The 144,179-nt window shown below is 34.9% G+C and overlaps 1 protein-coding gene across 6 annotated transcripts; it reads left to right on the top strand.

Annotated features, from left to right (window-relative positions):
* The first annotated feature begins 78,894 nt into the window (after positions 1-78,894).
* On the top strand, positions 78,895-123,476 carry LOC149576673 (GABA transporter 1-like). 6 transcript variants are annotated; one of them, XM_089818964.1, is made up of 8 exons: positions 78,899-79,179; positions 87,339-87,615; positions 92,633-92,755; positions 93,568-93,662; positions 93,747-93,933; positions 121,149-121,279; positions 121,780-121,995; positions 122,899-123,476. In XM_089818964.1, exons 3-8 carry the CDS (start codon positions 92,659-92,661, stop codon positions 123,286-123,288), a joined length of 1,116 nt encoding a protein of 371 aa, XP_089675090.1. In that variant the 5' UTR covers positions 78,899-79,179; positions 87,339-87,615; positions 92,633-92,658; the 3' UTR covers positions 123,289-123,476. The 6 variants fall into 6 exon arrangements, with proteins under 6 accessions (XP_089675058.1, XP_089675090.1, XP_089675069.1 ...); XM_089818943.1 differs by having other exon boundaries at positions 78,899-80,012; XM_089818954.1 differs by lacking the exon at positions 78,899-79,179 and adding an exon at positions 86,503-86,886.
* The last annotated feature ends 20,703 nt before the right edge of the window (positions 123,477-144,179 follow it).

The raw sequence follows: 144,179 nt of genomic DNA, 5'->3' as shown, positions 1-144,179 counted from the left end.
GGAGACAAGATAACAAAGGCGGAGCATAATATACATCATCAAATTTTGTTTACCAAGATAGCACTGATAATGGCACAATCAACTTAGGGGGAGTTACAATACTTTTGAGGTATATATATTGTACATTAACAAATTTTGATTAAGGTTAAAAAAAAAAAAAAAAACTCTGTATATACCAAGCAGATTAGTACATGTACTCATAAGGTTAGTTAAGTGTTTTGATCACTCATGTCAAAGGGGGAGATTGTTAGTCTCAAAATGGTTTTTGACACTTGAGTGCCAACACACTTAATCACTTTCTACATTGGATCTAAGTACACCATGTATGCCGAGCCACAACATGAGCCGAGTTAGGGAAGCCTTCAGATGCCGAGTGATCTTCAGGTGTCGAGCAGCCTTCAGGTGTAGAGTGAAGATCAGGTGTCGAGCATGATACAAGTTTCAAGTGACATTTGAGTGCTGAGTCATAAACGATGTTGAGCAATATAGAAATACAACAAGTGCCGAGTAAGCCAGTTTAATTAAAGTGTCGAGCATCAGAGATCAGTATGTGTTGAGCAACACAGAATGCACATATGAGTTTGTAACATTATAAATTCAGATGTAAATCATTTTTATGGCCGACATATGATAAATCTCGAAGGATTAAAAGATAAGATTGAATCTTTTATTTTTCCCATGCAATTAGCATGCAGCCAATAAGAAAAATGGAGAAGGCATGCAACCAATTGTAAATGTGCAAGGAATAAGTGGGAAATAGAGATTCAATATGGATCATAGATTCATACCTAACCCTAAGTCTTCGAATGTCTTTATAAGGAAGAAAAAATCACATTGAACCCTATGGTGGATGCATGAGGGTGTGCAAGGAAAACTAATTCTCAGAGTGAAGAGTATCAAATCATAGAGGATCAAGATCAGAAAAAGCAGATCGACTGCCTGTATTTAGTAATTGAAGGATTGTAAGCTATCAGGTTTATTATACCTAATACTCTCTAGCAATTATGTTAGAAATAAAATCCTATGGTAATAGGTTAGCTTAGTAGCTATTTTGTAAATCCTATAAATATGTAACAAAATCCTTTAGCAGGGTAACACTTCTTGTAAAGTGTTTGAAATCTTTTAACCAGGTCACTATTGATACAGTGTAAAGCTTTTAACAGTGCAGACCATCAGAAGTGGTTAAACCTTATTGCTGTAGTAATTTTTGTGGGTATCATCCCCACCCCAGTTTTACCTTCTTATTCCTTGAAGGTTTCTAGGTTACCAAAATCTTAAGTGTTATGCTTATGTGTTTTTCATAATTGTGTGATATATTTATATGCATGCAATTTACTTTCAGTTAAGAAAAAAAAGTTTTAATGGTCAAAGCACAGTACTTTCGATTCACCCCCTCTCTCAAAAGCATTATTCCTATTTGAATATTCCAACAATCAAATGCTTGAACAACAAATTTGAGACCTAGAGCAGCTTCATCCACAAGTATGTTTGAATGTCTTTGAGTTCTAATGACATTAATCAAAGACTCATTGACACTAGTAGGATGAGACTCATCCAACCTAACCCTAGAAAATTCACCTACTTTAAGTTCATTTTCATAAACATGAACTTGATCTATATCTTTGTTTGTAATTTCTTTTGAGAGAGTCAAATTCATACTCTTGAGAGTTATATGGAGACAAACTATAGAATTCCCCAACAATAATAGGGACCCATTCCCCCTCATCATCTAGATTTTCATAAAGTTTCTCAATGACTAAAGTATGGCTTGACTCTCCTTGTTCTTATTGAATATGGGGAGAATCAATAGTGTTGTTAGAAGAATCACTATCAACATCTGCAATGCTAACACATGGTACAAAACCATCTGGTTCTACAATGAATTTAGCAAGATCAAAAGGAATTAGGTATAGATATATATACTAGTCACCATCAAAAATGTCCTCATGATTATCTGACCTAGTTTGTAACTCATGCTCAGATGAACTCTCAAATTCTATTATAAATTTGTCAATCCCTAGATGAAAGGGGATCTTCTTAAAACCTAGGCTTGTTGTATCTCAAGACCTTCTAGCTATTTCTTTGATAGGATCAATCAAGCCATTGTTTTTACATCTAATTGGACCATTTCCTTTGTAGTCAAAGCATTTCATGAGTTTATGACCTAGCCCATACTTTTCAAGAGTAATCTCATGAGATCATTTTGTGAGATCCGCTGGAATTTCCTCTCTATATATCCATGTAGTGATGGCTTTTTCTTCATCTTCCTCTTCTAGAAGCACAATAGCTTTGACAAAGGTACCATTGAACTTAGTCTAAGGTGATAGTACAAAAGGTCTTTTCACTTTAGATGGTCTCCCATAATGATGGGGAGATTCAAGAAGAGGTTTCAAAGATAGGACAGGTTCTATATGCACCCATCCTAATTTCTTTGAACTTGAGTGACTTCTTGACCTATTTCAGCTTATCATCATCATGATCCATAGATTCCCTATTAGCAAGTACAAATATTTTAGTAGATTTCATCATGTTATAGGTGTAACTAGTATTAGTAGGTATGGTGACTTCAAAGCTATGGAATGGAAACTTGATGCATTGATGGTACATTAAAGGTACAACTTGCATCTCATGAATCCATGATCTCCCTAGCAAGATATTGTACACTAATGAATGTCAATGACTTGAAAAGTAAAATCTCTTTCTACAGGACCAACTCAAAGAGGCAACACAACAAGACCTAGGGATTTATGCTCGACTTTATCATATGCCTTGTTGGTTATTTTGCAATGTGGATCAATAGACTCTTCAAAATAGCCCAGTTTCATGAGAAAATTAGCACAATAGATGTTTAAGTTGGCTCTATTATCAATGAGCACATGATAGACATGCTTTTGATGTATCATAACTTCAATGTGCAATGGTTGGTTATGTGGATGACTCGCTGAATTATCGTCCTCTTCAGAAAAGGAAAAGTAATGAGGTGAAGTTAGGTGACCCATCATAGATTGAACCCTATCAAGGTCAAGGTCTTGGGGTATGTTTTCCTCATTAAGGGATTTGTTGAGGATATGCCTATGAGTAGGTGAGATTTTGAGTAATTAAAAGATCATTATTTGAGCACTTGTTTGTTGTAATTGGTCAAGGATACTATAGTTGGTAACCACATAATATGTTGTAATTTTTGTACCTTTTCCAAATGGAGCAGCAAGGGGTTTTTCTTTGCATTGATCTAACTCAAGAGTAGAAGGTGCATAGCCTTTGAGTATTGTCTTGGCATGAGAACATATAACAACATTAGCACAAGATTTTGATGGTTCTTTATTAGATACAATAGATGTAGCACCTCTTAGGAAAATTGGCATCTTAGGGTTTGTGTTGTCATGTTTTCCCTTAATTGTGATGATGTCACAATATTCAAAATTCACATGTTCAACCATGTTGATCACATCATTGTCATTGGTGTATGTATAGTTGACCTTGTTATGGGCTTTTTTCTTAGAGTTTTCTCCTTTCTCATAATGTGGAAATGGCTCCTTAAAAGCCTTGCAATCCAAATTCTTATTATGTCCATCCACAATGGTTTCACCATTATCAATTAAGTCTTGAACTTTATGGTGTAGGTTGATGCAATTGCACATTTTGTGACCCTTTTTCTAATGGTATTCACAAAATGTAGTCTCATTCCACCATGGAGGTTGTGGTTGTGGATCATATGGATGAGAATTATCCGATGGAGAAATAATATCATTTTGTAGAAAGATTTTATAGACCACCTCCAGAGGTTCATGAAGAGGTGTATACTATCATTTTTGACATGTAACCCAAGATGAGCTCTTCATTTTTTTTCCAAATGTCTTATTATTAGGAGGAGATTTGTCAACATTTTTAAACACATTAAGATTGTTTGTGAGATTAAATGTTGTTTTGATAGATTTAGGAGTAATGTTATCAACTACTCCATCATGTACTACATCTTGATTCTTATTCACATACTTGGATTTATCCTTATTAGAGGTTGATCCTTTCTTAGTATCTTTTTGAAGGGTTATCTCACCCTTTTCGACCATGAACTCCTCTATTCAGATAGCTTGTGTGACCATGTCTTCAAAGGTACTCGAAGTTAGGTAAAAGATTATCCATGAAGATTTCAATTTTTTTTGTCTCAGGAATCTTTCATGAGTATTTGGTTTACAATTGTTGCCACCTCTAAAGGAACATGAGGAAAGGTTCCTCGACTTTTTGTTTGAGGTTGCACAAGTCACATATGTTAACTCTATGTTGCATGTTGTGTGAGTACTGCTAAACAAATAGATTAGCAATCTCACTAAAAAAATTGATAATTGTAGTAAACCTTGAAAATCATTCCATGGCATGACGACTTAGAATTCATGGGAATAAATGCATGAGATATGTCTGACTGTGCATGAATTCCATAGACAAAGTAGAGAATGCCCTCAAATAATCTTGGGGATCAAATGTTCTGAAGTATTTATCATACTTGCGCAACTCAAATCCTCTTGGAAAAGGAGGCATGTTTAAACGCTTGTCAAAAGGGAATGGACAAAGAGTGTCTAAGGTATATGTTTTTGTTGGTTAATCCTTGCCATGCATCATTTGGGCCAATTTTTCTTGCATGACCTTTAGTTGTTTTTGTGACTTGGATATTTTGGTTTCTTCTTCATGTGTGATTATCATTTCAACATTAAAATGATGAGGTAGTTTTACTCCTTCTTGAGCGAGTTTTAGAAAGTATTTCTCTTTCTCTTTATTAAGCAAGATGTCCTTTACTTTTGAAAGTGTTTATCCTTACAAAAAAATAATGTCTTTTGGAGTTATTTCTTTAGTTTCCTCATTCTCATTAGTGTAAGGTTCTTTATATCATTAATTTCTTTAGTGATCTTTTCCTCTACTATGTTCTCCATTTCCTTGGTCTTGATCATCCATTCTAGGAGTGTGGTAGGTTTCAATGTATGTTGGTTGAAAAGGTCTTGTGAATGAGAAGTCAACTATTTTGTTTAAAAATGTAGGTGTTTTGCTAGTTTTTTATTCTCTTGATACAAGGGATTCCTAGTTTGCTAAAAGTTTATGGAAAACATTCTTTGAACATGAGCTGGTATAAAAGGTGAAAGAGATTGTAAAGACTCCTCACTAGATTCACTAGATTCAGACCATGTATAAACCGGGAAGTGACCTCTTCCACAATTTTGACCCTTAGCCCTACCTCATATAAGTCTATGAGGAGGAAACACATTTCCACTCCTTGTTACAATAGTCATAGACAGTGATGAAAAGAAAAGCTTAGACAAGGATCACAATAGAATGCAGCCTCAAAGTAAGTAAGCATGTTGTATATCTAGGTATGAATAATCTAAGAAGTGGATAGAAGAGCCAAGAGTTATGACCATCATGATGCAAGGTATGATGAATATAAGAGAATAGAATTAGATAACCAAATGAAGAGACTAGTTTGTGTGTAGATTGTAGGTTGTCAACTAAGCAAGAAGTCAGAGTTTGGCATTGTTTTACACATAGATCAGACTTAGATCAAATTTTGGAGAGGGAGCTCAAAGTGGCTCATTTTTTTGGACAATTTTTCATAGAATCACATGAGGAAATGACTCCAAGGTGAGAAAATACAAATAACCAAATGAGAAAACACCTTTGGCAGAACAATTTTAACAACTTTAGGACAAGACCTCATGTGAAGATTCACACCAAGCCATGCGAGGAAGTACAATAAACTAGGCAAAATTTTAGAATAACAATTTTAGATTTATTTTCTCATGTGAAAATGTGGGTGATGGTACACGAGATTTTGACAGATTGACTAAAAAGACAAATTTGGCACAAAAAGACAGTATTTTGGCAATGTTTCATGAGAAGATTCATAGATAATAGAGCACAAAAATGTAGAGAACGTCGAAAGAAAATGTAAATAGATAGTTTTCTCGCATGAATTTTTATAGAACTAGATGTGAGAAAAGGACCAAACTGGTAGGTTTTGAAAAAACTTAAATATATTTTCAATGGTTTAGCGATTTCAAAATAGAGGACTAATAGTGTTTACAAGTTACAGGTAGATATCAACATTGTTTTTAGATTTTGGGCATCACTTTGGTTTACAAGTAAACAATTATTTTTAGATAGAAGAAGCAAGCAGTAATCACAAACAATCCAATCAAAGACAAAGCAACTCAGAAGGATGGGGGAGTCTTGACCTTTTGTTTGTTTGGAAGATTTGGATAAGTTTAAAGACACTCTTTATCCCTATAACCAAAAATGGTAGAGTAAGCAACACCTTTATCTCCCAACTTATGTGCATGTGTTCACCTCACACAATCGTGTCACCCCACTAGAGGGTGCCCATGTTTTTGGTGTATTCAAAGGAATCAATAACATATATGATGAAAGAGCACCCTTGTGGTAGGGTTTAAGCACATATACCACCTTCCAGGATCTAGGTGCATGCCTATGGTGAGTATCCACAGGAGAGATTCTTCCCCCTCCTTGCACAAAGATTATGCCCCCTTTCAGAGGTGAATCAGGTAGTAACTATCTTTTTTTTTTACTTGGATTCCATTCACATTAATCCCTAGTGGCTTTACGAATGAAGTTGAGGCTAGCCATCCAGTGCAATAGATAGAGCCTCCTCTTGATATGAGATATTAGGAATCAAGAGGAATAAATTAACATGGCTTTGGAGTCTTTTACTCTACAAAGATTCTTTATTATAGTGAGTTAGAATCACCAGTGAAAGGTGTGTGCTCACTTGGGTCGTTCTTGGAGATTGGATCACTCTGGTAAGCCCTCTAAAGGTTGACTCTGATTGGTGGTTCAGATCTAAGGGTCAAAATTTCTAATTTTCCCAAAGGGAAAAGAGCATACTACTCTACCTTGTCACCTTACCCAAACACATAGATCATGTTCATCAATCCCAACTTGACTTTTCTCAAGATTTTGATTTTCTAAAAGGAATTCGTCATCTCTTCATAAAAAAGACTCATATACGAGAACCACTAACTTTCATGCCTACCTCGATTACTATCTTCCAAAGGCGTCTACGTTTCTAATTTTCTCTTGGGCATCACTTCCAAGTAGAAAAGAGCATACTCCCCTATTCCTTTGTCTAGAGCCCTAAAAAGTTCACAAGCCCTATTAAACTATGTGTATAAGAAAGCAATAAAAAGACAATGTTTAAGTGGGTTTGAATTCATTCTTTAGCATGCAATTCTTTGACTAATCATCCTACAATCAAACTATTAGTACTATTTGTGAGTTTGTAATCGGGAGTCTTTGAAAAGTGATCTACACACCATTATTAGGTTTTTTAAAATTAGAAACCAAAAACAAAATGCTTGACAAAAAAATGTCAGATTTAATCATCATGATAAAAATAAAACCTAGAAATTTCATTTCATTTTTTTGATATCGAGTTTTGTGCAAATTTTTGCAACCCTATGTGAGAAAAGGATGTGTACCACATGAGAAACTATGCAATTATATACTTTTTCATATGAGAAAGTGTACAAAAGGGAGTGAAACTTCAATTTCTTTGCATGAGAATGAGATCTTCCATGTGAGAAATTGAGGAACAGTATGGATAGAAATGATAGAACATTGAAATTTTTTAAAATAAACAATAGATGAGGTCGAAAACATGATTTCTCGGCCCCACAATGGGTGCCAAAAATGTAAGTGCTAATTATAGTCTAATGTAATTAACCACACTTCAACATGATCCTTATATAAAGAGTCATCCCAAAATGAACATGGGATTGTTCATCCGAAACAACTCAACAAGTTGATCTATTGCCTCCTAACTAGATTGATATTGCTATTCACTCTCAAATTTGGAAGCTAGCAACCAGACATCTAGAATGAAGGATTTAATATATATGAGATGCAATAGTTAAGCTAAATGTATACAACCTTAATCTAAGAATAAGAAAGAATAATTAATCTAAAAGAATTCATATTTAAACTATATGAGATTAATATGCAAGAGTCATTAAATGATGAGTGCAAGTATTAGACTCAACAATGTCATGTCCACAATTCAACAGGCAACAACACAACTTTTTTTTTTTTTAATTTACTAATCAGACACTACTGACTAGGCCCCAACATTAATTATACAATAGTTTCATTATTTCATTTTATTTCCAATTACTTTACTAATTATAATTAACTTTACCTACTCATATCTCCCCCTTTACTAGTACCTATAGGAGAGTTTGATAAATTATTAAATTTACCTAGTAAATCATTGTCTATCCACTATAACATCATTGCTTAACAATTATACCATTAAATCCTAATAATCCTATTTTAATAGAAGCATTTCCACTAGTTCCATACATTATTAGTTAGTCATAAGAATTCTCAACACCTTATATCTACATCCTTCTTAATCATTAATTGACCTATAACTACCCATGCTTGAAGTATCAATACAAGAAAAATAATGCTAGCAATGTATATATATATATATATATAATTTTATTTTTCTAACATAGTATCTCTTATAGACGAACTCTTATATTAATCTTCTTCATTAAAAAAGAAAACTTACCTTTTCTAATCCTATGTTCCATTTCAACTTAGCTTTATTACTGATTTTGTTATTATTATTACATTTTAATTCTACTATGTTCACTATTCTAAATTTACATCCCTTAATCATTATTAACATTCAATGAATATCATATTAGTTAGTTCTATATATATGTGTGTGTGTGTGTGTGTGTATGTGTGTGTGTGTGTGTGTGTGTGTGTGTGTGTGTGTGTGTGTGTGTGTGTGTGTGTGTGTGTGTGTGTGTGTGTGTGTGTGTGTGTGTGTGTGTGTGTGTGTGTATGTATGTATATGTATATGTATATGTATATATATGTATGTGTGTATGTATATATATGTATGTGTGTGTGTGTGTGTGTATATATATATATATATATATATATATATATATATATATGTTCAAAGAAACAATAACTAACCCATAAAATTCCCTTATCATAATGCACAAACAAATAATTAATAAAAAGAACATTTTATGAAAAGAAATATCACCCTACACCCCTCTTTCCTAACATACCTCTATACATACATGACACTTGCCCCCCTCCCTCCAACTACCACATAACTCTTCCCTAGACCATGTGAATTTTTCTTTAACACTAAAGGTTGAGGTGCCTAAAGAATGTCTTGTAAACAAGGGCAAGCATACGTGCCTTTTCACAAAGTCAAAACATGTACCTTTTTGCATAAGTCTAAAACATTACTAAATCCCATGAGTAAGTTGATTTCCACCCAAGTCATTATTGCTGATATTCAAGGGTCCTTTCCTAAGCATACTTGTAAGGATAGAAAAAGGTATATATAATATCATGCTAAATCTCAAGGAACAAGGTGCCTAGAATAAGTATAGGTTTTCTGACACTTACCAAGGTCAAGATAAGGGATTGCAAGAATTAATTATATGTTGTCAAAGCATGTAACATCAGGTGGGTGGTTTTTTTTCTTTTGTCTAATTTATTATTCTTGCTTGGTGGTAGGTACATGGGGTGGTCGGCTAGGTAGGTGGGAACTTTACAAGTGTTTTCCCCTTTTTTTAAAAAATTTATTCTTTGCAATACTCTAAAGCTTAGGTAAGAGGGTGGGGCTAGAATAAAATATATTTTTCTCAGTTATTGTGTTAGGTCAGTTACAAAATTATACAATATATTTTTCCTTTTCTTGATTATTATATGTATATTTCCCTTGCATAGGGTCATGTCATGAACAAGACTAAGTCTAACATTAATTTAATAGGAAGATTTTTTGAAATGATTTATTTCTGACATGCAATTCAAAGATACTAATATTTTATACAAGGTCTATTATTTTATTTGACTGTAATAGAATGAGACTTTTTTTGATTTGCCCATACATTTTCTAGAAACAAATGTTCATCTACAGGGTCTTGGTTATATTTTGGGTAGCTTATTGTCTTACTTCTTTACAATCTTCTCTATGGTAATTCATAAATTTGAACTCACTTAATTTGGCTTAGTATTATGAAATTTAAACTCATTCCATGTAGTGAAACCTACATTCTAAAGTATGACAAATGCCTTAAAACTATCAAGGAAAATTGCAAGATACTTGGCATCAAACATATTACAATCCTCTACTTGTAACTTCATGAACTTCCATGATTTCCAAACTATACTATGAAGTATTCATCATGTCCATGAATTAATTATCAGTAAGCAATAAATTCTACACTTGATATTATTCAAGAGTGAATGTAATGCATCTAATTTATTCTATTGAAACTTGAGGAAATAAGGATAAGCAGATGATCATATTCTATTCATCCTTCCAATGTATATCTTGATTTAAGGTTTCCTCTTTTTTTATACATTCTAGTCATGGTAATAAAATGTCAACATCAAATAATGAAAAATTCTTCCTTCATGCTTCCCTCAAGGCTTACATTCATTCCCAACATCAAGCAAACAATGTCAAGATACACAATGGAAGAACCTTACAACAAGGTATTTCACAATTCTTCTCTAATTGTAATATGCATGAGACCAATAACAACACTTCTACAATACAAGAATTCACATAACATGATAGAATTGTCCTCCATTACAATACAAAAACAATGGTATTCTCTTCTTCTATACAAGAGTAAGACTTCACAATTTTCCAAATGCCCAAGGCTTCAAGTAAATACCTATAAATAAAAGAAAAATATGGAACCATGGAGGGTCACCTCCCAAACTAGGCCTCAAGGAGGCCACCCATCGAGCTCAAGGAAACAAGGCACAAATGGTTGCATGCTACACAAATTAGAATTTCCAACCCAAGGCTTGGACAAAGATTCAACAATTGAATCAAATATAGAGTGAAGGTGGGCTCTCTCCATGAGGAGGATTTCAAAAAGCTATGATTCACCATTTATGCATATTCTCATTATCAACATACCCTTTTGAGGCTTACAATAACTTCCTTCCCACATACCTCCTTATACCTCCCAAAATGCAAGTAACCAAGAAGATCACATTCCATTGAACATATAAAATCATCTCCACACATGGGAGAGTTCCTCAACTACATGTGTGAGCCCAACTAACCCTTTCACCCAAGCATATCTTCCCTCCCAAGGGTGAGTGATGCTTCACACCCTTTACACAAAACACACAATATGGAAGCAAAACAAGATTCAAGAATGGTTTCACATGAAACTTCTCACATGCAACATTCAAACAAAAGATCTTTTCCCACAACCCACATCTACAATACACCAAATTCATCATGGAATGATGAACACCATATCTATTTTACATTCAAAATGCAGAACACCATTGATCATGGGTACCAACCTCACTCCAAGTAATGGCAATGAAATCTTGTAGTAGAGCTCCTTATCCTCTTCCTCTGAACCCTTGTTGTCTCTAAAGATAGAGAGTAGCCAAGTGAGTTTCCAATTTAGCCAAGCCTTTATATTTCCCTATCATTTTTATATTCAATGAAGAATGCATTTTTTTTGGGGTCTCCTAGGTCGACTAGACATCATAGAGGTCATTATTAGCCCCCCTAACTTATAGTACTAACATGGGTAGGGTTTATTTTTGTCACAAATTCACCCTAGAGTTACTTTATGGCCCTCACAATGCTAGGTAAGTCCAAAATCAAAATTTTTGATGGTGTAACCTTTTCTCTTTACTAATTTAAGGCAATAAATCAAATTTCTCAATTAAGGCATCTAACTTGGAATAAGGTGCCCACATGATCCATCATCAAAAAACATGTCATTTCACATAACGAGCACAAATGTAAAGCGACACACACAAAATACACTATACATCACACATGACACGTTCAAAATCTACACATGAAATACATACTACACACATACACCTCACATTTACAAAATAAACACATCACAACGAGGTTTACAAATCTTACAAAGATTCACCTTAGCAGAGTCATTTAAACATGTGTTTATACCTTGTTTCCTCATTAAATTTCCATGGTTCCTTTTCCTGCACATCAAACTTGAGCATCAGTAATCCAAGGGGTTAAATAAACATATACAACATAAGTGCATGTAATAATAATATCCATGTTAACATAATTTGAATTAGATTTCCTTTCCTAGTCTTTTGAATTATTCCATTCAAAATGTTAATATACCAAAATCTACATGTCATTAGTCATCTTTATCAAATTAACATCTATCTGCATATATCCTAACCATTCATCTTCATGTCATAAAGCATCATAATCAAATTAACATTTATCTATAAATTAGAAATCATCAGAATCAAAGTAAGATTTCGCATTGCATCAAAATCTAATAATATCATGTCATAAAGTTGCATCCATATATGTTCGAACATTTCTTACACAATAATAGGTTCTTAGTGCATATAACAATGTAAAACACTACTAAAGTATCAAAATCAATAGATAAAGAAATCCACTATCCATCCAAGTCTCGAATAACTATCAAAATATCAAGTTCTTGAATATCAAAATGTAAATAAAATATCCATGCTATGACAGGTGGGGTGAGGCCTCACATCCTCCCCCCAGGCATGAACTTCCTCTTGGAGTTCATCAAAAAAATATGGGTATTATGCCTTCATTTGAGCTGCATCCTCCCATGAAGCTGTGACCTCATCATAACAATCCCACTAGACCCTAACCTGGTCTAGCTCTCTACCTCGAAGTGTGAGGTTCCGTCAAGCCAAAATGAAAATGGGCTCCAATGCTATCTGTCCATCTGACTCCACTAGCAAAGCATCCCAATCTATGATGTGAGACTCACTATAAACATACTTCTTAATATAGATACATGAAATAAATTGTGAATGTGTGATAGGCTAGGTGGCAGTGCTAAATGATAAGCAACTGGTCCTATCTGCTCCAAAATCCCAAAGGGACCCACAAAGTGAGGTCCTAACTTAGAGCCTTTTCCAAAATGGATTGGACTCTTATGTGGTCGCACCCTCAAAAATACCTTCTCTCCAACCATGTACTCTCTATCCACCTCTCTGCATCTACATATTTTTTCTATCTATCTTAGGCTTCTCTGAGGCATTGTCTAATCAATACTACCTACTGCTCCATGTCCTTGACTAACTATGGCCCTATAGATATCCTATCTTTAATCCTATCCCAAATTAGGGGTGTCTTGCAAGGCCTACCATACAAGGCTTGATAGGGTGGCATGCCTATAGAAGTGTGATGCCCATTGTTGTAGGAAAATTCTACAAGATGGAGGTACTCTTCCCACTTGGACTGGTGGTCCATCACATACATTCATAACATATCCTCTAGGATCTGGTTAACTCTCTCTATTTGCCCATCTATTTTAGGATGATAGGCAGTGCTAAAGTTGAGCTTGGTACCAAGTGATGTCTACAACTCCTAGCAAAAGGATGATGTAAATAAGGAGTCTCTATCAAATATTATCTTATGAGGAATGCCATGGAGTCTAACAATATCTTGCAAGAATACCTGTGCCACTGCGGGTGCTATGAAAGTGGTATAGATTGGTGAAAAGTGAGAAACTTTGGTCAAAGTGTAAACTATCACCATGATGGCATCGTGATGACGAGAAGACATCAAAAGACCAAAAATGAAATCCATGGAGATAGTGTCCCACTTCCACTCGAGTATATCATGTGGTTACAAGTCCACCTGGATGGCCATGTTTTGCTTTAACTCTCTGACACTCTAGGCATTTTGTAATGATGTCAACAATCTACATTCTCATTCCTAGCTAATGATATAACTGTCTCAAATCTACATGAAGCTTCTTGACACATGGATGTGTTGCATAGGATGCTCTGTGAGCCTCCAAAATGCTGAACTCTCATAAGTCACCTGTGGAGGGTACATAGATGCACCCCTTATGTCATAGTAATCCCTCAAAATCCAATGATTAGTCAAAAAATTTACCCTCAAGAGGTCTCTGAGAGTGGACTATCTGGCAAAATTCTACATAGAATTCATCCTTTGGTAGGTGATGCATAATGTGCTCCCTCAAATTTGTGCTAGTCACCATGGAAGTGAGCTCATGGCATCGTCTACTCAAGGCATCCACCACCACATTCTCCTTACCCTTAATGTAATGTACATGAAAATCATACTCGCATAGGAACTCCATCCATCTCCTTTGCCTAGCATTAAGATTTCACTATGTGAAAATATACTACAAGCTCTAGTGATCTGAATGAAGTTTAAATCATCACCCTAGATGGAAATTTTTCCATCGTGCCAATGCATGGACCACTACTGCAAGCTCAAGATCATGAGTAGGATAATTAAGCCCATGCCCCTTGAGTTTCCTTGACTCAAAGCTATGGCTTGACCCTCTTGCATAAGAATAGCTCCAATTCCATCCAAGGAAGCATCTGTGCATACTACAAAATCCTTTAAGGGGTCAGGTACTGCTAAAATGGGTGCACTAGTGAGTGCCCTCTTGAACTTTTAAAAGGCCTCCTCACACTTTTCTTTCCACTCAAACTTCTTCCCCTTTCTCTGAAGAGAAGTAATAGGGTGAGCTACCTTAGAGAAACCTTCCACAAACTGCCTATAGTATCCTACCAAACCCATAAAACTTTTAACCTCTGTGACATTGGTAGGTGCTAGCCAATCTATGATGGCTCAGATCTTGGATGGGTCCACTAAGATCCCATCCCCTGATATCACATGACCCAAATAATGCACTTATCATTTGAAAAAGGCACATTTTTTGACAAACTATCATAAAGTTGATTCTCTCTCAACTACTGCAATACCTACCATAGGTGCTCTTTGTGTTCCTTTTCATCACGAGAATAGACCAATATATCATCTAGGAGCACCACTATAAACTTGTCTAGGAATGGTAAAATACCCCATTCATGAGGCTCATAAATATAGTTGGGGCATTCGTGAGACCAAAAGGTACCACTATGAACTTGTAGTGACCATATCTTGTACAAAATGTAGTCTTGTGGATGTCACTTTCCACGATGCACAACTGATGGTACCCTAACTTCAAATCTATTTTGGAGAAAACTCAGGCACCGTGTAACTGATCAAATAATTCATTAATCCTAGGTAATAGGTATCAATTCCTAATAGTAACCTTATTTAGTTGTTGGTAATCAATGCATAATCTAAGTGATCCATCCTTCTTCTTTACAAAAATCATCGGCGCTCCCCAAGGTGATACACTAGGTCGGATATGTCCCTTCTCCAAAAGTTCCTCGAGCTGAGTCTTAAGCACATTGAGCTCATGGGTGATCATCCTATAGGGTGCTCTAGATATGGTTTCAACTCTTGGTACAAGATCAATATGGAAATCAACTACCCTTGGTGGTGGCATACTAGGAAGTTCTAATGGAAAGACATTTGCAAACTCCTGTAATATCAAATAGTCATCAAGGAAAGGTTCCTCCCCTACACTCTCCTCTCTATCACTGATGGTGATGGCAAACAACTGACACCCCTTTTGCATGCACCACTTAAGCTGCATGGTGGAAATCATACAGAGGGATACTGGCCTCTGAACTCTTGAAATCACCTTAGGTGTACCATGATCATCTACATACTCTATCCTCTTCCATCTACAATCCACCTTAGCATTGTGGGCACTAAGCCAATCCATTCCAAGGACTACATCATAGGATCCCAATGGAGTAATATGAAAGTCTAAAGTGGTGACTATGTCTCCAATGTAAATTGGACAATTGTGGATCAAGGAATCAACTGACACTCTAGCCCCTAAAGCTAACTCAACCTCCTAGTCAACATCTTGTTTAGCTGCCACTAGCTTGCAATGCTCTACTATAAATGGGGATATAAAAGAGTCTATAGCTCTAGAGTCAAATAGTATAGTAACCTCATATCCTCTAATCATACCTGCAGCCTCAATCACTATAGCCTAATGCTCAACCTGTCAGTCATCAACTATTGCAAACACCCTATGGGACTTGCCCATATTGCCTACTATAGGCTCTGAGGTAGCCCCTCGTTGACTACCTACTATGGGGGCTTGTGGACACTCTATCTTAATATAACCCATACCACCACAAGAATAACATGGTCCATGAGTCTGAATCTATACTCCCTATGGCTTGGACTGCAGTTGACCCCTAGTCCTACTAGACCCACTAAAGCCTCCCTTAGAGGACTGTTGAGCCCTGATTAGCTGTGTATACTAGTTCTGTGGCCTTTGGTCACATTTGGGACCCTATGACTACCCCTGTTTGGGCTTAGAGCCCTAGTAACCTTGTAACAACCTCTATCTAGTGCCCTACTGCCCTCTTTGTTGTGTTTGTGGCCCCTTTGAGAGCCCTACCAAATGACTCTGATTACCCTTCCAAGAGGGTTTATGCTATGTTGGCTACTAGGAGGAATTTCGATTATGGGACCTATCCTAAGATTCTTGTCTAGTACAAATATCTTTGGCAACCAATTTTGCCTCAACTACCTCTCTAAAAGTGGTAGGAAAAGTCAACCACACTAATCCCTAAAGAGATAAGTTAAGGCCCTTAATGAATCGATGAATGTGTACCTTCTCATCTCTCATGTACTCTACATAAGGAAGTAGCTCTAAGAACCTGCTCTCATACTGGACCACTGTGAGGCCCCTATACTGAAGGTCATGGAACTCCTCAACCTACCTCTATCTAAAGTGTTCTGATAAATATCTATCCCTGAAATGGTCCACAAAGGACTTCAATGTGAGTGTCTCTATATCTATTCTCCCTAGAGTCTCCTCCTACTACCACCAAGTGGAGGCATCCTCTCCTAATAGGTGTATGGCTAGTGGTGCCTTCAGATTGCTCCCATGGGTATGTAATCCAAAGCACCTTTGTAAGCTATGTAGCCATGCTTCTACATGTGTGCCATCTATAGTATCAATAAATGGGGGTGGCTTGAGTCGTAGTAGGTCACTAATCTCATCCCCAATATCTTGGGTTGCTCTCACTGGTGCTCACCCTACTACAGAGGGTGGCTCAACCTGGTGTACTAATGCTTCCCCCTTATCCTCTATAAGTCTAGGTGGGGGACTTCTACTCCTTTCCTTGATATTGGCCCCATGCCAATCTACATCCTACTGTCCTAGCTATGGAATGATAGGTGGTAACCTCTATTGTACTACTCTAATCAGATTATTAATAGCATTCAAAACCTAATCAAGATTTGGAGGTTTCCCGATGGGGGCCCTCCCACATCTTGTCCTACCCCCTCTTGGCCTATGAGGTTTTCTCTAGGATCCCTGGCCCTCCAACGATCATTGCGGGTGACTGTGAGCATCCTACACAAAGTTGTAGTTCGTAGGTTAGACGTAATGGGTTAGGCTCCTAGTGTTGTAACCAAAGGCTTTGATACAATAATGGAATGCCCACAATTCAATAGGCAAGAACACAACTAAAAAAATTATTTTTTTGATTTACTAATTAGACACTACTGACTAGGGCCCAACATTAATAATACAATAGTTTCGTTATTTCATTTTATTTCCAATTACTTTACTACTTATAATTAACTTTACCTACTTATATCTCCCTCTTTACTAGTACCTATAGGAGAGTTTGATAAATTATTAAATTTACCTGGTAAATCATTGTCTATCCACTATAACATCATTGTTTTACAATTATACCATTAAATCCTAATAATCCTATTTTAATAGAAGCATTTCCACTAGTTCCATACATTATTATTTAGTCATAAGAATTCTCAGCACCTTATATCTACCTCCTTCTTAATCCTCAATTGACCTATATCTACCCATGCTTGAAGTATCAATACAAGAAAAATAATGCCAACAATTTTATTTTTTTTTCTAACGTAGTATCTCTTATAAATGAACTCTTATATTAATCTTCTTCATTAAAAAAGAAAACTTACATTTTCTAATCCTATGTTCCATCTCAACTTAGCTTTATTACTGATTTTGTTATTATTATTACATTTTAATTCTACTATGTTCACTATTCTAAATGTACATCCCTTAATCATTATTAGCATTCTATTTTAATTCTACTATGTTCAATATTCTTAATGTACATCCCTTAATCATTATTAGCATTCTATGAATATCATATTAGTTAGTTCTATATATATATATATATATCCTATAACATAGACCTAAGATAATACAATTTATAATGTATACATATGTTCAAATAAACAATAACTAACCCATATCATTCCCTTATCATAATGGATGAACAAATAATTAATAAAAAGAACATTTTATGAAAAAAAATATCACCCTACACCCCTTTTTCCTAACCTACCTCTATACATACATGAAACTTGTCCCCATCCCTCCAACTACCTAGACCATGCGAATTTTTCTTTAACACTAAAGGTTGAGGTGCCTAAAGAATGTCTTGTAAACAAGGGCAAGAATACGTGCCTTTTCACAAAGTCAAAACATGTACCTTTTTGCATAAGTCTAAAACATTACTAAATCCCATGAGTAAGTTGGTTTCAACCCAAGTCATTATTGATAATAGTCCAGAGTCCTTTCCTAGGTGTACTTGTAAGGATAGAAAAAGGTATATATAATATCATGCTAAATCTCAAGGAACAAGGCACCTAGAATAAGTGTAGTTTTTCTGACACTTGCCAAGGTCATGATAAGGGATTGAAAGAATTAATTATATGTTTCCAAATCATGTAACATCAGGTGGGTGGTTTTTTTTTTTCTTTTGTCTAATTTATTATTCTTGCTTGGTGGTAGGTACATGGGTTGCTCGACTAGGTAGGTGGGAACTTTACAAGTGCTTTCCTCTCTTTTTTTGAGAATTTATTCTTTTCAATACTCCAAAGCTTAGGTAAGAGGGGGGGGGGGCTAGAATATAATATATTTTCTCATTTATTGTGTTAGGTCAGTTAGAAAATTATAGAATATAGTTTTCTTTTTCTTGATTATTATATGTATATTTCCTTTGCATAGGGTCATGTCATGAACAAGACTAAGTCTGACATTAATTTAATAGGAAGATTTTTGGAAATGATTTATTTCTAACTTACCAATCCAAGATACTAATATTTTGTACAAGGTCTATTATTTTATTTGACTGTAATAGAATGAGACTTTTTTTGATTTGCCCATACATTTCCAGAATCAAATGTTCATCTACAAGGTCTTGGTTATATTTTGGGTAGCTTATTGTCTTACTTCTTTACAATCTTCTCTATGGTAATTCATTAATTTGAACTCACTTAATCTAGCTTAGTATTATGAAATTAAAAATCATTCCATGTAGTGAAACCTACATTCTAAAGTATGACAAATGCCTTAAAACTATCAAGGAAAATTGCAAGATACTTGGCATCAAACATATTATAATCCTCTACTTGTAACTTCATGAATGTCCATGATTTCCAAACTATAATATGAAATATTCATAATGTCCATGAATTCATTATTAGTAAGCAATAAATTCTACACTTGATATGATTCAAGAGTGAGCACAATGCATCTAATTTATTCTATTGAAACTTGCGGAAATAAGGATAAGCAGATGATCATATTCTATTCATCCTTCCAATGTATATCATGATTTAAGGTTTTTTTTTTTTTTAATACATTCTAGTCATGGTAATAAAATGACAACATCAACTAATGAAAAATTATTCCTTCATGCTTCCCTCAATAATTACATTCATTCCCAATATTGAGCAAACAATAGGGTGGTGAAAATATCATGTCAAGTTACACAATGGAAGAACCTTACAACAAGGTATTTCACAATTCTTCTCTAATTGTAATATGCATGAGACCAATAACAACACTTCTACAATATAATATTTCACATAACATGATAGAATTATCCTCCATTACAATACAAAAACAATGGTATTCTCTTCTCCTATACAAGAGTAAGACTTCACAATTCTCCAAATGCCCAAGGCTTCAAGCAAATACCTGCAAATAAAAGACAAATTTGGAACCATGGAGGGTCACCTCCCAACCTAGGCCTCAAGGAGGCCACCCACTGAGCTCAGGGAAACAAGGCACAAATGGTCGCATGCTACACAATCACATATCATGCATGATCACAACAAAATAACATAACTCTACACAATACATAACATGACAACCCAACCCAAGGCTTGCACAAAGATTCAACAATTGAATCAAATATAGGATGAAGGTGGGCTCTCTCCATGAGGAGGATTTCAAAAAGCTATGATTCACCATTTACACATATTCTTATTATCAACATGCCCTTTCGAGGCTTACAATAACCTCCTTCCCACATACCTCCTTATACCTCCCGAAATGCAAGTAACCAAGAAGACCACATTCCATTCAACATATAAAATCATCTCCACACATGGGAAAGTTCCTCAAGTACATGTGTGAGCCCAACTAACCCCTTCACCCAAGCATCTCTTCCCTCCTAAGGGTGAGTGATGCTTCACACCCATTACACAAAACACACAATATGGAAGCAAAACAAGATTCAAGAATGGTTTCACATGAAACTTCTCACATGCAACATTCAAACAAAAGATCTCTTCCCACAACCCACATCTACAATACACCAAATTCATCATGGAATGAAGAACACCATATCTATTCTACATGCAAAATGAAGAACACCATGGATCATGGGTACCAATCTCACTCCAAGAAATGGCAATGAAATGTTGTAGTAGAGCTCCTTATCATCTTCCTCCAAACCCTAGTTGTCTCTAAAGATAGAGAGTGGCCAAGTGAGTTTCCAATTTAGCCATGCCTTTATATGTCCCTCTCATTTTCGGATTCAATAAAGAATGCATTTTTTTGGGGTCTCCTAGGTCTACTAGGCACCCTAGAGGTCATTTTTAGCCCCCTAACTTATAGTACTAACATGGGTAGGGTTTATTTTTGTCACAAATTCACCCTAGAGTTACTTTATGGCCCTCACACTGCTAGGTAAGTCCAAAATCCAAATTTCCCATGGTGTAACCTTTTCTCTTTACTAATTTAACGCAATAAATCAAATTTCTCAATTAAGGCATCTAACTCAAAATAAGGTGGCCACATGATCCATCATCGAAAAACATGTCATTTCACATAACAAGTACAAATGTCAAGTGACACACACAAAATACACTATACGTCACACATGACACTTTCTGAATTTGCACATGAAATACATACTACACACATACACCTCACGTTTACAAAATAAACACATCACAACGAGGTTTACGAATCTTACAAAGATTCACCTTGGCAGAGTCATTTAAACATGTGTTTATACCTTGTTTTCCCATTAAATTTCCATGGCTCCTTTTCTTGCACATCAAACTCGAGCATCAATAGTCCAAGGGGTCAAATAAACATATACAAGATAAGTTCATATAATTATAATATCCATGTTAACATAATTTGAATTAGATTTCCTTTCCTAGTCTTTTCAATTATTCCATTTGAAATGTTAAGATACCAAAATTTGCATGTCATAAGTCATCATTATCAAATTAACATCTATCTGCATATCCTAACCATTCATCTACATGTCATAAAGCATCATAATCAAATTAACATTTATCTATAAATTAGAAATCATCAAAATCAAACTAACATTTTGCATTGCATCAAAATCTGATAATATCATGTCATAAAGTTGCATCCATATATGTTCGAACATTTCTTACACAATAATAGGTTCTTAGTGTGTGTAACAATGTAAAACACTAATGAAGTATCAAAGTAAATAGATAAAGCAATCCACTGTCCATCCAAGTCTTGAATAACTATCAAAATATCAAGCTCCCAAATATCAAAATGTAAATAAAATATCCATGCTATGACGGGTTAGGGTGAGGCCTCACAAACAATTAAGCATAAGTTTGATACTATTCATTTGCAACCCCTAAAATGAGTAATTGAGGATTCCTTAAATAGAATTCTATAATTGGTCAATAATCAAGATCAATTTGGATGAACTGTCAAGATTGGAAATGAGATTCAGCTAGAATGGAAAATTCCTTGTGAAGAGGAAGTTAACTGATTCGCTTCTGAGTGTGATAAACAGTTAACTAATTCAATTCCTTTTCCAATTCGAGTTCACTCAGAATTCTCGATTCTAAACTGAAGAGAGAATTTGAAGAGCATATTTAATTTAATAAAATTGAATGTGAGCTCATAAATGAATAATCTTAATTAATTGAATATTTAAAATCAATAATTAAAATGAGGATAGATTTTATTAAATCAAATACATTTAATTCTTTAATGTGTATTTTAGCCAAAGGGGTAAATTTTATTTAATAAAAGTTCTAGGACTCATAATTAAATTAAATTGATTAATAGGTTTACCTTTGCTAATTAAATTACACTTAGTAATTAAATAAAGTATGCAATTAATGAAGATTAGGGATTTTCTGCATTTGACACTTAGGTCAAGTAGAGATTGTCAGAATCAGGATTGCCTAGTAAAATAGGACTTTAAGATTGATTAATAGGCTGAAATTGGTTTAGCATGGAAATGTGCCAATTTTGGGGTATTATAGTGATCAAATAAAAGTATCGCTTACTAGATTTCTTTGTGTTGGCACAAAATTACAATTTACCATCTAAAGTCAAAGGCTCATGTTTCAGATTACACTCCTAGGATAACTCATCAAATGGCAATCCCTATTAATCGATCATGGTTCTGATCTTATTGAAATTCTTAGAGATATCTATAGTACCCAAAAATTGGCTCATTGCCATCTCAACCAATTCTAGTCTATTTCTGATCAATCCTAAAGTCCTATTCCATTAGGCAAATTCTTATTCTACTACTCGCTACTTGACTTAATTGTCAGATGCAGAAAACCCTAATTTGCATTCATCATGCTTATTATTTAATTCCTATAGTATTTACTCATATTAGTCACATTAAACCTATTGATTAATCTTTAATTTAATTACTAAGTATTTATACTTTAATTAAATTAAATAATATCTTAAGGCTAATGTACTATGGAATTAAATTTATTTAATTTAATAAATACGCCTATCTTAATTAATTAAATGTAATTATTTAATTAAATGGGAAAGGTATTTCTAAGCAATTAAAGAAAATTATTTAATTAAATGGAGTACTTACTTCTAATTAATTAAACAAAGTTATTTAATTAAATGGGAAGCCATTCCTAATTAATTAAATGAAGTTATTTAATTAAATAAGAAAAGTGTCTCTAATTAATTAAAGGATTATTTAATAAATTAGAAAAGGTAATTATGAGAGCATATCTCATTTTATTAAATTAAATATCTCTCCAAAATCCTTCTTCAGTTCAAAAAAGAAAATTTCCAGTTCACTATTGATCAAAAATGAGTTAAATCAGTTAACTCCTTTTTCTACTCAAATTAAATCAGTTAACTCCCTTTAATTTGGGAATCTTCCTTTATGACTGAACTTCACCTTTAATCTTGACTGTTGATTGAAATCGATCTCAACCATTGATGGATTCCAAGAAAGTCTATTTAAGAGACCCTCATCTCTTCATTTTGAAGGAGGTTGAATGAGAATTTGCATCGAATTTCTGTTCGATTGTGTATTCATTTAAGCTCCCTACTTTCATATTCATTTTCTAGTTTAATTCTCATATAGATTTAATATGCATACATTTAGTATAATTTCTTTTACATGTTCTTAGATTAAACGTGCATACTCCATTCTAGATTAATCTACATTCTCATATAGATTAGTCACATTTCTTAAATCCTTCATTCTTAGAGGGTCTGGTTGCTTAACACCTCAAATCTGAGGATATCTAACAAGCAATGCCCTTTAGTTAGAAGGTAACAGGTCACTTTGCCGGTTGATTTTTGAATGAACAATCCAATTTTCATTCTGGGATGAATTCGCATACAATGACCATGTTGAAGTGTGTGTGTTAGCAGAGGCCGCATATTCACACATACATTTCTGGCACCCACCGTCGAGCCAAGAAAATCAACTTTTTTGGCCTCTTTTTGCATTTTTCTAATCGTTTTTGTGTTCTCTGTCCGTACTGTTCCATACAAATTCAAGAATCTTCGCACGAGATTGTTTATTTTTGCATGAAGATCTAAAATCTTTGTGTGAAGATTCTCTCTGGGTCGCGCGAGAAAGTGCCTGAGCACGCAAAATTTTGCATGGCACTTGTTTCTTCATGCGGGCTGAAAATAATTTCGTGCAGGCTCCGAACAGTTTCGCGCGAGACAGAAATAACTTTGTGTGGCTCTGTCAAAAATTTCATGCAAGACTCTGCTGACAAAGGCTATTTTTGCATTGATTTTCATGTTTTCTAGTTTTTCTGCTAACTACTCACTATTTCTGGTTTTTTCGTGTTTTCTGTTTTTTTGGAATAGCAATACAAAAAAAACAATTTTTCCAGTTTTTCATCATAAAATAATGTAACACTAGATAAATTTTTTTTTTTTTTAAAAAAAAAGAGTATAAAATGAATTTTGACTTTTGATGTTTTCATAGGTTTTAGCATTTTCTAAGGCTTTATATGGGTATAAAAATGAACAAAAAAAGTTAAATTTTATTTTCCCATAGTTAAGCTTTAGTTTTCACTAACATGTTTTCTCTTAAGACTCTTTATTTCCATTTTTCTAATTTTTTTGCAACGTAATAGCAGTTTGCGGGACAATTGGAAAAGTTTGATAAAGTTGCTAAAAATAGGTAAAACATCTACTAAGCACGTTGCGAGGATTACTAGGTAATTCTCTTTGACTGATAACACTTCATTTGGAGCTAAAATGAACATCTCTTGTGTCAAGCTTGTGTGTATTTCCTTCCATGTTCTCATTTTACAAAACATGCATAATTTGATACTAGTTTGTGATCTCTATTAGTTTCATCTAGTAGGCTTAGTTATTAGTGATAGATCTAATTAGCTATCTTGGGTTATTGGACTCGTTAATCTGTTGGCCCCTCGTTCCACCCTATGGTTGCAAGATCAGCATCACATTAAAGGGGAGGGGTCTACAGGAAAGAAGTGTTAAATGCTCCACAAGGCAACCCTTTTGTGCTTTCTAGAACTCACTAGTTTCTGAGTTGTGGACTCATGTTGGCTTGTGTGAGGGGTTAAATGTTCCACATTTTTGGACTCACCTCGCATTAGTTAAAGTGTTAAGTGTACCACCTTGTGCTCTTTGATTGCTTTTGGATAGATTGGCTTTCGGGAATTAACATCTGTACACACATAGTAATTAGGCCCCCATGAACACTATTCATGGATCTTGAGGGAGTGGGTTCCTAGTGAAACTTCTCTCTAAGATAGATTCCTTGTAGGTGGGGAGGATACTTTGAGCATCTCGCAGATAAATGAGTCTTCAACTTGTTGATTGAGGCATCCTTTCTCCGGAGAGGTTGATAGATCACTGGGAGTTGATATCATAGATCTTGAAGAGATACTCTTAGTTTAGCATGTTGGATTAATCTGTCTACTTTGATTGGGCTAAAAGTGAAAAGGTGTCAAAACCTTTGATCTAGAAGCTAAGTCCCCTTGTGATACGCTATTGTGACTTGGTCACCTTTAGAGAGGGTTAACCGTAGCAAACAATCCCTCTACAGGACAAACTGCGTTGACAGAACCTGGAGTGGTAATAGCCATTTTTACGTGGTAGTGACAACTACTATATAAATGTCCTTTTGGAAGAAATCTCCATGGGTGTGGTTCATTTTGGGTTGTCAAATCTCCCCAGCAGCTCTTAAAGATTAAGTTCTCAGACTGTGTTGAAACCTCGGTGCACTGGGATTGGAGGTCACCCCTGTGAGTCATAAAAGTTGCAGAGTCAAAACATCACTAAAAACCTTAGAGAGGCCAACTTTTATTTTCTAGGGATGTATGCGTGATTGCAAAACCTTTCAAAAACATACACAATTAGCTCTCTTAGGAATCAGTGCATACTAATTCACTTGATTATTCATGCGCAAGGTTGCTTTTGCCCTTGCTCATTGTTTTCAGACATGTTTGATATCACTTGCTTGCTGTTCTACGTGCCTATTTATCTGTTTGCTTACTAAAACAATCAAATTTTTTGTCTGTTAAATTGAACTTGTCTCAAAAATCTGCCCAATCTGTCTAAAAAGTCCAGAAATCTTGCCAAAATCTTGCCAATCTTGCTAGAAATTGATCTACTTTCTCACACGAAAACTTTTTCAGTCTCGTGCGAAATCATTTGGTCCTTGAGCAAAATCATTTTGTCCTCGTGCAAAATTAAAATTCTATCATGAGTCTTCTCGTGACCTATGAACTTTCTCGCGTGAAATTAAATACTGTCATTGAGTTTTGCACGAGCCGTAAAACTTCTTCACATGGCTCAAAAAACTTCTTCGCGCAGCTTGTAAAGGTTTCTTGCGCGAGATCTTGTGTCAGTATTTCCACTTTTGGTTTGATCTAGCTATCTTTGATTTGCACGCTACCCTTTTCTATGTCCTTTTATCGCTCTCTGTTTGCAAATAGTCCTGAAATAGTGACACTTCACTTAGCTCAAGACTTGTGTCTTGCACCTTGACTAGTCTTCTCTCTCAGTTATCTTGCTCTTGTCATTTAGTGCTTGTTGTACTCTGTGTCATGATAGTCATAATCTTTGGCTATTCTAGCCTTCAAATTAGACTATTCGTACCTTAGTATACTGCACTCTTATCTTGCTTTTCTAAGACTATGTTCTAGTGTGGTCCTTGTTTAAGCTTTTGCTTTTTGTCATTATCTATGACTGTGGCAACTTGACTTATGTTCTAAAACTTGGTTGTCACTACTTGAAACATAGTACATCAAAATGGCTAACAACAAATGTGCTAAATCCAATATTCCTAGTGAGGAAGAAAAGCTACTTATTGCAAACATGAAGCAACAAATCCAATCAATGAATGCTCAACTTCAAAGACTAAAGGAGGAAGGTGAAACATCATCAAACAAATTCTCCTTGAGAGAAAATTTCCCTTCCTCCTATGACAACCAAAAATCACATTCTTGTGATCTTGAATCCAAGATATCTGAGAACACTTTACAAACGCCCAAGAAATCTAGAAATATCTTTGAAGAAAAACCTTGGGAACCTAAACCAAAGCGTGATTTCACCCCTTTGGGAAGATCTTATGAATCAACCTTGGAAGAAATTCTTGAAGAAAAACTCATTGTGTTACCTAAGGTCACTTTGGCAGGAGTTTCCTTTATGAGTAACTATTGTGCCTATCATAGACATAATTTACATAAAACTTCACATTGTAAGGAGCTAAAAAACAAGATCCAAGATCTCTTTGATAATGGTAGAATTCAAAAGTATAAGCTCTCATTGACTTTAGATTCTACTCTCAAGAAGGATCAACATCATGAAACCATGTCTAGCAATGGTTCAAATGCAACTTCTACTTTTTCCAACATGCCATCACCTTCTAAAATGTCTAAGCTTTCCAACATACCTCCACCAAACAAAGCACCTAATTCTTTTGCTATTGACTATGTGTACCCTCAAGGGTTGCCTCTAAAAGAAACTCAAGCTAATCTTGACTTAGCTACAAACCTCTCCCATACTACTCAAACCAAAGATCCAAAACCTCCATGTGTTGCTCCTCCTATTATCCCCAATCCAACTATTCCTCCATTGCCCCTTCAAGAGCCTATTATGGAGACTCTAGAAATATATTTGAATACAAATTCATATATTCCCTCATCCTTGGATTTGGTTTCATGTCTAGAGGACCACTTAAATAATGAAGAAACAAGTGTTGATCAAGACCAAGATTCCTTCATCCCCTTTCAAGTCTTCCAAGATCTCGTGCCTCCATCTCAAGAGCCACATAGTCCTTCATCTCCCATGTCATGCACCTCTACTAAGCAAGATCAAGATATTCCTTCCACCATCCTTAAGGAGATTACAAAAGACCAAGAGAAGGATACTTTTCCTATGTTACCCAAAATTTCTTTTGAAGACAAAAGTGTTCCCTTGCTTTCTTATTCTACCTCGCTACATTCACTTCCAAACTATGCTCAAGCTTTAAATAATCCTGTCAAAGGTATTGCTCCTATAACAGTTACTCATAAAATGATTGATGATATTGGTCATGTTGCTCACTCTAAAGATGTTGATATCCACACTCATGGTTCATTCACATCTTCTAAATCTATCCTTGGTCCCTACCCATCTAAGCTAAAACCTTCAAGTCTCCCATCCATATTGGGACCTTATGTTCCTCTATCTCCTATTGCCACTACTAGCTCATTACACATTCCTCCTACCCTACCCCAAGATCAACAAAGATACACATACTTGAACTCTTAACATCCACCTTTCCATCTAAACCAGTCATATTGACCTCATTCATCCATAAATCCCAAGTCCTTTGGAAGCAATTTGGATGATCACCTCAAACATAAGTGCATGAATCCATCCTTAAAAGTTCACTATGTCTCCCCTAATCGACTTGTGAATATCAAGAAGGAAAATATGCAAAAGAGACCACAAAGGTCCACTATTCAAAGAGCTCAACCAAAGAAAGTATGGGTTCTTAAATCTATTATTGAAGAAATGCATTCCAAAGCATCTAATGAAAAATTAAAAGCTATATGGATTCCCAAGTCTCTTTTGAAGGACTTGAATATTGAAAACAAATCAAAGTTGACATTCAAGCTTCCAAAGGCTTCCACTCCATCTTCTTCCCAACATCTTCCTAAAAAGGTTTCAAAACCTTCTACTCCACCCCTCTCCAAAATGGCTTTGCTACCTCATATATCTAAGCCTTAATCTATTTCATCCATATTTCCTTCATTATTCCATCACCCTTCAAGGTGTGTGTCAATGTTGCTCTTGCCCACTTTTTCTTCTCCCCTTGTGCATCCCTTTCATTACCCTATCCACTCCACCTTCTATCCTCCACCTTTTATCCTTCCATCCCATTTATCTTATCCATAGCCTAAGCCTTGTCCTCCGTATATCTTTTCTACTATCTCCCTCCATTACCTTATCAACATCTTTGAGTGTACCATGCTATGGCCTTGGCTATCATAACTTGGGTTATAGGAGTGCTATCTAACTTGAGAAAGGTTTGAATTCTTTCCAAAAACTCTAAAAATCCAAAAAAAAAAGAAAAAAGAAAAAGTGCCTTGGTGAAAACCACTTCTTGTGGCACCTTGGTAGCAAAAGTAAAGAAAAAAAAATCTGTCCTATGGTGAAAACCACTTCTTGTGGCACCTTGGACAAGTACCATGGTGAAAACCTGGTAAACAAGTGCCTCTTGTTCCTAATGCCTCATCTTGCTGCATATCTTCTGGCTATTCTGTATAGTCACTTTTGCGCTTTTGTTTTCCTACTTCCTACTTATGTATCCATGTATTGAGTCTTGTCATAGCTTGAGGGCATTCCCCCTTAGTGTCACTATTTTTGAGATTCTCATAGAATCTCCTTCACGACAGTCACCAGTGGTCCTCACTGTGTCTGCCTACTATCGCTAGTGTCACTCTTTTCAAGATTCTCCTCATAGAATCTCCTTCGCGACAGTCACCAGTGGTCCTCACTGTGTCTGCCTACTGTCGCTAGTATCACTCTTTTTGAGATTCTCCTCATAGAATCTCCTTCATGACAGTCACCAGTCATTCTGACTGTGTCTGCCTACTATTTCTAGTGTCACTATTTTCAAGATTCTCCTCATAGAATCTCCTTCGTGACAATCACCAGTGGTCCTCACTACGTCTGCCTACTACCGCTAGTGTCACTCTTTTTGAGATTCTCCTCATAGAATCTCCTTCATGATAGTCACTAGTCATCCTCACTGTGTCTGCCTACTATCACAAGTGTCACTTTTTTGAGACTCTCCTTATAGAATATCTTTCGCAATGGTCACCAGTTGTTTCAGCTATGTCTACCTATTGTTGCTCAAGTTATGTCTCCAGATTCCTTTATGGAAGATCTCTCTTGTGTCAGTCACCAGTCATCTTGGCTCTGTCTGTCTATTGTCACTTAGTCCTTCTTAGGTTCTTCATCGTGAAGATTCCTCTTTGACCTCAGTCACTAGTCGTTCTGACTGCATCTTCCTAATGTTGTCACCCTACTGAAGAGATTTCTGTCAAATGTATTTTGGACATTGACACTTGACATCAATCCCAAAACATTGAACTCAAAAATGATATACTTGTTTGGATGTTGAGCTTTTTCTTTGTTTTCTTTGTTTTTGCTTTATCATATCTCCTTGAGCAACTCAATGATGTCATCTTCAACTAGAGTAGCAATGACTGGGGGTATGATCTTTTCTTGGCTTTTTGTCTGTAGTTTAGTTCCAACAAGTTGATACGTTCTTATAAAAGGGGTGTCCACTATAAGAGCCTCCATCTCATATTGGATGGTCGTGTGTAGCTCAACTCCTTTTATACAGATACGTCAATGACATTGGTTCTTCTCCTTATTTGTTGGAGTAAAATCTTCATGCTACAGTAAATACTGATACTCGTCCTGCTAAGTGAACATATGAGTCATTGCGAGTATATCTAGCACACTTCTATCTCAGGTTACGAATGCAAGGGTTGTTGTGGACAGTATAAATACTGAGTACTGAGCATAAGATGGATTTCCCGTGTGTTTGGTGTATCTGTTATGCAAGCAACATTTAGGTCATCCTAGCGTCTATGCTTTGATGCTTATGTTAACTTGCTACATTAAAAGGGACAAATGTTTTGGTCATTCTAGCTTCTTGTGCCTCGAATGCTTACATTTAATCTTGACAAACCAATAATGTATGTTATATTCATATTTCCATTATTGCAATGTCAGTGGGAATTGTATGACCTACGAGCTTTGTTCTATATCTGTTGATGATTAAATATCGAGGCTCGATAACCAAACCTAGGGTTGCATTTAACATAGTCTTGCATTGCATACTTCACTTGCATAAGCATGCAATTCAATTGCAAATCTACTTTCAGCTTCTCTGATGAGGGATTTCTAATCTCTTCAAAGAATCAAATTCATTCACAAACTTCACAAATAATTGATTAATCACCCTCTTGGCTACTTTGGTTGCTCTTAACCCATTTTTCGAGATCAAATTCAAAATATGACACACTTAAGTGGCTCAAAATGCATTTTAAAAATTTTTGTGCAATCCAAATTTTTCTGATACTTTGTGATTCCTGGAATCTTTTCAACTCAAACTTGGTCTTTTGGATCTCAAAATCACTTCGGATCAACTTTTACATTTCTTCAGATCACTCTAATCTCTTCATATTTCTTCAGATCATTCTGATCTCTTTATATTTCTTCAAATCATTCTGATCTCTTCATATTTCTTCTGATCATTCTGATCTCTTCAAATTTCTTTAGATCATTCTGGTCTCTTCATATTTCTTCAGATCATTTTGATCTCTTTATATTTCTTCAAATAATTCTGATCTCTTCATATTTCTTCATATCATTCTGATCTCTTCATATTTCTTCTAATCGTTCTGATCTCTTCTTTATTGTTTAGATCATTCTAATCTCTTCTATATTCTGTTGAATCTCATATTTCTTCTGTATCTATTGCTATATTGCTTCACATCTATTTCTGGTGTGTCATCTTTCAATTTCTCTCCCGAGGGGGCAGGATGATTAAATCATTGAATACCTATTGCTTGGGGCATGTGGTTCCCATCTTATGTCCTTATCACTTGGGGCATCTCATCACTTGGGGCATTTTGTTCCCTTCTATCTGGCATCTTTGCCATCTATCTTATCTTTTCATCAATTGATCAACCTTATAACAACTCTTCTCAAAGTTTGATAGACAGGTATTGGGATAGTTTAAACCCTGACTCTTGAGGATCAAGCCTCATTCAGGGGATGATTCTATGACTCATGATTGGACCTTGTTATCTTTTATATATCTTAGGTATCTAGGTGTTCTATCTAGATCCTTGAAGGTTAAGCTCCGTTATGGAGATAGTCTTCTAAATGCTTTCAATCTTAGGTATCTAGGTGTTCTATCTGGATCCTTGAAGGTTATGCTCCATTCTGGGGATAATCTTCTAAATGCTTATCACTCTCGGGTATCTAGGTGTTCTACTTGGATCCTTGAAGGTTAAGCTCCGTTCTGGAGATAGTCTTCCAAATGCTTTCAATTCCAAGTATCTAGATGTTTTGTCTGGATCCTTAAAGATTACATTTCATTTTGGAGATAGTCTTTTAAATGCTATTAATCTTAGCTATCTAAGTGCTCTACTTGGAATCCTTGGGATTAAGCTTTATTCAAGAGATAATCCTTAAAAGCTTATCAATTGGTCTCCATGTAATCAACTTTGGAACCAATCTAATGTTCGCATCATGCTTTTTGATTATCTTTGAATTGAGCATGTTGCTCGCACATTCATTCAAAGAGGGGGAAAATTTAATACCCCAAAATTGGCTCATTTCCATCTCAAGCAATTTTGGTCTATTTCTGACCAATCCTAAAGTCCTATTCCATTAGGCAAATTCTTATTCTACTACTCACTACTTGACTTAATTGTCAGATGCAGAAAACCCTAATCTGCATTCATCATGCTTATTATTTAATTCTATAGTATTTACTCATATTAGTCACATTATACCTATTGATTAATATTTAATTTAATTACTAAGTATTTATACTTTAATTAAATTAAATAATATCTTAAGGCTAATGTACTATGGAATTAAATTTATTTAATTTAATTAATATGCTTATCTTGATTAATTAAATGTAATTATTTAATTAAATGGGAAAGGTACTTCTAAGCAATTAAAGAAAATTATTTAATTAAATGGAGTACTTACTTCTAATTAATTAAACAAAGTTATTTAATTAAATGGGAAGCCATTCCTAATTAATTAAATGAATTTATTTAATTAAATAAGAAAAGTGTCTCTAATTAATTAAAGGATTATTTAATTAATTAGAAAAGGTAATTATGAGAGCATATCTCATTTTATTAAATTAAATATCTCTCCAAAATCCTTCTTTAGTTCAAGAAAGGAAATTTCCAGTTCACTATTGATCAAAAATGAGTTAAATCAGTTAACTCCTTTTTCTACTCAAATTAAATCAGTTAATTCCCTTTAATTTGGGAATCTTCCTTTATGACTGAACTTCACCTTTAATCTTGACCGTTGATTGAAATCGATCTCAACCTTTGATGGATTCTAGGAAAGTCTATTTAAGAGACCCTCATCTCTTCATTTTGAAGGAGGTTGAATGAGAATTTGCATCAAATTGCTGCTGGATTGTGCATTCATTTAAGCTCCCTACTTTCATATTCATTTTCTAGTTTAATTCTCATATAGATTTAATATGCATACATTTAGTATAATTTCTTTTACATATTCTTAGATTAAACGTGCATACTCCATTCTAGATTAATCTACATTCTCATATAGATTAGTCGCATTTCTTAAATCCTTCATTCTTAGAGGGTCTGGTTGCTTAACACCTCAAATTTGAGGATATCGAACAAGCAATTCCCTTTAGATAGAAGGCAATAGGTCACTTTGTCGACTGATTTTTAGATGAACAATCCAATGTTCATTCTGGGATGCATCTGCATACAATGACCGTGTTGAAGTGTGTGTGTTAGCAGAGGCTGCATATTCACGCATACAATATCTTCATTTTTACACATATCAGTATAACTATAACAATGAAACATATATATCACTATATTCTATAGTGATAGTAATGGGGTTAGCTTCAAAGTTTGATGAGGCGTCACTATATCATACAGTTATCAAGGTTCATCTCTATGTGGAGAAGACATAATGTGAATATAGTGATGAATGATAAAAGGAAGGATGTCACTATGAACTTCAATGATTATCGATAATCGGGGTAATAAGGTTTTGGTCATGGCATTTAGCAATAACATAGAATATATTGCTATATCATATAGCAATCAATTTTTTTTAGTGATCGAAGGAAGGCAATTTGTGCGACAACAATCAATGATAAAATTAGGTGATTTTTATATTCTACAACAATAAAGAGATGGAATTTTAAGAATGTATCACTATGTATTATAGCGATAGATCGAGAATGATCATGGATCACATTTGGAGTAATAGAGATATAGTGATTACAAATGAGATTTTTCATATTGTTGTGTTATAGAGAAAGGAGAAAACATGTATCAAAGACTAAGGTTCTTGATCACCATACCTTATAGGTAGAGCATCCATTAGAGATCACAAACAAAGGACTTTCATTATAGTGATGAGTGATGGAATTATCACCATTGCTATAGAAATAAGTATAAAAATAAAAATTGTTTGCTATTTTCAAGATTTAGACATAGTGATCAAAAGTATGCATGTATTTTTTGCTAAGAGTTATAGTGATCGAATGTTGGAATACATTTTATAAGGTACAGAAGTAATTATAGGAAGTGACTTCTAAAATTTAGTGTTGTTCTATGTAATATTAATTTCCACTACATACATGGACCTCCATTCATTATCAATACACTCAAAACATATTTAGACATGACATATCAATCTTGTGGACAAGTAGGAGGAATGGGAGTTCATAACTTGATGGAAATTAGACCTGTAGTGTTAGCATCTGACAATAAAATTTTGGAGCCTAGACCTTATGATTATGAAAAGTATGTTTTTGATAACATTCATACTTCTTTTTGTTAGTTTTAATGATGTTGAGTATCCATATTGTAGGAATTATTCTCTTCTTATGCATATGATTCTATATTATGGTCAACTAAGAGGATTATGGAGTGAAAGTTTGAGATTAAATGTGTAGGAAACTAATGGAGAAGAGAGGCCAGTTCAAATATGGACATTAGTATGGGATTATAGACATAGTGCCTCCTACCACCTCACTTTTGAGGATCACTTCATCTAGCCTCTGTACACTTTATTTGGGCATCAAGCTTTTCCATCCATTAGCCTTGATATCAAGAGATTACTAGGACCTAAGGATAATGGGCTAGGAAAGAAAATTAAGCATAATTGGGGAGATTGGTATGCCTATGATTACTTCACTTGTTTTAGATTTTTTGGGTTTGAAGGGAAACCATACAGATTGATAGCATTAGTGCTTGACACAATTTCATTTCAGGAGATTGTAAAGCAAATGTCTAAGTCCAAAAAACAACATTTTGGAGGGAATCAAAGAAACAAAACTTTCCTTCCAACCACTCTATCTTTTTGAGATTTTACTATTTGTGCCACCAAATATTATGATAGGATTGGAGAAAAGTTTAAAAATGAGTATCACATGTATATTATGGATCCATGGAGTCATAATGATCCAGAGGGATATATTGATGCCTATAGAAAATCATAAAAATTGGGTGATTGCATTCATCATGACATTGAATATGAAGAAAGTTTTAAGAATATAGAGTAGTTGGAAGTACAATAGAAGCTACAAGATCAAAATAGAGAACTGGAGGAGCAAAGACAATAGGCATTGGTACAGTTTAAAGATGACATTCAGCATATACTAGGTTCCCTTGTTCCAATAACTGGGATCTTGGATAGACCAACATTGGAAGCACTAGAACATGATGTTTAGGTATTCAATAGAGTCAATGTTGAAAAAGATGAAAAAATCCTTGAATCTAGAAACTTTGTAAGTGATGAAAATTTTGTCAAATCTAAAGAATTCATTATTATTTTGTACAATTTTAGAGGCAAGAAGTTGAGGCAGTGTCCAAAACATCACTCCAGAGAATGAGCAAGAGTTTATGCCCAATTTAAAGGAAGACATCAAAAGAGAAGTAGCAAACATGACTCTAGCAAGAGGGAGACAACCACTCAATGAAGTAGGGATCATGGTTCTTCTTGGATGATGTTTAAGTACTTCTTATATTTTTTATAGTGTTATCAAGTCTGGAAAGAAGGATATGAAGCTAGATGTGCAAGGTGTTAAAGATGTGATTATTTGTTCAAGGTTTGTTGAAGATGAGAAATAAATGATATTGTGGGCCTTATTTCCTCCACACAAAACTCCATATATTATTGACATAGATCAATCTTTTGGACATTTAATGACTTTGAAAATAGGGGTATCAGACCCTAATAAGTCAGCAACTATGCAAGTTGACATGGCTATGTTTAACCAAGCCTAAATGAAGCAAGTAACATTTGAGAGGGACAATTGGAAAGAAATGTATGAAAGCTTGCTTAAAGCAAGAAAATTGCAAGTGTAGCCCATGATTTAGTCATCTGATGATGCTTTGAAAACCTAATTAAAGAGGCTATAGGAAGAAAACACAAAACTTAAGGACGTTTCATTAATTTAGAGGGAGATATTTGGCTCAATATTGAGAAATCATTTTTAAAAATTTTTAATCATTTTCCCTTTGAATACAAGATACTCATACACAATAACACCAGATATGTTAACTAGGGAAACCTTTGATCAAAGGAAAAAACCCAATGGGAATGGTACCCACAAGATGATGTACTAATATAAATATTCCTTGTTAGAGGATAGACCCTTGTTACAAGTCTATTACAACATTTTTTACATATAAGTCCCTATTAGGATACTTTGAATCCCTGTTAGAAGATTGCAACCCTTTTAAGAGTTATGGAGGATAGTTTGACCCACTACCCAAATAGCTTCAAGGGAAAGGCCAATCAACCCACTATATAAATGATCTCTGTATTATTCCTTGTAGAATAATAGAAATGAATTATATTTCCTTCCTTTGTATTTGTCCTGTTAATTGGACTTCTGCTCTTTGAGATCTTGAAACCAGATCTCGAACTGTAGATCCAATAATCCCTTGGATCACTTACATGCATTCAATATGAACTCTACTTATTTTCACACTTCATACTTCAATAATGATCTCAATATACATCATACACTTTACAATCAAGGAAAAAATATTTCCTTTATAGCATATCTTTATAATAATTTCTTGAGTCATCCTTGAGGCTTTTCCAATTAATTAAAATAAAATAATTAATTTAATTACAATTCCAATACCACTATCAGCTCATAGTCTATACAAAACTTCATGTGTGTAATACTAGGGCTTGTGCACTTGTTGACATCATCATTTGACTATCCTTTATCACTGCCTGACTATGCATCACTTAATTACATCTTAGATGTAAGATAGACAAAAATACTAGGAATTGCTTGTTAACCTCATAATGGTTTTTGACACTTGAGTGCCAATATACTTAACTACTTTCTATATTGGAGCCGAGTACACCATGTATGCTGAGCCACAACAAAAGCTGAGTTAGGAAAGACTTCAGGTGCCGAGTGATCTTCATGTGCTAAGTACTCTTCAGGTGCCGAGTGAAGATCAGGTGCCGAGTAAAGTTCAAGTGTTGAATGACTTTAAGTGCCGAGCAGATACAAGTATCGAGTGATATTTAAGTTCTGAGTCATAGATGATGTCGAGCAATACAGAAATGAAACAAGTGTCGAGTAAGCTAGTTTGTTATTAGTGCCAAGCATCTAGAATTAGCAAGTGCCAAGCAACACAAAATGTACATATGAGTTTGTAACTTCATTGATTCATATGTAAATCATTTTCATGGCTGACATGTGACGAATCTCGAAGGATTAAATGATAAGATCGAATCTTTTATTTCTCCTATGCAATCTACATGTAGGTAATAAGAAAAATGATGAAGGCATGCAACCAATGGAAGAAGTGCAAAAAATGAGCGATAAATAGAGATTGAATATGGATCATAGATCCATACCTAACCCTAAATCCTCGAATTTCTTTATAAGGAAGATGAAATTTCATTGTAAAATATATGAGTGGATATACAAGGGTGTGTAAGGAAAACTACTTTCAGAGTAAGGACTATTAGATCACAAAGGATTAAGATCAGAGAAAGTAGATCAAGTGCTTGTATTCAGCAATCGAAGGATTGTAATCTATCAGGTTTATTGTACCTAATACTTTCTAGCAATTGTATTAGAATTAAAATCCTATGGTAATAGGTTAGCTTAACAACTATTTCATAGATCCTTTAAATAGGTGATTAAATCCTTTAACAGGGTGACACTTCATGTAAAGTGTTTGTAAATCCTCTAACCAGGTCACTATTGATACAGTGTAAGGCCTTTAACAGGGCAGACCATTAGAAGTGGTTAAAACCTTACTGCTGCAAAAAATTTTGTGGGTATCATCCACACCCCAGTTTTACCTTCTTATTCTTGGAGGGTTTCTGGGTTACCAAAATCTCAAGTGTTATGTGGTGATTCTTATGTGTTTCTCATAATTGTTTGATAGGTTTGTATGTATGCAATCTACTTTCAGTTTAAAGATTTTAAATACATTACTTCTGATTCACCCCCCCTCTCAGAAGCATTCTTCCCATTTGAATATTTCAACATTGCTTTCCCAATACTTTGTCTCTGAACTACCATCGACTTAGATTCTATGCACTTAACCATGTCATTGGGACACTATGTTGTGCATGTTCATAACTGCATGACTAGACAATCAAACCATTTTCCATACCATCAAGATGTTTGTATGCTACTCTACTAGTCATTACAGAAATAATGCTATGTTGACATCAATGAAAAACACAATCACGAATGTAACATATCAATACTCTCCAATGCTTAGGATACTCCCTCAATGTAGTATCATCAGCATTCATACTAATAATCTCCCCCTTTGGAATTGATGGCAACATAGATGAAAAATGTCTAAGTTCTAAGAATACCAAGTAGTACTCTATTGTTTCTTTTGTCCTCATCTCATGCATATTTTCCCTCATGCTTTAGGAAGGTTTTTTCATGCATATTCTCTACCCCATTGACATCAATGTCAAAGGTGTCAATCTCAATGCCAATTGTTATATACCAATTATCAATCAACTGCTTCAAGTCATCAACTAACTTGAGTGTCCAAAGACATTGTTTAATACCAAATACAAAATACCAAGATTCCTCAATGACTTAATACATACCAGATACTCCCCCGTACAAGAAGCATCATAATTCAATCTAGTCAAATAATAGTGCTTCATACCACTAGATTGATGCACTCTCTGCATCAACTACTTAAAAGTAGGCAGGGACATGACCCCAAGCATACCTCTCAAGTACTCAAATATATCTTTAGGAAATGACTTTGTAAAGGTCTATGCAATTATATCCTTAGTACTTACATATTCCAATTTGATCTCCTTTATTTTTTGCTTTCTCTCTCAATAGATGATACTTAATAGATATATGTGTTGTCTTAGAATACAAAATATGATTCTTAGACATACTCAGTGTACTTGTGTTATCACAGTAAATGATAACAGGTTCTTTGATCTCAATTTTGATATCCTTCAACATCTGCTTCATCCACTTAACTGAGTTACAATGCAATCTTACTTCTTACTCAACCAGGAAACCAATCTTCCTCCAAGAAAGAATCCTCCACCATTGGTGCTCTTTCTATCATCCATACTGCTTGCCTAATCAACATCAGCATATGCACAAAGAGTGAAATCACTTGACATGTCATACCAAATTTCACAATCTAATGTTTCTTTTAGATATTAGAAAATTCTCTTAACTATTGCAAAATGATATTCCTTAGGATCAACTTCAAATATATCTACAATCCCAATTGCATTTTCTATATCTAGTCTGGTGTAATTTGGATACTGCAAACCTCCAATCATTGATTTATACTTATTTTTCTCCACTACAGGTGTCTCATCTTTATTGGATAACTTGTGACCAGTTATCATAGGTGTGCCAAAAGGTTTACAACTTTCAAAACCAACCTTTTCAACAAATCTTTTAGATCAAAGAGATCAGATTTTCACAATCCATTAAAATTGTTAGTAATTTCTTATGTATTAGATTGTGTTGAAATTTTTACCATCAACATTTCAAATCACACTACGTGATTCATCATCAGGATGAGAGAGAAAGAGCAACAAAAAATAAAGTGATTCACGTAGTGTGATTCATCTCTTTCTCTCTCATCCTGATGATGAATCATGTAGTGTGATTTGAAATGATGATGGTAAATATTTCAACACAATCTAATTCAAAAGCACTTAATGACAAATCTTTTAGACATCATTCTTCATCTCCTCAACAAATTTATCACTAGCTTCATCATTACCTCCAAAAATGATGTCATCAAAGAATATTAAAATGATCAACAAACCATCTTTAACTTCTTTTAGATACAAGTTACTGTCTTTCGTACCTTTAACAAATCCAAGATTTACCAAGTAACTATCCAACCTTGCATACCAAGTTCTTGGTGCTTGCTTTGGACCATAAAGAGCTTTCTTCAATCTGCAAATGAGGTCTTTGTCTTTTGATAAAGGAAAACCTTCAAGCTACTCAATATAAACCTCTTCTTCTAACTATCCATTTAGAAAGGCAAATTTAAAATCCATCTAATAAACCTTGAATTTCTTGTTCACTGCATAAGCTAAGAACATCCTTAAAACTTCCATTCTTGCTACAAGTTCATATGTTTCCTCATAATCAATGCCTTCTTTCTTTGAATAGCCTTTATAATCAAGTCTAGTGTTATTTCTCACAATTTCTCCTTGCTTGTTCATTTTATTCTTGAAAACCGATTTTGTTCCTATTACATTCTTGTCTTTTGATCTAGGAACTAACTCTCATGTATCATTGTCTGTTATCTGATCCAATTCTTCCTTCATTGCTTAGATCCAATGATTATCTTTAACTACTTCATCTACGCACTTGGGTTCAACTTTAGATATCAAAAAAATCTCCTCATTTACTTTGTTCCTTGTCACAATGCCTTTGTTTTTACTTTCAATTATCTTCCCAAGAAGGTGATTTCTTGTCAAATTTTTGTCTGGGGTAGGAGTTTACATCTCAACTCTGATCTCTTCTCTAGGTTTTGAACTCTGATCTCCTCTATGCTCAAAAGTTAGCACATCATTCTACAAGTCATTGTTAGTCTTAAACAAAACTTTAGAATTTTGTCTAACAATTCTAGAGTTGTTTTCTTATTCATTTAAATTATAATCTATCATCTTTTCTTTATTTCTAAACTTCTCATCAATCCTTACATTTGTGCATTCAAATATTGTATTAGTTCTGTGTGCTGGAAAAATGTAAAAATTGCTGGAAGCCAAAGGAATCAAGCTAATTCAAAAGAAATTCACAAAAGCGACCAACAAACCAAAATTCCAACCACCTCTAATACTCAACAAGGGCAGCTATGTGTAGCCATTGTTGGTGTATTTCTGATGGAGGGTATGTTTGGTATGCTCTCACAAACACAACAATAAGTAAATCCCTTGTGTGGAAGTGCAAACGTGAATGTGAGTGCAAAATGAATGTGCAATATGATCCTAGACTATATGAAAAGAAGAATACTTTCAAGATATGACTATGGAGGAAGTCACACTTAAAAGGTATTCTATGACGGAATGAACATGACATTATGAAAACTATCTAGAGATGCAAGCTATAACTAAATGAAAACTAAAACTAGAATGTAAACTAAATATGCAAGATGCAAGCTATAGCTAGAATGAAAGCTAAACTAGAATGTAAACTAAATATGCATGCACAACAAAAACTAAGATGCAATATAAAATGTAAATCTTACAACCTATCAAATCACTAAGATGCAGCCTATGAACTCCATATGAAAATGTACCTTATAATGCAAGCTCTCAATGTGGTGATTCTAGACTCATAGCGACAGCGTATCAATGCAATCCAATAATCCTCTCTATATCAATGCTTGAGACAAGGCTTCTATTTAAAGACTCTCAGGAAACATCTAGAGGGTGTCTAGAAGATAAAGATAAGGATAAGGATTAACAATTAAGCATCTTATCTCTTTATCTCATATCCTTGGTTAGGAAGATAAAATGATGAGGTGGCACATGTGTGTAGAAAGTTCTCAAGTTGTAGACACCATGTGCTTAAAAAGAAATGCAAACCCTTATGATGACAACTCATAAGAGTACACATACTCTTAGGCTCGTAAATTAGGATAAAAATTTAATTTAATTTAATTTAATTTAATTTAGGTCTAGAAGAAATTAATAGGATATGGAGGATTTTAAATAAAAAAAATTTATTTTTAAAAAAGAGAATATGTGGAGGATTATGTGTTAATTTAAATTAACACATTAGAGCTAAGAAGTATTTAAATTAAATTTAAATACTTAGGCAAAAATGAACTTATTTAATTAAAATAATTTAATTAAATAATTAGAAGAATGTGACTAGTATTAATTAAATTAATAAAGTCATTCGGGACAATTTTTAGTGTATACAAGTTCTATAGTTGAGACATATATAAGCCTTACGTTTCAAAGAGTAGCCAAGAAACATACCTTCATTTCTTTTTGGATCAAACTTATCAATGTCATCATCTTAATATAAAATTTGCTCCCAAATATCTTGAAATATTTTACTGATGGTGAATGTCCAAACCATAGTTCATAAGGCGTTTTGTCCATACCTTTTCTAATCTATACTCTATTCAGAGTATATACTATTTTATTCACTACTTCTCTCTAGAATGTTTTAGAAACATCGTTCTCAAATAGCATCGCCTAGCTTCCTCTACTAAAGACTTATTTCTTCTCTTAGTAATCCCATTTTTCTCAAGTGTTCTAGGTGTAGATATTTGTCTTTTAATTCCATTTTCTTCACAAAATATGTTAAATTCTCTAGATGTGAATTCTCCTCCTCTATTAGATCTCAAACACTTAATCTTATCACCAGATTCATTCTCAACTATATTCTAAAATATCTTAAACTTCTCAAAATATTTAGATTTCTCTTTAAGAAATGCTTGTTAGGATAAACCACGGACAGAAATAAAAAACTACATGCAAATATAACCAATAACAAAAAATAATAGAACACACAGAAATGAACACAAGGCACCAAGATTTAACGTGGTTCACCCAATCCCTGGGCTACGTCCACCAAACAGCAAGTCCGATCTTATTACAATTCAGTGATTACAACCTGATTACAATCCGTAATCCCTTACAGCTCAATACCGCCGCAAGAACCAATTTCGTATCACCACATATCAAAAATACCCAACCCTAAGCCCTTTTTATACAAGTATTAAACCGCTTTAGGGTTATAACATGTCGGCCATATGTCGGCCATAATATGTCGGCTACCATGTCGATGTCGGCTACTTCCAAAAAAAAAAAATTTCCGGGGCGATGCCCCGAACCCCACTATTTATGAAGTATGTACAGTACTTTCCTGATCAGTCACCACAATCTAACAATGCTACCCATATCATTCTAGTGAAATCATTAACAAAAATCATAAAATACCTTTCACCATAGAATCCTCTTGTTCTAGAGGGACCATTTAAATTTGTGTGAATAATCTCCAACTTCTCTGTGGTAGTGAACTTCTTGCTAGGGAATGATACTTTCTTTTGCTTAGCCAAAATACATTCCTTACACATCGATGGGACTAAAAATCACTTTCTCAATTTGAGTAACATTCCAAGTTTTTGAGCCCCTAAAGAACTTTTAATGCATGTGTACTTATTTGTCCTTTTGAGGCCTAAGAGGTGTTTAATCTTTCTAACACCTTGCATTAAGCTTGTCCATTCATCCCATGAAGATAAATTGTCATTTTGACTCAGCGAAGTTTCATATTGAGCAATGTTCAGTTTTACATTTTGCCCAAGTGTCAGAAAATGTCAGGAAGCCTAGTTTGCATGTGAATATCTTGTGCCCAGTAATGTTTCATGACTTCCCACTTTGGGAGTGCTTAGTATCCATATCAGAGAACCTATGTTTCAAGTTTCAAGTCATTTCAACATGTTTTTCCTAAGTTTTAAATCCCTCAAAGTCAGTTGTTTATTTTTGTCATGTTGATGTAAATTGTTCAAAATTCTGGGAGGCCCTATTTGACTAGATGTAACTTTGACCTATTTGACTGAAATGAGATTCTACATCTTTGAACCAGTGAGATATTTGCTTCATGTAACATACAAATGAGTGTAGCTTATGGAGAAGGGGTTCTCCAAGCTAGTAGGTAGATGTGTTTTGATTAAGTAGAGTGACAAAGAAGAAAACATTTAGACTGGAGAAAGTGTCACATTTTGCTATCATAACCATCCTACTATAAAATAGTCTGTGTTGTTATTGAATCTTGGGTAGAAATGAAGGGGATTTTTTAAGTTTGAACTTTTTTTTTAATGCAACATAAAGACATTTTTGAACCACTCAACAGACATAATATCTTAAAGATAGGTCTCTTTTGAGGCAAGGCTCATGTGTAAGGGGCCCCACCTATGGATGATGGCCAACTGGACGTGAAAAGCAATAAACTTTGACCGAAAAATGCAGAGGAAAACTATAGTTGAGAGAGGATGACATCAACATGTGCCATGTGGTGCTCAATCATGCATTTGCAATGCAAACTATGCAGTCAATAGAAAATCATGACATGACATGAAATTAGAGATAACTACGATGCGTGATTGCCATATTAGATGTTGGGTCCAAAAAAATGCCTCGACCATACAATTAAGGAAGGTGCACAATCACAATAGTTAGTTCAAAGTTGGAGAAAATTTTTGCAAAGCCACAAAGATGCTTATTCTGCCTGGCCGCATGGCTTAACCATGGTAAGGCCAAGAAGCTCTGAAGGTGTGAAATGCCTTGTTTCACTAGTTTCCTTGGGTTAAAGTGTAATTAAGAGTTAAGCCCATGATGGAGTGAGAAGCTGGCATGTGGTGAGGTGTACAAAGAGACAGTGAGGTGACAATGTGATGTGGTAGGAGTCAGCCAATGAGGAGCTGCCACATGGTGGTCAACTAGGAGGGTTAACCCAAATAGAAAAAAGGAAAAATTTTGAAAAATGGAAAAATCAATACTTTATTATATTATTTGCAATATTTGAATGGGTAAACCATAGAATGAAAAATTTAAAGATTTAAATTTTTTTCTATAGTTTCAACTATAGAAATTTTTTAATTTTTCACTAAAATGCTCTGAACTTGCAATGGGGGCCTGATTTTCAAACACATGCTAGAGGAGCAATTTTTGTCAAAATAGTGCAATGTAGTATATGATTGGAACCAAGAGAAGATGAGCTATCTAGATTTATAGTCTGAATTTGTATAGATATTTAGAGGTATAGTCTATAGGTAGATTTGTGTTTTTTTGAGGCATTCTCAACATAATGAGAAAAATTCATGATTGAATTGCAAAATCAGTTGGAAACAAGTCATGAAAGTTTGTTAAAGCCATAATTAGGGGAAAATGATTCTGAAAGATTTATTTTGCCTCTAGAAGTCATTTAACAAGTTTTTTGGCCCTTGCTTTGATATCAGATCTGGCATTAAAATCAATTACACTTTTTAATCATTTTGAAGATATTTTCGAGGCATTTTTCAAGCAGCAATGAAAAGATCTAATTTGTATTTACAGAGAGAGACTAGAGAGATGTTTTGTATCTACAAAAGGAGGTTTTCCAAGTGGAAAAATGGTAGCATCTAATCTGATCTAGGTTTTCTTCCTTTTAATTTAGTCTCTTCTTTTCTCTTTCTCAAGGGTTGGTTGGTTGTAGTTTGTCTGTGAGACCACATTGTTGGATCCAGAGCTTTGATTCCACCACATTCCTCATCATTTCTCATTGTAATGGATAGCAAGTAATATAATATAGATAGTTTAGATCTATTAGGAAATCGTATGTTTTAATTTCATGCATACTTTATGTATTTATTTCAAGGAAATAGATAAAAGTGTAGTTGCAAGTTAATCTTCTAGCTGAATTCTCTCTCTTGTTCATGATATTTGTGATCTTCTATGATATATGTACAAAGTGCATATTGTCTAGTTGCTATCTATTTTAGACTATATATGTTGATATTGTTTACTTTTTATTTGAGGAGTCATGTAAATGCTTGGTTTATCATGATAGGTTTGTAGATCTCATGAAGGGATAGGTCAAGTAAGAGATATAGAAAGATATAGATGTCCGATTCACAAAGTGAATGGATAGATCAAAAAGTCCTGATGTATGGGGTATGTTAATGAATTTTAGGGATGTGTGTTAGGGTTTTGTGGGATTGCCCAATAGATAAGGCATTGATCAACTACATGATCAAAGTGTTATATTTTTCATATTATGGTTTTGTTGAAATCAACATCATTAATCAAATATATTTTCCCTTTAATGTTGAAGGAGTTGAAAAGTGTCACCCTTACTTGGCTTATCAAGTTCTTAGGTCATATTATTAGCTATTTCATGTCTAGGATCTTTACATAAGTGTTAGAATATTAAGGGTTTTATCTACTTTGTTAGATTCAAGTGTATGTTTTATTACTGGTACCATATAAATGAATATGAGATACACTTGCCTAGGTTTTGTACAGCCTAAAGTAGAAGAAGGGTCTAGCCTTATAGTTGGCCCTGTGTCTGAAAGGGTATGTTGTAGATGGGAAATCACTACCCCTAGATGTATCTTGTTCTCGTCGAGATAATTTGAAACTGTGACATTTTAAAACACCAACAAAATAATGACTCTACTAGGGAGTCTATGAAGAAATTCAATATCCAAAGTGTTGGAATCTTTGGTATAAATTCCAAGATTGTGTGAGAATGTAGGTTCTTTAAGCTAAGAATCTTTGACCTGTATGCATCCTTCTTCCACCTTAGTTCTTTTTTCCTTCTTCTTTTCCTAGGCATGAGCTCCCTATTTAGATACAATATTAATTCTATGTTAGCCACTATAGTAAAATCCTAGGAAGTAGGGCTCTCACTATCTCTTATCTTAAACATGGTGTCATGAAAGCTCCTTGTTAAGGTCTCTAAATTTTTGCTCCCATAATCAAACTATAAGATGCCAATATGATCTATTATTTGCATTTCTTTTAGTATCTCTTTATGCTCAATTGCATGCATCTCCTCTATGGCAGCCTTATAAAGAGAATCCTTCCAATTCATATTACTCTTCAAAATGAAGAGCATGCAAGGATCTATGGATTTCATAGGTTTTTCACTTAGGAATTTTATTACATCATACTTCTCCACTTCATGTACCTAGAAACAACTGCTTGGCATTGACTTTGGTCTATTTCTCATGCAGGAGTGAGAGTCTGAACTTCCTCTAATAAAACTTTTCCTTCTATATACATGGTAGTGAAGTCCAAAATAAGTTTGCTCCATTCCTTTGCAATTGATTGTACCCATTCATTTATTGCCTATGAAAGCAGTCTCCCCCTTTGCATTTTTTAAACTAATTTCTCACAATCAGAGGAACTAGGGTTGAAAGACTGTAGAATTTGTATCAAAGGAAGAGCACCAACATTCATTAAAGAATCAATATATTCTACCATGGTGACAATCAACCTTTTTAGTTCCCTCTTTCCCTTGTTGTCCTTCTCTGACTAAGTTAACATATGTTTAGTTAAGAACTTGAAAATATGGTTGTTAGTGTCCCTGGTAAGAACCCCCAAATCCATGATGGTAACTTTAAAGTCTTCAACTTCTGGTTCAGAGTCTATATTGTTGGAATTACTTTAGAATAAATGAGAGGGGGCTGAATCAGTTATTCAAGGTCTAGATGTACAAAATAAAACTTTTTCACAATTCAATGAACCCATAAAGCATTCATACCCATGCATGCATTCATTGTGTATTTACTAAAACTTATATGTTACTGTCAAATCAACTTGCAGAAATGTAAAGTATGAAATACAACACATTCATTAACACACTTGACATAATGATTTACATAGAAACCCAATTTGGGAAAAACCACTAGTAACATGCTACTCCTTTTCACTCTTCTGAAGTGATACCATGTGACAGGCCAACCTTGTTAAAGGTTACAATACACACTATTAAATGGGATCTGATTAAGGGATTTCAATCACCATATTAAAAGTGAGCCTTGTTAGAGGACTTTAGGCCATTCACTTGGAATGCCACCCTATTAAAGGATTTTCCAATGACTCTTAGGTCAACCTTAATCCAAAGGATTTACCCAGACTAATACAATTGTTAGAGAGTAATAATAGAGCTTTGATCTTATACAACTTACAACCTCACTTGCAGATTACAGATATCTATTTAGTACTCAATTCTTCTTGGCTTTCAATGTTGCAGCTCTGACAACTTGTTCACCCTTCAAGCATTCATCTCCATAAGCCTTCTTTCTTGGTATGCCATTGCAAACTCTTCTCTTGGGTCACTTGATGAAGCAAAAAAAAAAAAACTTAATTCCTTCTCCTCCTTGGGTTCTCGCACATGACACCAACCTCTCTAGCTTTTTTGCTTCTTAACCATACATTCCAAAATATAGGAAATTAGAATATTTTCCCACTCACTATCCATCGTCTAAATTATATTTTTGGATGGATTAGGTAGGATACAATGTATTTACCACATATCTTGTCTATTCTAGAAACTTCTCCTAAAATCCATTTAAGTTCAAAAAAAGGTTTACATCAAATTCTGTGCCACCAGCTCATCAATCTTATCTTCCTCCTGGTTCACAAGTTCCAAGAAAACAAACTTGTCAGCTTAGATTTGGTGAATCTTTGATCTTTATCATAATGCATCAGCTCAACATTATCAATCTTCTAATGCTTGGCACATACTACATTACTTGGCCTCAACTGTAAAATCACTTGGCATCAACTAGATTTTATCGGTGCTCGGCATCAACTAAAAGTTACTCAGCATCAATTGTCTAGCTTGGCATCAACTAGATTTTACTAGTGCTCAAAATCAACTAAAATTTACTTGGCATCAACTGTCTAGCTTGGCATCCACTAGAATTTTCTTTCACTCGGCTCCAATTGAATTTCTGCTTAGCTTGCACTAACTTTTCTCGGTGCCTATTATCCACTCAGTCAAGCTTGGTAGACAAACTTTGTTTAACTTATTCTTTTAAACTTTCTAAGTGTAGCCAACTATTTTGTAACCTTAAGTAGATCATTAATACATCATGTCATCATTATCTTAACTGATCCTTGTACTTCATTACATAATTATAACTCAACATTTTCTCTAGGTGCTTTTGTTACATATTGTTGATCAAATTCTCTTCATCAATCAACTAAGTGATAGTACTTGAATCTTATAAGCAATTATCTTACCAAAAAATAGTAGGTTTAACATCAGTGACAAAACAATGATTGAAACACATAATCTTCTTTAATAATCTCCTTCTTAACAATCTCTTTTCCAATTATCTTTTCAATCAGATATCAACAATCTCCCTCTTTGGCATTGATGGCAAACCAAACTGATCAACCTATATCATCAAATGATGAACATCCTATTCAACCAACCTAATTAGGTTAAGATAGTAAGGCAATACCAAAGAAAGAACTTGTATTCCTCTATCAACAACTTCAATCTTCTCATTAGGTTACAAAATCTCTTCCTTAAAACTCCCTCTGAGAATTTTTCTTGTATCTCCCTCTTTGTTTTGACCTAATTCTTGATATTTGTCTCCCTCTCTAATTAGTAGATTAGCTTATGACTTTCTTCCACTTTTCTCTTGATCTTCTGATGATGTACTTTCTTCTCTTTTCTCTTACACTTGAGCAGTAAAACTCTTCTTGTGATGATGATTAGTTTAATGTACTTTCTCCCTCTTTGAAAATAATGCCAAACACCTATACCAAAAATTTGTCATCCTTTAAAATATGTAGATATAATCTTTGTAGTTTCCTCATTTTCTCCTCTATCACCTTGCTTGTGACTGATTTGAAGTTTCAGCTTTGTGATTACTTTAGGTAGTTCCTAAAGTAAGATACATTGCATTAATTTGTATTATATGAACATCAGCTTGCCCAATGCAGGGCATTGCTTTTGTTTCTTACATAGCCTTAGATAGGGGTATCACCCCTAGTTTACCATTTTAGATACTCATGAGCATCCAAGTAGGTAATGGTTTTGTGAAGATATCAAAAATTTACTCCTTTGAGTTCACATATTCCATATTCACCTCTTTGGCTTGAACTAACTATCTTACATAGTGATACTTGATTGCAATGTGCTTTGTCTTTGTGTGCATCACTGGATTCTTTGATATATTGATAACACTTGTATTATCACAATAAAGTATCACTAGTTCTTTGATTTCTTCCTTCATTTCTTTGAGTAGTTGTTTGATCCATACATTGTTTGTGTAGTTTATAGCAACAACAACATATTCTACTTTAGCAATTGATTGGGAAGCACAACTTTTTTTCTTGCTTGTCCATGTGACCAGTGTCTTGCCCAAGAAAAATTCTCCTCCATTGGTCTTCTTTCTGTCATCAATGTTTCCAACCCAATCAACACTAGTGTAGGCTCTCAGGTCAAACCTTTCATTCTTCCTGTAGTATAGACTAGACTCTTCTATTCCTTTCAAGTATCACATTATTCTTTTCATAGCCATCAAGTGATTCTCTCTAGGATTAGTAGAGAATCTTGCAACTATCCCCATAGCTAATGCAATATCAGGCCTACTATGTACTACATATTGCAATTTGTCAATCATAGACCTATACAATGTTTGATTTACCTCAGTTGAATCATCATTCTTTGACAACTTGTGTCCTATTACCATAGGTGTACTTACTGGTTTGGAATCCTCTAGTCCAAATGTCTTCAATATCTCTTTGACATACTTTGACTGGGTGATGTATATTCCATACTTCATCTAGTATACTTGCAATCCCACAAAAAATTTGATTTCTCCAAACATAGACATTTCAAATTCTTACTTCATCTAATTTGCAATCTTTACATAAAGCATCTTGTCCTCCAAATATGATATCATCAACAAATATTTTAGATAGCAAAATACCTTTTTCTGTGTTTTCCTTTATGTACAGATTGTTGTTCTTATCTATCCTTTCAAATCCAATCCGCACAAGGTAAGTATGAAGTCTCTCATACCATGCCCTTGGTTCTTGCTTCAATCCATATAAGGCTTTGTGTAATCTACATACCATGTTGTTATTGTTATCATCAAAAAATCCTTCTAACTATTCTATGTAGACTTCATCTTTTAGTATGCCATTCAAAAATGTAGATTTGACATCCATCTGATAAAATTTGAAACCTTTGTATGCAGCATAAGCAAGTAGAGTTCTTACTCCTTACATTCTTGCAATAGGGGCAAATGTCTCACCATAGTTAATTCATTCTTCTTGTGCATATCCTTTGCAAACTAATCTTGCTTTGTTTCTTGTCACTTCACCATTCTCATCTAGCTTGTTTCTAAATACCCACTTGGTGCCAATCACATTCTTGTCTTCTAGTCTAGGAACTAGACTCCATGTTTTTTTCTTCTCTATCTGTTGAATCTCTTCTTCCATGGCCTTGTACTAGTCATCATCTTCTAATGCATCTTTCACTATTTTGGGCTCCTTCATGCTTAACAAACATGATTCACTTCTCAATCTATTTATTTTCATTGACCTTGCATCTTTGTTTCCAATGATTTGACCAGCAGGATGATGCCTTTTGACATATTTAGACAATCTTGGCTTAGCTCTTGATTTTGCATTTTGTCTTTCAGCTTTAATGCCACTGTGTACATATCTATTAGGTATCTCAACATCTCATTCATGTGTACTGATCTCAAAATCAAAATATGCATTTTCTTCATTCTACAACTCAGCATCTAAATGTAGCTCAGTTCCTAAATGCAACTCGACATTCACAGGATGTGACTCGACAGTTACTGAGACTTGCTGTTGGTTTATAACTTGATTTTCAACATCTTCTTCAACAAGCATTCCTTCATAGAAGTATGCAAATGATTTTTATTCTTTTTATTCTTTCATAGGTTCAGCCTCATGTACTTCTATAAATTCATCAAAATTCACATTTACACTTTTCACAATTTTGTTAGTGTTAGTATTTAAACACTTAAAGGCTTTACTTCTTATGGAGTATCTAAGGAATATACATTCTTCACTTTTTGTATCAAACTTTCCATTCCTAACAACTTTAAGAATATAACACTTACTTGCAAATAACTTAAAGTATTTCAAATTAGGTGGATTATACCATAGTTCAAAAGGTGTTGAATGAGTACCTTTCTTGACTTGCACACAGTTTAAGGTATATACAGTAGTACTCATAGCTTGTCTCCAGTATTTCAAAGCAACATTTTTATCCATCATAAGTGTTTTGGCACAGTCCATTATAGATTTGTTTCTTCTTTCAAAAATTCCATTTTGTGGAGGGGTCCTAAGTGCATATGTTTGTCTTTTGATTCCTCTATCATTACAAAACATCTCAAACTCATTTGAAGTGAATTCTCCTCCTCAGTTTGATTTCAAGCATTTCATACTCTTACTTGTTTCTTTCTCAACTCTTTCCAAGTACCACTTAAACATTTGAAAAGCATCATAATTAGGTTTCATAAATATGATTGTTATCATCCTAGAGTAATCATCAACAAATAGCATTATGTACTTATCTCCTCTGTAGCTTTGCACTTCAATTGGTCCACACAAGTTAGTATGAACAATCTCTACTATTTTTTTAGAGGTATAAGCTTTACTCTTAAAGCTTGACTTTGACATTTTTCCTAGCTGACATTGTTTGCACACTATATTATCAGGTTTCTTCAACTTAGGAAATCCTCTAACTCTTTTCATGTTACTGATACTAACCAAATTATCAAAATTAACATGACATAATATCTTGTGCCAATGCCATACATCATCAAGATTTTCAAAAAGACAAGTAGCATTCTTTATATCTAGATAGAATAGATTACTTCTAGTTTGATCACCTAGTTAATTTCCTATTTGTGTCATATATCTTGGCAGTTTTGTTTACAAATTTAACCTTGCATCCCAGATTATTCAATCGTGATACACTTAACAAGTTATAATTTAATCCTTCAACATAGTAAGCATTGTCGCATGAAATCTTGTCTATGAGTTTGATAGACCCTTTTTATTTTATCAGACATGGTGCATCATTACCAAATCTTACACTATTTCCATCATAAGAAGTTAAGGTAATGAACTTACTTTTGTCTCTTGTCATGTGATGTGAGCATCCATTGTCAATGATCCATTTATCATTCTTGTTCACACAAGCCACAAGTGTAGTTGCCTCATCTTAATCAAATTCATCCTTCATTGCAACATATACAACTTTATCATCATGTTCATAAGAGTCATGTTCATCGGCAATGTTGCATGACTTCTTGCCTTTGTCTTTGTAATCTCTGCTATCATCTTCTCTTTTGTTTTTGTACTTGCTTCCTTTGCTACAGTTCTTTTTCTGTGTACATCTTGCAACAATATGACCAACTTCATTGCAGTTGAAACAAATGATGGGTATGTTACCTTTGAACTTACCTTTACCTCTGTGAAATCTCCTTGCCAGTAGTGCTTCAAATTGTTCAATGTGTTCCTCATCTGTATTACTGTCATTGGATGCATACTTTATCTTTATTTTCTTCTTCTTCTTCTTCTTCTACTTTACCTCCTCAAAATCCTTCAATAAAAACTTAGCTTTAAAAGCAGATTCAAGACTCTGGCTTGTAGTTGTCAAAGTTAGATAGCTAAAAAGTAGTGAGTCTTCCTACTAGACCTTCAAGGGTTAGATCATTTCCTAGAATGCATCTCAACTCTTGGATTGAAAAAACTCTAATAAAATAGATAGTTAGGAATGTTCTCAAGAATTTACTTAACATAATATAATCATCTATATAACTAATAACTCCTCTTATTGCACTAACAACTTCCTTTATCCTAGCAACATATTGAGCAATATTTTTACCTTCTTCCATTCTAATATCATCAAACTAACCTCTGAGGCTCTCAAATTTGGCTCTTTGAACATTTTTGTCTCCTCCATAGATGGTGGTCAAGGCATCTCACATCTTCTTTGTAGTGTTGCAACCTTTGATATCATCAAATTTGGCATAGCTTAGACTAGAGGCAATTTCCAACATCGCCTAATTGTGTTCCTTTATCTTCTTCATGTCTTTAGTAGTTAGGGCTCCTACTAGATCAACATGTTCCACTATAATGGTAGATTGTGCATGATCTCCAAGTCCTCTAAGGTGTAGCTTCATCAAATTTTTCTATGCAGGAAAGTTATCTCTATTGAGCTTAGGTACTTCTCTTTTAGACATCATGATCTTTGTGCTTCTAGTACCTTAAAACTAGTCCTCTTAAGCATATGCCTCTGATACCAATTGTTGGAATTACTTTAGAATAACTAAGAGGGGGGGTAAATTAGTTATTCAAGGTCCAAATGTACAAAATAAAACTTTTTCACAATTCAGTGAACCCATTAAACATTCATAGACATGCATGCATTCATTGTGTATTTCCTAAAACTTATATGTTACTGTCAAATCAACTTGCAGAAATGTAAAGTATGAAACACAACACATTCATTAGCACACTTGACAAAATGATTTATGTGGAAACCCAATTTGGAAAAAATCACCAGTAACATGCTACTCCTTTTCACTCTTCTAAAGTGATGCCCTATGAAAGGCCAACCTTGTTAAAGGTTATAATACATACTGTTAAATGTGACCCAATTAAGGGATTTCAATAACCCTGTTAAAAGTGAGCCTTGTTAGAGCATTTTAGGCCATTCACTTGGAATGCCACCCTGTTAAAAGATTTTCCAATGACTATTAGGTCAACCTTAATCCAAAGGATGTACCCTAGATTAATACAATTGTTAGAGAGTAAAGTAGAGCTTTGATTTGATACAAGTTACAACCTCACTTATAGATTACATATCTCTGTTTAGCCCTCAATTCTGCTTGGCTTTCAACTTTGCAGCTCTGACAACTTGTTCACCCTTCAATCATTCATCTCCTTAAGCCTTCTTGCTTGGTATGCCATTGCAAACTCTTCTCTTGGGTCACTTGATGAAGCAAAAAAAAACCTTAATTCCTTCTCCTCCTTGGGTTCTCGCACATGACACCAACCTCTCTAACTCTTTTGTTCCATGACCAAACATTCCAATATATAGAAAATTAGAATATCTTCATGCTCATTATCCATCATCTAAATTATGGTTTTGGATGGATTAGGTAGGATACAATGTATCTATCCCATATATTGTCTATTCTAGAAACTTCTCCAAGAATCCATTTGAATTCGCCTAAAAATGGTTTACATCAAATTTTATGCCACTAACTCATCAATCTTATCTTCCTCTTGGTTCACAAGTTCTAAGAAAACAAACTTGTCAACTTATATTTGGAAAATCTTTGATCTTTATCATAATGTAGCAGCTTGGCATTATCGATCTTCTAATGCTCAACACATACTGCGTTACTCAGCATCAACTATAAAATCACTTGGCATCAACTAGATTTTACTGGTGCTTGACATCAATTGAAATTTACTTGGCATCAACTATCTAGCTTGGCATCCACTAGAATTTACTATCACCCGACTCCAACTAACTTTTTGATTGGCTTGCACTACCTTTGCTCGGCACCTATCCACTCGATTAAGCTTAACAGACGAAATCTGTCTAGCTTATTCTTCTAAGCTTTCTAAGTGTAGCCCACTATTTTGTAACCTTAAGTAGATCATTAATACATCATGTCATCACTGTCTTAACTCATCCTTGTACTTCATTACATAATCATAACTCAACCTTTTCTCTAGGTGCTTTTGTTACATCTTGTTGATAAGATCCTCTTCATCTATCAACTAAGTGATAGTACTTGAATCTTATAAGCAATTGTCTTACCAACAAATAGCAAGTTTGACATTAGTGACAAAACAATGATTGAAAGGCATAATCTTCTTTAACAATCTCCTTAATAATCTCTTTTGAATGATCTTTTCAATTAGATATCAACATGTATGTGGCTACTTCTACTATCACCTTCCCTATGATAGGGTCCTTAGTTAGATGTGCATCATTTTTTATATTTTTTTCTCTTTGGAGCATGAGCAACATATTTAGTGACTCCTGTGCACTCTGCAATTTTTAACTTTTTTTCCCGCCTGGCTCCCTACGCCTAGCTTCAGCTTCAGCTTCTGCTTTGGCCCTTGGCGTTTCTAGCCTCTATGTCTAGACCTTCATGGATTCTTAGCTATGGAGTCATTGTTTGGCTCTACAACTTTTTGATTTTATCCCACCTGGTTCCTTGCGCCTGGCTTAGGCTTAGGCTTCGGCCCCTGGCTTTGATCCTGCCTCTGTGCCTAGATTTGACTTCGGCTTAGCTTCTATTCCTGGATTTGGCTTCGACTCCAACATGGATCCTACTCTTTCTCCAGCAACTAGCTTCGGTTTGATTTTTTCCCTGTGATCAACTTTATGGAGGTCCCTTCGACTTTTAGGGTTTGTTTTCCTGGTGTGGGTGGTTTGGCCATTTCTTATGCTAATGTGGCTGCCTTTGAGGCTGGTCTTGGTGGACTTGCTGATAAGCCAGGGCTTCATGATACTGTGCATTCGAGGGCTCTGATTGCGGTATGTAACCCTTTAAAGATTGATTTAAAATTTGATATTATTGATAAGATCTCAAGCTGTATGGATGACTTCTTAGCCAATGCTGCTATCTTTTATTTTAAGGGTTTTTGGCCTTCTTTGTCAGACTTGCATGCCTGGATTTCCTATTTTTGAGACTCCATAATTTCAGAGACAGCCCATATTTATGCTTTGCCTATGGGGTTGTTCATTGTTAAATTTGAATCTACTACTGATAGAGATGCCATCCTTTGCCATGTTTTCTATTGGGAAGCAAAGTTTCCCTTGATGGCTAAACCTTGGCATAAAGATTTCAACCCATTGACAGAATCTTTTAATACGTTCCCTATCTGGGTTAGGTTGTTGAATCTCCCCCTTCACCTTTGGGTAGATTCTATTTTTTAGGAGGTGGGGAGCTCCCTTGGTGCATTCTGCTTGATTGATAAGGCTTCATCCAATGTTTTTTGAACAACGTATGCTCGCATATTGGTTGAAATTGATGTCTTCAAGGGACTTCCAAAAATGATTTCAGTGGCTTCTACATTAGGATCATGGAATATCCTTCTTGACTATAAGGGTATCCCCTTTCGCTGTAGGAAGTGCCACAAGATTGGTCACCTAGCTTCTGGCTGCTCTGCTGGCAAATCTAGACCGAAGATGCCACCTTCTTGGTGGAAAGGGGCCCCAAAGGGTCCCTACATGGTCCACAAGGTCCTCTCTATAGGTGATGTTGACTCTCTTCAAGATATTTTGTTGGAGGATTCTTCTACTATTCCTGGCTCTTCGGAAAAGGATCATCCTTTGGCACCTTTGGTTGTAGCAAATTAGTCTTTGGTTTTTGTTGTCCCATCTTCTAGTGATTTGATGGAGGATCCTCCTTTGGCTCCTTCTGTGGATGTAGTTGTTTTGTCTTCTCGTGTCCCAGGGGTAGCCACCTCTTTGGCTCCTTCTCAGGTTGATGTACCCTCTCTTGTTTCTATTGTATCTTCCTCTACTATAGATTTTCCCCTAGCTTCAGGGGTTTCAAGGTCTAGTTGTGGCATTGCTGCTTCTCAGAGCCTGATGGATGCTAGTTGGGTGGAGATTGGAAGGACCTCATTAAAAGGAAATATGGTCATGCCCTCCACTTCTTCTTTATCAAGGTCAAACCTTCTTGTGCCTTCTTCTCTAGTTTCAAATTTTCCTATTGTGGCCTCTTCCCTAATCTCAGGGATTTTTGGGCTTGGCTCTAGTGTTGCTGATTTATGGTGGCAGAAGGCTGCTGGTTTGGTGGAGGATGGATGGACTATTGTAAAAGGAAAAAAGATCAAGTCGTCCACTGCCTCTTTTGATATGGCATTACGCTCTCAAAAGAAGGGATCTAAAGGCAAAGCATGACTGGTCTTTTTGGCCTGTTGTACTTTTTTTGTCCCCTAGCTTTTGGCCTGTTGTATTTTGTTGTGTATCATGGATGGGGACTTTTTTTCCTTATCTTCTTTGGGTTTTAGGAGCCTAGTCAAAACCCATGTTGGTGGCTATTTTTTTGCCACTTTGGTCACCTTTTGTTTGGTGATTTTTTGTTCTGGCCTTTTGTTTGGCCGTTGTCCTTTGGCTAGGCTTTAATTGCTTATTTTCAGCCTTTTGTTTTGTTTCAAACTTGAGTTTCAAGATCCCTGTAAAACTTGTTTATGTAATCGAAAACATATTTAGTGACTATGTCCTTAACCAACATATACACAAGTTGAAGGTTGTGTTTCTTACTCACAAAATTAGTGAACCAATGTGGAATAGTATTAGCAACTATTGCTCCTTGATTGGTTCTGGGAGGAGTCATAAAGATGGATTGAATTGCATTTAGAGTGCCTATCACCTCAGCATCCATCTCTTGATTTCTTGATAGAGTAAGCTCTTCCCCTTTATTTTGTCCTTGGCCCATGGTGTTAATCCCTTGAATAAAAAATCTATATGATAGATAAACCTTGAGAATTTGAAAAAGATTCAATATAGCAGGAAGAATTTTTGACATCAGTAAGGTCATGAAGTGTTTTCCATTTCTTTTTTGAAGATTCATGTCTCCTAGTGATTTTTTATCCATTTACAGCAGTAGCTTTGAGGGTTGAGTGTAAATTTTATTGTTACTAGGTTTTATCTTTAATTCAATTTAGTCGGATTTGGTTTTCAAAGTTTTTTTGTAAAGTCAGAGTTAGAATGGTTTAAAAGTGTTTTCTCTTATTGAAGTGTTTGATATTTGCAAGTTTTACAAGTTGAAAGTTCAGTTCAGATTTGTCAAGTGATAAATCATGTTTTAAATCTTTCTCATGATTGTGAGTGGTGACTCTCTAAAAATATCTTTGTACTAGTGCAAATTGGTTCTATGTAAATGTTTTCAAGGCTTTTCAACTTAGTTGTGCAGATCTGGAAGTCTTATGAGAAGATCTTGACAAGAAAAGAGAAGAAACCAAATCGCCGGAAGTCTAATGTGGGTTTTGACATTGAAATGATTGCATCATATTTTTTCTGTATTTTTCATTGTAAAAAATAAAAATAACCCTTGGGAAAATTGCTCTCAACCAATCAAAAATTAGAAATTACATCTTAAAAATAGATTTAAAAAATATTCCTATAAAAAACCTTTGAATTTTACATTTTGTTTCTCATGCAAATTAATTGTATGCCTCTATTGAAAACATTAGTTCCCTGCCTTATGCAAGGCAGGGACTAACAAGACGATTAGTTTGAGGCTTGTAAAGTTGATGTAAAATGCTCCAATTCTTTATCACAACTAATCTATGTACTTCTATAGTGAGATTCTATTGAGAGATGTCACATGGGAACTTACTAGACAAGGATTTATTTTTCTTTTATGAAGCTCCTAAACAAACATATTTAGCAATGATGTGTATAAATTAAAGATAACATGCAAGAATGCAATATGTATAAAATGATGATGCACCAAAATTGTGTACTTTGGAAGTTTAATGGTGATAATACAATCATTTTATGTGAACTTTTTCAACATATCTATATAGATTTCACCAAAGATATAACATACAAATTTACATATAATTGTATGCTATCTCATAATGACTAATACAAAAGGAATATCATTTTAATTTGAACTCTCTATTTCAAAATTATATTGTTTAAATTCAAATATCTAAAAAAATATAATTATTATCAATTTTTAATATAAAGAAAAGAAAAGAAAACTATATATATATATATATATATATATATATATATAATGTGGGGATATCCTAGGTAAGGATTTATGGGAGGCTATAGAAGCAACCAAGAATCCAGGTACATTATTGTCAAGTATTAATAATACATTCATTGCCCTTATTCCTAAGAAATCTGATCATGAAACACCGAGGGACTTCTGACCAATAGCATTATGCAACATGATATATAAAATATTGTCAAAAGCTCTAGCAAATAGGCTTAAAAATTACTGCACAAACTAAGCTCAGAAGAAAAAACTAGCTATCACCTAATAGATCTATTTATAATAGGATAATTATTATTGAAGAACTAATTCATTCAGCTCAAGTTAACAAGGAATCTTGTATGCTAATGAAATTAGATATCCAAAATGCTTATAACAAAGTGGATTGGAGATTTCTATGCAAAATGATGGAAGCATTTGGCTTCTCAAAGTAATGGATTAACATAATCTTTAGTTGTATATCAACTCCAAAGATATCCTTGATAATCAATGGCACACCTAAAGGTTGTTTTAATAGAACAAGAGTTATAAGGCAAGGTGATCCAATATCACCTTTCCTCTTAATCATCATGGCAGAAGCCTTTGGAAAAACAATCGATATGGCTTAGGTAGAAGTAAAAATTAAAGGAGTCAAAGTAACAAAGGACATGGCTAGGATAACACGTCAACAATTTGCAGATGATACAATTTTACTAGGTGAAAGTACAATGAAGGAAGTCAACCATTATAAGGATATCATAAAAACATATATGAAAGCATCAAGTCAAAAAGTAAACACAGAAAAATCAGAAATCTTTTTCCTTAATACCAATTTGGAACTAGAGAGGAATATATGTAACATAATGGGCTTCAATAAAGGAACATTTCCTTGCGAGTGCCTTGGGATTCAGCTAGAAAAAGGATCCAAGGAGAGTAAGATGTGGAAGCAAATATCATAAAAGTTAGAGAAAAAATTGGAAAGTTGGAAAGGGAAATGACTAACAAAGGTTGGTAGATCAACAATGATCAAAGCAATTTTATCAACCATACCTACTGATCAAATGTCATATCTGTCATTACCAAAAGGCATTCAAAGACATCTAGATAGTAAATTAAGGAATTTTTTCTAGCAAGGTAAAGATGATAAAAAGAAACCAGCTTTGATAAAATGGGATCAAATATGCAAACCTAGAGAATATGGCAGATTAGACATTGAAAACCTAAGCTAGAAAAATGAAGCTTAAGGAGCTAAATTAGTATGGAGAATGTATCACGAACATGAAAGCAAATGGGTGAAAATCCTTTATTAAAATACCTAAATAATCCTAAAACTATATCCTTATTTCAAAGAAAAAATCCACCTAAAGGATCAAAGGTATGAAATTTCATGATGCAATATTGGCATCTAATAACCAACAATCTCACCTAGGATATAGGCAATGGGTGAGAAGCACTTTTCTGGGATGGTTTATAGCCTCTAGATAGATCTAATTTATCCATCAACATAAAAAATTCTCTCATTAGTCAATGGGCCTCAAATGTTAAAGATTATAAAGAAGAAATTAGAGAAGATAATCATGGAAGCTGGAGTGCCAAATTGAACCAAGGGGTCAAAAAGAGCAATATAGGTGATTTTTCAAGGCAAAAAGGATTTTTATTCTTCTTATAAGGTTATAAAGGTCCTTAGGGTCATTGGGTTAAGTTTTAGGTGTCTAGGAGTTAAGATGTCAAAAATTGCAAAAATTGCAAAAGTTGTCAAGCAAAATTGCAAAAATGCTGACAACTTTACAATTTTGTTGAAAAACCAAGTGTACATTACAACCACCATTTGAAATGTGGTTATAAACATTGGAATGGAAGCATATATGTATGAGATTACCATACAGGCCTCAATGAGTGATGGTTGTATGGATTTGATGTCTTTTGAAGCAATAAAAACCTAATTTTTTGCCAGTTTTCCTGTGTTTTGTTGTTTTACGGACATGTACGGATTGACATGTGAAAATTTGATATGGTTGGATAGGTATTTGAAGTATCTTTCATTTGCATTTGGTTTGAGGTTTTTATCTATTTATGTTTGTAAGATATTGCCATTTTATTGAGGGTTGCCTGAGTAAGCCTGTAAATTGATTAGATTGCACCTATGGCCATCTAACTTGCAATCAAATGGTGGGATCTTGATGAAATTTGGTGGGAAGAAAGTTAGGGGTGTATTCTTACATATGGAAGAGTTTCAGGTGAAGAAAATTTGGTTTACTATTTTTGCTTGCAGGCCCTAGCTTGAACATCATCATGTGTTCAGCCTGGTTTTGAAGAGAAATTGGTGTAAAACCCTCAAACTTGCTGTAATGACCTAGGTGAAGGGTGGAATGGATTTTTGGCATGGTGAGGAAGAGTCCCAAGTGGTTGTTCTGATTCTATGACCCCATCTCTTGACACTTGCCTTGGAAAGCCAACCTAATTAGGCCTATTAGGACTGTGAACCTAGTTGGTGTTTGGGTATGCTGGAGTAGGATCAGCCCATGAGTCTTTGGAATCTTCAAGAGTATAGAAAAGGGTATCCAAAAAGGTGCTTTTTTTGCCACATTGTTTGGGGAGTTTGGGAGTTAACCTTGGAAAACTAAAAACAGACCTACTAGGATTTCTAGGCCTAGATTTGGGAAATAGGTCTATTAGTGGTGTGGGAACCCTAAAAGTGGATGAATTCTAGTGGGATAGGACTAAGTATGACAAAACAAGTCTTTTTTTGAACCCCTGAAAGCATTTTGCCTAATTTTCCCTATTTGGCCTAGTTGAGGGCTAGTGCCCCTAAAGCCTTATTTTGGCCCAAGTTTTCTAAGAACCCTAGGGAGAGGGTAAGACCTTGGAAAAGTGGATTCCACTTAAAGAGACAGAGGTTAGCATTGGGTAAAGGTTGGAAACCTTGTTTGGCATCTTGCAGTGGGTTGGGTGCTACTAGGCACTTAAGAAGGTTTTGGTGAATTAAGGCTGTAGACTTTGCACCAATCATATGCATCCTCTGATTGTTCCCTGCATTAGTATACATAATTACATATGGTACATGTTAATAATCCATCCCCAAGTCACAGTTAGAACAAAAACGAGATGGTTACATCATTTTGCTTGAAGGAAATTGGTGTAGGGCACCAAGGCAAATGGATAGTGGTCCTAGTTTTGGATTTGGAACATTAATAAGAATGTTTTAATAAGACCAAAATGTAAGGTCAATTGGGCTCTAGGTGCCATTATAAGCCAGAGTACCAAACTATACCAATGAGTCAAAAATAAGCAATTTTGGTGGCTTTTCAATGCAAATAGAATTTTTGTGATCCTTAGAAGGTTCTAATAGTCCTTAGGGTCATTTGGTCAAGTCCTAACTTTTCCAAATTCATTTGTATTCTTGTATATTAAATAGACCTAACAAAGGAGATATAAACATTGTTTTGTTCACACCTCTCACCGAACTTGGTTCACACCTATCTTTGGAGTATAGAGTGGAACTTAATGTTCATGTGTAAACTATAAAAACTATTTATATTATTTAATTCTAGTATACCATATAATTTTTCTAGGTCTCTATATTGAAAAGAAATGGTGGATGCAATTATAGTTTCATGTCTTGGGTTTAAATCTCCCTTGCATGATATTTTTTGGAAAAGAATATTGAGGGATGCAATTCAAGATGCAATACATGTACTTGCTAAACACTATAAAGAGTAGGATATGATAGGTTATAATATCATCTAAAATGACTTACATGATTAAAAAATAATCTTGGCACAAATTTTCGTGAAATCTATAGATGCATTACATAGGCCCATATCAAAACATACACTTTTCACTTTATTAGATTATGTGGTTAATGGAAGATAAGTTTTAGGATCTCATATGCACAACATTCTCTTCATTTTTTGCTAAAAGTCATTGATAAACTTCCATGAATTAAATTTGTAATGGTGAGAGGTCAAACTATTAGCAAATTTATCTATAATCATACAAGTGTGTTCAATATGATACCTTCCTTCACAGATAGTAGTGAATGTTATCCAAAATGACAGAGTTTGCTACCCACTTCTTTGCATTCCAAACTCCTTAGTTGTAGAAGAGAAAATAAATATTAAAAAAATACATGAAATTTCTACAATCCATATTGATGGTTTCTTAATATTTTTTAATTTGACCATATGGAGATTTTTTATTACAAGGCCAAATCCAAAAAAGCACTAAGCAACAATGAATTTTTTTAATAGAGCAAGTTGAGATAATTTTTCTAATCATTTAAGGTATATTTATATACTTTGTGAGATTTTTTTTCATATGAGCAAGAATTGCACAAATGTAGAAGTCTCTAATTAGAGGTTTGAGACTAGTTGGTGGGAAAAATGGTGTGGATTATTCATATGACACAATTGATACAACCAAGGGGATCATCAAGTCTAAAATACACAATAGTATGAAGATATACATGCTAATATACACCATCATAATGATAAATAGGATTAGTAGACGCAATGTTCCCTCCATGATCTTAGATACTATCCCAATCTAGTGGTTTTAACAAAGTTCATAGAGACATACAAAGGTATCAAAGGGCCTCTTCAAATACACAACCCTTGGATGAGAAGTCCATGGTTGTCAAAGAAAGACATCATTTTGTATGCTTAAGGCACTTTATGCAATTTATAAGAAAAAGTTGCTCATTAAGAAAATTTGGGATTTTTAATGTTTTTGGTCAAGAAATCCTAGGACTAAGTTGTTTTTAGTTGGTTTTAGGTATGTTGGAACCTTTTCCAAGTCCTAGAAGTGGAATCAACTGAAAAATGTAAAAATTACACTTTTTGTGCAAAGTTGCATTGTTGAAAGTTGTAAAAGTTGCTCAAATTTGCAACTTAGTGGGAAAAGGGTTATAACTATTAAAATATTGGTTCTAACTATTAAAATATACATAGGATATATATATACTTCATTTTTGAGGTTTGAAGGGCATTAATACATGGATTGGAAGAAGTTGCAAAGAAAGAAATTCAGTTTTTGAGTCATTTTTACTATTGTTTGAATGTTGCACGAAATGTACAGACTTTTAGACTAGATGTGATGGATTTTTGAGATAGAGTTTTGAATCAGCTTTCTTTTACTTTTGGTCTCATCATTCTACATGTTTTCTAACTCAAGTTATTGCATTTTTAGTGAAATTAGGTTTTTAGGACAACATTTTGGTGCACACAGCAAAAATGCGCCTTTAACTTCAATTTCCTTGGTTGAAATTTCATGCCCACTAGGGAAATGGTAGTTAGTAGGGTCCTTTTTAAGATTCCAGGGCTTCAAGACTGGACGATGTGTTTTGTGATTTTTCCAATCAAGCCCTAGGTCAAGTACCATGAAGGATTTGACCTCTTGTAATGTGTTGATTTGTGAATGGCAGGAGTTTGGGAATTGGTGAAGGACTGAGCATTTAGAAATAAGTTATTTTAGTTTTTTTGAACCTTTTCCAAGTCGTAGAAGTGGGATCAAGTGAAAAGTATAAAAAATGCACTTTTTGTGCAAAGTTGCATTGTTGAAAGTTGTAAAAGTTGCTCAAATTTGCAACTTTGTGGGAAAAGGGTCGTGGGATCGAAATGTCTATTTCGTTAGCTCCGGGTGGCCGGGTAAACCCTAGTCCCAAGCTTTTCCCATCCCGTTGAGCGCTTGAACGTTCTTGGGCATGCCAAAACGAAACGTCCCTAAGGGTCACTAAATGCCATAGGGCAGGGAGGATCTTTGATGGGGCATATCTCAGAGCTCGTGCGAGGTATGGATGCGATTCCAAGTCCTATAAGACCGTGTTGTGAAGGCCTACAATAACCTCTCTTTATTTTTGGAGATCTTACTCCATTTTAATTTTTCGATGCCATCTCAGGTGATTATGAAACTTGTAGTGTTGGCCAATACAAAGTTGCCAACTGCCAAATCTCCTTCACCGTTCGTTGTGGGATTGAACTATCTATTTTGTTAGCTTCAAGTGGCTGGGTAAACCCTAGCCCTAAGCTCATTTTTTTCCCATTGAGCACTCGAACGTTCTCGGGCACACCGAACCGAAATGTCCCTAAGGGTCACTAAATGCCATAGGGCAGCAATTTTTGATGGGGCATATCTCGAAGCTCGTGCAAGGTAAGGATGCAATTCTAAGTCCTATAGGATTTTGTTGTGGAGACCTACAATAACCTCTCTTTCTTTTTGGAGATCTTATTCCATTTTGATTTTGCGATGCCATCTCGGGTGATGCTGAAACTCGTAGTGTTGGTCAGTACAAAGTTGCTAACTGCCAAATCTCCCTCGCTGTTCATCGTGGGATCAAACTGTCTATTCTGTTAGCTCTGAGTGGTCGAGTAAACCCTAGCCCCAAGATCGTCTCATCCCATTGAGCACTCGAATGTTCTCGGGCATGCCGAACCGAAATGTCCCTAAGGGTTACTAAATGCCATAGGGCAGCGATCTTTGACGGGGCATATCTCAGAGCTCGTGTGAGGTATGGATGCAATTCTAGGTCCTATAGAGCCATGTTGCAGAGACTTACAATAACCTCTCTCACTTTTTGGAGATCTTACTCCGTTTTTATTTTGCGATGCCATCTCAGGTGATGTTGAAGCTCATAGTGTTGGCTAGTAAAAAGTTGCCAACTGCCAAATCTCCCTCACCGTTCATTGGGGATTGAACTATATGTTCCATTAGCTTTGAGTGGCTAGGTAAACCCTAGCCCTAAGCTTGTCCTATCCCATTGAGCACTCAGACATTCTCAAGCATGTTGAACAGAAACGTCCCTAAGGGTCACTAAATGCCATAGGAAAATGATCGTTGAAGGGGCATATCTCAGAGCTTGTGCAAGGTATGAATGCGATTCCAAGTCATATAGGACTATGTTGCGGAGACCTACAATAACCTCTCTCACTTTTTGGAGATCTTAATCCATTTTGATTTTGCGGTGCCATCTCGGGTGATGTTGAAACTCGTAGTATTGGCCAGTACAAAGTTGCCAAATGCCAAATCTCCCTCACTGCTCATCGTGGAATCAAATTGTCTGTTCTATTAGCTCTGAGTGGCTGGGTAAACCCTAGCCCCAAGCTCGTCCCATCCTGTTGAGTGCTTGAACGTTCTTGGGCACGCTAAACCAAAACGTCCCTAAGGGTCACTAAATGCCATAGGGCAGCTATATTTGACGAGGCATATCTCAGAGCTTGTGTGAGGTATGGATATGATTCCAGGTCCTATAGGACCATGTTTCAGAGACCTACAATAATCTCTCTCACTTTTTGGAGATCTTACTCCGTTTTGATTTTGCGACGCCATCTCAAGTGATATTGAAACTCATAGTGTTGGCCAGTACAAAGTTGCTAACTGCCAAATCTCCCTCACCGTTTGTTGTGGGTTCAAACTGTCTATTCTATTAGCTCTGGGTGGCTGGGTAAACCCTAGCCCCAAGCTCGTCCCGTCTCGTTGAGCGCTCGAACGTTCTCGAGCATGCCAAACCGAAATGTCCCTAAGGGTCACTAAATGCCATAGGGTAGCGATCTTTGACGAGGCATATCTCAGAGATTGTGCGAGGTATGGATGCAATTCTAGGTCCTATAGGACCATGTTGTGGAGACCTACAATAACCTCTCTCGCTTTTTGGAGATCTTACTCCATTTTGATTTTGTGATGCCATCTTCGGTGATGCTTAAACTCATAGTGTTGGACAGTACAAAGTTGCCAATTGCCAAATCTCCCTCACCGTTCATTGTGGAATCGAACTGTCTATTCCATTAGCTTCGAGTATTGGGTAAACCCTAGCCCCAAGCTCATCCCATCCCGTTGAGTGCTCGAACGTTCTTGGGCATGCCGAACCAAAACATCCTTAAGGGTCATTAAATGCCATAGGGCAGCGATCTTTGACGGGGCATATCTCGAAGCTCATGAGAGGTATGGATGTGATTCTAGGTCCTATAGGACCGTGTTGCGAAGACCTACAATAACCTCTCTCACTTTTTGGAGATCTTACTCCGTTTTGATTTTGCGACGCCATCTTGGGTGATGCTGAAACTTGTAGTATTGGCCAGTACAAAGTTGCCAACTACCAAATCTCCCTTACCATTCATTGTGGAATCGAACTATCTGTTCTGTTAGCTTTGGGTGGCTAGGTAAACACTAGCCCCAAGCTCGTCCCGTCTTGTTGAGCACTCAAACATTCTCGAGCATGTCGAACCTAATCATCCCTAAGAGTCACTAAATGCCATAGGGTAACGATCTTTGACTATGGCAACTGGATATGTCATCTCATCCAATGATGGAGACTCGTGATAGAAGGTAAACGTGTGATCATACACATCATTTTGAACATGTTTTTTTTTTATGGTAATAAGGCAATCCTTGTTGGTAAGGTCAAGGAACTTGAGGTCACCTATAAACCCAAATTGCCTTAGTCCTAACGATTTTCCTTTTTTTGTTTTTTTGTTAATAAGTTGACTCAATAAGTGTTTTGAGAGTCATTACACCTTATATAGCTGCATGTTATCACTGAATGGAGTTAGTGGAAGATTTTAATGATCTTCTTGGTTGTCTTAATAGTCATTTCATGGGTTTGAAACATAACCACATCCCTTTGTGAAGAGTTGTCTGAAAATCAACAAATTACATGTTGCAAAGAAAATAGAGTCATAGGATGTTGGAAGATTGTTTTCACTCATAGTATGTTGAAGAATCTCTTGGAAGGTGGTGCAAGAGCAGCCTTTCAAGGCTCCCACCATATCATTTTTGGTGTGATGAACTTCTCTAAAGAAGTATGTGAATACAATAAGGGCATTTAGCTCATGCTTGTGTGTCCAAGCTAGGATAGGTCTTAAAGTTTCCTCTTTGGTCTTTGTTGAGAATGGTACCTTGACTTTGGGTTGGTATCCTTCTTAGCTCTTTGTTGGGGGAAGGTTGATTTAGGAGTTTTTATTGAATTTTAGGCATGGGTGTGCATTAAAAGAACCTTCCAAGGTGGACTACTTGTTTAGAAGACCAAAGTGCACGAACAATGCAATGTTATGTAAAACTGCCACCTTATGGAAGTGATGTTATTATGAATTTGGGGATTCTTAGGTGAAGCAAGATAGTGAAATTTTCACTCCCAAGGATGTTCTGGGAAGGCATAGCATGGTCTTGAAATGTGAGTCAAAACAAGACTACACGAGCAATAAAAATTGCCCCAAAATTGCTTGCAAATTTTTAAAGTTGCTGAGTAACTTTTTCCAATTGTTGCTAAAAGATCTACTTTGTAAAGAAGCTTTGAAAAAGACCTAAAACCTATCTCTAACCTGAGGAGCAACCTATTTATGCTTGGAGGAACCCTAATCAAGGGTTGGCAACTCATTTCTTGTACGAATCCATACTGTTGGAATGTATGGAGCATACTATGACTGTTTTAGCACAGATTTTACTAGTTTTCAACCTTGTTTGGAGGCAAATCATGTGGCTATTATCATTTTTTTGCATGTTATAGTTGTCTTATTGTTTTTTTTCCATTTTCCATGCATTAGTTATAGTTTGTGACCAAGTTTTGAAAGGTTTTGTAAATTTCTTCAAAGATACTTGTCTACTACCAGTTTTGGAGTTGTATATCATGCAAGGGTTGTAAGTCTTGTCTCCACTATGGAAATTCCATAGTATTTTGGATTTCAAGGCTATAGACCGTAATGTATTATATTATGCAAGCAAGGTCCCTGAAAGTGAGTGCAAATAATTCTTTGACCAAGCCCTAGGCAAGCTCGGCAATGCCCTGATAGGGACTGTTAGCAAAGAAAGAGCTCTCAAGAGCAAAGCTTGAAGAATGAAGACTTTCCCTTATGAAGTATTGAAGAGGGGTATGAGGAGGTTCTTACTTGTGGAGGAGGAGTCTTGATGAAGTGTGGAAGGTGTCTTAAAGTGGGGATAGTAGGTAGCCAAGAAAACCCTACCAAACCCTCAATTTTTCTATTTTTGTTGTATGGCCTGTAGGCACCCTAAGACCCTAAAAATCCTTGAGCATGGGTCATATGTATCAATTTTTCTTAAGGCTAGAGGTGTTGAAACTCTAAGACAAAGGAGCTATTGGCCCTAGAAATCTGGGTGGAGGCCTAATTAGGGGCTCTCCTTGTTGCCCTTTTGTGAAGAAATCTTAAAATCGAGTACAAACCCATTATTGTTATCCATTCAAGCATAGTAAAAGTGTTCCAATAACACCTTAGGACATCATGGAAACCTTGGTTGGACTGGAGAGTGCTATGGTACCCTAGTAGACCTATAAAACCTTTGGAGGGATAGTGTTTCTAGAAGAGTAAGGGAGTGATGTTGCAAGTTTGGATCAATTAACCTGGTGAGGAGGTTGGGAAAGGTTAGGGGATGTTCTAAGTAGCAAGAGATCCTATAGACCACATAGGTGTAGAGAAAACACCAAGATCCACATATAATATACAAGGTTGCACAAGGACGGGGGTACTTGGGGTACTTAGGGTGCGGGTACAGGTGCAACTATTTTTTATAATAGGGGATGGGGGTACTTGGGTATGTCAAACTTTATTTTTAATTATACTTTTATATTTATAGAAAACCTGAATTTATGAGTCATGACAATGATTTTTCAAATCAAGAACAATGATAAAGTTTGCAAATGTAATGTATTGTTTTCAGTTTTAGATTTGTTATATGTTTGTAATAATAATTTATGATAAATGTTTACATGCATAACATAGAAGGCAAGCTTTAAACATGAACAAGAAAATCATAAATCATATGATAGTGACATATTGCAAATGATAAATTTTTGGCTTTAACGCTGATAAAGTTTATTGTTGATCAATATTGTATCAAAGTTTCAAAGTGATTAGGTATTGAATTAAGCTTGATAAAAAAATAACAGAGAAGGAGAACTTTAAACATGAACAAGATCATAAATCATATGACGATGACATATTGGAAATGATAAACTTATGCTTGAACAGTGATAAAGTTTATCATTAATCAATATTCTATCAAAGTTTTGAACTGATTAGGTATTGAATTAAGCTTGATAAACAACAAGCTGATACACAAACAAAAAATCAAAAAAAAAATCCAAAATCTTAATCAAGGTCCTTAGCTATGATGCTCTCCACCGAGTACCCGGTACTTGGGATACGTGTACCCAATACTTGGGTATTTGGGTACGAGTACTAGGGGTGTGGGTACAAGTACCCATGCAACCTCATAATATATTATGATAACCAATAATGTCATACATGAATGAACATACAATATATTATGATAACTAATAATGTCATACATGAAGGAACATATAATATATTACGATAACCAATAATATCATACATGAACAAACATATAATATAAAATGATAACCAATAATGTCATACATTAACAAACACATAATATATTATGATAACCAATAATGTTGTACATGAACAAACATATCATATATTAACCAATAATGTCATGCATCAAATAAATGTCATACATCAAATATAAAATGTCATATATACATCAAATGTATATCGAATATGTCCACTAACATAAAATCCGACATATATGTCTGTTGATGCCTATACATGTGTTTCTATCAACTATATCTTCTCCTTCCCCTCAAACAAATCTCTAGAGGTCTTTGGTCATCGTGTGGAGGGAGATGATGGGGATGATGGGGTCTTCCTCACACGCTTGCTCGTCCTCTTGTTTAGGATCTTCTCTAACTCAAGCTAATACAAAGTAGATATGAATCAATAATTATTATATATTGAAATCAAATATATGTACACACAAAATTAATTATTTTCTTAACACCATCAAATAGTCGCTCTGCAAGTCCACCTCAAAGGCTCACGGACGATTGGGTGTAACAAGACCCTACAAAAATTCAATCAATATAATCACTTATAAATAACATTAGAAATTTTGATGCTAACTATTATAAACAACAATTAAAATCAAGAAAATTCTTTCATACCTCACTTAATGGCTCTGAACTAGCCATAGCTCTAGCCACTCCACGATCGATGGACTGTCGAAGATGAGGAGTCTCAAATGTCAAGAGCTGTATGTCATACAATACACATTACATGTAACATGAAACATGAAACAAATATAATCAAATGAATTAAATTAACATGAAACAAATGTACCTCTACAAAGCTCGTATCATGTCTAGGCTCGGAGTCCCTAGTGAATGTCGACGGTCTTGTAGAGAATTGATGCACATGCATAAATTTTTTTGTCAATCCTTCATATGATTACTTAATAAATATATGTATTACTTTAAATGATTAAATCGATACATACCTCTGGACTCGTCGACTGGATGAAAAATGGGGCCAGGGGATCGCTACTAGGGCTGCCAACACTCTGACCCTAAATTATTGAACAATGTCAATACATGCCAATTAATTAGTCATTCATTATACATATGAAATGTGATCAAATTAGTTTATTATAATTTTAACTTACGTATGTGTCAATGCCAAATGTCTCGTTCAAAAATTGATCAGTGACTAGCCCATCATCCACATTATCTCTAGCATGATTGCCAAATGTGCATAAGGATCCGCATGATGTGCACATGTGATCGTGACACATAGAAGACTCCTCAACTAATGGACTCGTGTAATGAATGAGGGTCTGCGTCAAAGCATTAATAGTCCCTAGAGTGCTGGCCTCTATATGTTCTTTCACAATTGAAGGAATAGTCACATGCTCACCCTGTGGCTTGACAACAGGTGCTCTAACTACATTAGGGTCATGACATGCCCTCGGCCTCTCAAATGGTGACCCCCCACCTCTACCCTGAGATTCTAATATATCAAAATAATTGGGGATCTCCCCAAGGACAACCTCACAATACAATTTCTTTAAGAAATACATTGGGATACAATTTCTTTAAGAAATACATTGGGACCTTGTGATTATTGCAGGGAGGGGCATCAAAAACCATCCATCATCTATCCCAAAAATTATTTCTAATACCATCGTGTATGCACCAATGGATAGGGAACCGTTTAGTTGTCTCTCTAACAGTATTTTGTTCACCAAGCTTTCTAAACAATGCACAAATGCTACCTTTTGATATTTCTTTTATTTTTGACATCTCAATATGATAATTTGTTTGCATAATATATTTTTTGTTCATCCCTCTTAACCCGCCAAATATCCAACTGACCACTAACAGAAGCTACGTGGATCATAATGGACTCGAGGGAGGATGCCAATTGAGCTCTCATTGGATTGGTTTCTCCACAAGCTTTCAACCTACCAATGAGTGCTTCTAATTCATTCTTGCCTCTTTCTATTTCATTTATTATGTTGTTTTGTGTGCCAGGAGGAGATCTTCCAATCGGTGCAAGTTGCAAAATTTCTTGTTCTTGTTGTGGAGGGTTTTGATTCTCATTTTGTGGAAGGTTTTCATTTGGATCTTGTTGAGGATTTTGGTTTTGATCTTGTGGGGATTTGCCGGTTCATTATTCACATTTCCTGATAAGAAACCAATTGCAATCTAAATAAATAAACAAATTTAAAGAAAAAATTGAAAAAAACCTACAAAACAATGCAAAAACATACAAAAAAAAGGGTAAACAATAGTCTCGATCTCAAATTTTGGCGACAAGGAGGCATTTTGAGGAGGCGGGTGGTGAAAATCTCCAATTTTTTCAACTTGTGTACGCATTATGGCTATGAAATCCTTGCAAAATGAATGAAAATGAAATGGGCTACAAGTTTGTAGCCCATTTATAAAATTTTGTTGACTTACAAAGCATGTATGCGCTATGGCTTGGGATACCCAAGCCATAGCGCATACGCGCTTTCTAGAACTAGAAAAAAAGGGTGTCATCTTTTTGGCACAACAACTTGGTGCACTTACCCATCATAGATAACGAACTCATTTGTTACCATGGACATCTTTACATATTGTTTCGGATAATTAGAGATCATGAGTAATGAATTTTTATGTTATTACTCTAAACATTTCTATATATTGCTTTGGGCAATTAGAGATCATAGATAACATAATCATTATGATTACTCTAGATATTGTTTTAGAAAATTACAGATCATGATGTATGTTATGATAGTGTTTATAACATTGTGATTGTAGTTATTTGAAAAGTCACTATTTCAGAGTGTTAAAGTCAGATAATATGTTGTGTATAGATATCCTTGATTCTGTCTCAAAAAATGTTTTTGTTACTTCTCCCTTGCTAAGAGGGAGTATTGAAGTATAGCATCAGTTTAAGTGATATACTCATTACATTGAGTATTTATGTTCATGATTTATATGAACATTGTTTTATGTCTCATATTACTAATAAGAATATATATATATATATATATGTATGTATGTATGTATGTATATATGTCTATGACTTACATAAGCTACGGGACATGACTTTGTTGTAGCCTTTGTTGGATTGATTTTATTTAAGCTACCTCATTGATGATAAATTGTCCTTAAGTATCTTATATATATATATATATATATATAATATATATATTATATATGTAATATAATATAGAATATATATTATGCATTATATATCTTTTATATATAATATATATGATATATGTAATATAATATGTATTATATATAATTATATAATAATATAATATTATATTACATATATGTTTAATATATGAATATTATATATCTGTTAAAGATGAGTTATACATATAGTTATTTATAAACTAAATAGTGATTAACTATAGAGACATGTCTCTTCATGTCTCTTGAAGAGACATGTCTCCTCCTCTCATATTTATATAAGATCCAAATCTGCATTTGAAAATCATCAATTACAATGGCAATGAAAATACATTTGCAGAAACGATCCTAGTTACTTTAACAGCTATGAAAAGCCGTGACAACAAACCCCCAAAAATCTATTTTCACCATATTACAATGACTTGGCTATGATATCCAAAACTGAGTAAGTAAAACAAGAAATTGTTAGCACGTGCAAAGAGGGACGAAAGTTGCAAATAACATTACCATACAAAAATGCAAATTTCTCTCCAAAGTTTAGGCTTGTAATAACCATCAAAGATAGGAAATGTTAAAGTATACAATAGGTAGAATGTCACCATCTCACAGCAATACATATAGCCCAGGAATTATTGCCAATTGGCAACAATATTTTCAAAGCAAAAGAGAAAAGAGCTGTAAACACATGGAGAATGTGCTGGTATATGGTGGAGTAGGTGAAGAAAAGATTGAAACAAACACATCCTCCAAATTACTTGAGCTAAACATGAATATGGAACTCAAGCTACTGCAACAAATGTATACCTATTGAATGATGGCAAAGGATGCGAAATTTGAGACATTTTTTCCTTTAGGTAGAAGCTCAATATCATAGGAAAATTCCTTGTCTAACTAAAGAAGTGCCCATAGAAATCCTCATCCATTTTCTAGAAAGTTCGAACATGCCAAATGAATAATTCTTAGGGTTGTAACAAGAGGATATATTCCTCTCAATTCCCTTTCATGAATTTTGAAGTCCGAGTCTTTTTGGTGGAATTTTTATCTACCAAGTCCTTGTTGAGAATGCAAGTCCACGGGCGCTAAAAAAGGGGATGTATGTCCTTTGGTAGAATATGCTCAATGTTGTGATAAAATGTGGTGTTGTAAGAGTAAGGTTGTAGGGATTGATTAATGTTTAATATTTATAAGTTATACTTATTGTTATTGATTAATCTTATTTCTATTATCTTTATTCATCATTTTATTGCTAAGTCCTCCTTAATTTTTATACATTGAATTTATTTAATATGTGGTAATTATTTGCGAGATTATGAGGGTTTTGTCCTCCTATTTTGCATAAAGTTTCATTGTAAAAGAAATGGTTTTTGAATATGTAGTTATAAGCTTCAAATCTATTATCTTGTTTTAGTCAACATGGGAAAGGGACATTTGTGAAAAATAAGGATGTTATTAGTATGAAGACTTCTTCTTAGAAGATTCTTTCTATTTTGAGGTTATGAGGAGGATGTCTAGGAACCACTTGAAGCAATATAGGACTTGTTGGTCAAATTCAACTTTGCCTTTGCAGTTGAAAGGTCTTTATGATCAGTTGGAGCAAATTGTGGATAGTTTTTGATGAGTCATAGGTATGTTTATGACTTAGTGGGCTTCAGTAAGTGTTTTTACTTCATTTTGAAATCTTCTAGGTGCCTTTTTATTGGCTATTTCCATGGACCTGAGTGAGTTTTGAACTTATTTTTGTAGTCAGTAGAAAGAAGACTTAGTGAATTTTTACTTCATTTGTCTTTGGCATCATATTTCTATAACTTAGTTTTGAAGTGAATATAATTGAAGGCCTATTATTTTCAGATCATTAAGTCTTATCCTACTAGTTATTGCAGTTTTAGTCGCATCAAGTGATTGATAAGGTGGAATTTTGAAGTGATTGTCAGACTTTTTTATTCAATCTGTCTCATGTATTTGCTTTTTACTATAAGTGATCACTGCACAGGTTATTAGTTGTGTTTTGTTTAAATGTTTAAGAACTATCTTGTGGAAGTTTTTTTCCATTTCAGTTTTTTGTCATTTACAACCAGCTAATGAAATATTTATGTGTAAGAGGTTCACAACAAGTTGTGATTCTAGGATTATTATTTGCAAGTGGATTAGTGTCATTCTACAAGTGTTCATTTCTATAAAGTTGGTTTACTATAGGTTCATGCAGTGAAATTTTCAAGTTTTCATGTTTCTTTGAGTTGTAAGTCTTTCATTTCAAGTTTTCTCTATCCCTTTTCTAGAAGTTAGGAGTCGGCCTTATCTGGATATTCACTCCATTTTACAAGCAACCCATAGCTTAGGAGTGTCTCAATGTGTCCTTGAAACATTAGTTTTCGTCAAACCTAACAAGGGTGTAGTTTTAGGTGATCACAACCATCTCTAGAAAAATCTAGTTTACTTCAATGAGTGTGGAGTGCTATGCCTACAAGTGTCATTCTTCTAAGTAGTTTACCAACGATTTCCATTATTCAAAAGCTATAAAGCAAGACATTATGGCCCTTATTTGGAATAAACCTACCATAACTTCATTAACTAGAAGTCTACCATAACTTCATTAACTAGAAGTCTTCCAAGCTTGGTATAATGGGTTGAAATTTCAAGTACACCTTCAAATAATTTCCATTTTAGTGAGGGGACTTCTCTTTCAACCAAAATTGACCAAATTGTGAACATGGACAATTTTTGTTCCCTCATATATAGTACAACAAATCATGGTCGTAAGACTACTTATTACATATCATTTAGATGTAAAAGGGATCACAATTGTTACTAGAATTTTGCTTGCTATATCATTTAATGGTTGAGATGCCTTGGGAATATTGTTATACAATTTATACAAGAATAAGTGTGACAATTCATCCTTAGAATGAGCATTTGACAATAATTATTGAGTGGCCATGAAAACAACGTCAAGCTTCAATATTAGATTCAAGGAAACCTAGGAAAGATATTAGTAAAGGTTAGGTAACCTCTAAAAATGAATGTTCATACATTTTTTTTGGGAAAATATTTCATCTATAAAGTTGTTTTAGCTACCTAATGTAGGGGCATAAGCCTTAGGCTAAAACCTCTTTGTCTATGAGCTAAGAACTGAGTGGTGTCGATCCTACCAAATTTGCTTGAGACAGGATCCCAATCTCATCCCCTACGATGTTCGAGCCTTGCACTCATCAAGACTTGATTTCCAACTTCACCAACATACCAAGGGCCCATAGACACATCCATGCATTTTCATAAATCCTTAAATATAGAAAAGTCTGTTGTAATCTAATCTAGGGGAAAGGGTCCTTCCTATTACATTTCATATAACAATCAAAGTTGAGAATACAAACATAAAAGAGTTGTGTCAAAAATCATTTCCTTTTCTGATTAAGATATCTTACCCTCCCTAGATCTCTTCTAAACCACAACTCAATTTTTTTTGCTACCCTATTATCTTGACCCATAATTCCTTATAACAAACCTTTTACTTTCATTGATTTTTATCAAAACTTGAAGTAGTAATTCCTCAATATTTGATCTTGAGATGAAATCCAAAACTTAATGAACAAGTGTTTTGAAAAAGAGCAATAGACAAAACTAGCAAAGATCATGACATTTAAGAACAAGTGACGCAAAGCGTCAAAGTTCCTACCAATAGTGCAATGCATTTGAACATTAAAATATGTATAGGGTTTTGTGATTTGAGTGAGGAAAATTGTGAGCGCTTTGATTGCCGCCCTATAGAGGGGGCTTCTTAGAATTCTTTTATTTATACAAGTTGTACATGCACTATTATTAAAATTGTTCTTGCATTTCCACTGTATAGAAGGGGCTTCTTAGAATTTTTTAATTTATACAAGTCGTACATGCACTATTATTGAAATTCACTTTGATGATTTTGCATGAGAAATGTATAAATTTGTTAAGCTTATTTTGAGCAAGTCCTTAAAGAGCCATGCTAAAGTTGTAATAAGTAACATATCAATAGTAGCATAATTAGTTTATAATATTTTTAACAATTAAAAAATTAAATAAATTCTAAAAATAAACTATATGTGAAAATTATTATTAATATAATTTATTGATATAAAAAAAAAAACACTCATTGATTATTATTAATATAATTTATTGTCTATTAGTTAAAACAATTGTTATATATTAATAAATAATATTTATTAACATAATTATATTTAATTTGAATATTGTAAAAATACATGAGTCAAAACAATATTTTCAAAAAAAAAAATCTAATTAACCTAATTGTAAAAAGATAAAGGTGTTATTAATGAATGACATAAAATTGACATTATTGAAATGACATCTTTTGATATATTGTGGAAAATTCTATTTAACATATGGTAGTTGTAAAAAGATAAAGTTATCATTAATAAATGATATAAAGTGTCATTAATGACATGACATGACATATATTTTGTATTTTTTGTCGAGGTAAATTGATTTTTATCCCTACCAAAATTAGCCTAGGCCAATAAGATTACTGAAAAAGGTGAATTATAAAATCTTCAAAAATAAAGAAAAGATGTTAACATCTGGAAGTCTATTTAATTTTTTTAATTCTATTAGCTTATTGGTCAATTTGATTGGAAAAATGAGTTGAATGGATGCAATAGTATCATGCCTTTGCAGGATCTAATAATTAGACAAATAAAATTTAGTTCTTGTTAATGATATCAAAATAATACAGACGTCTCCTTCAAAAGAAACACCAACGTGTGATAATCAATAACTCAAAGAAAGTTTATGCTTGTTCTATTATTGAAAAATTGTTTGCATGTCAATGGTGCCTTAGTCTTGAGTGAACTTGAATCGCTTCAAATTAGCACACCAGGGATAAAATCTTGTTGATTGCAAGACTTTGGTATTATATGGGATAGGGCAGGGATCATGCATTGGAAAAATTTGGTGGACTATATTGTTGAACAGTAGTGCCATTATGACAAAGACATTAAGAAAATTTGCAGAAAAAATGTAGTGAACAACAAACCTACAATACATGAGGATAGCAGCCAATGCTCTATACGATTCCGACTATGAAGCATAAACCGGAAAAGGAATGCAGGATGTCCAATAATGAGAAATTTGGAAACTTTGTTGTGGCAGGTTTTGTGGTCTACAGGTTGAAAAAGATAACGATGAGTTCATTTATTGTTTTTATAGACAGGGTAAATCGTAGTTTGTTGGATATTGGCTTATGCACAAATAGTATCTTGTATTGGACTTTATTTTGATGTATTATAGATTGATGAAGAAATACGATTGCTGGTAGTTGGCTCTTCATGTCTCTGTTGTGAACATATAGGTAACGATGGATGTCAATATGTAATAAAGGTAATAACATAAGAGATTTTTTTTTGAAAAGTTCCAACAATTTCCACAGTGCACAACAGTGCAAAGACAAGAGATTTTGTTTTTGAAAAGTTCTGACAATTTCCTCAGTGCGCAGCAGTGCCAGATAATTTCATTTGTTTCTTTGGGTACACAACCAGGCAGATCTCAATAATGGGCACACAACCATACAGGTTTTACTTGTTAGCAATTAAAGATGCTATACTATAAGAAACACTAACACAATGTTTAATGATCCTATGGTGACGTGGTTGGTGTGTCTCTTACCATGTAAAACAAATAACTTGTTAAGGCGACAATTTTCGGCTACTTTACATATTTGAAAGTTACAGTAAAATAACTAAGTAGTTTTAACTGCACACTTCTTCATACATTTGAACAATTATATATTTGTCCCTTCTCAAACGAAGAAGTACGAAGATAGGTCTCATTTGAGACATGAGATGTTTTGAATAAAAGAATGTTGTGCAACTACCATTTATGGAACTAGAACAAACATTGTGAGAAGTTGAAAGATGGTGTCTGTATAAAAATCCAGTTTGTAAGAATGAATCAGAGAAGCAATGCTTGGTGAGATATTACAGCTACAGCAAATAAATGAAGGTGAGGTTTGATTTTGTATGCTTCATGAGAAAATTGATTAAGATGTCTTTACTGTCTATGATGGTTTGATTTACAGAGAACTCATTGCATTGTAACAAAAAGTTTTGCTTTAGATCTGAAAATATTATATTTGCAGTTTACATTGGTCAAATTGAAGGCAATTCTCCAGAGGTTGTTAAAGGTTGGCTAAGTCATTTGAAGTTTATCTACAAAATATCTATTTTCAGTTTCGGTCTGAAATAACAATAAGTTGTAAATTAATTTGGGATGTTGAGGATCTTGAAATTAATATTCAGATTGTTGAAATATAATGTTGAAAATGTTGATGCATTGAAAGTCTAATTTGGAGCTTAGATTGTTAAAGGGGTTTGGAGAGTCCATAGGGTTGGAGCCCTTAAAAGTCGTATTTGAACAGAAGGTATTAGAAGGCTGGATTAGGACAGTATTTCCTAGTAGTCTTGGTGTTGGTGGTTTTTCTCACATTGGTTTTCCACTTTATATTCTGTGCATTGTCTTTTGAATTATTGTTGACCATATGCTAAAATGAGATGCTCCTAACCTAGTATGATCAACAGTTTAAATTGGTTCAAGTCTATTGTTTATACATTCCTAACTCACACCCTGCCTCCCCCCCGCTCCCACCTTAGTAGTGTATTTGTGTTCTACAATTGGTATCAGAACTAGTGCTTGTCAAAAGATTTAATAATCTAAACAGATCTTCGTAATAGAACACATGACCAATATAGAAGGAGAATGATCTAATAAAGCACCTCTCTTCGATGGAACAAACTATATTTTTTGAAATGTTAGGATGGAAAGTTAAATTGCATCTATTGCTTACAATGTTTGGATATCAGTTGAAAATGGCTTTACTTTACGTAAAACACCTTTGACTGATGTTGCAGAGGAAAGAGATTGCAAAAACAATGTAAAAGCAAGAAATGCATTATTGTGTGTTTAACCAATAATGAGCTCACTAAGGTTATGCATTGTAAAACTGCTAAGGAAATCTGGGATAAACTAAAAAGTGCTTATGAAGGGGATGACAAAATTAAACACGCAAAACTACAACCTATAAAGCCAGATTTGGTGAACTTATAATGAAAGAGGAAGGAAGTATTGTTGAGTATCTTTTAAGAGTAGATGAAGTCATAAATGCAATTATGGGTCTAGGTGAAAAAGTGAAAGGACAACAATTGTTCAAAAAGTTTTGCGATCTTTATCTCCTAGATATAATGCTAAGATATTTGCTATTGAAGAAGCTAGGGATTTGACAAAACTTACAATAGATGAAATACATGGCACACTAATAGCTTATGAAATGAGATTGGCAAGTGAAACAAAAATCAAAAGGGAAGTTGCTTTCAAAACTACTAAAAAAAGTTAGAAAGCATAGAAACAAGACTTAGAGGAACAGTTAGCAAATCTAGTAAAACAGTTCAAAAAGTTTAATAAGAAGAAATTACCCATGAAATGCTTTAAATGTGGTAAAAATAGTCATTTCTGCTAGGTGTCCTATTGCTAATAATGATGAAGAAGATGTTTTTAACAAATCATCCAATCATAAGTCAAAGAAATTTGCTAGGAAAATGAAAAGTTTGGTTATAAAAAAAAATACTACAAATAGTTGTGATTATGATGATTATGAAATGTTATTTATGGCTTTAGGACCTTGTTCAATTGATTCTAGCAATGGTGAATCATGCAAAAAAGCAGAAGACGAAGTTGGCCTTGAGGCATAATTAGTATGTGCTTTAAAAGAGATCAACAGATTGAAGAAAGTTATTTTGGGTAATGAACCTTCAAAAGATTTGAAGCCAAAGTAGAAGTTATTACAAATTTGAAACTTGAACTTGTAGAAACTGAGAGGAAACTAGTTGTTGTAAATTCTAAACTCGCTCTTAAAATTGAAAGGTGCTTCAAGTTAGGGAGCAAAATTCTAAGAAACGAGATTAAGAAACTCAACTTTATATTGGATTTGTGTCGGATTTTGTTAGACACCATGATAACCAACTTGTTATTGTTCTTTGGGCCGGATCTTGCTGGACACCATAGTTACTACTATATACCACACTTAAGGTGGTGTTTTAAAGTTATGGAAATTGCTTCAATTGTGTGTTATTAAAGGTGAGAAATTTAGCCTCATAGAGGATTGAATATCATGCTGAGATGATATCTCTTCATATTCTTGAGAGCATAATGTGTTTTATAAATCCTCCCTAGCTAAGAGGGAGTGTTAAGGTTGTAGCTTTAGTCGGATTGATTTTATCATGAGATACCTTGTTGATGGTAAATCATCTTTAAGATAAATATCTTATATATATAATATATACTATATATGTAATATAATATATATTATATATATTATACATTATATATTATTATATAATAATATATAACATATATGGTTAACATATTAATATTACATATATGCTTAAGATGAGTTACGTATATGGTTATTTATATTTATATTATATTAATATGTTAACTAGTGATGTTTAATTGTAGAGACATGTCTCCTCATATTTACGAGTCCTCAAATCTGCATTTGGAAAATGATCAATAACAATGACTATGATTCTACATTTGTAGAAACGATCGTAGAAATTAACAATAAGCAAGTAAAGTTTGTGAAAAATTCTAAAATGTTTAGTGATATGTTGGCTCAACAACGTGATTGTAATATCAAAACCAGGGTAGGTTTTGAGAAAGCTGAAAGTTCAAATAATGCAACAAATAAAAGGCATTATGAAGTTAATAGATGGTTTCCTAGGACACTCATTTTATGGTTATTGTCACTTCTATAATTATTTTGGTCATAAAGTAGGGAATTGCAGGGTTGTGTCAAGATGGAGGATCAGCTTTGTAAGACCGTATTCTTTTGGTTTCTTGAACAATTTTAACTTGATTTGTTTCAAATGTCAAAATTCAGCACACATTGCAAGGAATTGTCTGTTGAATACTTTTGATTCTAGAAATAGGTTGACTAATCAAAAAGAACTAAAAGTTTGGAGAAAAAAGGAATACAAATCACTTTTACAGCTTACGTGCTACCAATGAGAATTCATGGATTGTTGCCAATGGATGCTCAAATCATATGATAGGAAACAAGAACAAGTTCACTACATTTGCAAATTGGAAGTGTGGTGCAATAAAGTATGGTGACAAATCTATAGTGCTAATTCAAGGTAAAGGTTCTTTGCATATAAATGGTATGTTGAAAGTGAACAAGGTTTGATTTCTTGATGGATTTAAATATAATCTGATTGTTAGTGAGTTGTGTGATCATGGATATTCGGTAAACTTTAATGATCAAGGCTGTGAAATTAGAAAATCAAAATTTGGTGAAATAATAGCAGAGGGTAAACATACTAATAATAATGTTGTCAATGTATGCTCAAATCATATGACAGAGACAAAAGAAAGTACACTACATTGGTAGATTAGAATGATGGTCCAATAAAGTTTGGTGACAAATAAACAATGCCAATTCTAGGTAAAGGCTCTTTGCATATAAATGTTATGTTAGAAGTGAACAATGTTTGGTTTGTTGATGGTTTAATATATAGTTTGTGAAATATCTCAAATGGATATTTGGTCTACTACTGCTATAATGTTTAATTATATAAATTATATTTTCCTATAGATTTTTCCTTTTATCTTATAGACCTAGATAGAAGTTGCAGAAGAATGTTGTTTCTTTTTGTATTTTTCAGAATATAGGTATTACAATGAATAAATAATAGTAACTGATAAAATAGAAGTGATAGAAATCATATGCAGCAATACATACTAATCTGAAAATGATTCTAAAACTAGACCAGTAGAGTCTGATTTATTTCAGAATAGTACCAATATAGATGTGCTTCAAACAAGGTTGATGCCAGCTAAAAATGGGATCTAGGTGAGCTGCTATAAAGAAACGCCAGGCTAAACCAAAGTGGCCACCTTCCCTAAAAATCCACTACCTGCAAGGTGTGACTGCAATAGAAGAAACGGATCCCCTGCCTTGATCAAACTGTATGCATAAGAACCTTCGAATCTAATCTTGTTGAGGGCTACGTCCCAAAAATTCTACTCTCAATACTAGGGTTTGCATCCTAGGTGAGGAATGCTCTTCTAGAGCAATGGCGTCCAAAATAGGTTGACAAAATGATAAAAGATACTTTTAGGTTACCATCTCCTTATATCCCCTCTCCAAGGCAAATCAAACCCTAAAAGAACCTTAAAGTGGATTTCATTTGAACTTTATAATATAACATTGTTTCCCAAATAAAAGCATTCAAATAGAGAGAAATCATTACTTTATTAATGACAAATAGCTCCAAGTATCAAATAAGTCCCGACAAGTGATAATCAAATAGTAGAGATTAAGCTCTTTCCAGCGAGCTATCACACATAGGCAAATCGATCCAAATGGAGCCAGACAACTCCTTATTGCTCCAGATTGGCTAAACACTTAGCCTTATTTAAATTATTAATATGCTAACTTAGGAGAATATTTAAATATATTAAAATATTTCCCAAGTAGCCAAGGAACAACCCAAACACCTCCAAAACATGAAACTAAGCTTGTCACCTGCATGTGACTAATGCTGGACAGCTTGGGCCAATTGGTAGTCTCACCCTCAAATATAGGGATACTCCTAAAAAATAGGGAACAGACTCAAATCTCCTGAAATTGAGATCAGGGGTGATCTCATAGAACCTCATCTTTAGAAAATGTCACAACCTCCTAAAATCAAGGAACTGGCTCCTAAAATGAAGGAACTACCCTCAATTGATTACCACTACTTGAAATACCAAATTCAGACACTGAAAACCTTGACTAAGTCCGTGATTACTAGTACTAGCCTATGAGACTCCATAATAGGCTAACTCTCATGTCACTGTTAGATAGAGCTAAAGAGGGGACACGACAGTTTGTCAAGTGTTAGCAGTTGTGTAATCATAAATATTTAGTAAACTTTAAGGATCAAGGCTGTGAAATTAGAAAATCAAAATCAGTTGAAATAATAGAAATGGGTAAATGTATCGACAATAATGTGTATAATTTAAGAAAAGTAAAGAGTAGAAATTGTTTTTGAGTCAAATTGATGAGAGTTGGTTATGGCAGTGAAGATTGGATCATGTTAACTTTGACAACTTAGTGAAAATCAGCTCCCCAAACTTAGTTAGGTACATGCCTAAAATTGTAAAGCCAAAAATCGTTGTTTGCAAGGAATGTCAACAAAGTAAACAAACAAGGGTAAGTTTTAAACTTAAATATTATTCAAATTTGCAGCCTCTTGAATTAGTACTTATTGGTCTATGTAGACCACCCAAAAGTAAAGGATAAAAAAGTGAAAGATATTTTATGTTATATATAGATGATTACTTCAAGATAACTTGGGTAACATTTCTAAAAGAAAAATCAGAAGCTTTTGACAGGTTTAAGATTTTCTGTGCTATGGTTAAAAGGAAACATGTTATGAAATTAAATGTCTTATATTAGATAAAGGTGGTGAGTTTTTGTCTAAAGATCTCATTGTTTATTGAGAAGAAGGTATAAGAAGACACTACTCAATAGCCTGAACACCTCAACAAAATGGGGTGGTAGAATGAAAAAATAGAATGGTAAAAGAAATGGCTAGAACATTACTTAATGAATCAAATCTTTTTGATAAATTTTGGGTAGATGTTTTTTATATAATAGTTTATATTCTTAATAGGGTACATGACCTAATATCAAAAGACTCCATATGAATTATGGTATGGCAAACCAACTTTAGTAGAATATTTTAAGATTTTTGGGAGTAAATGCTATATCAAACAAGATGAAGGTCTCAATCTTTTGATTCGAAATGTGATAAGGGTGTATTTCTTGGCTATTCAATTCATTGTAAAGTATAGAAATGTTATAACAACAGGCTAAGGAAAATTGTGGAATGTATCAATATCAAATTTGATGAACTATTACACAAAGATAATAATGATGAATGTGTAAATAATGCTGGAAATGTATTTGAAAGTACACCAACAAATTGCTCAAATGAAACAAACTCTACAACAAATTCTAATAATAATGTTTAAATATGCTCAGAAAGTTCTAGTGGAATATCCTTCAAAAATATTGATGAAAATAGTCTAATTAAGTGTCTGTAAAAATTTGTTAAATGCAATCATCCTGAACAACAAATTATAGGTGATAAAAAATGAAGGAATTCAAACTAGAAAAAAAGTTGTAAAGAATTATAATGAGGAAGCATATTTGTCTTTAATCTCAAAAATGAAACCAAAACTCTATAAAGAGGGTAGTATTGATGAATGTTGGATTAATGCAATGAAAGAGGAGTTCACACAAATTGAAAAGAATCAAAGTTGGGAATTAGGTCCACAACCTACTGATAAAAATGTAAATGGTGCAAAAAGGGTATTTAAAAATAGGCTCAATGAAAATGGTAAATTGCTCGTAATAAAGCTAGATTTGTTTGTAAAGGTTACACACAAACGGAAGAAATAGATTTTGAAGAAACATTCGCCATTGTAGCCAGACTAGAAGCTATACGTATGTTTATAGCATTTTCAGCATATAAAAAATTTAAGTTTGGCAAATGGATGTTAAACCAGCCATTTTGAATGGTTATTTAGAGGCGGAAGTTTATATGGAACAACCTAAGAGTTCTGTTTGTGCAGGAAGGAAAGGTTATGTTTGCAGACTTAAAAAAATGTTATATGGTCTTAAGCAAGCACCAAGGGCTTGGTACTCTAGACTTGATCGTCTTATTCAGCATGGTTTTATGCAGGTAGCAACATGTATTTCAAGACCCTCAATGATCAAATTTTTGTTGTGGCTGTGTATGTTGATAATATCATTTTTGGGGGTAATGACAAGGTATGTCAGGATTTTTCTAACCGAATGCAAACAGGTTTTGAAATGTCAATGTTAGGAGAATTCTAATACTTTCTTGGTTTTCATGTTTTCTTAGTTGGTAAATGACATTTTTCTGTCTCAAACTAAAATACAAATGAAATGCTTAAGAAATTTTAGATGGATTCTTGCAAACCCATTAATACACCTATGATTACTGGTTGTTAACTTAGTAAAGATGACGAATCCTCCGCAACAGATCAAACTCAATACAGGCCAATGATTGGTAGCCTCCTTTATCTCACTGCATCTAGACCAAATACTATGCAAGCAGTGTGTATGGTTGCAAGGCTTTAGGCCTCACCTAAAGTTTCTCACTTTAATTGTAAAGCACAGTTTCAAATATTTGTAGGGTACTCTTGAATTTGGGTTATGGTATCCACATAATGATCAGTTTTCACTTGTTGCATATACAGATGCTGACTATGCAAGTTGTTTGGATGACAAATGTACCACCAATGGGGGAGCTTTCTTTTTGGGCAACAGGTTAGTTGCATGGCTAAGCAAGAAACAAGAATCAGTTGCACTTTCCATTGCCGAAGCTGAGCTTTCTTTTTGGGCAACAAGTTAGTTGCATGGCTAAGCAAGAAACAAGAATCGGTCACACTTTCCATTGCCGAAGCTGAGTATATCGCTGCAATTGCGTGTTGCATATAGGTTTTGTGGATGAAGCGAACTCTACCGGATTTACAGGTTAATTTTGATGGGCCTATTCCTGTATATTTTGATAATACTAGTGCAATTAATATATCTAAAAATCCTGTTCAACACTCCCGCACTAAACATATTTCTGTAAGATATCATTTTCTGAATGAGTGGTTGCAAATGGTGAAGTTTGTTTGGAATATATTAATACGAAACAGCAGTTGGCGGATATTTTCACTAAACCTCTTCCTGCAGCTACATTTGAATGTCTTTGAGAAGAGTTGGCATTGTGGCTATGCCACACTAGGTTCTTGCCTTAGTGCATGAACTCAGGGGATGTAGTTATTGCTATATTTTCTACACTTGCCTCCTTGTCATTGATGACAAAGGGGGAGAAATGGTTTAGATTGTTTTCAGATTCAGACTGTTTTTTCATCTTGCAGTGTTTGAAAGTTCAGATTGTTTATCATCTTGCAGTGTTGGAAAGTTCAAACTCTGATTATTCAGTTCAGCTTGCAGTGTGTGGTTGGTCTAATGGTGTTGTTTATCTTATTGTTTTTGTCATCAATGATGGGGGAGATTGTTGAAAAGTAGTGTCGTTGATGACAAAAACACATTAAACAAATTTGCACAAATACTGTATTCAACAACCTACCTGCGATACATGATGATAACAGCCAATGCTCTATACGATTCCGAGTATGAAGCATAGACCCAACAAGAAACACAGAATGTCCAATAATGAGAAAATTGGAAACTTTGTTGTAGCAGGTTTTGTGCTCTACAGGTTGAATAAGATAATGGTGAATTCATATATTGTTTATACCATAGATGTTCTATTGGTAGATTACTCTCCAAGTTGCAAAAACTGGGCAAGTTTCTGGCTTGGCGAGGTTATAGGACTTTTACTAGCGCAAAAAACTCACTGATTTTTTTTGGAAAAACTTGTTGAGTTTTTGCCAAAAGCGCGATGAGTTTTAGTTAAAAACTTGGTCTCAGTTTTATAATAACACTTAAAGACAAAAAATGTCCCAAATTATTCCTTTCTCATTCTTTAACTTGTTATTAGCTAAGAAGGGGAAAATAGTCTTCCCAACACTTGCAAACTGATTTCTATCAATTTGAACCAGATTTGAGGTGCTTTCTAAAAAGGATGACATCTATGATTTGGAGAGTCAGGCTATGGAGGAAGGGAATGTATTTGGTTTCACACTAGATGACATTGAGTTGAATGAGTAGTCAATGCTAGTGCTAGGAGAAACTAGAGGAAGAGCTACATCTAGGCTGGAGGACAAGCCATAGACTAAGTCAGACACACTGAGCCAGAAGGCATAGTCATGCTAGTGCAGACTTCTAAGACTAGACCCTCTAGTTCTGCCTCAACCTTAGTTTTTACTAAAGATGGGAAGAGGAAGATTTAATTGTAATGATGTATTTAGTTTTAATTTTACATAAATTATTTACTATTTTGCTTCCAGCCATCAGCATTTCTCACAAGAATGCAATTTTGTACCCACTTTATGTTTAATCATATCGAGACTAAGCTTGTTTCTTTTGCGTTCTCATTTATCGAATCAATGGATGCATCTTCTCATTGAATTTTGTTAAAAAATATGCATTTCTATTTAAATTTAGCAACTTTTTGAGTTCTCGAATTTTTCCCGAAATTTATTTTTAGGCCTTGGTGAGTTTATGGTTTTGATGAGTTTTCCATCTATGGTTTATACGAACAGGGTAAATCATAGTTTGTTGGATATTGGCTTATGCACAAACAGTATCTTGTATCGGGCTTTATATATTCTAGATCGATGAAGAAATATGATTGTTAGTAGCTGATTCTTCATGTCTCTGCTGTGAACATACAGGTAACAATGGGTGTCAATACGTAATAAAAGTAATAACATAAGAGATTTTGTTTTTGAAAAGTTCTGACAACTTCCACAGCGCATGGCAGTGCAAAGACAAAAAAAATGTTTTTGAAAAGTTCCAAAAATTTCCTCAGCGCACAGCAGTGCAAAGATAATTTCATTTGTTTCTTTGGGTACACCACCAGGCAGGTCCCGATTACAGGCACACCAATAGACAGGTTCTTCTCATTAACAATAAAGATATTATACTATAAGCAACACTAATGCAATGTTTAATGATCCTATGGTGACATGGTTGAAACAACGCATCTCTTACCATTTAAAAGAAATTACTTGTTAAGGCGACAGTTTTGGCTGCTTAACATATTTGGAAGTTACGGTAAAACAACATAGTAGTTTTAACCACACACTTCATCATACATTTGAATATTTATATGTTTGTCTCTTCTTAAACGAAGTACGGAGAAAGGTTTCATTTGAGACATGAGATGTTTTTGAATAAAAGAATGTTGTGCAACTACCTGTTTATGGACTAGAACAAACATTGTGAGAAGTTGAAAGATGGCGTGGCTGTATAAAAATCCAGTTGGTAAGATATTACAGGTGCAGCAAATAAATGAAGGCGAGGCTTGATTCTGTATGATTCATGAACAAATTGATTCAGTTGTCTTTATGGTCTATGCTGGTTTAATTTACAGGAAACTGATTGCATTGTATTACAAGGTTTTTTCTGCAGTTTACATTTGTCAAATTGAAGGCAATTCTCCAGAGGTTGTTAAAGGTGGTCTAAGTCATTTGACGTTTATCTAGAGAATATCTACTTTCAGTTTTAGTCTGAAATAACAATAAGCTGTAAATTAATTTGGGATGTTGAGGATCTTGAAATTAATATTCAGATTGTTGAACTGTAATGTTGAAAATGTTGATGCATTGAACGTCTAAGTTGGAGCTTAGATTGTTAAAGGGGGTTGGAGAGTCCATAGGGTTGGAGCCCTTCAAAGTTGTATTTGAACAGAAGGTTTTAGAATGCTGGATTAGGACAGTAGCTCCTAGCAGTCTTGGTGTTGGTGGTTTTCCCTGCATTGTGTTTCCATGTTATACTCTGTGCATTGTCTTTCAAATTATTGTTGACCATGTGCTAAAATGAGATGCTCATAACATACTCTGACTCTGATCAACAGTTTAAATTGCTTTCAAATTTTTGCATTTGATTGTGTATAGTTTTTTTACATCAACATTTCAGAACATACTACATGATCCATCATCAGAATGCTAGAGAGAAAAGAACATGATGGATCATGTAGTATGATCCGAAACGTTGATGTAAAAAAACTATACAGAATCAAATCTAGAAATTTGAAAGCATTAGCATGGATTGTGGAAATATAATAGATCTCAACAGTTTAAATTGTTTCTAACATGTATACACTCCTAAATCATGCATTTGAGTTCTACATGTATATCCCTCAGTCATTGACGGTTAGCTAAAGAGGTTCCAGCCTATACAAATTCTGTGGAATGGATACTCCTCACTGGCTCTGGGCTGTGTCATCTGCATCTCCATTAAAAATATGTTTAGATTCGTATAAAATTGAGAGGGAAGGCAAAGAAAATTAAGTCAATCACTAACATGTAAATTATAAATTATAAATTATACATAAATTGCTGGAATAAATCTCGTGCCCGTAATATATTTCATGACATGGATTTGCAAGGTGCTTCGATTAAAAATTCATCAGAGTTGAACATTAATCGGGCACAAAGTAGGTATTCTGTCTTCAGCTAATGGACTTCTGTGAAGAGCTTAACTTACAACGCGCCATAATGAGCGTCGTATCAAGGAGTCCCTGCTGTTGACTTTGAATGAATGGACACCGACAGAGTATCGTTTTTCAAAATTTGAATCTATAAAGAACCCGTCAAAAGAGAGATCTGTTTTCATTGGATAAAGGAGTTTATTGTCAATGGCTTTGATTCCAAAAGATACTATATTTCTGGGGAAGAAATCCAGAATGGCCAGTACATTTTTATTAGGAAAATCATGGGCACCAGTGAAACCGAAGAAGAAGAAACTATCCCAGTGGAGAAACGAGAGATCGTTGATGGGTTGAATTCAGATGGGAGAGGCACATGGATGCATGCGGCATTCCACGTGGCCACGACAATTGCCACACCGGCTGCTTATGCTCCATTACCCTTCGCTCTGGCCTCTTTGAGCTGGCCTGCAGGTTCCCAATTTCTAATGCCTTCTTTCTTTGCCTAGCTATATATGGCTAGTGTGATTGTCACTGAACTGTTTTTCATCCTTCCTTTCTTTGGTTATCTGTATTTGTTTCAAGTGCATGTCACGGACCTCCGTTTCTTTTTGTGTTTCTGCTCGATATCGTTTACCCAAATTTTATCTTATATGTCCCGCAGATAGCTAATTGGTCACTAAAATTGTTTCATTTTGGCCACTTTCTTCACCGTACTTTCTGTGGCTCTCTTTTAGAAAGAAAGATGGTTACTGAACTTGTTTTCTTTTGGTGTTCTGTTTTGATGTTTGTTAAGTAAACTTTATCTTCTTTGGCCTGCAGGTCCCAATTTGTCACTAAAATTATTTGCTTGTGGTGATTGGATTCGATTACTATTAACTACACTTTATACTGGCTGACCTTCATGTCTCTAATTTCTTATCCTTTCTGTGGCTCTCTTTTGAAGAGAATGGTTACCCCTGAACTTATTTCATATTGGGCTTCGGTTTTGATGTCCATGACCTATAATTTATCTTATCTTTTGGGGTTCTCAATCAGGGACTCCGCTACGAAGGCTGTTGTCTTTCACTACACGAGCTTATCTCATTTGAGAAAACCTCGTGGAATCAATGTTTTTGTTTTATATTTAGAAAATCCCTTTTTGGGCGTGTAACTCTCACCTTAGTGATGGTGCTCAGATGTTACAGACTCGAACATGAGTTGGAAACGCTTTGTTATGAAAATGTACACCTTTACTCCTTAAGCTCTTATCGTACAGTTTTCCTCAGTTTAAGGGCTATATATGCACCCCTTAAGTCACGGTTCTTTAAATTATCTGTTTTCAGAACCTATAGTTTTTTTTCACCTGGTGCTTTTATTCTGTAAGTAAATGTACTTTGAAGTGCCATTTATTGACTTTCGAACTGTGGACATTGCTATAATTTTTTCCTTCCGTTACTGCAGGAGTTGTGAGTTTGGTGGGTGGAACGATGGTCACATGGTACTCCAGTTTCCTGGTTGCTTCATTGTGGAAGTGGAATGGTATACGGCATAACACTTACAGAAAACTGGCACAGAGTATCTTTGGTATTCCTTTTGACTAATCCTCATATTCTGCTATGCTATGTGCCCTGTATCTTGCAATTCTGCGAAGTTCGAAACATGGACATTGTTTCTAACATAAAACATTTGTAGAATATTATATGTTCTGTTATAGTCATATATGTAGAAGTGAACTATATACTTAAACTTCAGCGATAATTTATTTGTAAAAAGCTTTTAAAACTCGTTAATTAGTCTCTTATTGAGTGGGCGGACTCTGATTCCACTTGTGAAATAGCCAAGTTGAGACATCTGAAGTTCTACATTAGCGACACTCAGATGTTCACCAGTCCATCGTCATGATGACAGCATTCAAAATTAAATGAAAGTTGAAGAGAAGTTTGTCAGAAGAATATCTGTCAATGCAAACGAAAGTTATTTGTGATTTGTTTACAGTCTAGACAAAAATACTTTATTCTCATTAGAAATAAATAATTTGAAAGCAACGTGAAGGATATAGTTGAATTCTTATGATCATATTGTGGGATTGATTCAATTCAAGTTTGTTGTCCTTTTATTCCTAGTTTACTTAAATAAAGTAATGAAACTGTGTGATGCTTAGATTAGAGCCAAAGAATTCCATTTAGCAAAAGAATTGTCTCCAACCCTCAAAGTTTTTATGGTTGTTTGTTCAATTCATAAATATCATGTTCAGTTGAAAATGGCAACAACCAACTCATAAATATTATGTTCAATTGAACATGCTTTGCGACTTTCATTGGCACTTGTCATTCTTGTCAACCAAAAGACGTCCTGAATATTGAACCATGGTTCTGTGTTTGTATTTGCCAATGAAGGAATGAAGGGTTACTGGGCAGTTACTTTTTTCCAGCAGATTGCATCTGTGGGAAACAACATTGCTATACAGATAGCTGCAGCTAGCAGCCTTAAGGTAATGCTACCTTGCGTGGTTATTGTATTTGTTTTCTGTTTGTGTACTACTATTCACTCATATCTCAATTTTCTCGTTCTGCAGGCAATTTATAAGCACTATCACAGCAGCGGTAATCTTACATTGCAGGAATTCATCATTTTTTTTGGAGTGTACGAGTTGTTGTTATCCCAATTTCCTGATATCCATTCCTTGAGGTGGGTGAATGCAATTTGTACATTCAGCACGATGGGATTTGCTTGCACAGCTATTGGTGTCACTTTACACGATGGTATGAATTTCTACCAAGTTTGTTGATTGAATCAATGACTTGCACTTTTTGTTTCATTTTGCATTCATACTCTCTCTTTGGGGAAGTTACAACTGGCTTGTCTCCAAGCAAGTGATTAAAATCCATGGAAGAGTATGTGGCAGTAAATTTTTCTTGGAGATGATATTTTGCAAAGGTGACTCATGTATCCTAACTCTAAGCTACTGAATGATCTACACAACTGTTTTTAGTCAATATTAACCTGTAGTTAACATCTAAAAACAAGGAAAAAGGAAACTTGTTAGCCATCATGAATAGCATCAAGTGTTCCTGGTTTTCCCCCATATGCATTTTTGTTAACTCAACGTTTTAGGTTTTATATCATTAATTTTAATGGTGCAATAACTAATCCTCAAATCCAATTGAGTGAAAGACCGAACCTTCCACAACCTATCCAACAAATCATCTGCTAGAGGAAGGATAGCAATTAGAGTCCATGCTTCATTGCTTCATGACCATTATGGATTGATCTTCTAATTCATAATTAGTTTAGTTACACTCTTATCAACACAAATCTCATCTTCTGAATAACAGCATAGTTGATTTGTACTGCTACCTTATCAGCTTCCCTAAAAAGTTATCTTTTTCTTAAGAATGAGATATTTGAGTGCTGTTTATAAGGTAGTTCTCAAAGTTATTTCAAAAATTATGAACTGGGAAAATAACAAGAATAGAGAATGAACCCTAGTGCGTATCCTACATAACCCAGTGGCTGTAGAAACTCCAGCTGTGTATGAAGTTTGCCTTCTCTTGCCACTATCACTTGCAACATTGCGAGCTACTGCCTTTGCAAGGCCTTCAAGCAAACAATTAACATCTTTATAGAATTTGTTTGTTTGCAATTGTTTTGCAGCTTTCAGAAAAAGCATACTGGCTTACTGCCTCAACTCCCTAGGCTGTTTTGAATTTCATCCAAAACACTTTCTCTTTGTTAACTTCATCAAAGAATAAAAGAAGGAATGCTTTAGAAATTTCAAATATGTTGCTGGTTAGGGTTTTCATTCAGCAGTCCACCAATTTTTCTGCCCAGGGTTTTGTACAGATGGGTTTGGGTTATAACATGTAAAAATAATCAAATTTTGTACAAAATGCGAAAAAATGAATGTTGAACTGAGAACACAGCTGATAATTGATAGTGCAATGTCACTTGTTAAATTATAAACATTAAAGATAAAATCGTAAATCAAAACAGTTTATATCAAGTATCATTCCTAACAAGCAGGCACTAGTGAGATTGAGAGTTAGGATAGGAACCATAATGGCATGTGTCATTTTTATTAATTTTACCATGTTCAAACAAGCTATGCATTCTTTCGTAGTGATCTTTTAGGTTGAAATGGTTTTACATGTTTAAAATTTAAGAGAGAACTTAATGTCCACAAGTGTTGTCGGTAATTCTATATTGTAGCCGATGGATTAAATAGTATCCGAATGGGCGGGTGACGGTTGAGTCACCTCTTCAGGGAAGTATATGTACACCATCTGGAAGGGACTTTGGAACATTGTAATTGTAATAGTCATTGGAATCATTGTAATGAGCATATTGCATCTATGAATAAAGTATCTGTTCTGTGTTATATCTTGTTATACTACATGCAATAAGTATCCTTTTATCTTGTATGGTAAACATTTGGTGTTGTTGCCAGTCAAACCTAGAACGAACAAAGTGTGATGAAGATTAATGCCTAATTTTCTTAACAAGGATATAAATAAGGTAAAAGATAAGGATGAAATATGCACAACACAAGAAGTTTTAATTTTAGTGCAATAGGCAGAGCGCAAATAGAAGCTTCAGCAGATTGCCGACGGACACCGAGGGGGTGAAGGGGCATAGACCGAGGGTGTGCATTCACCTAGTAGACTGAGGAGTGTCGAGGAATTGCTAGAAGAGACTCAACAACGATTAAATTTGGTGGAAGAGACAAGCGAGGAGTTCCTTAACTTGTATACGTCAAAGATAGAGAATCCAGACAGAAGGGAAGTAACTCGCATGGCTCAAAGTGCCAAAGGAGCATGAGCATGGAGTGAACTCTTCATTCCCAAAACACCCGACGAACGAATACAGGGAGAGAATCGAACAACTTAGCTTGAGGAAGATCTTTTCTCACTAGGTAACACAGTTGTTGGAAGTAGGACAGCTGTCCAAAGCAGTGCGGGTGTGCAAAACAACGCGGGTGTGCAAAACAGTGTGGGTGCTCAGAACAACGTGGGTGTGCAGAACAACGTAGGTACACAATAGGTACCTTAAAATCAGAAGAAAGTAGTAATGGTAGAACCAAAGGAGAAGTTGCCAAAGTTTAATGGTGACGGGATGACAGTTCCAATTAGACACTGCAAGATGTGTGAAACAATATGGATGGCAAATAGTGTCACAGACAAGGATGATTGGGTCTGGCAGTTTCGAGCAACCCTGTAGGGTGTGGTAATTAATTGGTTTGCAAACGCGGATCCTCAAAAATTGACTACATGAGTAGAAGTCCGAAAGGAGTTCATAGTAGAGTTCTGACCGCTACAAGACGATAATGAAATTGTAGCAGAAATATACAGCACAAAGCAAGGAAAGAATGAAATGATCCGTGCCTATGTAAGACGGCTAAAAGAGATGGTGGAGAAGATGGAGACCCAACTAGCTAATGGATTGAAGAAACGATGGTTTGTTGAGGGGCTACGGCCTGCTCTGAAGAAGAAAATGAAGAGTGTGCCTCTAGCATCGTACACAAATGCGTATAATAGGGCTATGGATTTGGAAAATGAACAGAAAACAAGCAAGAAGAAGAAGCACAAATCATCGGATTCAGACGATTCATCGTCCGAAAGTAGCAACAGCGATGAAGAATCAAGCAAGAAAGTTTGAGCGTTAGAGAAGGATATGCTACAGTGATGAAAGAATTTAAAAATTTGAAAAAGAATCTAGAATCGGTGAAGGGAGAATTGTGGTGTACGGACTGTAAAGAGGAAGGCCACACAAAGGGCTCATGCTCGAAGAAACAATTCTGTGAGATCTGCTAGGTTGCGGGACATTCCATAAAGGAGTGCCCGTTTAACATGAAGTCAAAAGGACACCAGCAAGTATTACTGATGTAGGAAGTGTCCACTGGAACAAACACAAATGACGATGCAACCTTAGGAGGCTATCGCAACAATAATCGACACGGAAGGGGTGGTAATAATAACAATAATAACAATGGAGGCTGGAGTCGGATACAGTATGATGCGAGTGGATGGCCAATGATACAGTGCTGTGAATGCAACCTCTGGGGGCACTTCGCCAGAAATTGTACTACGAAGGAGATGCTGTAGCTATTATGCAGATGGTGTGGTCCGGGAGACTACAAAGATTCAAAATGCCCAAAGTAGGGGGTAAATTTGTTAAGCATTGGAGCATGTGATGAGAAGGTACTAGCCATTACACGTGAGTAAGCTAAGAAGGCAAAATACCCTGACGTGGAGGAAGAAAAGGACAGGTTGCAGCAAGCACGAACGGAGTTGGAGAAACAAATGGAAACAAGAAAGTTGCAAGCAAAAGACACTGCCCATACTTCGAAGAGGAACCTGGCTGAGCAAAACATGATAAGGTAGGTAATGCAAACAGAAGTTCCGATAAAATTAAATGACCTTTTTACAATGCCCTAGTTACGGACGACGATTCTGAATATGACACCACTTCCAAAAGTAATAGAAGAAACAGGAAGGGACGGTAGTGGAACGACGGCAGCACACCCAATGCTACTGACACTCACAACAGGAAGGCATCTGACAGTAGTCGAGATGGGCATTCTAGGAATGGCACTAACAAACACAATTGTGGACAGAGGGTCAGGCGTGAATGTGTTACCAGAAGATATCTGAAAAAAGTTGGGACAACTGATGTTGTGGCCACCTACAGTCCAGTTACGCACAGCGGATCAGCACGGAATCAAACCGTTGGGAACCTTGATGACACAGTCGGTAACTACTGGAACACAACCTTTTTTATTAGATTTTGTGGTCATTCCATTGAAAAGACGAGGGTATGATGCTATCCTTGGATGGGGTTGGTTGGTACAAGCAAAAGTGAAACATGACTGGAAATGAAATACCCTAGCTATGGAGCGCGAAGGCAAAAGATTTATAATCGACCTGCACACACAGATGATAGGTGAGAAGGCAGCGTCGTCAGATTCTAAAGGTGAAGGTGAAGGTGACGATGAAGGAAAGAAGAGAATGGAACCGAACGAAGGAGTATTGAGATTAGGAGGGTCGAATGATGACAACCAAGACTCAGTGAACGACCTTTTCCACTGGTAGATGGAGGATTATGAGCTCTTTTCGAGCTGTAATATGTTAAGGGTCGACGAAAGTGAGAAAGGAGAGGAAAATGAATGTTCGAAGGAATACAGAGAAGTTGAAAAAGGAAAGGCGATTATGGCTGAAGCTAAAGGGAAGAACATATAGTTCAAACCCAACAAAATGAAAGATTCCACCATACGGTACACGGTGAATAGAACATGTAGAAATAAAATGTTATACTGCACCACAGATTTAGTAGAAAGGTGTCGGAAAAAAGGAAAACACATCGTACGGTTTGCACAGGAAACAAAGAGAAAGGGCTTAATAAAAATTGCAGTAGTACGGAGTGAAGGTTCTAGAATCAAGAATACAATTATTGACGGCAAGGAGTGGCAGCCGATAGAATTCATGGTACCGAGTTTTGAGAACAAACTAGGCGATATGGAAAGCCTGAGGGAGAGATTGTATAACTTAAATAAACTTGATGAGCGATGGTTGCAGACACAATGGGCCACGAAGGTTACATGGAATAGGCGAAAAGTATGGCATGATGAGCATTTGGAATTGAATAGATTTCAACTAGGCCAATTAGTTTTGAAGTATAATGGGCGGAACGACAAATTTAAAGTTAAATGGGTCAGACCATACAAGATACGTGAAGTTGGCAATAATGGAGCAATAAAATTATGGATGCTCAACAGAAAGGAAGTAGCCGATGTAATGAATGGGTCGAAGTTGAAAGTCTTTCATGAAAGAAATAATGCACCTCCATGAACGAATAACTGAGAGACGATATAAATAATAAATATTAATGTATATCTGTAAAATAAAGTATTAAATTCTTTTAGTAAGTTGAAGAAAAGAGATAGAGATTAATGAGGAAATATGGATTTAGAGCATATGGTCTTGGATAGGAAACATGAGAATATTTCAAGTTGAATACCGTATGGCTACAAGGAAGCAGAGAAGGCATAGAAGCTCACTGTACGGTCAACTGAGATTTTGAAGAAGTATTGTACGACCAGCTGAGAACGTGGAAAAGAGAACTCATCGTACAACCATTAGTGGAAGGAAAAGCAACCATCGTACAACCATTTGTGGAGGAGAATAGAAGGGGGTTCGGTCACTACAAAATGGAGCCGTATGGCCTAGCAGAGCATAAATTACTGAAATAATCATTGTACGACACATAAGAAGAGTATCTGAAGGAAAGTCAATCCTGTAGACCCCTAGTTAGTTCAATTTTCGGTTGTGAGAAGTATGACTAGTGTAATGTCCCCTCTTTAGTTCGACATGGCATTGATCATGGATTTGCCTACTCCAGACTCTCGTAGGCAAATGGTGTGGAAAGAGAGTCAATTCTGCGGATCAGATAGTCATATCTTGCTCTTGAAGAAGTGTTAAGAGGGTATATTTTATCATTATGTGATATTGGGGCCCACATGTTATAATTTTAATTTGAGTTGCACTTTTTATTTTATAAAATTACTTTATTATAAAAAAGTGCATTATAATGAGAAATTATAAAGGATGTTTCTAGAAGTTCTAGCAACTTCTTAGAAAAGTGAATAAATAGAGGGCTGGGCCTCTCATTTGGACATGCTTGGATTGGAGAACTCTTCTACTTCTTCATTGTGAAGACATTTGTGGACTTTGGATCTGCAAATTATTCGATCTTTGGGAACGAATCACTCCCTTGGATTGGCGACTTTGAGGGTGTGAAATATCACCTGAATTGTTGCATAATTGGAGTTGGTATTCAGCCATCTCATTGGAGCTTATTGAGAATTCGTTGTTAGGGTTTGTTTTTGGTTGGAATAAGGATTTCAGATTTGCCCTATCATTGGAGAAGCATTTGACAAGAGTTTGAAGACAGAATAAGTGCATTTTCAGAATTGGCAAAGCAGGGTTCGGAATCACATAATTGCTCATATCTCCTCAACCCCTTGGAGTTATTTTTTATGGTTTTACAGGGTTACTACCTAACCCTAGGCGCCCATTTTCCTTGCATTTGGGGGTCCCAAAACCCTAATATTATTTTATTTCAACAGCCGTACAGGTACGGCCTGGTACGACCCTGCTAGTTTGGGCAGCAGCAGCAAATTAAGGACAGTTTGGGGGTGCGGTTGGAGGTCTTCATCAACGATCTGCAGAAAAACGTGGTGTTCTTCCATAGTTCTTCAAACCAGGTTCTTGCATTCTGAAATATATGTCAATTTTTGGGTAAATTTGCTGTCATACAGTCATTGTAATAATCAGTCCAGAATTGGTAATAAAATAATTTCAGAATTTATTGCATTGTAATTGAAATATAGTTCAATGGCTTTATATATATTGTAATTCTGTGATTATATTCTGAAAGTATCAAATCTGAAATTACCATATTTTGAATATTGTTACTGTTACACGCTAAGTGTTTGACAAAATTCCTAAGTTCAGTTTGAGGGTTTCTGTGGCCTTTATAGTGAGGGTCATTACAGTTTCAGTTAGTAACTGTTGTACCAAAAGCCCGGACTGTTAGTAAACGGAACCTCCCCGCGTTAAGGGGGCAACCCCAGGATAGCCTCGCTGGCGAGGACCCCGGACACGTGGTAGCGACAAACTGCACGGACAGACCTACGTCACCTTCCGTTAGGGGCCCACTCTAGGGACATCACAGCCCACCACGCTCCGCGGGTCTCGACCTCGAGACCTCCGGCTCTGATACCAAGTTAGTAACCGTTGTACCAAAGGCCCAGACTGTTAGTAAACGGAACCTCCCCGCGTTAAGGGAGCAACCCCAGGATAGCCTCGCTGGCGAGGACCCCGGACACGTGGTAGCGACAAACCGCACGGACAGACCTACGTCACCTTCCGTTAGGGGCCCACTCTAGGGACATCACAGCCCACCACGCTCCGCGGGTCTCGACCTCGAGACCTCCGGCTCTGATACCAAGTTAGTAACCGTTGTACCAAAAGCCCGGACTGTTAGTAAACGGAACCTCCCCGCGTTAAGGGGACAACCCCAGGATAGCCTCGCTGGCGAGGACCCCGGACACGTGGTAGCGACAAACCGCACGGACAGACCTACGTCACCTTCCGTTAGGGGCCCACTCTAGGGACATCACAACTAGTTGATGAGAGTTGGAGTTGTTGCAGGTATAGAGTGTCATGTGCTAGAGGTGGAGAAAGCATTGGAGCAAGCCTTTCGAGAGGGGTGATACGCTTTGAGGCACTCAGAGTAAGTGTTGGACATGAGGCTGTCCTAGTGGATGCATAGAGAGCTCGGGAGGAGCTAATCATCCAGTTGGAGGCAGTAGAGTGACACTTGGCTCAACATACCCAGGAGTTGGAAGTAGAGAATGCGGCACGGGTGGCTATCAAGGTCAAATTGGCTAAGGAGACAATATTCTGTTAGCAGAGGCTATAGATGCAACGTGTTTTGGAGATCAGTTTGGTGCAGGCATGGGACGAATGTGAAAGTGGTGTGACGGAAAAGATCTATCCTATTATAGTTAGTCACAGTTAGTGTATTCTATTTTGTTAATTTGTCTTGAATATTTTGTAATTGTCGTCCAGAAACGACTTTACTTTTTGGGAGGGATGATATTATTAGTAAATTCTATATTGTAGCTGACGGATAAAATAGTATCCAAACTATTGGTGTAAATAAGTATTTACTATTTACACTTAAGTTTACTTAGGTTAATGCATTATTTTATTATTTTATTTTGTGAGACACTTAGGAGTTTGCGCACCTTTTTGAGTTGTCATGTTGACAACACAAGAGTATGCAACTCTATTTTAGCACATGGTGTCTACAACATTGATTTGTGTGTCACACCCTTGTAGGCTTATCCTCTCATCACCGCACTTCCGTGCTTAATGGAGGATAACCCATATTTGGTGGACATGTGCCTGGTTGTATGACATCATGGTGTTGATTACGAGGCATTCTAGATGTATCTCAGAGGCCTTTATATACAGGCACTCTTAGTGTACTTACACAATGCCTATTGAATGAATATATCATCATTCTAATCATACTCTCTTTCAGGTTTACAGCTGTGCTTGTGTTTGAGTTCTTAGTTTTTAGGTGAATTTTGCCCTTAGGCAAATTCTTACATGGTATTAGAGCTTGGAGATTTTCTCATCACATAGCCATTCGAGACCACTGTTGCTTTAGCACGTCAGCTTGAATCTGGAGTACTGCAGAAATTGGGAGCATCTAGAACCAGATTTGACCTCGCCATTGCGTCTGGGACACTGATTCGGTGAAGATCGGGTATAAACTCGGCTACCTTGGCCCAAAGGCAATTGTGAGGCAAATTTTTTTTTGCAAATCGAAACCCGGAGGCCCCGATTTGCAGTATGGGTATGGTCTTTATTCGATCTGCAATTTAATTTTTCAGATTTGAGTTTAAATTATTCTTTTTATTTCCGTCATATTTTTCTTGCAAATTTTCGGAAATCTTTTGCACTTTTTGCCAAGAAATTTTTTTTAGCAAACCCAGGCAGTGACACCCCGGCTCTGCCATTTGGAGAATTTATTATTTAGTCGCAAAGAATTTTGAAGCGGACATTCAGGTGCATAACAGTCATTTGCCAGCGAGAAGATTGGACTGTATAAACTCTCGGCTGACCACAGTAGTCCGAGCATTGCTCAAGACACACCAGCGACCTTTCATTATGCACTCTGCGCAGGTCACCTTTTAAATAGTCCGCAGAACTCCCACACACCAAATGCGGGATTAATTCCCACAACTTGGCGAATGGAATAAACTTCTTTGGCCACCAAAAAGATTCCGACGCCGGTGTGTACCTGTTCACGCGGATTTTGCAACAGTCTTGGGCCGTGACTAGTTTTTTACTCTCTGCTCGCAGTTTTTTATAAACCGGCTGCCATACAATATTCCGGTATGTGACTATTTTGGTCCCCGTCGTCCTGTATTTCCACCACTGTTCGCACAATTTCTGACGCGATTTTAAAGTTTCTGGTGGCTTTCTGTTACTGGACATGTGAACTCCTTCACAAGCGCCACGCGTTCTAACGCTGAAAACCGGCGACCCTCCACACAGAACGAATTTCGTTCTGACACACGACACAAAAAAAACTGACACGTGGGCTACTCAATCTTTAGACACATCAATGACATTTTTAAACTGTGCCACGCCAAACGATAGGTCATCGTTCGGTCAGTGGACATGTAAGCACTACATGTGCAGCCAACTCAGCACATCCAGTCAGCAATAGTTGTACAACCACGTCATCATTTCTGTACAGTATGGACACCCGTCAGTCTGACATATCAGCAGGGGGCCCAATTTTTTGCTGACATCATCATTTTGCTATGTTAAATTTGACGGTCGTCTGACCGTCAAAACCAGGGATTTTATAATTGTTGTGATGATTGTTTGATCGTCAAATTTAATCATGCAGTTTTCCTTCCAGACCCCTCTCTAGATTGCTTTTCAATTTGGTAGCTTGACTTTGCGAGCCCATAACTTGGACATTCGGACTCCGATTTAGGTGCCTTTTTTTTTGAAATTGGGTAAAATTCCCTAAATTTTCTAGTGGTGGTGTTGTTTTCTAGTTTTGGTCCAAGAATTTTGCAAAAATTACATTTTTTGGCGACTATACCTGCATAATCCTGCATTTTGCAAATTAAAATGCTCCGTACGAGCACATTTGGTCACCTTTTTAGGTTCTTTTTTTTTTTGAAAGTGCATATTTTTTCGTCTACTTTCCAGATCTGCAGTCAGATTCTAGGGTTGTGTGGACAAAATTCTCTCTTTCAGAATTAGGCCTTTTTCTGCATTGTAAACCTTTGATTACTTTTCCGAATTGTTGTACATCTGAGCTACAGTGCTTAGTGACAGATTTGGGCCTCAAAAGATAGTTGCAAAAGCAAAATCAAAAATTCCACTTTGTTCATTTTGACAAGTGGCCCATTGTACACACACTACTTATAAAGTGCCAAAAGCATCTTTTTTGGGGGGCTCTTTTGATTGAGTGAAAAGCGGGGGTGTGTACTGTGTTCTTGTGTCTCTCTTTTGTGCTCTTTCATTTTCTGCATCATGGGTTTTAAATGTCCTCTAACTTCACGCAACTATTCTACATGGAAAGATATTGCATGGAGTAGATTAATGGAAAAAGGATATAGTCTTTATGTTGATGGTACAATTACCAAACCTAGTGATGCTAAAGAACTTGTTAATTGGCAAGCTCAAGATTGATAGGCTTTAGGAGTTATTAGGAATTGTGTTCATAGAGATCTCTTGTTTCACATTGCCAGTTGTACAGAATCAAAACCAGCTTGGGATAAACTTGCAGCATTATATGCTAAGGTGGATGAAGAAAAGGGATTTCAGATTGAGGATGATCTACTTCTCTTGGATCCGAAGAATTTTGACACAATTCAGGATTATATCAACAAAGCAAATGAGTATAGGGCACTACTTAAAGATTGTGGAAATCCCATGAAGGATGAAAAGTTGATTCATCACATCCTGAAGAGGCTATCTTCAGAGTATGCTTCATTTGTTTTGAGTTTTAATACTGATAGGTTGACCATGGGATTTGCTTACCAAAAGCCTTCATTTGATGCATTCGCAAAAATGTTGATTGTTAAACAATCTCACTTGATGGATTTAGGACTTCTCACGTCATCAAAGACCAAAGCCTTGGTGGCTCGTGATGAGCACCAATCAAGTCAAGGAGGGAAAAGCAAGAAGAAGAAGAAGCAATGGAAGCAGAAATCACAATCTGAGACACAACAATCCTCCTCACAACAAGGCGGTTCTTCTTCCAACAAGAAGGGAAATAATGAAAAGAAGGACAAACTCTTTTGTGCATACTGCAAAAGGCCAAATCATGACGAGCATAATTGCAAAACTAAAAGAATTGATGAGTTAGAAAATCTACTTAGGAAGAACAAAAATCAAGTGCTAGGTATTTCCAAGGATTCAACTCCAACCTCTTCAAAGGGTAAAGGGAAAGCACTGATGGCAAATACAAGTTCTTCTTCAGAATGGATACTTGACTCAGGTGCCTCCTACCATATGGGTTCTTCAAAGGGAGATTTTTCTTCATTGAAGCAGTCAAAGGTACCACACATCTTCGTGGGAGATGATACAAAAATGAAAGTTGAAGGGAAAGGACATGTGGAAATGGAAAATGGGGAATTCAAAGATGTTCTCTACGTTCCAAACCTTAGCTTCAATCTCCTATTAGTTTACCAAATCACTCACCTTGGAGATGGTCATAACGTTGAGTTCCTTCCAGATTTAGTGATGGTGCATAGTCTCAGAGATAATTCATTGGTTGCAATGGGGAAAGTCAATGGTGACAAGAGGCTTTATTCCTTCTCCCACTTTGTGCCTAAGTCTCCTTCTCAAGCCTTGTTGACTCACTCAACTTCAAAAATCACATTATGGCATGAGCGGTTTGGTCACCTTGACTTCCGCTCTCTTCAGCAACTTTGCTCAAAACACATGGTCAAAGGTCTACCTAATATCAACTTTTCTAATGGAGAGTGTTCATCATGTTCAGTGGATATGCATCTCGAGGAGAAGTATGATAAAAGGAAGTCTTCTAGAGCTCTAGTTGTTCTCCAGTTAGTTCACATGGTTTTAGCAGGACCTTTTGCAGTGACTTCAATTAGCCAAGGCCACTATATCCTCACATTTGTTGATGACTTTTCAAGATTCACTTGGGTCTACTTCATCATAAGAGTGAAGTGGTTTATAAGCTTCAAGACTTCAAGACTCATGTTGAACACAAACCAAGGAAAGCCATCAAGGTTCTAAGAGTGGACAATGAGAACAGATATGTGGACCAAAGACTTAGGGACTTTTGCAGACTTGAGGGAATTGATCTTCAAAATTCACCAGCATTTAGTCCGTACAAGACAGATGTTGCAGCACTAAGGATTTGGACTCTCAAGACCATGGCAAGTTGCATGATAAAGGCCAAGTCTCTTGATCCTACACTTGAAGTTGAAGCCAGTAGTAGTGCTACTCACATACTTAACAGGTCTCCTCATAATGCCTTAGATGGGAAGACTCCTTTTGAGGCATGGTGCGGCAGAAAACCAGTTGTGAGTCATTTCAAAGTCTTTGGTTGTCCAACACGGGAAAACCTATCTTCCAAGGGTTGCAAGGCACCAGCACCTAAGCCTTGTACTTTCATAGGATATGAAGACAATGCTAAGGCATATAGACTGATGGATCCCGAGACACATGAGATTTTTGTGGAGAAGGATGTACACTTTGAGGAAAGTTCACCAAGTTTATCCTCTAATCCTCTCCGCACATAATACACAGTGGAAACTGATAGTGACACCAGTGATAGTGCTTCAACAGATTCAGACATGTGGGGTTCTATCGACAGTTGTAGTGAGAGGTCACATCATCAATCTAGTCCACATGCTTACATTGCCATAGTGAAAGGTCCATCACAGCATGGTACATCTCGTCTTCCAGCTCCAGCTTAAGTTGATTTGGGAGATAGCCTTGAGGACTTACATCTTCTCATTGATGACGATGATCCTTCTACTGTTTGATGGAGCCCTAAAAATTAAAAATTTTAAGCATCCATTTGAGCATATTTTATGAGTATCAACCTCCATGATTAAGAGTACGAAGCTGTATATGCTTGCTGCCTAATGATGTTAATGACTTTAAGAGAGAAGTTAAAATGTTGTGAGCTTAGAATGAGCATGTGAATGTAGTCCATTTTTGTAATACATATGAAGATGATGATCATCATGTTCACAAACTGATGGAGTTACATAAAGACGGAGAGCTCTTTGATCAAATATTGAAGTTAAAAGGATAAGTGCTAATGTAAATTTGATGCAGCCTGTCTGTTCATTAGTCTAGGGAGATTTTAACATATCTTTATGGTTGACAAAGTCAGGACTAAAAACTTGCCTAGATCATTAATCCAATTTTTGATGTCCATATGGGAACAATTTAAATGGCAACCAAAGGCAAAAAGAAAAGATATGAAGCATATCGAACTCTGGATAGTTGTATATTCTGAGCACCATCAGTAATACTTTCTGACTTTTGCTACCAGTCAATATGAAAGTGATAATGATATAAAATACTAGTCAAAGTCACTCCAAATGAGTGGAGTAATAAATGGGTTTTGTTTAGAGTTCCTATGACAGGTAATTGTTGGAGAATCAAAAGTCTGTTATTCAGATGCAGTGATCTGATTGGACAAAACATTGGTCATGTAAGACAAAACATTAATGCTTATATAAAAAAGGGTTATGGCATCAAAACTTACCTTATGCTATAAGATCATCAGGACAATAGTATCAATTTAAGGTGTTTCTTTTCTTAAAAAGATTGCAATGCTAGGTATGGCTTCCAGATGTTGATGGGGAATGAATAAGGGTATGAACAGTAATTCCCATCCGAGTCAGACATGTTAAAGGCAATGGTTTATACTTAGTGATAATAGCAGAATTGGAAATGAAAAAGAGCGATGGAAGAGATCTTCAGAGGGATTCTGCTGCAGTTATGGGTGCCTTGGGACCTCTTTTTGATTGGAGAGATATTACTTGTAATTGTGCCAACTCCATCTCAGTATTGTGAAGCTATTGCCGGTGTTGTGTTAACAGGCTTTGCCTTGTTCCTAAACCATCTAATTCAAATAAGGGCAATCAAGGAAGAGCGCAGCTACAATAACTCCAGCAAATTTGCAGAGAGTTGTAAAGGTTAGGAGAGACGAACCTTTTAGTCTCAAGATTGAGCACAAAGAAGCAGTTTGGACAAAATATGCAGCCACAACCAATACCAGGTCTTCAGTGAGGCGTCTCCACCATTCACCCGATTTCTGCGATGAGACCATCAGATTTTTGAATCATGGATTGCGAGTGTTTTCAGGCCTTATGTTTTATTTTTCTCCAGAAAACTGCAATTAGAGCAAGTAATTCCGGATTGCCGATAGCTTCAGTTCGATTGAGATTGCTTAAAGACTGGAGAAAGGTCCCGTCAGTTTAAGGAATACCATGAATTAATATTATGGTTGCGGCAGTCTATGAAGTGCTTTAAGTCAGTAACGGAAGAAAGCATGGTCATCGAAATGCATCCCCTTATTTGGATTTTGGAAAGAGAAATATAAAAATATATTTGCTTGTTCTAACCCTATGTTTTTTTTGTTGCAGGTGAATGCACGTTTGCATGAAGGAGCCGCTAGAAATTGGGAAATAATCGTGGAGCGCCATACACGCCTAATGGAGGAAAGCCCTATGCAATTTTTGAGAATGATCCTAAGGCCATACATCCGACAATACTATGAATTCAATAAATATTTTGGTTCATAAGCTTCCACCGTTTGATTTGATAGTAATATGTCATTAATTAAATATTGATTATGGGGTAAAGCTTATGTTTGAAGTCTATAAAAGCAAAGTGATTAGTTTCTTGTTGTTAAAGGGCGCGATGTTTTGAAGAGAGGTCCCACGTCCTTTAGAAATTTATAAATATGAGATGTAAAGCGGAGACTTAAGGAACTTACGACATTATTATTATTCATATTTTAAATTTCTATTTTTTTTTTTGCCTTGCGATGATGTATTATATTCTTTTAATTGGCGAAGGAAATGACCTTTTGAACTAAGCCTCTAGATGGTGAATTATGGAATAAATTCTTGTGCGATTCTGGAGTTGAATTATATTGGATGGATCACCTGTAGGGAATGTCTCTAGTACAATTTTATTTCCGGATCAGTAAGAAGTATTCATTTAATTTATTTGCATTAGAGTTTTAATTTTTTATTAAGTTGTGTCCTTTATAAACGTTTTTTATTATTTTCAATAAATATTTTAATATTTGGGTAAGTGGACTGGATCATTATTGCATTTTAAATTTGATAAACATAAATATTGTGAAATATTTTATTGTTTCCATATTTATGTCTAATTTGCCTCGACAGGAGTTAAAGTGCATTTTAGACTAATTTAAATTGCTTTTATATAATTGATTCGTTGCGTCCGAATTATTAAATTTGTTTATAGTTAAAATATATTAAATTTTATAAAGTTGTACGTTTCAACTAATAATATTGACTCTATTGCCCATTTAATTAGGCATTGGTCTTTTATTCTTAATTCATAATCCATACACTGGCAAATGTTTCATTTCTTACCTTTGCGGAATTAATATATTCATCTATTGCATTATTCTATATTTATTTTTTATCTAAGTATTATTTCAATCATTTACTTTTGTTTTCAGTTCAGAAATTGCAAGTTTAAAGTTTTCCTATAGTTCTTGCCATTTGAGAAACTTTTATTGTATTTGTGTTCTAATCGATCTGTTTTAAGTATCTTGGATCTAAGCATTTCGTCCAGGATTAGGTGCACCCGCCTCGGTTTTGCAAAGCCGGAAGTGTAGGGAAATTGGATTGTATTGTTCAATTCTGTCAAGTTGGCCTTAACCGGTTGGATATCCCAGCATCGAGCAGGCAAGGCTCGTAGGATTCCAATCTGCGGTTTTGGGAACCAACACAGTTGTTGCGAGGGCTCACTTTGACCCTCATGTCCATTCTTTACATGATCAATCTTTATAGGTTGGCGTGATTGTGGATCCTTATGAATAACAATTGTTGGAGGGCTCTTTGTTAGTTGAGGACACAAATGGTTCATTGGAACAGGTTCAACAGACATCCTTGCTAGATCTGCATTCGTTCTTTTCAACACAGTTGGAAGGGGCAAACATCAGCATCAGCACAGGTATACTTGAGCAGGTTTTAGGGCCACTATACATCTTTAGGATTGTACCTTTGCCATTGTTTCTTCTTAAGGGGAGGAACACCATTCTGCATTCTTGGACGAGCTTCTTCATTGGAGCGGCTTTCACTACCTGGCATTCTTCATTTGGGGTGGGGGACTACCTTGTCTCTCTTCCTCTTAATTCTTATGGGGGTGACTTTTTCCTCTTATGAGGTTTTGTCACTCTCCTTCACTTTTGTATATACTGGATGTATGTCGTAATGGGGGGGTCTTGATTACTCCATCCATCCATGCATCCTTATTCATCTCTCTTTTTGGGAGAGGGTTTTTCCCATGAGGTTTTCCCTCTTTCTCTGCTTTATGAGAGATTGCATTTCATTATGTATATGGGTACCTAACATGGCTTAGTAGCTGGGACCCATCTTGCATTTCATCCTAGTTTCATAAGCTTAAGGGCATTCCCCTAAGTTGCACTTAAGGGGGGGTGTTGGTGTAAATAAGTATTTACTATTTACACTTAAGTTTACCTAGGTTAATGCATTATTTTATTATTTTATTTTGTGAGACACTTAGGAGTTTGCGCACCTTTTTGTGTTGTCATGTTGACAACACGGGAGTATGCAACTCTATTTTAGCACATGGTGTCTACAACATTGATTTGCATGTCACATCCTTGTAGACTTATCCTCTCATCACCGCACTTACTTCCGTGCTTAATGGATGATAACCCATGTCTGGTGGACATGTGCCTGGTTGTATGACATATCATGGTGCTGATTATGAGACATTCTAGATGTATCTCAAAGGCCTTTATATACAGGCACTCCTAGTGTACTTACACAATGCATATTGAATGAATATATTGTCATTCTGATCATACTCTCTCTTTCTGGTCTACAGTTGTACTTGTGTTTGAGTTCTTAGTTCCTGGGCAAATTTTGCCCTTAGGCAAATTCTTACACAAACGAGCGCGTGACGGTTGAATCATCCCTTCGGGAAAGTATATATACATCGTCTGGAAGGGACATTGGAACATTGTAATTGTAATAATCATTGAAATCATTGTAATGAGCATATGGCATCTATGAATAAAGTATTTGTTCTGTGTTATATCTTGCTATACTACATGCAATAGGTATCCTTTTACCCTATATGGTAAACAACAAGTGCCCAAAGTAGGTCAATGGGACTCGAGAACAACAGTATACACAAGAGAGCTTTAGGATGAGAAACCTTGAAAGGCTCCACCAAGGGGAAGGAAAAATGCAGAAAAGTGAAAAATACAGAGCAATAGGGGACCATCAAAACAGGTAGTCCGGAAATAGGTACAAATACTCTAAGAAAGGGTAACAAAAACTTTCAAGAGCAGCTGTAGAGGAAAATTGGAGATCATAAAGTATCACTACTTGGACTAGAGACTAGAAATGGTGAATTTGCCAATGCCATTGTTAATCGGTATGAAAGGATTATATCAAGATCTAATAATGTTCAATGGCTAGGTGCCAAGGAGTAAGACAGGTGCCCCCACTAGGTTAAATTGACACCTCTAACAATGAAAAAGCTCATTATATGCATTTTCCCATGTGAATGGTAAGGGAGGCAAAGGGGATGAGATCCAAGGAGACAACAAGAAGTCGGCCTATGATGCCAAGAACAAATAACAAGTGTAACCATGCCAACAAGTAGAAATAGGTTAATGATGTAGAGAGGGAACATTTTGAGGCAAAAGACTATCGGAGATATAATCATATAGGCTTACTTGCATCCGTGAGAGAAGTAATGGTATCTAGAGTCTATTTAGGGCTAATGTTGTGAATTGAAAGGAAGCGATCAACTTAGCAGCTCTAGACTTTTGAGAATCCACATTTAGGGATTTGTGTGAAAGGGTGATGGCCTTTAGAAGATAAAGAGCCAAACACCAATGGTCTAAATATACAAAGAACATAGTGAAATTATCTAACTCCCCTTGTAGAGGTAGTAATATCTCCTCAAATTCCATAGCAAATGAGGCGTCTAAATATTGATTTAGGAGGAGCAAAGATGACAAATCTAGTCAAGGTGAGAAATATGATGATCGTTCTCCACCTATAGTTGATGGAAACATACTCTTATTTGGCGAAGGGGAATCTTAAGCCAATTGATGTAGTTGTATTGTTTCTAGATATCCCTTAGCAACTCTAGTGATGCTCTCCTTTTAAGAAAGCAATTGAGAAGCATCTAAGGGAATACATTTGAAGGATGTAGTTTGTCAATAGAGGTGCTAATAAAAATAATTAACCTAGCCTCTGAGTACAAAGACTAATTGTGTAGAACAAGATGCAGTTATGCAATCCTCTCAGAGTAGAAAAGAGCCAAATATTGATCTCTATCATGACCAGAAGTAGAGTTGGCCATGGAGCTGGATCTATTGTAGTATCCCTTTTCGGATATTTACTAAAAACTGTTGATATAAAACTTACAAATTTAAAACTGAACAGTAACCAATATTTGAAATAAATTCTAGAACTTTAATCACTTTTGTAACTAGCAGATATGCATACAAGAAAACTCAGAAAAGTTTGTTCGATTCCTCCAATATTCAAAAGTACATATATAAACCAGCAGTTAACATAAATAGCTGCCAAATATGTTACTATATTATACAACAGCAATACAATAACATGCAACAATCCAAAAAAAATCCAATCTTATAAACAACAATAACAGTTAGATTGACAAATGTAGATAAAACCTGTAAGAAGGCTAGGTTTGCATCCAGCCTCCAAATGCTTCTTCACGAGTTTGTGTCCTCAAAGAGATAACAATACAATAGAAATCAATGTGCCAAATAATTGAATACCAGGATTCCAAGTCTCACCATAAAGGGATACCAACTACCATGTGCTGCTGCCCTGTGTGCCAATACCCTCAGTTAGAATGAATGCCTCACTCCATGAGTGACCCTGTGGGTCTCTACTGTCAAGTGAAGATGGGAGCTTAACAATATACCAATATCCACCCCAAGATGATAGCAACCAAACTCTCCACCTAGCTCCTCGATAAAAGGCAATACATAGGGATGCTCCACCTAGATCCCAAATGAGAACTCGTACGTTGTCTGAGATACCACTGACCAACTCCTGTAATATCTGTACCACTATACCACTGTACTACTCCTATAATATCTGTACCGATGACAATGACAGATCTAGCCAATTTGACTCACACCATATCGCCCTGGTGAAAACGGATTAATCCTAATCTTGGGAACTTTGATGTGTCAGAAGGTTGAAACACACAGATCATAATCTTGTGACTATGTAACAACACAACATAATCCACTAGATGCAAGATACTATTAACACCTGGATCCCCGATCACCTAATCAACATGATCCTGGGTAAAGGAAATAGTGGTTGGTGAATCATCAACATCATGAATGCTAACACTGTCTTCAATATATTGTTGAATAAAAAATGTTGACGCTTCATGTGGAACGTAGGGTAATGTATGTTCTCCCCACTCATCTGCAAATAACTCATTGACCTCTAAAAGCCAAATAGAATCAATGAAGATTCTACTAACATACTTAGGCAAACCACTGATAGCTGGAATATACCAACAAGTAAAATCACCAATCAATGAGTAGGTCATGGCCATCTCATAAGAGCTTGGTGATAAAACTCTGGGTAAGCTAAAAAATCCCTCAGAGCATGCTAAGGATAAATCTTAACTTCCTACTACACCATAATTACCCCCGCTTATGTCAAAGTCTTCATAAAAGGAAGGTTCACCATTAATTGAAATCTCTTAATTATCCTCACTTGTTGTATCACTAACCATGTGCTCATGTGAAGGTGTACAATAAAAATAAGAATTTCTAGACTCATCAACTTGCTGATCCATAGAATTTTTCTCATCATAGGAAGTCTTAAATGGGGAACATGTGATTGAATTACATTGTTTGCCTTCACATCTACCCACTTTATGAATTTCTTCAATGATTTGTGTGATTTCTTGTGCCCTTGAACCACAGTTATCTTCTTCATGAGTGGCTGCCCCACTCGTTTGATTTTCAGCTTTTTGTATGGAGTAATGTGTTAAGCTCAATTGAAGTTATAACTCGTCTACCTCACTCTCCTTGTCCATCCCAAATTTTATTGCTAGATCTCTATCCATTAATAGTTGCAAGTAATCATATTTTATCATTTTCAAAGTTTCAAAAAGAGTATGTAAAAGAGGATTTGTGACACCACATACATTCCCATGTCTCTCTTCTATCACAATCTTCCGCATGAAATCCTCAATCAATTTGGAAGAATCATCCATCCTTGTCAACACTTGGACAAGCTTGTCCTCTTTGACCAAAAGCATATCCAATAAGTCAAGGAGTGATAATGGTTTTTGACCATCTCCTTCGAACACAAGTGGGTTGTTCTCCATATAATTTTCTGATTTTTCATCACCTAGGGGATTACATTTTTAGATGTCCTCTAACTCAACGTGTGCTAGATCATCTATCCTGCCAACATTGTGGTCCATTTGCTCCTCAAAATTTGACATAATTTCCAGCCTAGTATCACCATAAAATTTATCCAAGTTAATTTCCATGTCACCAAATAAGATATTGATGTTTTCCATGTCTAAATAAGATGAGGAGTTGCCAACGTTGGCGGTTTGGTCAACTCTTCTACACGGGCCATCAACATGCTCATCCGAAGGACTAGTGTAAACAATTATATAAGATACTTCTGTCTTCCAATTACCTATTAGTATACTTGTGCCATTATTAGTATTTTGCATATTATCATGCGAAGGTTGCTCTTCTTTTTTAGTACTACTATCTACTGTCAAGTTGATTGATATCTTCCCTATGCAAATTTCTGTAACTGTCCTCTGCAAGGAGATCTTGAGCCAAATGATAGCATTTGTTTCTTATCATATCTGTCTTGTTTTGTAGCTCTAGCTGAAAGTCCACATAATCAATGAAAGGAAATTCTATTTGAAGCTTTGATGGAAATTTGTTATAATCATCATACAATCTCCTTACTTCAGTTTTAATATTGAGTTGGAAGTCTGGAGCTAGTTGGTCTTCATTATCTACTGGTTGAGAAACATTAGCCACCCTGTAAGACTTACTGGTCATAGATCTCCTATCACCATTATCAGCTTCCCTCCTAATATTATGTTTCTGGTCATATTCATTAGTATAATAAACTCTCGTCCCACTTCCTCTGCCGTGTAGCTTTTCATGTGCCTGAGACAGACCCAATCTTGTTTCATATGTTCTACCTATAGGCTCACTTTTGCAAACTGCACCTGTTTTGATTAGTGTAGCTGATTTCAAGACTTGTTTCTCAGATATCTCATTGTTATCTTCTAGGAAAGGAAATTCTGGATGCCCAGTTTTACATTCATAAGGATCTTTGATTTTCCCATCATGAGTGTACCTTGAATTCTTATTTTTTTGAAGGTCTGTTGTAGCCATGTTTTGTCTCTTCAACAACTTCTTGTCTTTCTATACTTTTATTGAAAGACTGATCAAGATCTGCTTTGTAGTGCTACTTGTATGAAGTTCTTTCACAATCAGCAGCATTCTGTACATTTCTCCATGAGGTAGCAGATGGTTTTGGATTCACTGCTTGAAAAGGCCTTTCATGTATTATTTGAAATAATACCAATCTCTTTGACCCTGCTAGACACAACAGGAATGTCTCTTTAATATACATCTGTAATAAACTCTGTTGGAATTGGAAATAAAATTTGTCTTGGGCCAATAGGAATTTTGTCAAACAGTTGCTATGCAACATATCCTCAAGTCATATTATTACTAATTCATTAAATTAAACTTATTTTTTCCCAAAAATACTGAATGGATTAATGAAGCTATCAGAATACAATACTAAGCTTTCAATTGAACATTAAACATCAATCCACACAACCCGAGTTTCAAACTAATTCACTACGGCTCACTACCTACGAATTTCCAATATTGCACAAACCGTTGGCATCCAAGAATCTAAATACAATATGATTTCAGTTACATAAAATATTAAAAAAATACAGGAGCAGAACAAAACCTAATATACCGTGGCCAGTATGTGTTATTGGTTTGTGCTGAATGCTGCCGTAGGAGTTCATGTGCCAGCGACGTTGGGTTAGTCCACCCATTTCAACATACTGTCATGTTCGACCAGAAGACTGTCTCCTGCTGTCGACCACCTTATTTTTCTGTCGCTGAGTGTCACTATTATTGTTGCCTAACCTCCGTTATTTCCCGTGCCTCTAGGAAATGTCACCCACACACTACCTACAAAATCTCTGTATTACGGCTGTGGTTCTGTAATCTCCAAATTATTGGATATCCATCTCCACCCAGTTATGGCAGCTTTAATGTCCCGAGGTATTTTTTTTGTCTCTGCACTAACACCTAACACTTGTAGCAGTTGATTGGTAATGTTGTGATGGAGTGGAGAAGGGCAGTGTTGCTGTGTAGTCACCACTTCTGAGAACTCCCGCGTAAGAGAAACATTGGTCTGCAATACGACTCTACCGGATATTGGAGTTGCTCGACAATTGCACACTAGCTGCACTCGAAAAATTACCCCACAGTCCATCTGCTTCTTGCCAATCCCGTGACTGTTCTGATGTACCAAACAACACTTGATGGCTACCTTAAGCAGTGCTTTTATCACATTCAGACCTCCCTAACTGTCTTCCACGCAATTGTATGCAGTGATTACTTCTAACTGGTGGCTAGGAAAGACCCTTGTTATCACTGTGCAAACTAAAACCCAGTGACACATATTTGATATGATATCCCAATGATTGGAACCCTGCGGCTAGACTTTCTTCAACTGATCTGCTTTGGCAATGACTAATTTTCTAATAATTTGAACTTGAAACTTGCACTACTGGATTATTTGTACTTACTTCCTAGAACTGAGTCAATTTGCAATCAAGATCACCATTCAGTTTAACCATAAAAATGAAGTTACCAATGAGAGGTTGGGGCTACGTCCAATGTCACACACTTGCCTTAAGGGGTTTTTTCCTCAAAGAGGCCAGTCACATTTAAGCAACCAAAAATGTCAATACATTGAGTTCACAAATTCTTGTGTTAATTCCTTCTGCAATTTAATTGCTGATATAATTTCACAAGCTGGCAGGATGCATGACTTTGATACCACTACAGTATCCCTTTCCGGATATTTACTAAAAACCCTTGATATAAAACTTACAAATTTAAAACTAAATAGTAAATCAATATTTGATATAAATTCCAGAACTTTAATCCCTTTTATAACCAGCAGATATGCATACAAGAAAACTCAAAAAAGTTTGTTCGATTCCTCCAATATTCAGAAGTACATATATAAACCAGCAGTTAACACAAATAGCCACCAAATATGTTATTGTATTATACAACAACAATACAATAACACACAACAATCTAAAAGAAATCCAATCTTATAAACAACAATAACAGTCATATTGACAAATGTAGATAAAACCTGTAAGAAGGCTAGGTTTGCATCCAACCTCCACCTGCTTCTTCAAGGGCTTGCGTCCTCAAAGAGATAACTAGTCACTGTTTCCAGCTCCCAGATTAATATTTGTTTTTAAATATTATAATCTTCATACCTTCCCATGTGGAACTTGTTGTACCTTTATCACTTTTCCCAATGTGATACACACCCTTTAAGGCAATGTGGGATAAAACACCTTTTTTGTCCTTTAGTCACTTAAGTGAACATAGTACCTTTTTAAAATAAAGTGATAAGTTAAATGAATTTTAAAAGTCACTTAGTTAATAAACCATATAATCATTAGGCATCAAAATAATTGACCAAAAGAACTCGGATAAGCACGTGCAATAGCTTGTTCGAAAGCTCTCGGCAAGATGCTTCCAAACCAACACTGAGATAACAAGAATTTTGAGCTCAGTTTACTTACTAAAAATAGTAAGCATCTGGACAACCTGCCAAAACTGCTTTGCTGGGTTTGAAACTAGAAATGTTTAGGCCAAATCTCGAACTGAACCCCGTAAAGAACATTTTCGCCCTGAAACCTAGGCGAAGTGAGCCGGCAACACAAAATTATAATGTCCTAGAAAAAAGGGACATTACATCTATGCACTTAGAAATTAAACTAGAGGACAATCTCAAAATGTAGGGGCTAGACAAAAAACTTTGCTTGGATAATATGCTTTCACTTGATAAGATGTTGCAACATGAGAGACCAAACCCTATCAATGTGGGCTCAACAAATGAATCCAAAGCTAGGTACCCAAACCTCAAAGCTAAACAAAATTGTAGGCATGATGGTGGTATCAAAATGATGTATCTTGGAAGTGGGCCTTGAAACATTGGCATCCCAAGAGGGAGGCATATCCTTTGCAAAGGCAAGAATGTGAAGCAAACTTCATGTTGAAGGAGAGACCACAAAGTTGGACTCCCAAGTATGTGTAAAAGAATTTGATCTCTAAGGTGGCTCCCTTTTAAAAGGAAAGATGACATTTGGAGACACTGAGAATCATCACCTTAGTTTTACTAAGGTTAACCACAAGCTAGTAGAGATCACAAAAGTAGGCGAGGAATTATATTGGTTGATTTGTACAATTCTGTAACCACTGGCTCATTTCTATGATACTTTGAACCATCTGCAATCATCCATCTAGTGTAAATGAGGTTTATCCCATCTTCCAAGGAGTTTTAGAATGAGACAATGATTTATGGTGCAATTATTACACATAATTTTAAGGTTCATGATTATTAAACTAATTAATGATATATTGTAAAAATAAGCCTTCCACGCAATTCTGTTGTTTTGTCTGACACCAAATTCTGTTTATTTCTGACTGATCTTCATCCTTCAAGGAACTTTTGGTGAAACTAGGACATCTGAAATGATGAGTCATGTGCAGTTGAAGACAGGATTAGCATCATTACCAAGTTTTTTTAATTTGTTTATAGCAACTCCTTAGAGCTCTCAGCAGATCACAAGCATGAAAGGAGGACACCCTCCTTTTTTATTCATCCACTCTCTACTAAGCCTCAGCTCTCCTAGAGATATGAATAAGAAATAACAAGGTCACCGGGAGACGGGGAGACTTTGAGGTCTCCGGTACTGGTACTGGTACCGGTACGGCAATTTTTCAAATAGGAGACGGGGGTACTTGGAGACGGCAATTTTTTTTTTTTTTTTTTTTTAAAATAAATTTTTAATAGTTTAAACTTAAAGAGTCTAATACTAAAAGTAAATACAAAATTTCAAAATTTCAAAATAGTAATACCGTAAGACTAAAAGACTAAAGTAAATAATAAATTAATAATACTAGTGTTGTCACATTAAAAATTAAAATAGATTCATAGAGTCAAACTGTCAAAGATATAATAATAATAAGCGGTTAGATACAGAAGTACATTACTGAAATAGATTTTAAAACCTGACAAATTGGCATTGCTACAAAAAATTTGTGAAAATTATTGAATTATTCAACATTGATGCATGCATAGAGACACACTTAGGATTTCTATTTTCTAACTAAGAGTTAGGATTGCTTAGTTTAAAAGGGAGTAAATCATTTTGTAATAGTGTTTTTTTTCTAGTTACACAGATTCAACTAACAAAGATTCCTATATTGGTACTAGGATATTGCCAATAGCAGATAAACAAGTACGAATAATAAATACGACTTATACATCAAACTGAAACATGATATCCTCTTGAAAAAACAGAAATATGGGACCAAATACATTCATGTTAACATACATAAAACCTCTAGTCTATCACTGTTATCGCTGAGTCTTTATTAGCAAATAGATGCTTGCTTTTCATGAGGATTAATACTATTATCAAGCATTTGCATATCAGATTTCTGTAACATACGTAATACTATCTTCTAATGCACTAGCAACAGTTTTTGCACCCTAATTCCTCAGCCGCATAAATTTATGTGATTTGGGATCTTTACTGCAATCCTGTACAGCTTCCAATATGTTGTCTTAGACTTGTATCGTGTTCCTGTAGGTGACGTACATCACCAAGCAATTGTTACGGAATTCATATAGTACCTTAGATTTTTGCATTAAAAACATTTAAATGAGGGCTAAAATATATAAAATTATTTAATATTATATTTTACATTTATATTTTATCAGGAGACTTCGGGGAGACTTCACTTTTTGGATTAGGAGACGGGGAGACTTCAGGAGACTTCGTCATGAAGTCTCCAACCTTTTTTGAGGTCTCCGGAGACGCGAAAAGTCTCCGAGACGCGTCTCGGTCTCCGAGACGCCACTTTTAGGGGGGAGACGGGTCTCCTGGTAACCATGAGAAATAACTTATCACCAACACCCTGAATTTAAGAGAGCATGCATCCAAGTAAACAAAAACAATTACAGCTGTTTTAATAGTTTATTTTACCTCCAAAACCATGTAAATGTTCCTTCTTTCTTCCAAGCTCAACCTTTTGTACATGCCATCATGTTGTCTGTTTTTTTAAAGCTTTGACACAAATCAAAATCAATATCATGACAAAACTTTGGTTAGCTCAACCATTTATACATGCTATCATGTTGTCTCTTTGCTTAAAGCTTTGATGCAAATCAAAGTCCTTATAATGAGACAAGTTTTGGCTGGCATGAGGACTTCCCATCATCCACAGAGAGGTCCTCTGAAGAGGAGGATGCATTCTGGAAATCTTCAGCTGCAGATAAAGGTTGGAAATTTCGTCCTTATCCAGAAAATGTCCCATTTTTAGGCAGGTCCCCATGGAATGTTAGATGTATAAAAGATTTTTCCTCTGGATAGTTTGACGGGTTCTCTCTGCCCACTTGTTCAATGGTAGGTTTCTCCATTTCATGTTCATTAAAAGCTTTTATAATGTGGGAAGAGAACTTTTTGTGTTCAGTAAAATACTCAATCGTCAGATTATCTTCTTTTGTTATTTTTAAGATATATATAAAGAATATTCTTTTCTTTTCTTTTCTGTTGCACTCTCTTCTTTCCTCCCATTCCACCTTTATCTCATCCTCCCTTTCTTTCTCATTCCCACCTTTTATCTCATAACCATTGCATATATGTAACGGAAGGTAGTAAAAAATGTCAAAACACCTTTTCTGATTAATATTGTAAAAACTGTGAACTCTTTACTCGTTATGTGATGAAAGTTTAGTTGAATTATTTCTGAGCAGGATTCCGGATGAATCGAGATACAGTTGATTATCAATTGCATGGTACTTCAGCCACCAAGATATTTAAGGCCTTCAATGCTTTGGGAACAATAGCATTTTCTTTTGGAGATGCAATGCTACCTGAAATACAGGTAGGAATGTGCTAAATAACCTTTGTGGATAGAATACAACTTCATTAATTTTTAAACAAATCTATTTTAGTGGTTTTCATATTAACAGATCCTGAAAATTCTGAGTCAGAGCTCCTATTATAATTCAATTTATTGATAATTGATAACTTAGATGTATTTGCCTATCAATGTAACCTCCAAGGTTAAAAGTTGTGCAAGGAGATTTCTTGCAGTTTTCTCATGTGGTAAATGATCCCAGAAAAATCTGAGACAGTTACTTTTATTAATGGATTGAGTGATCAGTCATATATATGTTTAAGAAAAAACAAAAATTCCCTGCCAAAGCTGCCTCCAAGATCAAAATATGTGCCCAACATGTACACATTATTTTGTGTTCAAAGTCACTTTATGAAATCATGCATTCTCTAATGACATCAAATGAATGTCTGTCTTCAGATTTTCTGTTTTATCTCACCTATTATAAATATTAACCATTAAAAATTTTACACCACCTTGTGCAGTCGACTCTTAGGGACCCTGCAAAAAAAAAAATGTACAAAGGTGTTTCAGGAGCATACACAGTTATCATTGTAAGCTACTGGACGCTTGCATTTGTAGGTTACTGGGCATTTGGATCGGCAGTGGAGGCATATATTCTCAATTCCTTGACAACCCCTGCGTGGGCAATTGTTATGGCCAATTTGTTTGCTGTGATTCAGATTTCAGGCTGCTTTCAGGTAAAATATGATCCTGTATTTGGAGAATAAATTTTCTTATACATATTATTCTGTGTTAATTTACAGGGATACATGGCTTAAGTTCTCTAGTAACTCCAACTTATTGTCACTTCCATCATTGTTGATGCTCTTCCATAAATTATTTTCTAATTTAGAATTGGTAGTGAACTTCTCTGCTAATGATGCCTGTTTTACACGTGATGAGCTAGACTTAAACATTGTGCTTGATTGTCAGTCTTTTGATTAAACTTTAACATGCTTTTCTACTAATCTAAAATTTTCCCACGGCCACAATCATTTGTTTAAATTTTTCAGGAAATAACAACTTTGAAAAATGACCATTTGAAGACTATGTTATCCTGTAGATGTATGAAATCTGGCCACCATTTGTTCCCTCTATTGTCTTTTTTGAAAAATGAACATTAATCATTATGTCATGAACTCTTGGTCTGTCTTTAGTAATTCCTGTAAATCATACAAATGGTTAACAGTAGCCTCCAATTGAGCTGATTATAAATCAGCAAGAGGAAGCTCATGTACATGTCTGAGTTGCTGTGAAGGGTAAGAGGCATGACCTGGTTTGGCACATGTATTATCAGATGGCACTTTTGCAGAGTCTAATTGATTTATTGATCAAACCATTTTCTCAAAGAAGCTACCAATTTACAGTATAACGATTCTTCAGCCCATGTTTTCATCATGGTTTTACTGTATCGTATTTTAGCCATGATCTCATTGCTTTCAGACTTTCAGTTACCCCTCCAATTATTTGTTGTTAAAAAATTTCTGATACTGTGTCTACTATTTGGTTCATGCCATTACCATGAGAAATAATTTGGCATTAGTGTTCTAGTCTATGAAAATCAAGGGCCTAGATTCTTAATGACCAGCGTTTCCTTGCAGATATATTGTAGACCAACATATGCCTATTTTGAGGAGGGATTAATGCCAAATAGAGGGACTCATATGCTGAGACATTACACCATTCGATTTCTTTGTACTTCAATTTATGTTGGATTGGTTACTCTCTGCGCTGCAGCTCTGCCTTTTTTTGGAGATTTTGTTGCTCTTTGCGGGGCAATTGGATTTACGCCACTGGATTTTATTTTGCCAGCACTTGCATTCCTGAAAGTCGGAAGAAAGCCTAGGAATAACTTGATTTTCCATCTTATACGTATCTTGAATATTGCCATTGTTGTGTGCTATTCAATTGTGGCACTATTAGGCTCAATTGGAGCAATCAGATTCATTACAATAGACACAAAGACATACAAGCTATTCCATGACATGTAAGTTGATATAATTATAACTTGACTTTCCATCTTATATGTATCTTGAATATTGCCATTGTTGTGTGCTATTCAATTGTGGCAATATTAGGCTCAATTGGAGCAATCGGAGTCATTACAATAGACACAAAGACATACATACTATTCCATGACATGTAAATTGATATAATTATAACTTGATTTTCCATCTTATACGTATCTTGAATATTGCCATTGTTGTGTGCTATTCAATTGTGGCACCATTAGGCTCAATTGGAGCAATCAGATTCATTACAATAGACAAAGACACACAAGCTATTCCATGACATGTAAGTTGATATATTATATACTAGCACTTGCACCTTTGAGGGGTGCAAAGGTGATGCCAATAGTGTTATATATATTAAATGACCTCACTATATTGATGATGTAGAAGGTTTTCTCATTATAGTTTTTGTTATACACTGACCATTTGTTGGTATAATTTCATATTTTTGATCTATATATACAAGAGACTTACATTTTGTTTCAAGTATTATTTGAATTAGGCAAGTTTGTGATGTTTTCTATATATAATTATATATGGATAATTTTGTATTTTAGCTTAGTTATGGAAAGTAAAAGTAGGTTGAATAGATTAGTTACGGATGATTTTGTATTCTAGACACACCTCTAAATGGCAGTTTGTGCCTCTAGTTTGCCAATGTCAATTCCCCCCTCCCCCCCATCTATCTTCCTATCCCTACCAATATATCTTTCTTATGCAGACATATAGACACTACTTCCTTCTCCTTGCCCACCTCTCTTATATTACCCCTCTTTTCCTTTCATCTCACTCTTTCTATATCATGTTTCATCTCTCTCTCTCTCTCTCTCTCTCTCTCTCCATTTTATTTCTATCTATTAATCTTATATCTATCTATCTAGATCTATTTAACTCTTATCTATATATCCCCTCATATATCTTAATCATTCCATCTCTTCATCTCCCTCCTCCTCTCTTTGCTTCCTATTGATTTTTCTCCTACTTCTTACTCCTTATCTCTCCCTTCATAACTATCCCCCACTTTGATATTCAATTTTGATCTATCTATCACCAATCTCTCCATTTTTTCCCCTCTTTTCTTCCACATATCCAATTTTTTCCCATCTCGATATCTCTTTGTCTCGCTCCACTTTTGTATAACTTCCTCTCTCTCTCTCTCTCTCTCTCTCTCTCTCTCTCTCACACACACACACACACACACACACACACACACCACCTTCACACACAATTCTTAAGGTCATGGTGCAACTATGCTTTTCTGTCCAAAATTTATCTCTCATATTTGATTCATAAACCTTGACAATGACCTCTGCGATAACATTTAGTGGTGTAAAACTCAAATGAGTAAGCAACATGATGTGTTAGCTTTATTGATAATATATGATAACAATTTTCCCTATAAAAAGATTATAAGAAAATGATAGTTATAGTGTAATTTGTCTATTTCCTCTAGTAAACTCTTACTCGAATTCGTACTCACATTCTTAGACTATAATGGTTGGGGATGTAAAAAATCTTACATAAAATTTAGAAACAACAATTATTAGAATTTTTATGTTAAAGTTTATATATATTTGTTAAAATTAATATATAAATTTTATGTTTAAGAAATGACTAAATATTAAATATTTTCTAATATTTTGAGAAGATAGATCATGTTCTGTCAACTTCATTTTGATGGATTATAGAACACCGTGTATAATATTGAGGAAAAAGATTCACAAAGTTAAATCAACAACAATTTATAATTTATAATGTGTATTTTTTTACTTAAAAAGGTGTAATCTAATTTATTTATTTATTTGGAAAATAGAACTAGTTAAGAAAATTAATAGAGAATGAAGAGTATAGTAATTTTTTAGTACCCCAAAATAACCTACAAATAAATTTTCATTCACTCATTAACAAATTCACTTAAGCCTAGACACCTGGTTATACCATTAAAGTGAGCTAGATAAACAATTAGATAATAGCGACAACTCTAAAAAACTTTACTGTCTTACATGATAAATAAATTATAGAGCTTACTATAAAAATATGCTATGTACCTCATAAGTGAAAACCTAATCAGTTCTATTGATATAAACTCCATGAATCCCTTATGTTATACATTGATGAATGCGAACTCGTGTCTCCCAAGAAACTAAACACCCAAGATAAACCCAACTTACAAACGATCTAGGAGGCTACTTTGCTCATATCCAAAATACTCCAAAATTCCTTTGCACCTGTGCCTATCACTGCTTACTAAGCAAAACCATTTTGAAATTTTGTCCTATAGCTAAATACCTACCTTATAACATATTCAAGTTATCTATGATCTGTACGAATCTCAATCCCAAGATACAAGTGGGCAATAGACCACATTTTCGGTTGGCATTCTTTTCAATAACAAGAAGCACATTATTGACTAACCTAAACTTTAGTTTTGCATTGATTTGAAATTTGGAAATAATGACTATGAATCTTGCATAAACTCAAGATTAATAAGAAAAAATAAAATAGTCACGATCTCCACTAATTCCTATGATGTTGAGGAGAACATAGTGATCTTCAGCATACCTTCAGTGTAACTTCTGGTTTGAAGGATCTACTGGCACCTCCACAGTATGAGAGAAAACAGTGTGAAAAGTGCTACAAAACATAGTATGAAAAGTACACAACTCCTTGGCCATTTCTTCTCCTTAGACTCATCAAACTCTTTGTCCTCTTTGAAGACACTGAATTGATTCCATAAAGTAAATATAATATTAGTCCTAGAGATCATAATGTTCTTGCTTTAGCAACTTAATTTGAAACAACAATATCCTGCCTCCTATTTTTCCACTCACCTTTTAAACATACCAAAACATTGCCAACAAGGCCAGAACAAATAGTAAATAGTTGAAAGTGGGACTTGAGAAAACCAATGTGGAAAATACACAAATCAAATGGTTTACTCCACCTCACAGACGTGGGTCTCAATTGTCACGTTCTCCAATGGACAATGAAAGGCAAACCTTGCATTCTATTGCTAGCTACATGTCAATGTTGAATTGGCAACCTCCAATTTTGGAATTCCACAAGGCTTATGCATTCATCTTGGCTCCCATGAAACTGTCTCAAAAATTTCTCTGGTGTAAGACTATCGAATTATCCGAACAATCTGACCGAAGTCTCTCATGGAGAAGAAGCCTATTGACTTAATTATATGTAAATCAAGGTCATATAACATAGGTGGATATTTTGCACATGACAGTTTGTTAAAATCCAATTGCAAAATAGGTAGACCAGCTACAACATATGAGACAAAGTCTCTCCTATCTTTAAAGAAAGACTCTCCCTTCTAACCATTCCTTGGATCAAGTCAAGGTAAGGAAGAAGTTGAGAGATTTTGAAAGGGGTATTACCGATATTCTTTCCTATTATATTTCAGGAAAGAATCCACTTACCCGTGGAGCAAGATGAAATCTCTTTAACTACACTTCTATTTAATGGCTATAAATGGTGATATTGATACCAAATCTTAACTCAAAGGCTAATTAAAAGCATATTGGTTTGGCTCGAAGTCATGTTTTAATCTATTCTATAAGAATAACCTCTACCATTGGGGTGCAAAGACTTCTAGAAGTAGGGAATTCTAACAATTTTTGTAAATTGAGATGACAATACAAGCTACAGTCAAAGCCTCTAGTCTATGTATCACCATGATTGCTCCTACTTAAAGCATCAACTCCAATTGCTTCTTAACTCGTTATACTCTATTATTAAATATACAATAACAACATGAGTCAAAGATAGTAGACACAAATTATAGTCAAAGCTTCTAATTTGAACTATCACAATTGCTCTCAATCAAGGTTTCAGTTCAAATTGCTTCTTTGTATTTAGTTTTCTTCAAAATAATACTACACAATCAAAGTTATGCTTACACAATTTTATCATAACTTTCTTGCATACAATAAAATATATTTTTTACAATGATGGGGGCACTTCTTATATAGGAAACAAAGTGAGAAAAAGGAGGAAAAAGTGGGAACAACTCAACCACTTTGACCTAGTAAAACTAGGTGAGAAGAATTATTGGATTACATGTTATGAGGACATGCAATTCATCTTTTGCAACTACAACAATATGAAAAAAAAAGTTGGAACCATTAAATCAATTATGTAGGTTGTCAACAAAAGCCTTTGTACATGGTGATGGAAATGTAGATGATTGTCGGATTGGAAGTCCTTGTATTCTGTGCTATTGCACTCTCTTTGATGAATTGCCATTTATTATTTGAAAACTCGATGTAATCAAGCTTTTCTTCATTCCACAATTGTGAAATCTTCTTTGTTAGTTTTGTACATTTTGGAGTTTTTGACACTTGAAAAACCTTCTCAATGATGTTTGGATGAAAACCCATAACAACTTCCCATTAACATCTTCAAATGATTCTTTTCTTCTTTTTTCCTTTTTTTCACAAATCAAAGTGATGTGACACTTTTCCACATGAACTCAGGCTCTAGGCCAGCCATTGGAAAGTGGAGACCAAATGAATTATTACTTACTTGGATTTGAAGAACATCTTTTTGACATAATGTCTCTATTCTTTGAAAATTTCATATCATGAAGAGTGCCTAAACATGAAGATAAAAACATCTTCCAATGAGATTGGATCCATGAAAATTTTGGGACAAACAATGGCCAAAATTGGGTTTAAGATGGTGCATTGCATGTGGCAAAAATGAGGCTTTTGCTTTGCGTGACTAATAATGCAAGTTGGAAGCATATGGATATGTGCAAAATGAGAGTTTTATCATTTTAAAATATGAGTTTCCACCCAAATCAGGTCCTCTAGAGGTAATTACGTGTAGTAAAAATGCATGATTTTTACTTGAGATAACTATGCAATTGGGCTTAGAGAATGTAATTGCATGTGTTGGAGGATGGAATTTGGAAAATTGATGACATGCATACTTGTTGGGTGGATATTTTGTAACCAACAGTTTTGGGTAAAAATTTAGTCGCAAAATAGGATGACCAGCCACAACGTGTGAGACAGAGTCTCTCCTACCTTAAAGGGAAGGCTCCCACTTCTCATTGTTCCTTGGATCAACTCAAGGTAAGCAAGAAGTCAAGAAATTTTATAAAATGAGGGTTACCAATATCCTTTCTTCTTATCTTTCAAGAAAGAATCCACTTACTTGTGGAGCGAGTAATGGGCAGGGTTAATCTCTAACTACACTTTTATCAAGAGCTACAAACAATGATACTGATAAACCTTCACTAACTCCAAGGCCAGCTGAAACTGTAATAATTTGGTGCTAAGTTCGGTCGTACTTCTATATGAAAAAACTTTACAATTAGGGGACAAAGACTCCTAAAAATAAGAATAAATTAACTATTTTGCAAATAAAAGTATAAGCTACAGACAAAGCTTCTAGCTAGATATTTCCACAACTGCTCCCAGTCAAAGCTTCGGCTCCGATTGCTTCTTAAATTACTATGCTCTTTTATTGAACACACAATAATAACTTGAATCAAGACTATAGGCACAAATTACAGTAAAAAATTCTAATTTTCTCTATCACAATTGCTTCCAATCAAAGCTTCAAATCCAATTGCTTCTTTTATTCACTTTCCTCCCAAATTTGTTTTACACAATCAAAGTTATGCTTGCACAAATGTGGCAGAGCTTTCTTACATACAGTAAATGATGATTTTTACAATGAGGGGGAACTCCTTTATATAGGCACAAAAGTTGAGAAAAGGGTGGAGGAAAAAGTGGGAGCAACTAAACCAACTTTGACCCGGTGTAATGAGAAGATAAATTTTAGGATTACATGCAACTACATGTGCAACTCACATTACATCTTTTAACATGCATGTAACTTGCATTACATCTTTTAACATGCATGTAACTCACATTACATGTAATTACATTTTTCATGACACGCATTGTCTCCAACTACAAATATGAAAGAAGAAGAAGAAAGACATAAAAGAATTGAAACAATCCTAGGGATTGTTCTGAAGGACCTTGTACTTGGCGATGCAATGTCGAATGATCACAAGATCAAGAGTTCTTGTATTTTGTGTCACTACATTCACTTTGATAACCATGGCGTTGCATCTTTTGATAGCCTCCAACTCTCTTTGATGAATTGTTCATTGTCATTTGAAAACTTGGTGTGTCCATCTTTTCTCGCTCAAGTTGTCGTGCATTCTCCTTTGCAAATCAACACAAACTGGAGTCTCTGACACTTTGAAAACCTTCTCAATGATGTTCAGATGTAAACTTGAAATAACTTTCTGACAAGTGTCTGCAACTTTTTTTTCAAAGTAAAGTGCTTGGAAGGATGAAAATGCTTTGAAACATGAAAGTGGAATGCATAAGAATGCATACAAATGAAGATTGTTGATTTTCAAATGTGACTTAGGGTTTTCAAGACATTATTGCATGAAAATTGATTACATGTAAGTGCATCATGTAATAGGGAATGAAAGATGAGATGAGATGCAAATGTAGATGGAAGATGAGCTTTTGCATGTAGGTGCGAATGACAGATGAGATGGAAAGAATGAAAAGATGTGGAAACATGTAATTTCTCATGAAGGCGTGACTGCATATGGAGGGATGGAAAAGGAAAATTGAAGAGGGAAAATGAACTTTATAGTCATCTTTGGTGAAAAGGAGAATTCAAAGTATATGGAAGATGAAAATGACATGTTTTTGACTTTTCAAAAAGAGACTTTTAATCAAAATCGAACCTTTTGGATGCAATTATACGTAAGACTTTTCATGTAATCGTATTGTGTGAGTGATGCAAAAAGTGAGATGAGTGAAAATAGAGGTGGAAAATGAGATTACATGCATGTGCAGATAATGAATGAGATGAAAAACATGTAATCATATTTGTTGGATGTGAGGCGAAGTGTTGTGACATGGAAAGATGGAAATGAAATGTGGAGTGAAGTGAAAATTAGCTCAAGTTCTTGGGAAAGAACTTACAATTTCTTCCAAAAGAAGAAAAATGAAAAAGCAAACAATGAAAAACAAGCACAAAAAAAACACATGCCTTTGGTCTTAAACTCAAACATGTCAATGTGCAAATTGCTTTCAAATGTAAATTCGAATTTGGATTTTGGGGAAATTCCAAAATTGTGAAAATGAGAGTTTTCATTATTTTAAAGGCAAAATGCACTTTTCATGGCATATATATGAACAAGTCTGTAATAACAAGCCATAATATGCATGGAAATAGCAAGATAAGCATGGATTGATGAGTAAGTTTGAAAATGTCCACTTACTTGGAGGTTAAAGAGCCAAAATAACAAGTTGTATAGACTTGAAGACCAGTTCTCCTTCAAATCTAGATTTTCAAACAACTTTTTCACTTCTTTTGTACTTGTATGTAATGGACATTCAATGGTTGAATTTGACATGAGAAGGCAAAAAACATAGTCTCCAAAGACGAGCATGCATTAAAACTCAAAAACAACCCGTCTTGATCCAAATGTATGGGCTGAAATGTCATTTTAAAAGTTTTTTTTGAATAAAAACATGACTTTTTTTTGCAAAAATCTAGGCCATTTTTGCAAAAAATGCATGTTTTTGAGTTATTTTTGACTTGTGAATGCAAAAATGCCTTCCCCAAATGCAAATACATTGATCAAAATGCAAAAACATAAGTCTAAAATGCAAAAAAGTGCATAAAAATCTCAAATTTTGGGGTGTTTTTAGCAAAAATTTGATTCATAAAAGACATAAAATGAATTCATTTTTGGCTTCCAAGTGCAAAAACGTGAGCCAAGATGTATTGCAAATGATTGAAAATGCAAAAATGCCTCTTTTCCTTGCAAAAATGTGATTTAAATCACTCTAAATGGATTTATTTGAAGAATTTTTTTAAAATGTGTTCTTGGAAGGAGTTTAAAAAAACATTTTTTAGCAAGATAAATTCATTTTTGATGTTAGAAAATCCATTGCCAATCAAAAACAACCCTATTGGGAAAGATTTCATGAAAAACTATCAAGTAAATCTCTCACAAATCTCCAAAATCAGGTTCTTGGAGGCCCTATACACGTGTTCTTCCAAAATTGGACCTTTTAGGAGGCATTACACATTTTAAAATATGCACTTGGTTAAAATTGGGCTTTTTGGAATGCATTGCATATTTTAAGTGAAATCTCATGTTTCAAATGCAATGGCACATTTTAAGTCATAAAACTCACCTTTAGATGCAATGACATCAAAAAGGTCCACTTTTGATGACTTTATGCTTTTAAGTTGAACTTTATGTGCAATGACATGTAAAAGGTCTACTTTTGATGGATTTTACATGTATTGGCATATAAAATGTCAACTTTTGATGACTTTAAGTGATTTAATAAGCACATGTCAATTTAAATTCATTAAAATATTACTTAAGTGGGGACATAAATTATATTTACATATCATATTAACAATATAACATGTAAATATCATTTAAAATGTAATATTTACTAGAGCATTTGATTTAAATGCTAAAATTTAAATTGAACTATATAGTTAATATAGTCACTTAAGTGAAAAATCAAATAGTAACTCAATTTAAAAATATAACATAAAGTGCACTATAGTTACTTTAAGTGAAAATATAATTGATAATGTAACTTAAAATATAACATAAAGTGAATTTAAGTTATATTTTTTTAAAAGTGAATGTCAAAATTAAAAATATAACATGATATTTTTTATTCATGTTGTTGCATAAAAAAAGGTCCACTTTTTGGGCATTGAAATGGTCATATATTTTGGCTGACAACTCCGATTAAGCTCTAAGTTAGACCAAATTGAAGGGGAAAATGAAAGCCATGAAATGAGCAAAGATCAAAGGACTAAAAATCAACAAACACAAACTCAAAAGCAAAGAAAATGACAATGAAGGCCTAAAAAATCAAGCATGTGGTTGACAAATAGAAAAATGAAAAGGACTTGATGAAAGCCTTCAATAAATAATTTGATATATGAATTGAAATTGATTGATCAATCAACATTAAACAATTGAATATCAAATTCAACTTAGAGATATTTGGAACTAGCTTGGAAAAGTTTCATGCTACTACCATCATTTTGTGGTGACAAAATGCAGGACAACAGGACTGGCATGGAAGCTGAAAGCATGTATATGCACTTGTATTCTTGGGTGGAATTCCTCAACTTTCTTCCAAAAAAAAAACCAAAACAAGCAACAAACAAGAAATAAAAACTAGGAATAAAACAAAAAATATACCTCTTTCCATTGACTCAAACATGACAAACTTCAAGATATCCCTTTACGTGTAATTTTTGTTTTTGGAGTTTGGAAGAGTTTTTTGCATTTGCAATGAGATGATTTCAAACTTATTTAAAGAAAATGCAAAAGACGTGAGTTGTATTTGAACAAATGGACAAAAATGAACGAAGGAATGCAATAATGTAGCATAGCAAGTAAGAAATATAAATGGAGTTGAGTCCTTCTACTTAGTTGGAGCTTGATGAGCCAAAAATGGAAGAAAGGGAAGTTTAAATGAACAAGTCTTCTCCAAAATTGGGCTCTCCAAATGCAAACACATGCAACAACTAAGTGTCTTTGACAAATTCTAAGTTGCAAATCATGATCTCTAAGGTCAATTGTAAGAAAGGTTTTACATGTAGATTCCAAAATGTGGTCTTTAATCCCCTATAAATGCAAAATGTTTTGGTAAAACATATCCTTGGACAATTTTGGAGGAAAACGTGCCCTACAAATGCATTGACATGAGCCATTTTTGTTTGAAATTGTAGAAAATGTGAACTTCAAATACATATACATGTATTCAAACACCAAAATGTGACCTTAAAATGCAAACATGTGGACAAAAACAAATGTGTTTAGGCATTTTTGGAGAAAAAGGTGCCCTTTCGCTACCTTTACATGTGATGTTTGGGCATGTAATGAGGAAAAATGGCCTTTGAATGGTGTTTGCTTGCATTTAAATGCCAAATCGCACTCTATGGATGTATTTACATGTTTTATTTTTACCGCAAACTCCAACATTTTCAATACAAAGGCAAAATCAAACCCTTAGAGTTCACACATATGTTTAAAATATGCATGTATTTGAGTTTGAAGTGCAAAGTGTACCCTAGAGGAGCCATTACATGTACTGCCTAACATGTAGAAAGTACTTTTCATGCAGATTGAACTCATGGAAGGGCATTGCATATTTAAAATGACTTGGAAATGACATGCTTTGGTGCAAATCACACTCTAGGAATGCAAATGCATGTGATGTTTTGCATGTAAAAGGCAATTTGCATGTAAATCTGACTCTTGGAAGCCTTTTACATGTTTTAAAACTTGCTTTTTGTATTTTCCTCAGTCAAACTTTCCCTTCAAGTGCAAAATTACACTCTTAAAGTGTATTACATGTAACGTTTGTGGCCTTAAGTGCAAATCACACTCTCTAAGTGCATTTACATGTGTTGACAATATGCTTTGAGTTTGCATGCAGTTGGGTTTGCAAGGAAAAATTGCACTCTATGGATGTAATTGCATGAATCATATTTCAAAAAAGACATGTTATTGAGTTGAACAACTTAAACTTCCTATTTAGCACATGTCTAATTGTTTATTGAGTAAAAGTCACTTTAAATGGGTCAAAGTAGATTATTTACACTATATAGATTACATATTGTGTGAATATTTATTTAAAAGCAACATTTTACGCAGAGATTTTAAATAAAACATTAAAGTAAATCTCAACATTAAATTAGACTACATAGTGCACTATAGCCACTTAAGTGAAGAACTAAAAAGCAACTCAATATGAAAATACAACATAAAGTGCACTATAGTCATTTAAATCCCTTAAGTGATAAATCAAAAGTGATATTTAAAGGAACTTAAAAATTTAACATAAGGCAATTTTAAGTTATATTTTTCAAAAAGTGAAACTTGACTTTTGAATATAACATCCATATTTTAAAAAAGTGATTGTGCTTGGAGAGTCCACTTTTTGGGCACTAAATGGTCATATCTTTTGACCAATAAGTCTGCTTAAGCCCTAAGATATATCGAATTGAAGGAAAAACTGAAAGCAAGAGATTGAACGAAACAAAAGTTTAAACTAAACTAAACAAACACTTGAAAATGTAAATAAGGACTTTGAAGACTTCAAAAATCAAGCATAGGCTAACAAATTGAAAAAGATGAAAAATACTTGACAAAAGCCTTCACTAAAACACTTCATTATATGAATTGATAGTAAATGTTTGATCAATTCTTACCAATATAATAATCAACTTTATTAGAGAAATGTGAAACTTAATTGGAAAAGTTTTGTATTGTTACCTCCATTTTGTGGTGAGAAAATGCAGGATAACATTTCACTTCTTGTATCAATGTTTTATTTAAAATGTGATAATGTTGATCATAAAATGTTTGCATAATAATCAAAATATTTTAATATTGCAAAATCCTATTTAATCTCCAATGGTGAAGCAAATTTAAATTGCATGAGCTTGATATATGTTTATGGAAAATATGAATATGAATAAGTAATTGTCATGTAAATCATTTGACATTTTAGGTATCAAATAAATCTATTTAAAGTTGAACTCATGATTAGTTTTTAGAGTAGATGTTTGGATTGCATTATTTCCCTCTAAATTGAATATATATATATATATATACTTTTTTTGTATAGTACGTTAATATTCTAAAAAACTTGTATGTTTGAATATTGTTTTCTATTAAGTGAATTATGTATTTGTTTAATTAATGAGACCACTTTCCTAATGGTGAAGTCAAATGGTTCTAAAAGAGCTCGCCAAGGATCAAGTCATCATGAGTGCAAGGCCTTGAAATCATAAGAGATGAGATGAGGATTATGTCCCAACAACTTTGGTGGAATGGATACCCCTTAGTTCTTGGCTTGCAACTGAAAAGGTTTCAGCTTAAGATTGATGCTCTAGGTACCCCTCGGTTCTTAGCTTGTAGCGAAAAAGGTTTCAACTTAAGATTTATACTCCTAAATCAAATGGAAAAGATGATCTCATTAATTATTAAAAAAACATCTATTAAGAAATATTTTGGGTGTTTTATACTATGCCCATTGTGGAAACTATAATGAATTCCATATATATATATATATATTATTGAATGAATTTTTTTAAATACTGAATATTTTACATCATGCAATTCTTCTATTGCCAAAAGATTTGGTTTGCTTTATTTTCTAACATGATGAATATTGATGTTCATAACAAGGTGTAAGCACCACAATAAATATCCATATTCATTACACTTGTAGAAATGTATATGCAAAATATACTATTGCCTAGTTTAATAATATAATAAGATTCACATCCTATTATAATCATCTTAAGTTTTTAATTCTTTCCTTTGTTTGGTCATGTGGTGTAATAGTTTTCCTTAACTCATTATGGGCTAAGTTTTAGTTCTATGGTTTTTCTTGTTATGTGGTATCATATGTTTTTCTTAACTTTACTAGAGTTGCCAATAACATACATGCATTGGAGAAATCAAATTATAAATGAGCGAGGCTATGCTAACGGTGCAATGTTTCTCTTTGAATCTATAATACCATGCTCAGATTTGTACCAACACTATACCATTCCAATTATTTTATATGAGGCCAAGGGAATTTCAAGATTTTACATAATTGGCATAAGTTGAATACATTGGAATAGCTCTCATTATATCCAAAGTGAGTTTTTTTGCAATAAATTAACTTTTTCATCCATTTCTTTAACAACTTTTTAACTTCATAATTGAGCTTAGCTAGTTGTTGGTTTATTGAATTGAGGTAGTGGTATTTCATCTTCTTTATTGTTATGAAATTAAGGTTAACATATAAAAAAATAGTTCCTATGTTAAAGTTCATTGGGAAGTTTCTTTGTAAGGAAATAATAAGGTTTTAAAAGTCATTGCATTGTATTGAAAATCATTTCAATGAAGTCAACATTATTCTATATCTATATAATGTTTTTGCTAAAAATGATCCAATACATTTTTCTATGTGGATGCTTTAGACCATTTTATGCAAATCAAGATCTATAGGGCTGATAGTTGTTAGTTTTGATGTTGAAGTTTGTCTCTGGTGTTTTTCATTGTGGCACATGATTGTGCAAAGAAGATGCATATGTGTTGAACAAGCTTGTTGTTGGTCATTGAATGTCTATAGGCCACCACCATCGTGTTGGGATTTTGAATGAACTTGTCTATCAACACTATGTGCCTAGCATTAAAGAAATGATGTTTAAAAGTTTGATGGTTGTTCAAACTTTCTCTTGTTTGTCATGAAGACATTGTGAGAGAAATTGATCTTTTGATAATCTTGGATGCACTATTTTGTATTTTTTTGTGTGCTTGATTATAGATTAAGTGTGTGTTGAGTGGTGAATGTAGAAGTTTCTTTGACTAATCTATATATTTCTTCATGGGAATTATCCTATAGATGGAGAACTTCAGGTTGTGATTGTTCATGTGGAGAATTTTGTTGATTTTTAATAGATAAGAAGAAAAGAAGGGTGATAAATCATTGTAATCATAATAACTAAGGGAAAGCCCTAAATAGGATGGAACACACAAGAAAAACTACACACAACCCACATGAAATTGAGTAGGCCTTTCAAACACAACTCAAGGATGAGTTTGTGAAGAGTGTAATGCCCCTTCTGAATGCTTTAGAATTTAACAATGGTGATGAAGGGCCACACCACCCTTACCAACTCACAACCAAGAACACAATAATATGGGGACAAAGAAAAGAAAAAATGCTTCACAAAGCATGCTTTTATTATACTTGAAAATTCTTACAACATCAAAAAGATGATATCATAGATTTGACTTAAATAAGTTTACAAATTCTTCAACATAAGAGAACTCCCAAATAAGAGCTTCCACAAGAAGAGTCTTCAAAAAAAGAGCTTCACCAAGAAGAACTTCCCAAATCGTTCACCTCCAAAGATTCTACATAAGAAGATTGCTCCTTCAAAGATTCTACACAAGAAGATTATACTTGAAGATCTTACATCTTTAGAGCTTTATTACAAATGTTCATATGCCTTTCTTATATAGGCACTTACAATCCAAGATATTACAAACACAACCAATGTGGGATAAAAGGTAAATGCAACTACCTTACAACAAATATTAAATACTCACTCAATGACAACTAAGCACCACCATGTGAGTCAATTAAAAAATTACATTGTGTAGTGCCTACCCCTAGTTTATTTTTCAGTTATTATTGTTGAACTCTTTTAGGCCAACTTTATGATTATGTTTGATGATTAGTGGTATTTTCTTTCTAGATTGTTGGATATTATTTCTTGCTCAGTTGATTATATGATAAGATTACTTGGTACTAGTTATTTCATGTATGCATGATTATTCCTTGATGATGAGGATTGTTTACAGTTATTTTAATTATTCAATGATGTTTGTTAGATGGATTATTTATATGTGTCTTATATGGACACTTACCCCATGTTTGCATGTGTATGGTGTACCTATATGTTTTAGTTTATGTATGATTTTTCTAGTATGGTTGAGGAAGGGAGTCATAATCACCTGCTAGCCAGAATCTACATGATGTACTACTTCCTACCATCGCCTATTTAGTTTAGAATATAAGTGTATGTACTTGTGTAGATTTTATGTAGATTGCAACTACCAGGTGTCGACTTCCCTGAATTGCCAGGATGAGCGTACCCTATCGCAATATCTCAATGGTAAGAGAGGGGAGATAACTCTTGAGTCTGAATCCTATTCTTAAACCATTTGTCCTAAAAAGTAGGACTAGAATCTAAGTTGTCTACCTTTTGAATTTGTCAAGTGACATAAATTAATGATTATAACCATTGAGTTTGATCTAGTTTTTTAAACTTTATTATAGGTTTTCTTTTTAGTCTTGTGGGTCTTTGGTGTATTTTCTATTATAATTAAATTAATTAAATAGAATAATTAATGATTTAATTTAATGGAATTTTTATCAAGAAAATTCAATATTTAAAGAATTAGATTTAAATATAAAGTTATAATTCCAATTTTGGAGCATAATAATATTAATTTAATTTAATAATAATATGTTTAGGAGATCATTTTTAAATAAATGCTAAATATTATTATTACTTAAGTTAATACATTAAAAATGCTTCGAAAATTAAATTAAAGTGAGAAAGCAAATTAATTTAGTAAAGATATTTTAAATTGCAAAAAGTATGCATGAAAATGTAAAAGTTAATAAAATATTAAAAAGAATTTGATCAATGAGTTCCCTCGCATAATTGTACAATCAGAGCCCCAAATTAGGGGAGAACTCGCTCTAGAGCTCATTTTTCAATAACCGAGTTTTGGAGAAGCAATTTTCACAAGAAGGAAGTTTTCAAAAGAAAGGGGTTTTCTCACATTCTTCGTGGGATTGCGTGTTTGTGTGTTAACATCAGATTCAGGTAGAATCTTGTGATTAATTTATGTAAAAAGACTTCCATCTTTCATATCTTTTGTTTGCTTCGTGTTTGGATAGATCCATTCTCAGATATTTGGAGATTTGTTTGATATCATTGATGAAATCCTGTTGTGAATCTTAATTTATCTTCATATTGAAGTTATTTATGTTTGAGGAATTGAGTTTTAGAACCCTCGTTCTGTGAATTTTAACAGTTGGGTACTTTTAATTGGGAAGGGTTTTGGAAAGAAATTAAATTATAGCATGCAAATTCAATTGATTCATTGGGTTTTCCCTATCAGATTAAATCCAATTTTTTTTTATTAAATTAACTATTATTGAGGGGGCATTTGTTTTTTTTTTATTAAATAATTTGTTTTAAAAAAAAAAAAAAAAATTGGTGGCAGGGGCCACTAACCCCCCACTGATCCCTTACCATTTTCTTTCCCCTGTGCATCATAGAGATTGCTGCCAGTGGCCATTAGAGTCATCGCACAATAGACTCTGTTATCATGATAGTAGGTACTATCATAGGCAGAGTACTCTGTTATCATGACAGCAGAGCTGCCAATGACAACATTTTCAGGCCAAGCCGATAGGCCCTTTAAACTCATAGGAATTTATTTTTATTTATTTATAATTAATTAAATTTTTTAATGTATTTTAATTTTTATTTAAATTTAATTAATTTAAATTTTAATGTCTTTAGGTTTTAAGTTATTAAAGTTTTTAATTTTAATTTTAATTTAATTATTAATATATTTGATTAATAATTTTTTAAAATTATTTAATTATGTTAGTTTATTAAGTAGCTTCTTCAAATTTATGTTATCAACAATTAATTTAATTAATTAATTAATTTTTTAATAGGATGTTAGAAGGAAATTAATTAATGAGATTCATTTTAATATTTGATATTGTTAAATAATTACTAGTTAATTATTTAGTAATTATTATTTAAATCTAATATCCTTATAGAAACATCGGTTTGGTGAGTTAGTGGTTATTGGGAGATCAAATCTAAAAGTGAATATGGGTTCAATTATATGAGGATTTTATGATCTTTCTCAAATCAAAAACTTACATTGAAAACTTTCAACTAAATGAAATCTCAAACCTTACTGTAAACTCAAGTTGTGTGTTTTCAAAATCAAACAAAACTATGAAATTACAATATTAGTTGTACGTTTTCTTGTATGCTAGGAATAGGGTTGACTTAGAGTGTTGACTAATTTTAGGATGTCTACCAGAGGTCGACAATATGCTATCTTTGATGATGTCATGTTTTGTTGTAAGTATGTACTTAATTTTGAATCAGTCCTGTTAGGACGTTTGTATGAGTAAATATGTGGTTTTGATAAGTGATGTTTTTTTAGTAATTTTCTAGTTGCTTGCTTAAGAACTGAAGAGTATTTATGGTTATATGAGACATTTTTTTTTATTAAAGCCTAGGTTAGGTTATTTGTATGTGATGTTGGGAAGTGGTTTGCATGGGAGGCTGAGGCCCTAAAGAGGCTAATGAGTAACACATTGTAGGTTATTTTAATAAGTGGTAACACTACATTAAATGAGAGTAAAATGAACTAATACGAGTCTTTTTATTTCCTTAGTCATGCCTCGAGTGCTAGTACAGTCTAGGATGGGAGTAGAGAGGACACTTGGTTGCAACCTTGCTTAATTATTATGCGTTGTGAATACAAAAGGATACTAGTGCCACATAGAGTCAATAAGGGTTGGGGTATTAAAAGACTAGTTGGGTAACCTTAGAGTTAGCTCATGTGATGACACTTGTCCACTTACATAGTAGATTCCCTACATGTCTTTGTTTGCCTTTGGGTTTAGATTTCACTTGTGTCTTGGTACCCTGAGTTAGATTGCTTTCAGGTTTTTCCTTGACCTAGATATTACTTTTGACTTTTGGGATTGTTATCTTGTTTGGGACTTAAGACTATCTCCTCAGCATGGGAGGAGTGGACCCTTTTTGGGTTACCACGAGGTTGGGTGGTAGTACTTTTTACTTTTACCATTGAGATCCTTCAGTTTGATGTTGTGGCTAGAGTTCCTTGTTCTACATTTCCTTTCATTCTACGTTTGTGTGCTATGATGGATGGTTAAACCTATTATATGTATTTTATTTCATGGATCTTAAAGAGATGATGTAATCTATTTTATGATGTATATTCTTTCAGCCTTTCATACCCTGTGACTTGTACAGTGGATGATTGTGCATTTCGATTATTGCTAAGTGGTATTCGAGACAATTGTATATTATTTAAATGTATTTGAACTTGTAGTTAATCTCAAATGTGGATGTGTTATATATATTGGTTTTAGGATTAATTAAACTTAAATGTGATTCAACATCATGGGACCCTTAAGAATCGTGATCTATTTTACGGTATGTGTTTATGTGTATGTTATTGCTTTCGCTATTTTATATCTGTTGTTGTTATGTTATTATCTTTAGAAAAAATATTTGGAAAACTTAGTGAAACCTTAGGTTAATTTCTTTTGGCTTCCTTAGCGGGGCGTTACACATTGCCTTTGTGGACCACAACAAATATTAAATGCATGATTTAAGAGACTTTCCACAAACTTCTAAAATCCCACCTATGCACCTTGATAAATGAAATGACAAATATTTTTATTTATTTCCTCTTTATGCCACCTATGCACCTTGGCAGACATAAAAAGCCTTTTCCTCTTTTTTGCCTTTAAAAAAAGAAATTTCCCTCCAATTTTTGTCACTTTCTCTCTTCTCTAGTTTTAAAAAAAAAAAAATTATGCTACATTTTATTATGTGATGCAAGATGCTCTTGCATTAGACACCTGTTTTATGATTTTTTTTGTGACTATGAATTCACAAAATGAAGCATCCATTGTTGAGGCATATATTCCCTTCTCTTCCAACACCTTGTTGGAACAAATATCTGTTGTTGATATATGTCCTTCTTTCTTCTTTTCCAACACTTAGTTGGAACAAGTGTCTACTGCTGACAATACTGATTTACAAATAACTTCATCCAAGTGTAATTCTCATTCTCCTCCAATCTTGTAGGATATAATGCACCTTTAATAAAATCTATAATACCATACAAATACTCTTTTTCATACCATACATCACTAACATGATCCTCATGTAAACCATCATCATCTTTCAAATACATCTCAAATTCAGCATCCCATGATTCATGAAAATTTACCTCTTTCACATTTTCATCTTTATGTACCGCTTTCACACCTTCAAAAAGGCATGAAACCGCTTCACTTGTTTGACCTCCAATCAAGGCATCGTAGTCTTCCTCCACTGTTGTTCTCTTCAAATCATCTTCATTTACTTTTGGCTCAAACATCTTGTCATCTTCACACTCTTCCTCTTCATCTTCGTCAACTTCAGGTTCACAAATATTTTCATCTTCATCCTCTTACTCTTCTTTTATATTGCATGCATGAAACTCCACTGGCTCTTTTTTCTTTTCTAATCCAAATGAAAATCTCTTTTCCAATGAAGGAAATCTCTCTTCTGGAACTTCGCTTCTAATTCATCTACTTGCTTCTATAAATCCTGAGAGGCAACTCCCGTTTCTTCTTGTCTAAATTTCTCAAGTCTAGGAATCCTTAGAATCCATTTAATCACTAAAGTTGTCTTCTTCTTTCTCTTCTGCATAATCATATCTATATAAGACAAACTTTGTGTAACATAAGAAACTGGTGCAAACTGCCTCATAGTTGGCGATATGTCTACATAATCAAGAACTCCTTGACAAACTTCAACAAGCCAAGGTCCTGGTGCAAATTGCCTCACATTCAATGATCTATCCACATGCTCAGGAACTCCTTCTTTGATACCATTTGATGAAGGGCAACACCACCCTTACCAACTCACAACCAAGAACACAACAATATGGAGACAAGGAGAAAACAAAAATCTTCGCAAAGCTTGAACTTTTTATACTTGAAAATTCTTACAACATCAACAAAACGATATCATATATTTGACTTCTTCCAAGAGAAGTTTAAAAATTCTTCAACATAAGAGAACTCCCAAATAAGACATTCCAAAAGAAGAGTCTTCAAACCAAGAGCTTCACCAAGAAGAACTTCCCAACTAAGATCTTTCACCTCCAAAGCTTCTAGACAAGAAGATTGCTCCTTCAAAGCTTCTACACAAGAAGATTATACTTGTAGAGCTCACACCTTGAGAGCTTCATTACAAATGCTCATATGCCTTTCTTATATAGGCACTTATAACCCAAGATATTATGAACACAATCAATGTGGGATAAAAGGTAAATGCAACTACCTTACAACAAATATTAAATATCCACTCAATGACAACTAAGCACCACCATGTGAACCATTTAGAAAATTACATTGCCTTTGTGGATCACAACAAATATTAAATGCATGATTTAAGGGACTTTCACAAACTTCTAAAATCCCACGTACGCACCTTGATAAATGCAATTGCAACTATTTTTATTTATTTCCTCTTTATGCCACCTATGCACCTTGGAAGATGAAAAAAATGTTTTTTTTCCCTTTTTTCCTATTTTTTAACAAAATATTTTTCTTCCAATTTTCATCACATTCTCTCTCCTCAATTTAAAAAAAAAATAAAAAAAATCATGCCCCCTTTTATTATGTAATGCAAGATGCTCTTGCAATAAATGGTTTTGTAGATTGTTCCCTAAATGTTTCTAGTTTTAACTTTAACAATGTTCTGTATATTGTGTCCTAAATAGTTTTTGGTTTTAAATTTAACAGTGGTCTTGAATTAGTATACTCATTGATCTTAACTTTTTACTTTAGATCACACTTCTTACTAATCTATGGGTTAGTGCTAGCTATAACTTAACCAGTCAAGATTAAGGAAAAGCACATAACATGAAAATAGAAACACATAACACAATATTTATCTCATGGAAACCTAGATAGGGTAAAAACCACAATGTGTAAGTTGATCCTCACAAGCTTTCACTCTTCTAAAATGTACTCGTTCAAGAGCTTATACCTATACGGTTCTACCTTGGTAGGGTATTTTGATAAGACTTGTTAAATTGTTGCCCTTTTAGGAGCATCCTAGTTAAAGGACTTTAGACCACAAGTTAATGGGTCACCCAATTAAGGGAGCTGTACAAAGAACCTTTAGGGTTCACCCTTGATGGGATTTTTTTTGTAAATATTAGTGAACGATAAAAAATTATCTAACAATTTAGCTACTAAGCTTAGCTTGATATAGATCCTTCTTCATCTCTCTTGACCAGTTTGGAACTAAACTATGCCTTCTCCTGGCTCAACAATCTTCAAACTCTAAACACTTGTGTGTTCATATCTCCTTGCTTATGCACATGATACACCTTGCATTGTTCAAGCTCTCTCTCCTCTTCTCAAAATAGTTGCTTCTTGAAGATGACCTTT

The sequence above is a fragment of the Cupressus sempervirens genome, chromosome 1 (genome assembly GCF_028749045.1).
Source record: "Cupressus sempervirens isolate cs-2001-9-10 chromosome 1, ASM2874904v1, whole genome shotgun sequence".
In the NCBI taxonomy this organism is placed as follows: domain Eukaryota; kingdom Viridiplantae; phylum Streptophyta; class Pinopsida; order Cupressales; family Cupressaceae; genus Cupressus; species Cupressus sempervirens.
Note: the sequence above shows the minus strand (reverse complement) of the source record. Positions and strands in the feature narration are given on the sequence as shown.

Excerpts from the sequence above, each read along its gene's own strand:
- LOC149576673 (XM_089818924.1), top strand. The coding sequence starts at position 91,477 with ATGGGCACCAGTGAAACCGAAGAAGAAGAAACTATCCCAGTGGAGAAA. Across the intron at positions 92,756-93,567 it reads ACTGGCACAGAGTATCTTTG|GAATGAAGGGTTACTGGGCA; the intron begins GTATTCCTTTTG and ends TTGCCAATGAAG. Across the intron at positions 121,996-122,898 it reads AGATTTCAGGCTGCTTTCAG|ATATATTGTAGACCAACATA; the intron begins GTAAAATATGAT and ends GTTTCCTTGCAG.